The 103,726-nt window shown below is 37.6% G+C and overlaps 3 long non-coding RNA genes and 3 pseudogenes across 3 annotated transcripts; 1 reads left to right on the top strand and 5 right to left on the bottom strand.

Moving 5' to 3' along the window:
- Positions 1 to 13,515: 13,515 nt before the first annotated feature.
- Positions 13,516 to 26,462, bottom strand: LOC107984175 (uncharacterized). The gene is made up of 3 exons (XR_001747290.1): positions 26,382 to 26,462; positions 14,565 to 14,639; positions 13,516 to 13,966 (listed from the first exon to the last, which is right to left on the bottom strand). It is a non-coding gene; the product is annotated as an uncharacterized LOC107984175 (long non-coding RNA).
- On the bottom strand, positions 44,349 to 45,201 carry VN1R53P (vomeronasal 1 receptor 53 pseudogene; annotated as a pseudogene).
- On the bottom strand, positions 46,788 to 84,631 carry LINC00993 (long intergenic non-protein coding RNA 993). Its single transcript, NR_104061.1, has 5 exons — positions 84,489 to 84,631; positions 79,376 to 79,439; positions 78,016 to 78,121; positions 51,404 to 51,491; positions 46,788 to 47,040 (listed from the first exon to the last, which is right to left on the bottom strand). It is a non-coding gene; the product is annotated as a long intergenic non-protein coding RNA 993 (long non-coding RNA).
- TMEM161BP1 (transmembrane protein 161B pseudogene 1) lies at positions 54,046 to 56,403 on the bottom strand (annotated as a pseudogene).
- Positions 84,632 to 86,852: 2,221 nt separating the features above from the next.
- LOC124902412 (uncharacterized) lies at positions 86,853 to 88,407 on the top strand. Its single transcript, XR_007062115.1, has 2 exons — positions 86,853 to 86,943; positions 87,059 to 88,407. It is a non-coding gene; the product is annotated as an uncharacterized LOC124902412 (long non-coding RNA).
- Positions 96,128 to 96,419, bottom strand: RN7SL314P (RNA, 7SL, cytoplasmic 314, pseudogene; annotated as a pseudogene).

Genomic DNA, 103,726 nt, shown 5'->3' with positions numbered 1-103,726 from the left:
AAAATATCAGTCAGGCCGGGCATGGTGGCTCACATTTTTAATCCCAGCACTTTGGGAGGCCAAGGCAGGAGGATTGCTTGAGGACAGGAGTTCAAGATCAGCCTGGCAACATAGTGAGATCTCATCTCTACAATTTTTTTTAATTAGCTAGATGTGGTGGCCCAAACCTGTGGTCCCAGCTACTTGGGAGGCCGAGGTGAGGGGACTGCTTGAGCCTGGGAGGTCAAAGCTGCAGTGAGCTGTGATCACACTTCTGCATTCCAGCCTGGGTGACAGAGCAAGAACCCCCCTCCCCACTCTCTCTTGACCTATATCTATATATCTATTTATCTATCTATCTATGTACCTGTCTATCTATCTGTATAGATGTACCTGCAATCATAGCCAAAAGCACTTGGCATTTGAATTTGGATACAATAGCATTGTTAATCTGGTTTTGCACATTACGTTCTAATCATAAACAATGAGTTGGTAAATGATTGTAACTTTGTTTTATAAATATGTGAAGACATGAAGACAGTTTTATAAACATGAAGACATCTTCAAAATAATGCGAGCAATTTTATGATCATTTAAACAAATTAAAAGAGATAAACAATTAATTAAGTGTTTTCACATACAATTGCCAATGACTCCTTCCCTGCACATCTCACTAGCTTGCACGCTTTTACCAGATGCTAAAATGTGCAAGCCAACTCTCAGCTGGCTCTGATTTTCCAAGTTAGCGGGGGATCCAAATCATCCTGAGAACTGGGGTCAGCTGCTTTACGAGGGATTTAAATCACGACAGAGAACTGCCCGGTGTAAAACAATTAAGTCTCACCAGTCATGATGGCCACTTAATGTGCCTCTGTGTGGCAGAAAAGGGTTCACTCTACCTGTCTCAAATAGGTTGTGATATGCCATAAAGCTAATGTAATAAATAACTGAAATGCTGAAATATTCCAGCAGGAAGGCTTTTTTGCTGTGTAATACCCTACTGTACTGTCATAAACTGAGACAGTGGTTAGAAACCTGCCCGCTGATTGGTTTACTAAGGGATGGGAAATATGGCACCTCTTTTTATGGGAAAGAGTTAAGATGCTGTTTAAGAGTGGAGGACATTCATGCTGGTATTAACATCCGTTTATCAGGCACAACGGACAGGCCCTGTCTCCCATGTCAGGCACCTAGAAGGCATGGCCCTGAGATTGAATTAATGGTGAGAAGGAGGAGGTCCTATATTACACAAGAAATCACAGACTCTGCTATTTAGCCAGCAAAGTTGAGTGGTCTCTGTAGATGGTAAATTAACCCAGTGGATTGGAAGAATATTTCTGTGCAAGAGATTTTATTCATGAGAATAACTGGATATTGAAAACCCATCATGCATGGTATCTTGATTTGAAACTATCAACTGCTATGTGAAGCCCTCTTCCTTTCTGCCCCCTCTCCTCAGTCCTGTGTGTCTTTGCTCAGCCAATTATGGAGGTGCCAAGATGGAGCAATGCCCAGAGCCCGGGATCCACTGGGTTGTGATTTGGGGTTCCCAAACCACATAGGTTGGGGCAAAAACCCTGCAACTTGAGAAGCCTGTCCTGATCTGCATTGTCCATTGAGGTCATTAAAGTGACCCTGGGAAGAAAAGGAATAATAATTATTTGGAGTGGGGGTAAGAGATAAAAGAACAGTCTACCTTGAAGGCAGAAACATGAGCATCTGCTGTGAGGTAGCATCCTCTAGGCATTAACAGAGGACCTACCTTCTCCAGTTCCTGCATTTTGCCAGTGTTCTCCTTCCACATCCACATTACAAACATATCATTTAGAGAGGAAACACCAGACAAATGCACTGGAAATTCACAAGTTATAAGGTAATTGCATTAGCACATAGAGAAAAGGGAATCTGGGCTCTTGTAGTCAAGAGAATAACAAAGGTGCACCAAAGCCCCTACTGGGCCTGATTATTATGCAGAGGCTTCTTAGATTATGTATAATTGATATCCTTTTTCCCTCCAGCTAACCAATGGCAGCTCTCAAGAGTAATGCGAATTTTCCTGCATCTTACCATCCAAGCAAACACTGGAAATTGCTATCTTTCTCTCTGCTTAATAATTTTTAAAGACCAAAAAAGTGACATTTACACTTTTTAGAAACACAATGACTGCACGGTTGGTGTGGGTTTACTGCTTAATAACAATCATTGAGTCAAACAGTTGAGAGACAATGGAATTCAGGACTTGGTTAGCCTCTGAGAGAGAGAGAGAGAGAATGTGTATTATGTGCTTGATAGAAATACACTGAACAACAGTCATTCTTTAAGGCAAAGTGCTGACTCTAATAAGGCCCCCTCTTTTGGGGCAAGGGAGGGTGAGCAGTCGCTCAAGTTAGTGAGCCCTGTACATTCTAATCCCAGTTTACATTTAAAACACTTCAAATGGAGCCACTAGGACTCAAAGTTGCTAAATACACCCATGCCCTCTTATCGCCTTCCACTGGGGGTGGTTCTTCGGTGTTTTAAGTCTTGGAAGTTAATTTTTGAGGAAAAAAAAGTAATAGACATGTGACAAAAACAGGAAGAAGGGACACAGTTCAGCTGGGTTGTAGCTCTAATCTCACTTTATCAGCTGCTTGAAAGAGGGAAATGAAGGACAGAGCGGTAGGAAGTCTGCACACACCAACCTCATGGAGACCAGCTCAGCCCCCAATGCAGTCAAGCTACCTAACCTCCTGGAAACATAAAGATCGGCGTGTTACTTGGAGATTGGAGTGTATCAGCTTGAACACACCCACCAGAAGCTAGCATGACAACCAGTTCAGTGGAAAGGCAGCCCCAGCATGGCTCAATACCTAGGGAGTTTCCTGACAGTACAAGATCTTCACCCATCACCACATTCAGACACAGCTCCTATGGCAGTTTCCAAGATAACAAAGAAAGTTTGCCTTCAAATTGGAGATACTCCTTCATTTAATAAATTTTGTTGAGCAAAATTTATTATACGCCACAAGTTGTCCAGAAGCTAACTGCGAGTGAGCAAGATCAGGCTTACTCTCTAGTGGGGGGAAAAGAGGAGTGAGCACGCATTTGGAATCAACTGGGAAATGTGCTAAAATAGAGGAGGTGTGGGGTGTGTTCAGAGCACAGGGAGATGAAGCCTGGACCCCGGCCACCTGCATAATCAACTTGTACTCCAAGCCAGGAGACCCAGAAGACCCCTCATGTGGCAAGAACAGCTTGAGCTCAGGACCCAAACTGTGGAAATAACATAAGACCTGGGGAAGAACAAGGGTTTTCCAAACTGAGTGGGTTCAGCCTACAAGGCTGCCTCCATTGTGCTGTGGAAGAAGGTTCTGGCAAGACATGATACTTTAGTGGTAAACTACATACCCCCAAAGAGTTTCTTACCCCTTAATTGCTCTTTATAGATTTATTGTAAGTTTTACTTAATTGTGGCTGGGTGCAGTGGTTCATGCCTATCTATAATCCCAGCACTTTGAGAGGCTGAGGTGGGAGGATTGCTTGAGTCCAGGAGTTTGAGACCAACCTGGGCCACATAATGAGACTCCATCTTTACCAAAAAAAAAAAAAAAAAAAAAAAAATCCAGGTTTGGCACATGATTGTCATCCCAGCTACTTGGGAGGCTGGGGTGGGAGGTTTGCTTGAACCCAGGAGTTCTAGGCTACACTGAGTGGTGATCACACCACTGCACTCCAGCCTGGGCAACAGAGGAGGACCCTGTCTCAAAAAAAAATAGTTAATTGTATTTCAGTTGATAACATGTTGGAGAACTTTGGCTCCAAAAATGACAATGTTGTACGAAGTGCAGCTGTGCACATGAAGAGAGTGGAAGTTGGAAATGGGGGAGAGTGATTCCAGCATTATTTTTATCCCTACCACTAATGCTTGGCTCAATTCAGCTGCATGACGTGGTGGAGAAAGAGCTAAATTATGAGAAAAAAGATAGAAAGGACAATTATATTTTCTTCCCCTTCAATATTTGTACTGGGCCTTACAGTAACCTGAAATTCCTGATTCTTAGTCAACCTGAAATTTACAAGTAAGTTGGGTCATTAATCTTAACCATGATGCTCACCAATATGGATGCACCTTGAGGAAATCCTAGCATTTTGTGCTTAGAGTTGGACTCTGAAGAAAATAGCCATTCCCTCGTGCTGCGACAGTTCCATTCCTAAAGCAGACTTACAACTAGGTCTAAGGCTGGCCCTAGTGAGAGGCCTGAGTGAGAGCAGGGCTCTTTGAAATTGCAAGGAGAAGCAGGTCAAACCTGGCCAAGGTTTCCCCAGTCAAAGTACTTTCCTTTTCCAGGAATCCCTTTAGGGAAGAAAAGAAGAAGAACCCTGAAGCTTGCGAGATGCTTAGTTGCCAGTTTTTCTCCAACTCTCCAGCCTCCCCAAAGTCTCTTCATCCTCTGCAACCCCGAAGGCAGAGCTACAGAGCATATGAAATCTCAGCCATGCTACAAAGTCAAAGCCCTCGAGGAAACAGCTCAGGTGTGTATTTCAGTATCTTTCACTCTGTCTCCTTTGATACAACACCAAAAACCAAAATATGGTCCATGAAAGCAAAAACTGCTGAGTCGAACTATGTTAAAAGTAACATTTCTGAACTGCAAAGACACTGTTAAAAGAATAAAAAGAAAAGGCACAGAATGAGAGAAAATAATTGCAAAACACATAACGGATAAGAGACTGGTATCCAAAACATGCAAAAAATAAAAAATAAAAAACACTTAAAACTCAAGAATAGGAAGGGCGTGGTGTGGCTCACGCCTGCAATCCCAGCACTTTGGGAGGCCGAGGCTGGCGGATCACGAGGTCAGGAGATCCAGACCATCCTGGCTAACGTGGTGAAACCCCGTCTCTACTAAAAATCCAAAAAAAAAAAAAAAAATAGCCGGGCACGGTGGCGGGTGCCTGTAGTCCCAGCTACTCAGGAGGCTGAGGCAGGAGAATGACCTGAACCCGGGAGGCGGAGCTTGCAGTGAGCCGAAGATAACGCCACTGCACTCTCGCCTGGGAGAAAGAGCAAGACTCCTTCTCAAAAACAAAAAAAAAAACCAAAACAAACAAACAAAAAAAAAACCTCAAGAATAAAAAATAAACAATCCAACTATAAAATGGCAAAGGATTCAAACAAATACAAATGTAAAAGTTGTAAGGTCTCACTAAAGAGCATAAAAGTATGGCACATAAGCATATGGAAATATGCTCAGCATCATGTGTCATTAGGAAATAGAAATTTAAAATAACAATGACATACTGCTACACCCATATTAGAATGGCTAAAATCTAAAACACTGACTACACTAACGCTAGCGAGGATGTAGAGTAACAAGAGCTCTCATTTATTGCTGTTGGAAATGTTTATACATTCTATTTACATATTCTATAGTTTTATATATTCTATTGGATAATTTAAATGTATTTTCCTTCTCATATTCTTCCTATAATTATATTTGTATTTTTATATTTTGTCTTTATTTGGTGATATTCATTCTGCTCAATATTGCAGTTTACTAATCTTTTTATCATGTGAGTCTAACTTAATATTTAACCCAAATATTGTGTATTAAACTTATTTTTTTTTTCAATTTCTCTTTGGCTCCTTTCCCAAATATGCTTGTTTAGTTTACAATTTCTTGGTCTTTTCAAATCATTTTTTAAAATTTTCTATTTTACCCATTGCGTTTACTTAAATATTTTAAGTATATTTAAAATAACTAAAATGTATACAATTAATTTTTTTCTCATTCTTTAGAGTGGTAGCTTATTTTCTTCTGTGTTTTATATTTTATGATCTGCTTCAGTCAGTACTTTTTCTTTGTTTATTTCAAGAGGGTAAATTGGGCAATCTACACAAGTTTGAGGTCCTTGCAATCAATCAAGACCCGAAGGGAGTAGCGGTTTCTCAGTTTTATTACTCCTGTAAATCCTTCTTCTAGTTTATTTCTGGTCTTGCAGAAATATTTTTCCTACCAGCTGCATTGGACATGGTGAAGTTTTTTTGTAACTTTTGAAGATTTTCAGTTTTCTGCATTAAATAATACTTTGGAGTATATACAATTTTTTTGTTCTACATCATATATCCACACTGCACATAGATATTTTCTGGCAGAACAATATCCCATAAAAAATCTTAAGCTTCTTTAGTTAGAATACCATAACCTTCATATGCTACATGGTAACATTATTTGTAGAGTATAGATATTTTCTTAATACTTAAAAAGTATATTTATATTTTGTACAAATTTCTTGAGTAATAACCCTCCTCTTTAATTAAAAATATATGGATATATACCAAATCATGATCTTTCTGTGACCTTAAGACAGAACTGGTAGAATTAATTGAATAGCTTTTGGTTCTTTGCCTCCAGTCAAAATGCTTTCTTAGCAATTCTCTGGCTCTATAAAGATAATCTCAGTTTAAATTTTCTATTTACTCCAATAGTTGCTTAAAATAATCTTACAGGAAATTTGCACGTGATTAGATATTTCTTATTGGTTATACTTTGAAACTTTCTATTGTCATTTCATAGTACTTAGATAATATTATCTGTAGCACTTCATGTTTTGTCAAGTTATTGATACATTTTTCAAGCTTTAAACCTTGTTTAGGGCTCATAATTGCTGTTCCTTTGTGTATTTAGTCAAACTTCCTAATAAAGCTATTCAACACTCTTTATAGTTATTTGTTTTATGCCAGAACAGTTGATTTCTATAGCATTTTTAATAGTTTAACCGTCACCGAAAGGAGCTATCTCAAAAATGCAAATTAGGCTAAACATCCAAAAATTAGTCAATGTAACACAGAATAACAGTAAAACAAAATACAAAAAAAAATTTGATACACACAAGAACATTTAACAAAACCAACATCTATTTATAATAAAACCCAAAGCAGTCTAGAAATGCAAGAAAACTTTCTAGACTTGCGAAAGGGCATCTATAAAATGTGCAGCTAATGTCACATGTAATGGTTAAAACCTGGGTTTGGGAACGTTACTTTAGAAACAAGACAAAAACGTCTGTTTCTACCACTTCCATTCAACATTATACTGGAGGTCTTAGCCAGAGATATGATGCAACAAAAATAAATTAATGGCTTCCACCTGGGGTTTGGAAACTTTACAGATCACATTATCATGCAAATAAAAATGTCTGAGGAATTTTTAAAACTCACTAGAACTAGTAAGTGAGTTTAGCAAGGTGGCATTATTGAAGATCAGTACCATTTTTTTTAAGATGGCTAACTAGGAGCATTTCAAGCCAGCCTCATCCATTTAGCACCATAATAGCATATAGACAATCATACATTGAGTACATTATCCAAGAGAGAACACAAGAGTTTAACAGAAGTGACAGGAGACTGCAAAAACTAGAAAGGAAAAGAAAAACAGCCAGCCTGTGTGACCAAGACCAGCTGGAAATCAGGAGTGACTCTATAATACAGGAGAAAGTAAGCAATGGCTTTTCTGTGGTCCATTTTCTCACTGGGGAATCATACAATCTAGATCTTGGGAGAGCATTTTGACCCTCTCAATCCCTGAATCTAGCATAGGGAGCAGTCAGGGGACTGAGACAAGGAACTGCTCAAGGGAGGGAAAATGCTTTTAGTTCCACACCCTTCCTGAAGCCTAAGCAGCTATAGCAAGATGCCATTGTTAATCCTAGCTCTTAATAGAGTGTTCATGGTCCTTGTTACCAGGGTTGCCAATCCCAGGCATTAAGGAAACTCAAGCTGCTGCTCACGGAACTGGGGCATGAGCAGGGAGAGGGCTAACACAACCAAGACTGAGAAACAAGCATGGCATGGAGTGCATCCAATGGCATTGAAAGTAGGCATTACCCCCAGGACTTGAGCAGGGTGACAGTTGTCACAGTGGCTTGGTCTTGAGCTGGGGAGGGGCTACTATGACCCAGGGTTGAACTAAAGAACAGTATAAATTTCTCATGTTTGGCAGAATAGTCAAGTTGTCTGTGACAGGTGAAAGGAGGGAGCAAGCCCCAGTGGGGCTGGGCATGAGAGGGATAAAAGTTCCCCATCCACCAGTCAAAGCTGTGGATGCGGAGACCACCATCACCCTCCCTGTGGCAGGACCTCAGGGCAGTGACAGTTGCCCCTCACCCAAGCATTTCACCAGCCCTGGGAGGATTGCCTAACTCCTACCAATTACATCTGTGCAGACACTCACCACTGGGGGAAGCTGAGGGCAATTTAGCTCCACCCAGTATCATCATTTCCTTGAGATAAAATGCAAGATCCAGGGTCGTGGGGAGGTTCCCCAACCTAATCTACCAACTGGGACAACCAAGTCTGTCTTTTGGGGGTATTGAGGTTGGGTGTAAACACCCTACTGCTACCACCTTATATTGCTTTTACCTGCAAGTTCCAACAACTGGCCTAGAGACTGGCCTACACAGCCCATTGCAACCATTGCCAACACAATTGGGACTCAGAAGACTACTTGAGACTTGGAAGAGCATTTCATCACCACTGCTACCTCCATTGCCCATGCCACTATGGCTGTCTAGAAGTTTGAGAGTCCATTCACCCTCCCAGTACACTACAACTACAACTGGCATCTGAGTAAGCTACCCTGCTGGTGGCCTGCCTGGAGTCACCAACACAAGTGCCAGCATATGTCACCCTAGGGCAAAAGGATAGATAAGCTTAGTTCACCGGCGCTACCACTGAAACCCAGAAATGGGACCATACAGCATTTCAGTGTAGCCAGCACAACTTCACTGTAGTCTCTAGCAATAACCACACTGTAACACACTGAGGAAACCACAGATGCCACTAATGATATTCACAGCCAAAGAAATCACACAGACTTCACGATTGAATGCAAAGCCAACAAACCCCACCCAACGAACATTATAGTCACATCTTCAGGAAAAAAATCCTCACCCTTAAAGAAAGTAAATTCAAAAATAAAAAGTGACTTTCATATCAGATGCACAGAAATCAATGTACAGACACAAGAAACATAAGAAAGCAAGGAAATATGACATCCCTAAAGGAACATAATATGTCCTTAACAGAAGATCTTAACCAAAAATAAATCCTCAAAATATCAGAGAAAAAATCCAAAGTATTGATATAAAGTCAACAGGTTCACAAAACTTCTTACAACCACATAATGTGTCATATTTTCTCCAGCTCTAATAACATCTTCCTCATTGTTCTCCAACCTTTCACCATCGGTCTTTTCATGGCTCTTTCAGCTTCTGCCTACTACCCAGTACCAATGTCAATGCCACATATTTTTGCTGCAAAAGCACTCTCAACTTCCTTGTGCCAAATTCATTTCTTGTTATCTACTGCTGCATAATAAACTTCCTCAAAACTTTCTAATGGCTTTAAACAACAGGTTTTTAAATATATCTCACAATTCCAGAGGTCAGAAACTCAAACAGGGCTCAATTGGGGTAATAGATATATTTTTTCCACGTGATAGTAACAAAGCTTATCCTGTGGTATTTAGATGGTATCTGGGCTGGTCTGGGCTAGTCAATCACATATCTGGCACTTTGATGGAGAAGGCTGGGCTCAGCTGGGAGCTTCAACTGGAGTATCTACACATGGCCTCTCTAGCATCACAGTCTCAAGGTAGCCAGACTTCTTATGTGGCAGCTCAGGGCTTTCAGAGAGTGTTCCCAGACAGCTGTGCCAAAAACACAATGCCTGTTTTTTTTTTCTTTTTTTTGAGATGGAGTCTTGCTCTGTCACCCAGGCTGGAGTGCAGTGGTGCAATCTGGGCTAACTGCAAGCTCTGCCTCCCAGGTTCACACTATTCTCTTGCCTCAGCCTCCCAAGTAGCTGGGACTACAGGCACCCACCACCACGCCTAGCTAATTTTTTTTTGTTTTGTATTTTTAGTAGAGACGGGGTTTCACCATGTTAACCAGGATGGTCTCCATCTCCTGACCTCATGATCCGCCCGCCTCAGCCTCCCAAAGTGCTGGGATTACAGGCATAAGCCACCTCGTCTGGCCAGATGCAATGCCTAAGACTTATGTTCAGAAGTCCCAGTATGTGCTATATCCTAATGGTCAAACGATACACCAAGGCCACCCCAGACTCAGTGGGAAGAGAATTATAATGCATCTCTTACTGAGAGAAACAGAAAAGAGTTTGTGGCCCTATTTTAACATCTTGATGTATAATTGCCATACAATAAACTGCACATGTTTATAGTATAAAATTTGGTTAAGATTTGACATATGTATACCCATAAAACCAACACCACTATCATGATAATAAACATATTCATCATCCCCTAAAAAATACAAAACATTAATTTTAAAGAAGCTTAGTGAGATGCAGAAGAAATCTGAAAACCAATAAAAGAAAGTCAGAAAATCAATTCAAGGTACAAATGAGAAAGGAAATAGATATCTTAAAAAAGAAAAGAAAAGAAAAAACAGAAATTCTGAAAGAAAAAAAAATATTGGAGGAAATACAAAATGCATTTAAAACCTTCAAAAATAGGCTATACCAAGGAAAAGAAAAAATTCTACAACTTTGAAATAATCCAGACAAAATTTTGCAAAATAAATGTTTAAAAGTAAGTGAAACTCTTTGAGACATTTGGGACTACATAAGGCAAACCAATTTATGAATTATCAGTATTCTCAAGGGTTAAGAGAATTCAAAAGGCCTAAAGAACCTATTTAATAAAATAAAAGATAAAATCTTTCCACATTCAGCAAGAGATTTAGACATTCAGATATGGAAGGCTCAGTGATCCCTAACAAATGAACGCAGAAAGGATTTCACCATAGCACATTATAATCTGACTGTCTAAAATCAATATGAAAGTGAAGATTATAAAATCAGAAAGAAAAGTGCACCTAGTCACCTATGAAGGAGACCCCATCAGACTAACAGTGGGCTTCTCAGCAGAAACCTGTCTCAGCAGAAAAGAATGGGATAGTATTTTCAAAATACTGAAAGAAAAAAATGTCAGCTAAGAATTCTACATTCAGCAAGCCTAAACTTCATAAATAAAGTCGAAATAAAGTATTTTCCAGACAAGCAAATCCTGAAGAAATATGTCACCACTAGACTGGCCCTACAAGAATTGCTCAACTGAGTCCTAAACATGGAAGCAAAAGGACAACTTTTACAACCAGGAAAACACAGGAAAGTATAAAACTCATTTGGTAAACCCACAAGCTTTGTAGCATGTGGAAAATCATTATTGAGATACGTGACCAGAGATTTCATCCCCTCTCCTGGGTCAGTGTAATCAGGCAGTTTCTCATCTTAGCCACAGCTTCCCTTTCTGGGCCCTTTTCCAGAACTCCATGGTCCGTGTGAACCTTTTACTCTTTTACTTCTTTCCAAATCTTCTCTGAGAAGCGTCTCTTATGTTTATCTTATACCCACTGGGGTGACTTCAGTCAAAGGGTCCCCACTCTGGGGTCCCTGGGAGCCTACTTCTTACTGACCATGAAATTCTCAAAGAGGAACTGCCCTGAGGAGGTGCCTCCTTGGGAGTGACACAGGAAGCGCCCTGCACTCATGTTTCTTCCCAAAGGGGGACCTATTTTCAGCTCAAATCCTAATCAGAAAGTGACTCTTCTCACCAAAAGAAGTGGCAGAAAAATCTTCCCTTTGCCCCGTGCTAAGAGTGGGCAGAAAGCTCAGATTAAGAAAAACAAACAAACAAACAAAAAAAAAAAACAAGCAGAACAACACCCTCCATTGTTTAACAAATAGAGCCAGCAGCCAGTATTTGGCAGAACTTATTGGAGGGAATAAAAGCCTCCAAAAAATATCAATGGATAATGATTATTCTTAAAGTGCCCTTTGAGCAGTTGCATTAGTAGACGTGGAAAATAGTCTGTAAATAGTAACAAGGGTCCTGATGCAAGGAAGTGACTGTAACAGGGACAAAGTGTTGAACTCCTTCGCCCCTGGGCTTCTAAGGGTGGAGTATTTCTGATTGCTGTGTCAGATCTTGGGCTCTTTCTTGGGGAGAATTCAGGTAAGGGATGCAATGGAGAGAATGCTAAAGAGGTTGGAGAGGTTTTTCTCTACGTAATAAAGAGCTAAGAAAGAGGAAAGGCTGAAGTGAGGAGATGGAGAGACGGGAAAGAGAGAGAGGAGAGAGAAAAGCTGCCATGGAGGCTGAGGGAGTTTGCGGGGTGCAAGATATCTAGGAATAGATTATTTAGAAGAACAAGAAGGGATGAGGGGATTTTAAAGAGATTTTCTTTGAATTAAGAATGCACAGCCACCTTTTGCATTTCACCGAAAGACAAGTCACAAATGGAAACATGTTTAATCATTGTTTGCTTGCCAGACGTCATTTCTTTGCTGCTAAAACCACAAAGCACCTCCTGATCCACCTGGATTAGACAGCCAACCTTACATGGGATGGCATGGGGTACACCCAAGGACATACAGGGCCCAGAAGAAGAACTCAAACTAAGTTGACACAGAGACTCTCTCAGCAGCTGCACTTTTTTTTTTTTTTTTGAGACAGTCTCACTCCTCACTCTGTACCCTAGGCTGGAGTGCAGTGGTGCAGTCTCAACTGACTGCAACCTCTGCCTCCCGGGTTCAAGCAATTCTCCTGCCTCAGCCTCCTGAGTAGCTGGGACCACCACACCTGGCCAATTTTTGTATTTTTAGTAGAGACGGGGTTTCACCATGTTGGTCAGGCTGGTCTCGAACTCCTGACCTTGTGGTGATCTGCCCACCTCAGCCTCCCAAAGTGCTGGGATTACAGGCGTGAGCCACCGCACCAGGCCAGCAGCCACACTTTTAAGAGTTCTTATTCAATTCTTACTGAAGAGAAACTGCAAGGGCCTCACAGGGCCCGACTGAGCAGCGTTCAGGGTTTACAGTATAAATGCATGTCAATGTTAGTTATATAGGAACCTGCATGTATTTCCCATTCTAGGGTGTGGAGTGGGTGATTCTCAACAGATACTTCAGTTATCTCTAGAGTCCCTGGTAGGTATTGCTGAGGCTGAGCCCTGCTGCCCCTGGCTGGCCTGTGAGAGCCAGGTTTCATCAGCGGAGAGCAGGAAGCTCCATGAAGCACCCCTCAGAGAATGTGGGATTCAGGAGGCATGTTTCATGCAAGGCTTGCTATACATGACACTTACACTTGAGTCCCTACCTTAGAAAAAGAAAAACTCTGTTCCTAGTAAAGGAATGGCGGCAACATAGACCCCATGGGAGAAGGAGTCTTCTTTAGGCCACAGAGTAACTTGCTTTGATGCTGAAATCAGGCCTGGTTAAGGCTGGGCTGCCTATTTCTGCTACAGAGAAGGATGAGCCTGACCCTTTTCCTCTCTCCATGGAGACAGCCCTTCCCTAGGGTGGCTTCCTGGATCCTTCATAGAATCTCCTTTCCTCTACCACCATTTTTCAGCCCAGCTTATATACATTTCTATTCCTCTGCCCAGCACGTCGCTATGGACAGGACTCAGTGAGGAAAGCTAAACAGATTGAAAATGTAAACAAAACAAAACAAAACAGAAAAACCTACCTCACACATGCACACACCCCTGAGTAATCATGCTCTCTTTGTGTTCTCATGCATGGTGGTGCCCAAAAGGCCATAGAAATTTGACTGTTGAGGAAACTGAATCCAGGGAAGCTTAGTGACTCACTCAGAGTCACACAGCAGGCTGTGGCTGACTCAGAACTTGAGCCAGCATTCCAGACTCCTTGTCCACTGCTCTTCCTGCTCAGATCATGTATGGACACATGTAGTGGTGCAGGATATGCCTCATTTTATCATCCCAGAAGCTCCTCTTTTTGCAGCGAAATGGAACTCATTCCAAAACATAGGAAGACTGAGGATACTCCCTGAAGATGCCAAAACCTCACCTCCTTCTGGTTGCACTATGGAGCTGGACAGTGAGGGTTCCTAGTGGCAGGACAGTTTAAAGTCAGGCAGCGACGCCATTGGCACCAGTTGTGTGGTCTGTACAAAAGGGACTGGAAGGAAATGGAATAAGTCTCAGTGCTTTCATCTGCATGATGGGCATATTAACAGGCTCTATCACACAGGTCTATGGAAAGGATTGAGATATAAAAAGATCATACATTTATTTTTCTTAATTTTCCAATGTTTTATTTTTAGTTTATATGTATACATAGTAAGTGTATATATTTTTGGGGAGAAGATCATGCATTTCCTAGGACAGGACTAATACATTTAGCTGTGGCTATTATCAAAGAGCACCAAGACCTTAGGTGGGGCAACCAGACTGGCTATGGGGCTTGATGTAAGCCAGACCCATGACCCATAAACTATTTCAGGTAGGAAGTAAGCAATACTATAACTTGGACTCGAGGGGGAGCAAAAGGGCACCCCTCAATGGTGATGGCTGCCCACTTGGTCTCAACACTGTAAAACTTGGGACTTGCTGCCAAGCTCCACCAGGCAGGGGGCAGAGGACACTGAGTCTCCTCCAACTGAGTCAGGAGTGGCTCAGGAGCTGACACTGGCCTAAGCTTGCAGCAAAGGGCCCCTACGTACCAGGCTAGGCAGCTCTGGAGAAAGCAGAAGTGGATAAATAAGGTGTGGACTCACCAAAGACAGTTCCAAAGTCAATTTCACTCTGACACACTCTCTGTGATCTTCCACAGTCAGCACAATGCCTGCCCCCTGTGGGTGTTGTATAAATATTTGTTGAATGAATGAATCAATCATTCAACAGACCAAGGCCAAATCAGAACCCCAAACCCTAAGGTCTTTATACTCTCACTGTCCATCCATCGATCTTCCTGTCAGAAATCAGAATATACCTTTGCAATACCCTTTGCTAGCCTTTCAGTTATCTTTTGAATAGAGGCTCTGAGCCTTGAAAATATTGCCTGGGAAATATTAACACCCATTTGAGTATCTCCCAAACACCTCAATTAACTATATGGTGCTGTCTGGCCAGGACCTTATTTCAGTATAATGTGAACCTGAGACAGCAGCACGTCCTAGTCGCATCCTTGAAATGCCTAACACCTTCATTCATGCTTGGCCCTGGATTGCGGGGAGATCTGCAAACCTCATCAGAGCGTGGCTTCCCAAGGGCCAGGTCACAGGGCACTTTGCAGCCTGAATTCATCCAGGACTGCCTCTGGCTGAGCACACTAATTTGTTGACCAGGTTGGGTGCCCTTGGCAGCTCCAACCACCACGTAGATACTCCAGTCAGCTTTTCTACCTCAAAGAATGGAGGTTTTCAAACTCTGTTGGCCATGATCCACAGTAGGAAATACATATTGCAGTGACCCAGTGCATATATGCATACAATGTATTTTATCATTCTCACATACACATTTTCCCCCCACATTTGAACATCTCTGAAATTTGGATATGTTTTACAAATTATGACATCTTGCCATTAATTGGCAGCATTTTTTTCTTTCTGGGTGATACATAAAGTTTTGCATTTTCCAATAAATGATGACTGTGATTCAGTGAAATATGGCATATGTGTAATTAAAAACCACTTTTTATAAAAACTATCTTTGCTGCATGTTGCTCTATGACATTTTCTGTGTGTTATTTTATTTCTTTTCCTTTTAATGCTGTTCACTGCTACCCATTTAGTCAACTTGGACCACCCTCTAGAGGGGCTTCAACTGTTATTTTCAATACATTGTCACAGGGACAGAGGAGGGTGTTAGGGAACTCTGTGACTAAAGAGTTTTCCATAAATGGGTGGACCTCAGTTTACAAGCATTAAGTTATTGGGCCAGGAGGGGGAACAGATCATGATTAGGAGAGTGGAAAAGAAAGATGACAAATCACTTTAAGTCAGACAAACCTCTTTCTGTACTAGCTCCCTTACTTACTAATCATAGAACTGTGGATATATTTTTAAAAATTATTAGTGTCTTTAGTTTTCTCACTTGTAAAACACTGAACAGAGCTCCTGTCATTCAGAGCTGTTGTCAACATGACAGTTAAGAGTGTAAAGCACTGACCTGGGGCCTGCATGTAGTAGGCACTCAATAAATCGTGGCAATCATGACATTGGTGATGATGACACTCAGTAACTAGTAGGTGTTATTATTAAAAGTCACAAAAACAGCTAGTACGCAACATGACATTGGCTGGTGTAAAGATCTTACAATTATTTTTAAAGTTTCATTGTATTCATTTGATTATATAGTTTCTTGCCATCACAACAAACACTCCTATTCATGTCTAATTCGATACCTGGTGAGTCCACATAAGCATTTGGGTCCCCACTGATGAGAGCACCATGGCCAGGTCACCCACTTGATCAGGTTCTCTTGCTTTTTGTTGTGCATCTCATCTTATTGTAGGCATTCAAACTGTGGGCTCAGGCAAGCCTTTCCAGTGTGATCATATTAATTTTATATTTTATGTGTTAACATGTGCCTCCAATAACTTGCTTTCCTTGCTCACCATGGTGATGCATTTTTCCTACTTTATGTCCTCGCTCATTGATTATGATGAGCTGCTGACTATTTGAACCTGGTACTTTTACTTGATCACCTCTACGCAGTTTCACTCCCATTCATTTCCAGTTTCTCTTTTATCAGTGTTCTCTCTCAGTCCTTATAGGCCTAGATGTTCATTGTGGTTTCAGCATCTATTTGATCTCCCCTCTCGTGTTTCATTAGCATTTCTTCAATAGTTTCTCAGGGTTATTTCTCATGATTCAGCCATTGTATACTTCTTAAAACTTTTAAGCCTTTGAATAACTGGAGGAATGTCTCACAGAGTCATAACATTTTTTGGTTATATGAATTAACCCTCAAAAATGTATTCAATTATCAGAAATACTTTAATGCATTATATTGGGTTTAAAATGATTAAGGTATGTTTATTATTATGTAATGAAGAAATTCTAAGCTTAATTTCAAAAATGGTAAGTAAGTGTTTAGAGATGCATACAATTCTAGTAAATAGATAATTTCTACCTGTCTCCTGTCATTATCAACGTTTGTAAACTAACGGGCATGGTTTTCTTTTGAATACCAGATGTTTGTGTGTTCATTAGCTCGACTGAATGTGTGAAACATTCGTTGACTTCTTTAGCTCAGTATGTAGAAAGGTAGGTGGGTATATAAGAAAGGAGGAAGAACTGTAGGAAGATATATACGTTGGTATATAGACAGGTAATAAGGATAATTATCATCATTATTATTTTCCTTGGTTTTTTCAGGATTAGCCATGTGAAATACTATTATAATTTGTTGCGTGTGTTACAGGTCTCTTAGTTTGCAAAAAGCATTCACCCTCCTGATCTCCTAACTACTCAATAATAGAAGCTAAGTAAATATTCCCATTTAACAGAAGTGGACATAGAAGTCCAGAGAGGTGAGCTCCATGAGCAACACATTAGATGCAGTAATGTAATGCCATGAAGAAATGGCAAATCTGGAGCTGAATCCCTGGGATCCTAATTCAGTGCTCCTTCTACAATACTAGGTAGGCAGAGATGACAAGAAAAAATGCTGGAAGAAGCAATGGGTACTCCTCTCCCTAGTGCTTCTGTGAAGGGCTTTGGTTCCATTTAAAAAGTAGAATACTCTAAAAGTGGTCACAGTCCTTGGCTCAAGAATTTTGGCTATTTCATAAAGCAACATTAAAACAAAATGGCCCCAGGTCATAAAGATTGCATTGTACTGAGAAATGACCTTGTACAGTGGTCAACCTCAGTCCCAGACAAGCTTGCAAAGCAGAAAATCTTATTTTCCACTTTTCCTGACCAGCTTTTCTGGAGCCCTGAGCTCTGTTTCTTGTGAATGGGGACACTGAGCTAAGAACTGAGATTTCCTGATGCCTAGATATGATATTTACTCATTACCCATATATTTTTCACCTGATATCTGACCTTTGCAGGCCAAAGGGCCAGTTTCTGTTGAGTTCTGATAAAGTCAGTCCACAAATGTTATTTGCTGCTCATCTCATCTGTGACCATCTTCTGCTGGGCATTGGTGCCATCTTATTCTAATCTCTGATTGTTGAAATACAGCTCAGTCCTTGCAGGGATAGGGTCTAGTACATGCCAGAACTTCTTAACATGTAATTTTAATTTTCACAACAAACTTATGAGGTTGGTGCTATCATTTCACTTTACAGACATGAAGATTGAGGCTTAAAAAGGCTAAGCAAACTCACCAGTGGTGAACAGCTACTGCACAGTAGAGCTAGGATCCAAACCCACACCTGTCTGATGTCAAAGTATTAAATTTTACACTCTGTCATTGGCACCTGAATACTTTGTTTTCAAACCCCCAGCTCACCAGCGGTTTGGACCCCAAATTTGAAAGAAACACTATCACCCAACTCAATTCTTCTGACCATGAACAAACATCCCAAGCGGTATGAGAAATTTTAGCAGCCATGGTGCAGAGCTCTCTGAAGCCTGATATAGATTAGGAACAGAGAGAAGATTAGAGGTGTGTATATTATGGATTGTGGGCATAAGACTTGGATAAGGAAAAGATTGCATTGTATTGAGAAATGGCCTTATTTGAAGTAAGGAAGAGACACTCCGTTGATTGGCCACATCCCAAGATGCTAGCATGGCAGTGAAGGTGGGCTTGGAAGGGGAAAAGGAGGAACCTACAGCCCTATTTCTGCCCTGGGTGGTATAAGAGAGTTGAAGGAATTAGGGGAAGAGGAGTGTGCTCCTGGGGGTCACCTCTCTTGAAGGGAGAAGAGAGGCTTCGAGACGGAGTCCCCTTCTACTTGTGTATTTTGTATGGAACAGACATCTCCACACCTTAGTTTCTTTGAATTCCAGGTATTGGAAACAGAAATAGCAAAAACATGTATGCTTTACTACTTCAGATCTACTGAAAATCAGGTTTCTTGACAAGCTAGGATGGGGCTGTCAGTGAGGGGTCGTTCCTGTAATATCAACTTCTGGGTGCAGAGTAGCTACAGAGGGACACAAGGGGCAAAGAGAAAGAGTCTGTGCATTCTTGTAATCATCAACCAATAGTGGAAATGGCAGAGTGACAGAGTAAAGTAGGGAGGAAGAGGGGAGAAGTGGTCGGCAGACACAGTGCTGGGGGAGCAGACAGTGAATGGCGCAGTGGGGGAGCAGACAGTGAATGGCTGGGGGAGAGCGGTGGGGGAGTCTGAGAAGGCTCCTTGTGAACATATTTTGAGCCTTGGAAGATGAGGTAGGTGGGACGCACAGGAAGGAGAGGAACAGCATTCCCACCAGGGAACCTTGTTTGGAGAAGGTACTGAAGTTGATGCCCACAGTCCCTGTGCTGTTTCTTGGCCAGTGTAGGGGACTGTCTTGAATGGCATATGAAAATGAAGTGAAAGATGTCATGGAAAGCACGTGCCTGGGGTGGCTATAACACCTTGCTGCCCTGTTTGCCAATCTGTTAAATGGGAGAAATAATCCGTTTTACAGAAATGTCAGGAGGATTAAAAGTGGTGGTGTATGTCAAGGATCCAGCCCACTGCTTGGCATAAAATAGATGCCCTGTGAACAGCCACTTCTTACTCATTAAAAAGGGAAGATGATGGGTCCTTGGGGCTTCTTTCATATACATTTAAATGGGCGTTCAAAAGGATCTTGGAGCCCCTCTTGGAAACAATAGAATGCTTCCATTGCACTGCACCCCAGGAGGCTGGAGAGAACTCTACTGGGCACCCTATAGGGAACCAACTTCTATTCTTCCTGCTGTAGCTTGCAGTAGGGAGGTCTGGGACCTGATGATTAGGGGCAGACCAGCAGGGGCTGAGGCCCCAAGTCACCCATGCTGATGGACTCTGCCCTGCTGCGTGTGCGTATTCACGCATGAGTGTGTGTGCCTGTGCACATGTGTGTATCTGTGCTCAGGTGTATAAGCAATCATACAAAGGAGGAAGAGAAATGAATCAAAGGACTCTACTACAGAATTCCACCAAGCCACCATGACAATCAAAGAAAAGGAAAAATTTAAAGAATTTATAAAATAACTAGAAAACAATTCATAACATAACAGGAACAAAACCTTACATATCAATGTAAACCTTGATTGTAAATGGATTAAATGTTCATTTAAAATATATAGACTGGCTTAATAAATTTTAAAACATTTTCCAGCTATATGCTGTTTACAAGAAACTCATGTTGCCTGTAAAGGAGTAGAAAAAGATATTCCATGCAAATAGAAACCAAACTCAAAAAGTAGAAGCTATACTTATATCAGGTAAATCAGACTTTAAGTCAAAAACAGTTAAAAAAGGGCTAAAGGGTTACTATATAATAATAAAGGGGTCAGTTCATCAAGAAGCTATGATAATTATAAATATATATTTATAAAATGCTGCATCACCTAGAATTATAAAAGCAATATTTAGTCAGAAACAGAGAGATAAGCAGCAATACAATAATGCTAGGGAAATTCAATATGCCATTCAGAGCATTAGACAAATTATCTAGACAGAAAATAAACAAACAAATATTGGACTAAAATTTGACTTTAGACCAAATGACTTAACAAACATTTATAGAACATTCTACTCAACAACTGCAGAATATACATTCTTCTCATCAGCACATGAATTATTATCCAAATTAGACCACATTTTAGGCCACAAAATAAGTCTCAACAAATTTTAAAATACTGAAATTAGATTAGGTATCTTCTCAGACCACAGTGGAGTAAAACTAGAAATCAATACCAAGGGAAACTCTGGAAACTATACAAATAAATGATATTTAAATAACATGAATGACCATGAAGTCAACAAAGAAATTAAGATGAAAATTATTTATAAAATGAATTCTAAACTTGGAAGCCAAAAGATAACCATGAAAACACATAGAAGTAAAAAACCCATTGGTAAAGCAGATACACAAATGAGGAAGAGCAAGGACTTATGGTAACATAACAAAACACTAACAAAGAACAATGTCAAAATAAGAGAAAAAGTAAGAAACAAAGAATATATAAAATAATTAATATAACAGAAACAATACCTTAGATATCAAAGACAACCCTGAATGTAAATGAATTAAATTATTCACTTAAAATAATAGACTGTGTGAATGAATTTAGAAAACATGGTCTGACTACAGGCTGCCTACAAGAAATGCACTTCACCTATTAAGACACATATAGACAAGAAAGTAAAAGCATGAAAAAAGATATTTCATGCAATGAGAAACTAAACATAAGCAGAAGTAGCTATACTTATATCACATAAACCAGAATTTAAATTAGAAAAAGAAACTCATTAAATAATAATAAAGTGACCAATCCAGCAACAGAATATAACAATTCTAAATATATATATTAACCAAACACCAGAATACCCAGATTCATAAAGCATATATTACTACAGCTAAAGAGAGGGATAGACTATAGACTGCAATGTAACAATTGTGGGAGACTTCAATACCCCACCTCAGCATGAAAAAGATTATTGAAACAGTAAATCAAAAAACAAACACTGGATTTAAACTGGAATTTAGGCCAAATGATTTTAATAGACATTTACAAAACATTTTATCCAACAACAGCAGAATAAGCATTCTTTATATTAGCACATTCTCCATAACAGACTACAAATGTCAACATTTAAAAAAATAGGCTACAGATGGGCCGGGCGTGGTGGGTCACACCTGTAATCCCAGCACTTTGGGAGGCCGAGGTGGGTGGATCACAAGGTCAGGAGATCGAGACCATCCTGGCTAACACTGTGAAACCCAATCTCTTTAAAAATACAAAAAATTAGCCGGACATGGTAGCATGTGCCTGTAGTCCCAGCTACTCAGGAGGCTGAGGCAGGAGAATCACTTGAACCCAGGCGGCGGAGGTTGCAGTGAGCTGAGATTATGCCACTGCACTCCAGCCTAGGTGACAACACAAGACTCCATTTCAAAAAAAAAAAAAAAGGCTACAAATGACAACAACAAAAAATTAAAAAAACTGTAGCAAATATCTCAAGCCACCCTAAAATACAACTAAAAATCAACACCAAGAGACACTTTGGAAACTATATGAATACATGAAAATTAAATAACACCATCCCAAATGACCATTGGGTCAATTAACAGTTAAGATTGACATTTTTTAAAGTATTGAAAGAAATAAAAAAGAAAACACAACATATCAAAATCTATAGTATACAGCAAAAGCATTAAGAACAGATAGGCTATAGCAATAGACATCTAGATCAGAAAGCAGAAAGATTTCAAATCAACAATCTAACAATGCACCTCAAGGAAGTGAAAAAATGTGAACACACCAAACCCAAAATTTGCAGAATGGAAGAAATAATAGAGATTCGAGAAGAACTAAAGAGAGACTAAAGAAAGAAATACAAGGGATCAATGAAATGATAAGTATATTATTCAAAAATATAACCAATATTGATAAACTGCCAGCTTGACTGACCAAGAAAAGAGATAAGAACCAAATCAGCAAAATAAAAAAATAGAAATTACAATTGATATCACAGAAATACCAAAGATAATCAGAGAATATTATAAATGTTAACAAAGGGGAAAATCTAGAGGAAATGATTGAATTTCCATAAACACACAACCTATCCAGATTGAATCAGAAGTAGAAAAACTGAACTAATCAATGAGTAATGAGATTGAGTCAGTAATAAAATGTCTCCCAGCAAAAAAAGAGACAAGATCAGATCTATTAACTGCTGAATTCTTCCAAGTTTATAAAAAAAGAATGAACACCAATCCTCCTCAAACTATTTCAAAAACACATAAGAGAAAGGAACGCTTTACTCATTCTGAGAGGCCCTAAAACCAAACCAGACAAGGATCCAAAAACAACAACAAAAACTACAGGCCAGTATCTGTAATAAACATTGATGCAACAATCCTTAATAAAATGCTAACAAACCAAATACAACAGCACATCAAAAGGTAATACACCACAATCAAGTGAAATTTGTACCAAAAATGCAAGGATGGTCACCTACACATATCAATACACTAAATAAATTGCCTCAGTAGAATGAAGGACAAAACCCATATAACCAGGTCAATAGATGTAGAAGAAGCAATTGAAAACATTCAACATCTGTTCATATTAAACCCCCCCCCCCAACAAACTAGGCATAGAAAGAGCATTCTGCAAAATTATAAAGGTCATATGTGACAAACCCAAAGCTAACAATATACTGAACAGACAAAAGCTGAAAGCTTTTTCTCTAGGACCTAGAACTAAACAGGAATATTCACTTTCACAAATCTTATTGAACATGAAAGTCCTAATCAGTAATCTGGCAAGAGAAAAAAATAACAGACATCCACATTGACTTGCAAAAGGAAGTCAAATTGTCCACTTTGCAGATGACATAATTTTGTATATAGAAAAACCTGAAAAGACTCCAACAAAAGACTATAAGAACTCATAAACAAGGCCAGGCACTGTGGCTCACACCTGTATTCCCAGCACTTTGGGGTGCTGAGGCAGGTGGATCACCTGAGGCCAGGAGTTTGAGAACAGCCTGGCCAACATGGTGAGACCTTGTGTCTACTAAAAATACAAAAATTAGCCCGGCATGGTGGCACGTGCCTGTAGTCCCAGCTAGTTGGGAGGTTGAGGCAGGAGAATCGCTTGAACCCAGGAGACAGAGGTTGCAATGAGCTGAGATCATGCCATTGCACTCCAGCCTGGGCAAAAGAGCAAGACTCCATCTAAAACAACAACAACAACAACAAAAAAAAAAAAAAAAGAGAGAAAATCAATGAAAAAAATAGAAAAGAAAATAATAGAACTCATAAACAAATTCAGCAACTTTGGAGAATACAAAATCAACATACAAAAATCAGTAGTGCTTCTCTACATTGATAATAAATAGTCAAAAAATGAAGCAAGAAGGCAATCCTGTTTACGATAGCTATATAAATTACCCAGGAGTAAATTCAATCAAAGACATGAAAAATCTTTACAAAGAAAACTACGGAATACTGATGAAAGAAATTGAAGAGGACACAAACAAATGTAAAGAAATCTCATGCTCATGGATAGAAAGAATTATTATCATTAAAATGACTACATTGTCCAAAGAAATCTAGAGTCAATGCAATTGCTATCAAAATAACATCGTTTTTATAGAAATAAAAAAACAGATCTAACATTTGTATGAAAACAAAAAAAGAACCATAATAGTGAAAGTAATAAAAAACCAATGGGACAAAATAGAGAACCCAGCAATACACTTATGTTTGTATAGCCTATTGATTTTCAACAAAAGAAGCTAGAACGTGTACTGAGGAAAATATACCCTCTTCAATAAATGGTGCCGGGAAAATTGAATATCCATATGCCAAAGAATGAAACTATATCTCTCACCATACATAAAAGCTAACCCAAGGTGGATTAATGACTTAAACATAAGACCTAAAAGTATAAAACTACCAGAAGAAAACATTTTAAAAAAATGAGAACTTTGGTCTCGGCAAAGATTTTATGGCTAAGACCACAGCCACAGCCAACTAAAAGCAAAATAGACAAAATGAAACTATAATAAATGAAAACGCTTCTGCACAGCAAAAGAAACAATCAAAACAGTGAAGAGACAAACTGTTGCATAGGAGAATATATTGCAAAGTATTCAACTGACAACCAATATTTAGAATATATAAGGAACTCAAATATCTCAACAATAAAAAAAAGATCTCATTAAAAGGGGGTCAAAGGACATTAATGGATATTTCTCAAATGATGACACATTAATGGAAAACAGGTCCAATTAAAAATGCTTAACATCCTCTGGGAAATCCAAATCAAAAGCACAATGAGACATCATCTTACCCCATTAGAATGACTAAGATTAAAAAGACAAAAAATAATACATGCTGTTGAGAATATGAAGAAAAATAATACTTATACACTCTTGGTGGGAATGTAAATTATTAAAACCACTATAGAAAACAGTATAGGTACTTCTCCAAAAAGTAAAAATAGAACTTTCAGATCATTTAGGAAACCCACTACTGGCTATTTACACAAAGGAAACTAAATCAGTATATCAAAGGGATACATGCACTCACATGTGTATCACAGCATTATTCAAAAAAGCAAAGACACGAAATCAACCAGTGTGTCTTCAATGAGCCATGGATACAGAAAATGTGGTTCAGGCACACAATGGAATAATACTATTTAGCCACAACAAATAATGAAATTATGTCATTTGCAGCAACATGGGTGCAACTGGAGGTGACTATGTTGAGTGAAATAAGCCAGGCACAGAAATTCAAATATCACATATTCTCAACTCATACATAAGAGCTAAAAATTTGATCTCATAGAGACAGAGGATAGAATGATAGATACCAGAAGTGTGGAAGGGTGGGAGGGAGAAATAAAGAGAGGCTGATGAATGGGTAAAAACACACTTACATGGAAAAAAGTAAGTTTTAATGCCCAGTAGAAGGCTAGGGTAACTTGTGTTGACAATATCTTGTATATTTCGAAGTAGCTGAAAGAGAGGTCTTGAAATGTTCTCATCACATAGAAATGATATATATTCAAAATGATATCCTATATACCTTGACTTGATCATTACACATTCTATGCATGTAACAAATACTTACATGTATCCCATGCATATGGAAAACATTATGTGTCAATAAAAGAAAAACAAAAAATACAAAGTTTAAATCTAAGCAATTTTAAATTAAATAGAGTAAAATATCCCATCACAAAAATTTTTATATTGTTAATTTGCTTTAATGCCCCATTCCGTGGCAACTAATGAATAAACACAAGATTCCGACCTTCTCTATCATTGGCTTTTTCTTTCTAGACCGTGGGATACATTTATATATGATGAATGCATTCATTACTAAGAAAGAGCGAAAGAAAATTTAAGTTTCTTGAAATTCAGTCATCTCAAATGACTATCTACCAATTAACCTACTAATTTCAGAATCCGCCCCATGAATGTTTTCCTAATAAAATTACTACCATAAAGCCAGCATATGAAGATGCATTTAAGCTAGACTTCTGTTGCCTTGTGAATCAATTTAAAAAAAAAAAAAAACACCTTCTTTAAAAAAAATCCGTGTCATAGTATTGACTTGTAGTACATTGGGCAGCAAGCCTCTATTGCTTGGTAATAATTTGAGCCACAATTTGAGGCTAAACATGCATTTATTTTTATAAAATAAAGATTATAATCTGTAATTTTATATTATACTTTAAAATTATCTGCTGTTATTGTGAAAATTTTACAATTATTTGAAATGAACTCAGTGACTGCATAATATTAAATCAAAAGAATGTCATAAATTTACCATTTTTCTACTGGACATTGAGTTTTCTGCCATTTAAATTTATATTTAATTGTGTGATGATTTCATAAAAATTTCTTGGCCTCACCAGATTGTAAAATTTGTGTTGTTTTTGGTCATTGCTACATTCTTATTTCAGAGCAGTACCTGCTAGGCCTGATGGATGATCTGATAGAAAACTGGCTTCAGCAAGGAGCTTCCACAGGTGACCTTGGTTCTGCAGTGATAACAGCTCCTATTGCATAGGGTAATAAAATTATTCAGAAAAAGCAGGGATACAACATCTACATTTTCCTTGCTTGAAATGGGTTGCCAAATTAGTACTAAGATTTATCTTTTTCTTCTCCAATTAATTTATAATCTATTCCACCTTTCTCTTTCCTGCCCTACCAATCACTGCTCTGTTTGAGGACAGTTGCAGAAAATTTTCTACCAGTATGTTTGCTACAATTTTATTCTACAATTCTGTGAAAATGTGCAACCTTCCAACTCTCAATCAGCATCCCTTCCCTTTCGCAGTTCTTGTTCTGATTCTTTCAAGTTTTTTGAAAGTGTCAGAGAAGAAATAGTTGAACCAATATGTAAAATGACTTTCAATTTACCAACATAGGAAGAACACACATTTGTGACCCCAAAAATGGGTGAAGTTGGCCCTCCTCATCCATGGGTTCCACAACCCTGGATTCAAACAACTGTCAATCAAAAATGTTTTTATAAAAAGTATCTATAATAAACATGTACACATTTTTTTCTTGTCATTATTCCCTAATCAATACAATATAACAACTATTTAGATAGCATTTACATTGTATTAGGTACTATAAGTGATCTAGTGATTAAAGTATATGAGAGAATGTGTAGAGCATAGATTATATGTAAATACCATACCATTTTATATAAGGGACTTTTGCATGCATGGATTTTCATATCCGAAATGAGTCCTGGAATCAAGTTGCCAGGAATACTAAGGAACTACTCTATATAATAAAATGTGAACAAATAGCATTCAAAAAAACTCTAGCCATTTTCTACAATAATTTGTTAAAATGAATAACAGACTCAAGTCTTTCCCTGGCCCATATGGCTTGGGTGGCAGCCCCTGAGATGCAGCTTCCTTCTAGAAAGATGCACATTAAGATCACTGTGTGCAGTTGAGGGGTAGAGTCATATGATGGCTCCCAACTGAGAACAGAACACATTCTTTCTTTTTCACATTTCTACTGCCTGAGATTGTCATCTTGAGAGGCATACCATCTTGCCACAGGAAAGAGGTTCCTAGCAGGCTCTGTCAAACATCTGTTTTCATGTATTTACTATGTACCTACAGTTGCAGATCATGGAAAATTTGAGAATTTATCAAATTTTTTTTCCATTTTGAAAAGTTTCTCTTCTAGTTTGAGAAGACACAATGCTAATAGTAAAAATGAAAGAGGGGTTATCACTACTGATCTCACTAAGACTTAAAGCATGATAAAAGAATATTATGAACAACTTTATGCCCACAGATTTGACAATCTAAATAAAATAGCAAAACTCCTTAGAAGAAATAACCTATCAGAACTCAAGCAAAAAGAGATAATTTGAATAGCAATTATACTTATTAAAGAAATTTTGGCCGGGTGCAGTGGCTCACACCTGTAATCCCAGCACTTTGGGAGGCCAAGGCGGGCAGATCACGAGGTCAGGAGATCGAGACCATCCTGGCTAACACTGTGAAACTCCGTCTCTACTAAAAATACAAAAAAATTAGCCAGGCATGGTGGTGGGCGCCTGTGGTTCCAGCTACTCAGGAGGCTGAGGCAGGGGAATGGCACAAACCCAGGAGGCAGAGCTTGCAGTGAGTAGAGATCACGCCACTGCACTCCAGCCTTGGCGACAGAGCCAGACTCTGTCTCAGAAAAAGAAATCTTGAGTCAATAATCAATAACCTTACCAAATAGAAAGTACCAAGTCCAGACAAGATTACTAATAAATTCTACCAATCATTTAAGGAAGAAATTATAACAATTCTCTACAGTCTGCTCCAGAAAATAGAACCAGAGTGAATACTTCTAAACTCACACTATGAGGCCAATATCATCATGATACAAAATCTAGACCAAGACTTTACAAGAAAAACAGCCACAGAATAACTCACATAAACATAGATGTAAAAAGTTTCAATACAATATTAGAAAATGAAATTCAAAAATGTATAAAAAGAATTATACACCACAACCCAGTGAGAATTATCACATGCATTCAAGGTTGGTTCACCATTTGAAAATCAATTAATCGGCCTGGCGCAGTGGCTCACACCTGTAATCCCAACACTTTGGGAGGCCGAGGTGGGCAGATCACGAGGTCAAGAGATCAAGACCATCCTGGCTAACACAGTGAAACCCCATCTCTACTAAAAATACAAAAAAAAAAAAAAAATTAGCCAGGCATGGTGGCAGGCACCTGTAGTCCCTGCTACTTGGGAGGCTGAGGCAGGAGAATGGCATGAACCCAGGAAGCAGAGCTTGTAGTGAGCCAAGATCAGACCACTGCACTCCAGCCTGGGCAACAGAGCAAGACTCTGTCTCAAAAAACAAATTAATTAGTTCATTATATTAATAATCTAAAGAAAAATCACATAGCCACATCAATGTCAAAAAAGCATTTGACAAAATCCAAACCTGATTCATGATAAAAACTCTCCATAAACTAGGAATAAAGGGAAACTTTCTCAATTTGATAAAGAATATCAACAAAAAAACTTGCATCTAGTCTCCTACTGAATGCTGAAATACTAGATGCTTTCCTGCTAAGATCGAGAACAAGCCAAAGATGCCTCTTCTCACCATCCCCATACAAGCTTATACTATAAACTCTAGCTAATGGAATAAGAAGATTAAAAGTTCATAGACTGGGAGGGAAAAATGAAAATCTCCTTTTTCACAGACGACATGATTGCCATGACACAAAAATCCCACATGATGCAAAAATCCCAAAGCATAACAAAACAAAATAAACCTCTTAGAATAACCAATTATAATGAGCAATTATAGCAACTTTGATGGATACAAGATTATTATACAAATGTCAATTGCTTTTCTTTGTATCTATAATTAATAATTAGAACCTAAAATTAAAAACACAATGGCATTTACACTAGTAACAAACAAATAAAATAGGTACAAATCTAACAAAATAAGTATGAGATCTATATAAAAACTATAAAATTTTGATTAAAAATTAAATATCTACATTAATAGAGTGATCACTCACATTCATAAATAGATTCAACAGTGTTAGAATGTCTTTACTTCCATACTTCATGCATATTCAATACAACCCCAATCAAAATTCTATCAAGTTAGACTGTGAATACTGACAAACTAATTTTATAGTTATTATAGAAAAGCAAAAGATACAGAATAGCCAAAATATTGAAGAAGAACATGGTTGTGGTAACAATGCTACCCAGCTTTAAGAATTACTATTAAGCTACAGTAATCAAAACAGTGTGGTACTGAAGAAAGAATAGAGAAATAGATTAATGAAACAAAATAGCTCAGAAGTTGACCCAAAAAAATATATTCAACTTCTCTTTGATAAAAGAGCAAAGGTAAGTCAATTGAGAAAAGATAATTTTTTTCATTTTTTTTGAGATGGACTCTCACTCTATCACCCAGGCTGGAGTGCAGTGGCACCATCTCGGCTCACTGCAAGCTCCTCCTCCTGAGTTCACGCCATTCTCCTGCCTCAGCCTCAGCTCCTGTAGCTGGGACTACAGGAGCCCGCCACCATGCCTGACTAATTTTTTTTTTTTATTATTTTTAGTAGAGATGGGGTTTCACCGTATTAGCCAGGATAGTCTCCATCTCCTGGCCTCGTGATCTGCCCACCTCGGCCTCCCAAAGTGCTGGGATTACAGGTATGAGCCACCAGGCCCGGCCCCGAGAAAAGATAATTTTTCAACAAACGATACTGGAAGAACTGGACATTCCCATGCAAAAAGAAGAAAAAAACCTGACACAGACCTTACAACTTTCACAAAAATTAACCCAAAGTAGATCATAGACCTATGTAAAATGCAAAACTACAAAACTCCTAGAAGATAACATAGGGAAGAATCTGAATTACATTGGGATTGGCTTCTTTAATATATCAAAATAATTATCCATGAAAGAAAAAATTATACATTGAACTATATGAAAAATAAAACTGCACTGCAAAAGACACTATTCAAATAGGACAATTCAGAGTGAGAGAAAATATTTGCAAAACACATATCTGATAAAGAACACAATTATATGGAGATTTCTCAGAATATTAAAAACAGAACTACCATATGACCCTGAAATACTCCCACTGAGTATATGGCCAAATAAATTGAAGAGATGTAATAAATGGATAAATGGATAAACAAAACGTGCTATATCTACACAGCAGAATACTATTCAGCTATAAAAAGAAATAAAATCTTGTCATTTGAGGCAACATAGATGAATCTGAGGGACATAGGATTAAATAAAATAAGCCAGAGGCAGAGAGAGAAATACCTTGATCTTACTTATATCTGAAATCTACAAAATCTACGAAAGTGAATTTCACAGAAGAGTAGATATGGCAGTTACCAGTGGTTGTGGGGAAGGGAGAAGATAAGAAGAGATTGGCCAATGGGTACAAAGTTATAGTTAGATAGGAAGAATAAGTTATTGTGTCTATTTCACATCAGGGTGACTCTAGGTAATAATAACATATTGTGTATTTCAAGTTACCTGGAAAAAAGAATCTTGAAAGTTACCACCAAAAAGAAATGATAAAGGTTTGAGGTGATGGATATGCTAACTACCCTGATTTTATTATTATGCAATTTACATATATTTTGAAACATCACACTGTATCTCAAAAACATGTGCAATTTTATGATTAAAAGTCAACTAAATGAATGAATTAGTGAATAAATAAATAAATAAATAAATAAATCTACCAATGACAAAAACAATCCCAAAATTATTGAGCCTGTGCTCTGTGTTCCTTGTGGCATACATTTTTCAGTCAGCCACTGCATTTTTAACTGTATTTTATCTTTGTTTTTGCCTTCATGTTTTCCTTGTTCAGAGCTTGAGGGTCAAAAAGACCTATATTAATGTTATGCTTACATGCTCACTCTCACCACTCCTACTCAACATAGTAATGGAAGTCCTAGCCAGAGCATTTAGGCAAGGGAGAGAAATTAAAGGCATCCAAATAGGAAGAAAGGAAGTCAAATTATCTCTGTTTGCTGATGATATGATTCTATACCTAGAAAACTCTAAGGATTCTTCCAAAAGACTCTTAGACATGATAAGTGACTTCAATAATGTGTCAAGATACAAAACGAATGTGAAATACTCAGTAGGTTTTATATACCCTAATAAAATAAAAGCTGATAAGCAAATCAAGGATGCAATCAAATTTAAAATAGCCACGTATGCAAATTTAAATACCTAAAAATATATCTAACCAAGGAGGTGAAAGATCTCTACAAGATAAACTAAAAAAAAAAAAACAGATGAAAGAAACTGCAGATGAAAGAGGGAAAACATTTCATGCTCATGAATTGGAAGAAATAATATTATTAAAATTTCCATACTACCCAAAGCAATCTGCAGACACAACACAATTCTGTCAAATTACCAATGCCATTTTCAGAAATTTTTTACAAAAGCAATCTTAATATTTATCTGGAATCAAAAAAGAGCCTGAATAGCCAAAGCAGTATTAAGCAAAAAGAACAAAGCCAGAGACATCATATTACCTGACTTCAAAATATATTACAAAGCCATATTAAACAAAATAGCATGGCGCTGGTAAAAACAATGGACACATATATCACTGGAACAGAATGGACAGCCCACAAATATATCCACACATCAGCAACCAACTGGTCTTTTCAACAGTCAAAAAATATACAATAGAGAAAAGACACCCTATTCAATAAATGGTTCTGGGATAACTGGCTAGCCATATGCAGAAAAATAAAACTGGACTCATACCTCTCACCATGTACAAAAAATAACACAACATTGATGATACTTAAATATAAGACCTCAGAAAACAAAAATCCTAGAAGATAACCTAGAAAAATTTCTTCTAGACATTGGCATAGGAAATGAGCTTATGACTAAGACTTCAAAAGCAAATCCAACAAAAACAAAAACTGGCAATTGGAATTCTGCACAGCAAGAGAAACAGTCAACAGGGTAAACACATAACCTGCAGAATGGGTGAAAATATTTACAAACTATGCATCCAACAAAGGACTAATATCTAGAATCTTTAAGGAACTTAAATCAACAGAATAACAAATAACTCCAGTAAAGTGGTCAAAGGACATAAATAAACACTTCTTAAAAAGAAGACATACAAGCAGCCAACAAACATAAAAAATGCTCAACATCGCTAATCAACAGAGAAATGTGAATTAAAGCAACAATGAGATACCATCTCACACCAGTCAGAATGACTATTATTAAAAAGTAAAAAAGTCCCAACCAAGCAAAAACAAAACAAAACAAAACAAAAAAAAAGGATATTGGCAGGGATGTGGAGAAAAGAGAACTCTAGCCAAAGGAAAAAATAATAATATATATATATATTCTAGCAAAAAGTCACCTGAACTTGTATGTTTATTTCAACACTATTAGCAATAGCAAGGACATGAAATAAATCTTCTTATTACAGTAGATCAGACAAAGAAGATATACATCACAGAAGACTATGTAGCCATGTAAAAGAATGAAGTTATATTATTTGCAGCACCATGGATGCAGCTGGAGGCCATTATTCTGAGTGAATTAATGCAGAAGCAGAAAATCAAATACCAAATGTTATCACTTATAAGTAGGAGCTAAACAATAAATATACACAGACATAATGATGGAAACAATAGACACTGGGAACTCTGAAAGGTCAAATGGAAAGACAAATTTACCATTATGTTGAAAAACTAGCTCTTAGGTACTATGTTCACTATTTGGGTAGAAGCCCAAACCTCAGCATGTTACCTTGCCTCTTCCCCTTCCTTTATTATTCCTTGAAAGGGATAAGAAATGTATTTGGTTTTCACAATTCATGACAGGCTTCTGAAAGTCAGAACAACCTTAACATCTGGTGACATGCTTGTATTTTAAAGAACTTTACTGGCATATATTTTATATGACATGGTAATCACATGTTTGAAGTGTAACTTTTCTAGCTTTTTAGTATGTTTAAAATTATGCAATCAGTTACAATATAACTTTAAAATATTTCCATCTTTTTAAAGAAAAATGAATTCTATTTTCATTCTCTTTCCTTTAGCATGACAGATTTAGACACAAATTAGTAAATTTTACATCTCTATATATGAGCCTATTATAAAGATTTATAATAAATGGAATAATAAATGATGTGGTCATTTGGGTCTTTTTTTTAAGTTAGCTTAATATTTTTGTTACATTCCTGTTGAAGCATGCATCATTATGTAATTCTCCTTATCAAGTGGTAATGTTTGCATAGATAATGTATTATTTTTCTTTTACAATTTGATAGATATTAGGTTGTATCTACTTGTACATTTCATAAATCTTGCTTCTCTGAGAATTCATATAAAAATCTTTTTATGGCTGTAGAAATTTCCTTTTACATACATACATGAGAGCAAAATTTATGTTTTGTATGTTGATTATATATTCAAAATTTTGAGGAATAGCCAATTATATTTTTATTTCAAAATGACTGCAATATTTACATTCCCAGTTCTAATGTGTATGGGTTCCACATTCTCTGCATGTTTTCAACACTGATTGTCTCTCAGTTATAACCATTCTAGTGGCTGTTTACTACTATCTCATTGTAATTTGATTTGTATTTCTCTCATGGCGGATACTGAACACATTTTTACACAAAATTTGGCAATTTGTATATTTTCTTTGGAAAAAAAATTTATATAATGTATATTTGTCCATTTAAATTGATTAATTGCTTCATTATTGACTTGTAACAATTCTTTGTAAGTTCTGGATATTACATCCTAAACTGATACGTAATTTAAAATTTATTCTCTTATTGAACATCTTGTCTTTTTGTATTCTTCATGGAAATGTTTAAAGAATAAAACATTTTCAATAAGGTACAATCCATTAGTTTTTTCCTTTTGATTATGGTTTTGGTGTTCTATTTTTTAAAGTTCTTACCTAAACCAAAATCACAAAAATATCTTTTTCCTATTGAAATTTATTGGTATCTTTGACAAAATAAGTTTACCATATTAATGTATTTATTAATGGACCTTCAATTTTATTCTACTGTTCTACTTAGATTTATCTTCATAATAGCACTATACTGTTTATCTACTATAACATTGTAGTAAGAATTGATATTTTTAGTATAAGCCATTGAATTATTTTTCAAATTTGTTGTGTATATTTTATTTTCTTTGTACATTCATATTTTATAAAAAGTTTGTCAATTTCTATTTTAAAACAGAGTTGGGAATTTGCATTGAATCTAAATTTGTTGGTTATTTTAATCTAAATACTAAATATTGTTATTCTTAAACATTGGATGGCTCTCAATTTATTCAATGTTTCTTCAATTTATTTTATTATTTAAAAGATTTTTATGTTATAATTTAAAATATTTTAGTGTAAATATGTTTGTCTTGTAGTTGTGATGTTAATTGATTATTAAATTTTTAGTGAATTTGTCACATATTTTTATGTAGAAGAGTATGTATTATATAATAGAAGATTGTGTTTTTTTTCTAATCTGGAAAATTCTGCCTATTTTTCTAGTATAATTTTCTTGGATAATACCTCTAGTACAATGTTGATTAAAATGGTTTAAATTCTTGTCTTGTTTCAAAACTTATAAATAATGCTCTAATTATTTCACTATTATTTATGTTAGCAGTAGGTTTTAATAGATGACTATAAGCAGGACTCAGATGTCTCTTTCTATTAGTACCTAGCTGTGAATCTTATTACAAATGGATATTGGATTTCTTGTCTTGGCTTTTTCTATGGCTGTTAAAATAATAATTTCCCCTTCACTCAAGTAGTAGTATGCAATACTTTGGTTAATTGTTGAATATTTTGCTAACATTGCATTTGTGAAAATATCCTACTTTGTCATAATGTATAATCTTTTTTATATGTTGTTGGATTCAATTTGTTAGTATTTTTGACAACCTATGTGTCTATATTCATACAAAATATTGGCTCATGGTTTTCTTTTATGTGTGATTCTTTTGTATACCGTTTTTATCATGCTAATACTAACTAACATGAATTGGGAAATGTCACCTTTTCTTATATTGCTCTGAGTTTTGGTATATAATTTGTATTAATTCTTCATTAAAAGTTGATGTAATTTATAATTTAAGCAATTTGTCACTGAGTTTTTTATGTGAAAACATTTTAATGTTCTCTTAACATATAATTATTTATAAATTTTGTTTTTTCATATATGTCTATTTATATAATCAATTTTTTAGTTAACTTTTATAGTTTGTACCTATCAAAACATGTATTTCTATTTTGTAGTATTCCATAAAAATATATTTTCTAGGCAGTTGGCATCAAAAACTCTGGAGTGTTGAGGGGCGGTGGCTAAACCCTGTAATCCCAGCACTTTGGGAGGCTGAGACCGGTGGATCACCTGAGGTCAGGAGTTCCAGACCAGCCCGGCCAACATGATGAAACCCAGTGTTTACTAAAAACAAACACACAAAATTAGCCAGGTGTGGTGGTGAAAGCCTGTAATTCCAGCTACTCAGGAGGCTGAGACAGGATAATCACTTGAGCCCAGGACGGGCAGGTTGTAGTGAGCCGAGATCACACCACTGCACTCCAGCCTGGGAGACAAGAGTGAAACTCTGTCTCAAAACAAACAAACAAACACTCTTGAGTAATAATATAGAATAAGGCTTTAGCCCAATTAATGAATGACTTAAAATTTTCTGTGTTATAGGATGGAGAATATGACTATAACTGCTGTTTAAAACTTTTACTTACTGTTTGATAAAAATAAGTTACTGTATCTAAAGAAAATTATTGAAACTGCCATTTCACCTTGGAATTTATAAAGGCAGAATATGCCTACCTCCTATTTTTTAGCAAATTTTAGGTAAGCCAAAAAATAAATTTTAATAAAACTACAAAATAATATTGTATTTGAAGAATTGTTTGAATAAAAGACAATTTTGTGAATCAGAGTTGCCAGCACTTAGCATATACAATATGCTAGTTGTCATTCTAAGGTATTATTTATATTCTTAATACTTTAGAATTTAAACTTAACAACCCAAAGTTTCCTTGGAAAAAAAAAGTTCACACATTTTTATTTATGTTAGTTTATATTAAAATGTTCATAAAAAATCAACTGTCTTGGCATACAACAAATAAATATAGATAAATAATGTTATATAACTTTATTAGAAAGCTTGATTAAAGCATATAAATAAATGGGCAGCCTTTTGTCCAATAAAGAGAGAATGTATATTATTATCAAATATCAGACAAAGTATATTAAATGGAAAAACTTAAGGTCTACAATATGTCATTTAATTCATAATGGCAGAAATCCAGCAGGTCATAGATTTTGGCCCTGAAAATGACAATAGAAACCATTAAATAAAGTATAAGCAACAAATAATATTTAGCCACATGGACGTTTCATTAAGAGCTTACTTCTGGATTAAGTGAAAAATTAAAATGTAATTTTTATGGATTGAGGAAGTCTAATGAGGAAACATTGTGATTGCAGCCAAAAAGCTTAATACAAAATGATAATTCTGCCAATATTAGCTTAATGCTATAGAAAAAACAGTAATTTCTGGCCACCTATAGGTATTATTCTTTGTAGTAGAGTATTAATATTCCAGCAATTTGTGTAACATAAAATTAGATTTTTAATATAAAAATATAGTCCATAAATTATTTTTGTCTTATGATATATTGGGAAATGGGGGTGTGTTCTACTTGGGATTTCTCAAGAGATGCTGATGTGCCACAAAAATAAATACATGTGAAATGTTTTCATGAGTAGTAATGAATTGATGCTTGCACTTTTTGGTAAAATATATATTTTAAAAAGTCTTAAGGCAGGCAGCTACGATTTTCAGAAAAGTACAAAATAACTAAAAATATCTGACATCCCTAGGACAGGGTTTGAAAAAACGTTTCTTATGAGCAGAAACGAAAAGCATGCAGAAGTAATTATACTTACGTAACATAAGATAGACTTTAATTCAAAACCAGTAAAAGAAGACAAAGAAGGACATTATGCAATGATAAAGGAATGAATTCAGCAAGAGAATTTAACCGTTTTAAATATACGGGCACTTAACAGCGACCATTCAAATATATAAAGGAAATATTATTAGATCTAAAGAGAGAGATAGACTTCAACACATAATAATTGAAAACTTCAATACCACCCTTTCATCATTAGACATACCACTTACACAGAATATTAAGTAACATTAAATTTAAACTGCAAATTAGACCAAATGGATCTAACAGACATTTACAGAACACCTCATCCAACAATGACAGAAGCATATTTTTCTTACAAGCACATTAAACATTCTCCAAGACAGATCATATGTCAGGACACAAAACAAGTCTCAATAAATTTTTAATAGTCAAAACCATATCAAATATGTTTTCAGGCCACAATGAAATAAAATGAGACTTCAAAAACATGAGAAACTTTGCAAACTGTACAAATACATGGAGGTTAAACAACATGCTCTGGAATGACCATTGGGTCAAGATAACAATTAAGAAAGATATTTTTTAAAATTGTTGAGACAAACAAAAATCGAAACACAATGTACCAAAACTAATGGAATACTGCAAAAAGAGTGCTAAGAGAGAAGTTTATAGCAACAAACTATCTCAAAAAAAGTAGAAAGCATTCTAATAAAGAATGTAATGTTTTAAATGAACCAAACCCAAAATCAATGGAAGGAAAAAAATAATAAAGATCAGAGCAGAACTAAACAAAATACAAACTAAACACGCAATACAATCAACTCCACATAAATTGGATTTTTAAAAAGATAAGCAAAATTGACAACTTGCTAGGCTATCAAGCAAAAAAGAAAGAAAATCCAAATAAACAAAATCTGAAATAAAAAAACCATTATGACTGATATCACAGAAATACAAAAGGTTATCAGAGATTATTATGAACAACTATACACTAACAAACCAGAAAAACCTAGAGGAAATGAGTAAATTCCTGGACGAATGCAACCTACCAAGATTAAAATCAACAAAAAATAGAACACCTGAGTAGACTGATAATGAGTAATGAGATTGAGTCAGTAATAAGAAGTCTCCCAACAAAGAAAAGTCCAGGCCTGGATGGCTTCACTGCCAAATTCTACCAAACTTTCAAAGAAAGCTAACACCAGTTCTCCTCAAACCATATCAAAACATTAAAGTTAAAAGGAAGAAATTCTCTGTAACTCATATTATTAGGCCAGCATTACCTTGATATCAAAATCAGACAAGAACACAAGACTGAAAGGAACTACAGGCCAATATTCCTGATATACACAGACACAAAAATTCTCAAAAAATACTAGAAAACCAAATTCAGTAGCATATCAAAAATAATAATACAGTATGATCAAGTGGGATCTATCTCTGGGACGCAATGATGGTTCAACATAGGTAAACCAATACACATTTTACATCGCATCAACAAAATGAAGGGCAAAAATCATATAATTATTTCAAACAATACAGAAAATGCATTTGATAAAATTCAACAGGTCTTCACAATAAAAAAATCTCAGCCAACTAGGCATATCATAGAAGAAACATACCTCAACATAATAAAGGTCATATAATCAAAGTCACAGCTAATACTATGCTGAATGGTGAAAAGCTCACAGCCTTTCCTCTAAGCACGGGAACAAGACAAGGACACCCATTTTCACTACTCCTATTCATTGTAGTACTAGAAGTTCTGGCCAGAGCTATCAGGTAAGAGAAAGATATCAGGGGATCCAGCCCCCAATATTTCAATGTAGGTCCTTTTTTATTTCCCCTAAGTGTTGGCCGGTCTGAGAAATAAAGAGAAGAGTACAAAAGAGAGAAATTTTAAAGCTGGGTGTCCGGGGGACACATCACATGTTGGCAGTTTCCATGATGCCCCTTGAGCCACAAAACCATCAAGTTTTTATTAGGGGTTTCAAAAGGGGAGGGGTGTATGAATAGGGAGTGGGTCACAGAGATCACATGTTTGAAAGGCAATAAAATATCACAACAGCAGAGAGGCAGAGTGAGATCACAAGACTGGGGGAAACTAGAATTACTGATGAAGGTCGATGACCTTCTGGGCACACATTTTCATGGATAAATATCTTAACAGGAAACAGGGCTCAAGAGCAGAGAACCGGTCTGACTAGAATTTCACCAGGCTGGAATTTCCCAATCCTAACAAGCCTGGGGGTGCTGCAGGAGACCAGGGAGTATTTCATCCCTTATCTGCAACTGCATAAGACAGACAATCCTAGAGTGGCCATTTTAGAGACCTCCTCCTGGGAATGCATTCCTTCCTTTTTCCAGGGTTATTCCTTGCTGAGAAAAGAATTCAGCGATATTTCTCCTGTTCGCTTTCTGAAAGAAGAGAAATATGACTCAGTTCTGTCTGGCCCCACAGGCAGTCAGACTGTATGGTTATCTCCCTGGTTCCCTGAAAATCACTGTTATCCTGTTCTTTTTAAGGTGCTCAGATTTCATATTGTTCAAACACACATGCTTTATAAACAATTTTTGCAGATAACACAATCATCACAGGGTCCTGAGGTGACAAAATCCTCAGCTTATGAAGATGACAGGATTAAGAGATTAAAGTAAAAACAGGCATAGGAAATTGTAAGAGTATTGATTGGGGAAGTGATAAATGTCCATGAAATCTTCACAATTTATGTTCAGAGACTGCAGTAAAGACAGGAGTAAGAAATTATAAAAGTATTAATTTGGGGAACTAATAAATGTCCATGAAATCTTCACAATTTATGTTGTTCTGCCGTGGCTTCAGCTGGTTCCTCTGTTCGGAGTCCCTGACTTCCCACAACGGAAAGAAATAAAATTCATTCATAAAAACAAAGTCAAATTGTCTTTTTTTTTTTTTTGGTAGATGTCATGATCTTATATCTAGAAAAACTTAAAAACTCCACAAAAAACTCTAAGTTTAATACAGTTTTTGATTAAAAACCAACAAATAAAAATCCATAACATTTCCATACACTAATAATGAATTAAGTGAAAAAGAAATCGAGAAGGCAATTTCATCTACAATAGCTACAAAAATAAAATATTTAGGGAATACACTTGATCTATAAGGTGAAATACATCTACTTCAAAAATACAACAAAACTTTGATGAAAGAAAATGTAGAGGACACAAACAAATGGAAAGACATCTCATCTTCATGGAATGAAAAAATTAATACCATCAAAATAACCATACTTACCCAAAGCAATCTACAGATTCAATGCAATCTCTATGAAAATACTAACGCCATTTTCACAAACATAGACAAAACAATCTTAAAATTTGTATGGAACATCAACAAAAAAACTCTTCAAATTATATCCCCACTTGCGTGTTTATTGCAGCACTATTCACAATAGCAACGATATAACATTAACCAGTTTCCGTCAATGAATAATTGGACAAATGCAATGTGGTATATATGTGTGTATATATATTTATGAACACTATTGGGTAATATAAATAACATGGATGGAAGCGGAGGTCATTTTGTTAAGTGAAATAAGCCAGACATGGAAAGAAAAACTTTGCATGCATTCTCTCATATGTGGAAGCTAAAATGATAATCCTTACAGAGACAGACAGTAGAATAGTATATGCCTGAGGCCCGGCACAGTGTGTGGGTGAGAAAGGGAATGAAAAGAGGGTGGTAAATGAATACAAACCCACAGTTGGAAAGGAATAAAATCTAGTGTTTAGTTGCACTGTAGATAGGCCATAGTTAACTATAATGTATTTTATATTTCCTTGCTAGAACAGATAACTTGAAATGTTCCTGACATATAGAATCGATAAATGCTCAAAGTGGTGGATACCACAGATACCCTGACTTGATCGTTGCACATTCTATACATGTAACAACATATTGCATGTGCTTTATAAATATGTAAAATATTATGTAAATCAATTTTAAATCTACTTTTAGCAATTTCAAAATATACAGTGCATTATTATTTATTATACTCATCATTTTTTGCACTAGATCAATCTCATGCCTCCTGTGTAACTGAAACTTGGGTACTTTTTGATCAACACCTTCCCTTTCTCCATCCACATTCTTCCCCAGCCTCTGACACATTTTCACTCATATTAGGTGACATTTAAATTATAGAAACTAATGGTTTTAGTATACAACAAGCAAATAAACATCATTAACGTTAAATACATTTATTAGAAAGTTTGACTAATTAGGGATAGAAATAAATGGGCAGCATTTTTGGCCAGAAAACAAAAGATAATGATTATTTTCAATTACCAGACCCAAGGATTTGAAATGGAAAGGTTTAGGCCTAAAATACGTTATTGAATTTATGACAGCAGAAATTCAGATCATATTTTCTGATCATTGTAAGTAATATAAATTATTGACTAATATGTAACCAACAAATAATATCTAGCTACATTCAAATTTTATTAAGGTTTTAAAAATTAACTTCTGGGTTAAATGGAAGATTCAAACTGAGATTGCATTTATGGATTGAGGGAAATGTTAATGAGGAAGTATATGATGAAAGCCAAAACCTAAATTCAAATAAGTAATTTTGCCAATATTAAGTTACTTCTATAGAAAAACAGTGAAGTATTATCACTTCAGAAATTTGTGCACAATGTAAGATGAGTTTTCTAATATTAAAAAAATTACACACTACAAATTTTTGTTACCTCATAGTATATTGGAGGAGAGCTGTCTTTTAAATGAAGTAACTAGGATTTTGTTATGAGATGCTGTCATCTGCAACAGAATATATATATAGTTTTCCTCATGTGTACACTATTGATATTTGTGCTTTTTGAGAAAATGCAATACTCATTAAAAACATTTAATACAGAAAGCTAAAATTCTCAGAAAGTCCTAAGAATTCCTAAAATGCTGAATAGAGTTGAAGGGAAAATATAAGAATCTACCAGGAATATAAGTAAAATAAAGAAACAATCCAGAAACAACTCATCATGCTAAGAAGCAAGTGCTGCTCTTAGATATGGGTGACTACATTGATGCCAAATCCATGCAGGTTGTCCGACTTGCCATAAAGCAAATAAAAAAAAAAAATAAAGCCTCAAACTTATGGCAGATCTCAAATCTGAGAAACAAATTATAACTTACGTTGCACACCGAGAAAAAAGTTACTAGAATGAGTGTCAGAAGAAATTCAATACATTAAAAAAAAGAAAAAAATAACATGGAAAGAACAAGAAGTTATAAGCTTAAGAAGTTATATTCAGCCAAGCGGAAGATAGATAATTACAAATAAAACTGATCAATTTAATACTCAATATATAAGTTAAAAATTAAAGTATTATCTAAGCTGATAATATTAGTGAACAGAAATTAGTGAGCACAATTATTATAGTCCAATACAGTAAAAGGAGAAAAGGTAATAGAAAACACAAATATAATTATACATACATGAAGAGTAGAAGTAAAAGAATGAGAAAGAAAACAAATCTAATTGTTTCTTTAAAATATATTTAAAAATAAACAGCAATAGTTGGCTGGTCGCGGTGGCTCACGCCTGTAATCCCAGCACTTTGAGAGACTGAGGCAGGTGGATCACGAGGTCAGAAGATAGAGACCACCCTGGCTAACATGGTGAAACCCTGTCTCTACTAAAAATACAAAAAATTAGCCGGGTGTGGTGGCAGGGGCCTGTAGTCCCAGCTACTCGGGAGGCTGAGGCAGGAGAATGGCATGAACCCAGGAGGCGGAGCTTGCAGTGAGCAGAGATCGCACCACTGCACTCCAGCCTGGGCGACAGAGACAGACTCCATCTCAAAAATAATAATAATAATAAAAAGAGAATACACTTTGGGAGGCCAAGGCTGGCAGATCACGAGGTCAGGAGATTGAGACCATGGTGAAACCCCGTCTCTACTAAAAAATATACAAAAAATTAGCTGGGCGTGGTGGCAGGCACCTGTAGTCCCAGCTACTTGGGAGGCTGAGGCAGGAGAATGGCGTGAACCCGGCAGGTGGAGCTTGCAGTGAGCCGGGATTGCACTACTGCACTCCAGTCTGGGCAACAGAGCAAGACTGTGTCTCAAAAAAAAAAGAAGAAGAGAGAACAGCGATAGTCAAAGAATTCGTAATATAAATATAAGTTTCTACAATTGAAAACATGAATCCTTGAATTCAGAAATTGTGTGTCCAAAAAAGAAAAAAATAAATAATACATAAAAGAAATCATAATCTGTATAACACCAAAAATGAGGAAAACACTAAAAATCAGCAAGAGAAAAATACATAACTTGCAAAGATGAGAGAAAAATTCCACAGCTCTTGTGGAGCCAAAAACAGAGAAATGAATACTAATAGAGGTGAGTAAAATATCATTAAAGCAACAATTAGATACTTAGCTAAAATGCCTTAGTCAAAAAAAGACTAAAATACTTTCAAAAGAAAAAACACTATGTTTTTTGGTTACAAATAGGAGCTTCTTAAGAGTACACTTCAAGAAGAAAGAAATGCTTTTTGTGAATACAGTTAAAAATTAAAGAGTAAGAGACTTGATTTGGGAAGATCAAAATCTGGTGGACTTTGAACTAAAGAAACCAAATAATTCTTGGTAGCATGAAATTCAAAAATATTTAGATATGAAATTACAATTTTACACATTGTACTTAAGTCAGATGAAAATCCTGTGCTACCTTCAGTAATTTAACTGTTGAAGGAAAAATCTGTTTTTTCAGAGGATTATTTTTCTGTTATGATCTTATTAAAAATGATGCCTCTTTGAATTTATTTTTTGCAGAACATTGATTATTCCTTTATCAATTGATTTGTACCAAAGGACACACTGATCTGTACCAAAGAACAAACGGAAGCCTAAAGATGGACCACAAACCTTTGGATATCCAGGATAACTGAGTTAAAAACCTACCACACGGTTAATAAAATAATGATGTCCACTGAGTCCATGACCACAAAGCAAATCACCAGCAGCAGGATGGCATGGGCGGCCCTTTTCGCTGGGGAGGGACTGGAGCAGAGGCTGGGGCTGTGAAGGTGATGGGATCACCTCTGATGGTTAAACAAGAGTACTACCATGCACACAATTGAGAGCAACATAATTTCTACAAAGAAAACATTTGGGGAAAATTCCAGAATAAAAATCAGTCCCCTTGATTATAGAGATTACCTAGGAAAATGAACAATATTTACTTGTCGGTATTTGTCAGTTGCCTGGTCTGTGTCACTTGAAATAAGCTACGGTGTACATGATCATGTTACTTCTGGAAAATAAATTGAGGAACCAAAAAGAGAAGAAAACATGGATAATGTAATTTGTGGATTTATGTTTAACTCTTGCCAACCAGGAGGTGCTAGGATTGATGGTGATGGCCTGGAGAGTACTCAGGAGGCAGGAGGTGCAGATGGAGAGGCCCCTTGTCACTCTGCTCAGGTAGAATTACACTTTACATCTGAAGTCATTCCAAAAATGCAGTGACTCAAATACATCTGGAGACAACAAATCCATTACTATGAGAAGCATCACTAGGTGAATAAAGGCCAAGGTGATGGCCAAGGTGATCACCTGACAGGTGATCAGGTCATGGGGACTTAGGCTTGTTATTCAGAAAGAATGTGAAGATGTGGAGAAAAAAAAAAAAAAAACAAGAAAGTGCTGGCGGACCCCAGTGCCAGCTTGGAAATAAAAGGGATCTTTTAATGATAACATAAGTGGAAAGTGGGTTCTTCCAAATGGCAAAGAGAAAACCTATTTTGTATATCTGGAAAAGAAAGACTTCATATCATCAGTGTTTATTACTTAGTAGTTAATATCCTCACAAATCATCTTCATTTTTATACTATCCTCTTACCCTTGATAAACCCAGACTATCTCATATGACTTCTTGATAATTCAGTCTCTACATTATTTTCTATACCAAATTGTGTACGTAATAATTTAATAAATATTATTAGTAAAACATACATGTATTAATATTTGTCTCACCAAGCCATCCACAATTATGACCTTATAAAATGTACACTATCTATACTCTAATTGTACCTGGGCCTCCCCTTTTAGACATTATACTTTTGTTCTATATTCTCTCACTTTATATTGATGCTGTTAACATAAAATTATCCAATTTTATGTATACAGTTTATGGGAACTTGGTGGAATTTTAAGCTAATATGGAGAAAATTACCAAAGCAAACAGTTGAAAAAAACATTATCTGGTTGTCTTTCTAAGATGCCATCATTTTGACATTTTACATTCTCTATATCTCTTTCACATTTCTGGACCCTAGTTACTACACTGAATTCACCATTATAATTCATTATAATATCCCTATTTTTCATCAGAAGATTAGCAATCTTGATCCTATGTATAACTTTGTATGCCCATTGCCATGAAACATAATATATTCCCAATATCTGAGAAGTAGAACATAAACATCTTTGGAGGGCATTATTGTGCTTACCAAAACCCTCAGCTGTACCACATAAAAATGGTGCTGGGTTTTTCCCAGTTTAGTTTCCATCTAAGAGATTCTTTATCTAAATTCATTTCAACACATCAGCATATTTCTGATATCCATCACTGACTTTTAAAGAGAGTAAACACTACTTGCAATAAGTTTATAAAAACCATAAAGTTGCATCAAAATGATCACATCATGATTTTTTTTTGAGATCCCACTTAATACAGGAATCCCCTCTTACGCCTTGAACAATACTTTGGTCTCCAATTTAAAATATAATTTTCCTCAAGTTGTCTCAGGAAATCCACAACATCAGAACACCTTGCATGATTTCACTGAACAATTTTGCAGCTACTAATGTTATTTGCCAGGATGTAGGCATCGTTGTGCTATAAAATCTATTTAATCCAGTGACTCGAACAATTTACCCTTACATCACAAAAAAATGAAAAACTACCACAATTAATCAGTTTCTTTTGAGATAAAAGTGGGTCCAATGATATGTCAAGATCAATTATGACTATACTGTAGAACATTGCTCTACAACCTCCTGATATCTATGAGTTTATAAGAAACACATTTTATAGTTAAAATTGTTATCTTTGTCCAAGAGCGTAAGTTAGTAAAGAAACATTTATCTTACTGCCAGAACCAATAACTGATAGTTCTTTAGCATCTCTCTGCACCCTCAGCACAATTTTCCTCAGCTATCATGATGGAACCAGGAAAAGCATCAGGATACTATTGACTTAAGAGCTTAATGGTCTCTATATTTTCAGGATTATACTTCCAGTAATATAATACTTGGATATGCACTAATAACATTGGCAACTATTTGTAAACTACATGTTTATATACTTTTATTAATACAATACACACATTATAAGTCACACACAAAAAGAGATAAAATAATTAGATAAAATAACATAAGAATTTGAATATTTTCTTCTTTTGCCTAAGATATATTCAGCTTGCCCCATGTATTTTATGGCCCTCTTTCTGCTAATAACAATAACACACTAAAAAATACTTGCTCTGAGTCATCAGATGGAGTCTTCCTTCAACAAGGCTCTTCAGGTCATTGGTGCTGAGGCAGGACAAGAAAACAGCATGATATCACGGATTAGAATTGATAACTAACCCAAATGTCCATCAATAATAGACAGGATAAAGAAAATGTGGCACATATACACCATGGAATACTATGCAGCCATAAAAAGGATGATTTCATGTCTTTTGCAGGGACATGAATGAAGCTGGAAAGCATCATTCTCAGCAAAATATCACAAGGAGAGAAAATCAAACACCACATGTTCTCACTCATAAGTGGGAGCTGAACAATGAGAACACATGGACACAGGGGAGGGAAACATCACATGCTGTGGCCTGTTGGGGGGTGGGGGCTGGGGGAGGGATAGCATTAGGAGAAATACCTAAGTGAGTGACGAGATGGATGCAGCAAACCAATGTGGCACATGTATACCTATGTAACAAACCTGCACTTTGTGCACATGTACCCTAGAAAATAAAGTATAATAATACTTTGGGAAAGTATTATTATAGTTTGGGAAAGTTACTTTAGAAACAAGACAAGAATATCTGTTTCTACCACTTCTATTCAACATTATACTGAAGGTCTTAGTGAAAGATATCATGCAACAAAAATAATCAATGGCCTCCACCTGGGGATTGGAAACTTTACAGTATCATGCAAATAAAAATTTCTAAGGAATTTTGAAAAACCCACTAGAACGAATAAATGAGTTCAGCAAGTTTGCATGATTCAACATCTGTACAAATTTTTTTGAAGATGGCTGACTAGGAGCATTTCAAGCCAGCTGCATCCATTTAGTACCATAATAGTATATAGACAATCATACATTCAGTACATTATCCAAGAGAGAATGCAAGAGTTCAACAGAAAAGTGACAGGAAATGGCAAAAACTAGAAAGGAAAAGAAAAACAGGCAGCCTGTGTGGCCAAGACTGGCTGGAAATCAGGAGTGACTCTATAATATAGGAGAAAGTAAGCAACAGCTTTTCTCTGGTCCATTTTCTCACCGGGGAATCATAAAATCTAGATCATGGGAGAGCACTTTGACCCTCCCATTCCCTGAATCTAGCAAAGGGTGACCCTGAATCAGGTGACTGAGAGAAGAAACCACTCAAGGGAGGGAACATGCCCTTGGTTCCACACACTTCCTATAGCCTAAGAAGCTATAGCAAGATGCCATTTTTAATCTTAGCTCTTAACAGACTGTTCATGGTCCTAGTTATCAGGGTTGTTGACATTCCTAGTCATTAAGGAAACTCAAGCTGCTGCTCATGGAACTGGGGCATGAGCAGGGAGTGGGCTAACACAACCAAGACTGAGAAGCAAGCATGACATGGACTGCAGCCAACAGCACTGAAAGTGGTCATTATCCCAAGGACTTGAGCAGGGTGACAGCTGTCACAGTGGCTTGGTCTTGAGCTGTGGAGGAGTTCCTATGAACCAGGGTTGAACTAAAGAACAGCATAAATTTCTCAGGTCTGACAGAATAGCCAGGTTGTCTGTGACAGGTGGGAGGAGGGAGCAAGCCCCAGTGGGGCTGGGCATGAGAGGGATAAATTTACCCAACCACCAGTCACCAGTCAAAGTTGTGGATGCTGAGACCACCACCCCCGTCCCTGTGGCAGGACCCCAGAGCAGTGACAGTTGCCCCTCACCCAAGCATTTCACCAGCCCCCTGAGGATTGCCTAACTCCTATCAAATACATCTGTGCAGGCACTCACCACTGGGGGAACCTGAGTGTAATTCAGCTCCATCCAGTATCACCCCTTCCTTAGGACAAAGTGCAGGATCCAGGGTCCTGGGGAGGTTCCCCAATCTAATCCACCACCTGGGACAACAAATTGTGTCTTTTGGGGGCACCGAAGTTGGGCATAAACCACACACTGCTTCCATCACAGCTGGCTTTTACCTGCAAGTGCCAACAACTGGCCTAGACACTGGCATACACAGCCCATTGCAACCATTGCCAACACAATTGGGACTCAGAAGAGCACTTGAGACTTGGAAGAGCATTTCGCCACTTCTTCTACCTACATTGCCCATGCCACCATGGCTGTCCAGAAGTTTGAGAGTCCATTTGCCCTCCCGGTATGCTACAATTACAACTGGCATCTGAGTAAGCTACCCTGCTGGTGGCCTGCCTGGAGTCACCAACACAGGTGCCAGCATATGTCACTATAGGTCAAAAGGATAGATAAGCTTAGTTCACCAACACTACCACTGAAACCTAGAGATGGGCCCATACAGCACTTCAGTGTAGCCATCACAACTTCACTGTAGCCCCTAGCAATAACCACACTGTAATGCACTGAGGAAACCACAGATACCACTAATGATATTTACAGCCAAAGAAATCACACAGAGACTTCATGATTGAATGCAAAGCCAACAAACCCTACCCAACCAACATTATAGTCACATCTTCAGGAAAAAAATCCTCACCCTCAAAGAAAGTAAATTCAAAAATAAAAAGTGACTTTTACATCAGATGCACAGAAATCAATGTACAGACATAAGAAACATAAGAAAGCAAGGACATATGACATCCCTAAAGGAATATAATATTTCCTTAACAAAAGTTTTTTTTTTTTTTTGAGACGGAGTCTCTCTCTGTCTCCCAGGCCAGAGTGCAGTGGTGCGATCTCGGCTCACTGCAAGCTCCACCTCCCAGGTTCACGCCATTCTCCTGCCTCAGCCTCCCGAGTAGCTGGGACTACAGGCGCCCGCCACCACAGCCAGCTAATTTTCTTTGTATTTTTTTAGTAGAGGCGGGCTTTCATCATGTTAGCCAGGATGGTCTTGATCTCCTGACCTCATGATCCACCTGCCTCAGGCTCCCAAAGTGCTGGGATTACAGGCGTGAGCCACTGTGTCCGGCAAGGAAAGATCTTAACCAAAAATAAGTCCTCAAAATATCAGAGAAAAATTCAAAAATATTATTTAAAGTCAGCAGGTTCACAAGACTTCTTACACCACATAATGTGTCATATCTTCTCCAGCTCTAATAACATTTTCCTCATTGTCCTTCAGCCCTTCACTGTCAGTCTCTTCATGGCTCTTCCAGCTTCTGCCCCTTACCCGGTACCAATTCAATGCCACGTAGTTTTGTTAAAAAAGCACTTCCGACTTCCATGTGCCAAATTCATTTCTTGTTATCTACTGCTGCATAATAAACTTCCCCAAAACTTTCTAATGGCTTTAAACAATAGGCATTTCATTATAATATATCTCACAATTCCAGATGTCAGAAACTCAAACAGGGCTCAATTGGGGTAATATTTTTTTTTTCCACATGATAGTAACAAAGGTTACCCTGTGGTATTCAGATGTTATCTGGGCTGGGCTGGGTTGGTCACTCACATGTCCGGCACTTTGATGGAGAAGGTTGGGCTCAGCTGGGAGCTTCAACTGGAGTATCTACACATGGCCTCTCTAGCATCACAGTCTCAAGGTAGCCAGACTTCTTATGTGGCAGCTCAGGGCTTTCAGAGTGTTCCCAGACAGCTGTACCAAAGATGCAAGGCCTCTTATGCCCTACATTCAGAAGTCCCAGTATCTGCTATATTCTAATGGTCAAATGATACACTAAGGCCAGCCCACACTCAGGGGAAGAGAATTATAATCCATCTCGTATTGAGAGAAATCGAAAGGATTTTGTGGCTCTATTTTAACATTTTGATTGATGTATAATTGCCATACAATAAATTGCACCTGTTTATGGTGTAAAATTTGGTTAAGTTTTGACACATGTATGCCCATGAAACCATCACCACTATCATGATAATAAATATATTCATCACCCCCTAAAAATTACAAAACATTAAGTTTAAAGAAGTTCAGTGAGATGCATGGGAAATCTGAAAACCAATAAAAGAAAGTGAGAAAATCAATTCAAGGTACAAATGAGAAAGGAAATAGGTATCTCAAAAAAGAAAAGAAAAGAAAACCCAGAAATTCTGAAGGAAAAAAAATATATTGGAGGAAATACAAAACACATTTAAAACATTAAAAAATAGGCTATACCAAGGAAAAGAAAAAAATTCCATGACTTGAAGTAGGTCCTTTAAAATAATTAAGACAAAATTTTGCAAAATAAATTTTTAAAATAAGTGAAACTCTTTGAGACATTTGGGACTCCATAGGACAAACCAAATTATGAATTGTATTCTTAAGGGTTATGAGAATTCAAAAGACCTAGAGAACCTATTTAATGAAATAACAGATAAAATCTTTCCACATTTAGCAAGAGATTTAGACATTCAGATATGGAAGGCTCAGTGTTCCCTAACAAATGCAGTGAAAAAGGACTTCACCACAGCACATTAAAATCTGACTGTCTCAAATCAATGTAAATGCATAGATTCTAAAACCAGAAAGAGAAGTACATCTACTCACCTATGAAGGAGACCCCATCAGACTAACAGTGGATTTCTCAGCAGAAATCATAAAGGCCAGAAAACAGTGGAATGGCATTTTCAAAATGCTGAAAGAAAAAATAATGTCAGCTAAGAATTCCACATTCAGCAAGGCTAAACTTCATAAATAAAGTATATATGAATCTTTTCCAGGCAAGCAAATCCTAAAGAAATTTGTCACCACTAGACTGGCCCTACAAGAAATGCTCAACTCATTCCTAAACATGGAAGTAAAAAGACAACATTTACAACCAGGAAAACACATGAAAGTATAAAACTCACTGGTAAAGCAATCACATGAAGGAGGAAGAGAAACGAATCACAGGACTTTACTACAGAAACTCCACTACAGAAACTCCACCAAACAACGACAGTCAAAGAAAAGGAAAAATTCAAAGAATTTATAAATTAACTAGAAAACAATAACATGACAGGAACAAAACCTTACATATCAATTACATTCCTTGATTGTAAATGGATTAAATATTCATTTAAAAATATATAGACTGGCTGAATACATTTTGAGCTATATGCTGCTTACGAGAAACTCATGTTACCTGTAAAGGAGTGGACAAAGATACTCCATGCAAATGAAAACTAAAAGCAAAAAGGAGAAGCTACACTTATACCAGATAAATCAGACCTTAAGTCAAAAACAGTTAAGGAAATGCAAAAGGGTTATTATATAATAATAAAGGGGTCAATTCATTAAGAACTTACACCAATTACAAATATATATTTACAAAATGCTGGATCACCCACATTTATAAAACCTATATTTAGTTATAAACAGAGAGATAGGGAGAAATACAATAATACTTGGGAAATTCAACACACCATTCAGAGCATTAGACAAATTATCTAGATAGAAAATAAATAAATAAACGTTGGACTAAAATGGGACTTTAGACCAAATGACTTAACAGACATTTACAGAACATTCTACTCAACAACTGCAGAATATATATTCTTCTCATCAGCACATGGATTATTGTCCAAGACAGACCATATTTTAGGCCACAAAATAAGTCTCAACAAATTTTAAAATACTGAAATCAGATTAAGTATCTTCGCAGACCACAGTGGAGTAAAACTAGAAATCAATACCAAGAGAAACTCTGGAAATTATACAAATAAGTGAAATTTAAATAACATGAATGACCGTGAAGTCAACAAAGAAATTAAGATGAAAATTATTTATAAAATGAATTCTAAAATTGGAAGCAAAAGGAAAACCTTCATGAAAACAAATAAAATTAAAAAACCCATTGGTAAAGCAAATACACAAATAAGGAAGAGCAAGGATTCATGGTACCACTACAAAAAAACTAACAACAATGACAAAGTCAGAGAAATAGTAAGGAACAAAGAATATATAAAACAGTTAAGAATATAACAGAAACACTACCTTAGATATCAAAGACAACCTTGAATGTAAATGCATTATATTATTCACTTAAAATAATAGACTGTGTGAATGAATTTAGAAAACATGGTCTGACTACATGCTGCCTACAAGAAATGCACCTCACCTATTAAGACAAATATAGATGAGAAAGCAAAAGCATGAAAAAAGATATTTCATGCAACAAGAAACCAAAAGTAAGCAGAAGTAGCTATACTTATATCACACAAACCAGAATTTAAGTTAGAAAAAGAAAAGAAACTCATTAAATAATAATAAAGTGATCAATCCAGCAACAGAGTATAACAATTCTGAATATATACATTCAGCAAACACTGGAATACCCAGATTCATAAAGCAAATATTACTACATCTAAAAAGAGGAATAGACTGCAATACAATAACTGTGGGAGACTTCAATACCCCCACCTCAGCATGAAAAAGATTATTAAAACAGTAAATCAAAAAACAAACACTGGATTTAAACTGGAATTTAGGCCAAATGATTTTAATAGTTATTTACAAAACATTTTATCCAACAAGGGCGGAATAAACGTTCTTTTTATTAGCACATTCTCCATACAGCCTACAAATGTCAACATTTAAAAAACAATAGGCTGCCCCAGCGGTGTGGCTCACGCCTGTAACCCGAGCACTTTGGGAGGCCGAGACGGGCAGATCACGAGGTCAGTAAATCGAGACCATCCTGGCCAACACAGTGAAACCCCATCTCTACTAAAGGTACAAAAAATTAGCGGGGCGTGGTGGTGGGCGCCTGTAGTCCCAGCTACTCAGGAGGCTGAGGCAGGAGAACAGGGTGAACCCAGGAGGCGGAGCTTGCAGTGAGCCGAGATTGCGCCACTGCACTCCAGCCTGGGCAACAGTGCAAGGCTCCGTCTCAAAAAATAAATAAATACATAAATAAATAAATAAATAAAATAAAACAAAACACAATAGGCTATAAACGACAACAAAGTAAAAAATATATATATATTGCAAATAACTCGAACCACCATAAAATACAAGTAAAAACCTACACCAAGAGGATCTTTGGAAACTATATGAATACATGAAAATTAAATAACATAATCCCAAATGACCATTAATAGTTAAGATGGACTTTTTTTTTGAACTTTCAAAATGTATTTTAATCGCATTCCAAAAAGAAATAAAATTTCTAGATACAAATACATCTCATTCAAATCACTTTTTAACATACATTCTGCAACTTAAAATGTTATAAGGAATCACTATTTCCATCTTTTATAATCTCAATATATTATATATTTAATATATAATAGATGTACAATACATACAGGTAGTCAGCAAGTTTACAAAGTAATTTCTTTAAAGTCTGATCAGTATTGATAAATATTTTTAGACTATTAAAAGGAACTATTTAGGATCATAGAATAAAAAAAATATGGCAGGTCTAAGCCTAATGGCAAGATTACAAGTGTTCATATGGCCAATCATTTTAAAAGAACTCTCAAGGTGGGTAGAATATGTTTTAAAACAATACTCTTGCCATTCTCAAGCAGCAGTAGTTGTAGATAATAACCATATTCATCTCCACTAAATTTAAAATAACTATGCAGCTTTCTTTACTATAATATACAGTAGCTATCTCTTCCTTTCTGTTGGATTTTATCGTTTCAAGAGTAACTAATATATTACCAACAGAAGAGACTTTAGCCCCTTTCTCTCCCCTAAAGCATGGCTCAGTTTGAAGATTGTTCTATAGGCAGCCACTATGACGACCAGCAGTACCATAATACCATTAAAAGCAATCAATAACTGGAGTCATGTGAGATGTTTCAAAGACTGCTGGAGGTTTCTGTAAGCCAAGGTAATCAGAAATATTACCCTTGTAGATAGCCCTCATACCAGTAAATACCAACAGTTAAAATTCCAATGCCACAGTGTAACAGTTAACAATCTATTTTGTAATTTTAACATTAATTCACCCTGAGAATACAGAGGAAACATTTAATACAAGATATTCTGATTTTTTTCCATTGTATTTGCTTTCTTCTGGTTTTCGTCAGCCCTTTAAGGGCACAAATATTTGAATTTAAACTGTGATTTTGATATGCTTTTTTGTTAACTGAGATTCATGCCACAGTCAGATACTGGTGATAAAAAAGCCCAAAAAGGCTTGTAGAAAAGAGGCAAGCAGCAATCTACCAGGTCAGAAAAGACAGAAGTCCTCAAAAAACAAGAAGTGTAAAAATGTTTTTAAGCTGCTCAGTGCCACTGTTATTTGTGTAACAGTAACCTTCATCTTCTCTTCAGCTGATGGTAATTCAGAGTAAACAGAATTGTAGAGTAGACTATTATCCACTGGTAAGGTAGAGACAGATTCTGGATAAATACCCCAGGAATGATTACCTAGTGTTTTCAAAAGCAGAGTTGTGTGAAACAGTGTTACCAGAGGCACCACATACTGCAGTGCAATGACAAAAAGATAATAAAAGACTCAAGCCACCATTTTCTGTAGCTCAACTGTACTTATTCACCCTGCTTCTTTCTTCATCTGATCCACACATTTTTGGGCTAAATTTAAATAAGCTTGCAGGTGACTATGCATCATGGCCAACCGCAAAGCACACAGCAGGATTATTAACCAGATTTGCAGAGTACCAAATGTGGCTTCTGTCATTAAAGTGATGCTTTCTTCACCCAAGGTTGGGTTCATAATGTAGTCTTTGGTGACTGGTTTTACCCAGAGCAGAACCATAAATAAATGTGCCAAGAAGCTGATATGAAATAATGTTTGTGTAATTTTTTCTGTTGCCAAATTCAGGGTATCCAGATGCATTTGAGCCAGCCGTAATCCAGGAAATGTGAAAAAAGCCCCAGTGAGTGAACAGAAAATAGCCAGGAAAAAATTTGGAAGTAAGTTTTAAAACAGGACTCTGAGATTCTAAACCTTGCTTTTCAAGAAACTGCATCGCACTGCCTGAAAAATTTGTAAACCCTGTTTCAAGTCCAAATTCCAGATAATTTTCTGTTACAATCAACACTGCCATTGCTTTGACAAAGAAAAAAAATCCAAAGGTGACACAAACAGATCTTTCACCAGCATCTTCTACTTTAAAATAGTGTGTAATTAATGAAAATAGAACTTCGATTGCAAAAGACGAAACAAGCAGGCACCAGACTAAGCTGATATTTATTTCCTGTGTAGGCTTCATAAACTTGTAGTCGACTTCAGTTACTAGATACACGACTGTAGCAGCCACTGTGAAATCCACCAGTCACTGGTATTCTGGGAAGTAATGCAATGCTAATGTATCCACTTCTGTAACTGACTTTGTTTCTAGACGAAGGTCAATATCCTTTGGAATGGTTAATGGCTTACTTTCAGTGTGACCATTATATTTCCTATCTTTTTTGCTTTTCTCTTTTTGCTGATTCCCTGCAAGAATTCTTGATTCTTCTACTGTAGAATGTTGATACCACCTCAAACTGCCATTACAGAGTAGCCATTGAGCAAGAGAATAGCGAGGTATAATCTTCTGCATGACACTGGCCATCACCATGGTAACAACAGCTGTATACCTATCACACCCTATGAGCGAGAACATGCGGTGTTTGGTTTTCAAGATGGACATTTTTTTAAACTATCGAAAGAAATAAAAATGAAAACACGACATGTCAAAATCTATACTATACAGCAAAAGCATTAAGAACAGGTAGGCTATAGCAATAAACATCTACACCAGAAAGCAGAAAGATTTCTTATAAACAATCTAACAATGCACCTCAAGGAAGTGAAAAAGCAAGAACACAGCAAACCCAAAATTTGCAGGATGAAAGAAATAATAAAGATTGGAGAAAAACTAAAGATAGACTAAGGAAAGAAATGCAAAGGTCAATGAAGTGATAAGTATGTTATTCAAAAATATAACCAATATTGATAAACTGCTAGCTTGACTAACCAAGAAAAGAGATAAGAAACAAATCAGCAAAATAAAAGAACAGACACTACAATTGATATCACAGAAATATCAAAGATAATCAGAGAATATTATAAATGCTAACAAACAGGAAAATATAGAGGAAATGATTGAATTTCTATAAACACACAACCTATCCAATTGAATCAGAAGTAGAAAAACTGAACTGATGAATGAATAATGAAATTGAGTCAGTAATAAAATGTCTCCCAACAAAAAAAAGAGACATGATCAGGTCGATTAACTGCTGAATTCTTCCAAATGTATTAAAAAAGAATGAACATCAATCCTCCTCAAACTATTTCAAAAACACATAAGAGAAAGGAATGCTTCCAAACTTATTTTGTGAGGCCACAATACCAAACCAGACAAGGATCTGCCACCAACAACACAAAACTACAGGCCAATATCTGTAAGAAAACGTAGATGCAATGATCTTTAATAAAATACTAGCAAACCAAATGCAACAGCACATCAAAAGGTAATGCACCATGATCAAGTGAAATTTATACCGAAATGCAAGGATGGTCACATACACATATCAATACACTGAATACATTGCCTCAGTAGAATGAAGAACAAAACCCATATAACTAGGTTAATAGATGTAGAAAAAGTAATTGATAAAATTTAACATCTGTTCATATTAAAAACTCTCAACAAACTAGACATAGAAAGATCATTCTGCAAAATTATAAAGGTCATATGTGACAAACCCAAAGCTAACAATATACTGAACAGACAAAAGCTGAAAGCTTTTTCTCTAAGACACAGAACAAAAAAAGAATGTTCACTTTCACAAATCTTATTGAACATGAAAGTCCTAATCAGTAATCTGGGAAGAGAAAAAAATAAGAAACATCCAAATTGACTTGCAAAAAGAAGTCAAATTGTCCACTTTGCAGATGACATAATTTTGTATATAGAAAGACCTAAAAAAGACTCCAACAAAAGACTGTAAGAACTCATAAACAAGGCCAGGCACTGTGGCTCATGCCTGTATTCCCAGCGCTTTGGGAGGCCAAGACAGGTGGATCTCCTGAGGCCAGGAGTTCAAGAATAGCCTGGCCAACACGATGAGACCCTGTGTCTACTAAAAGTGAAAAAATTAGCCTGTGGTGGCACGCACTTGTAGTCCCAGCTAGTCTGGAGGCTGAGGCAGGAGAATCACTTGAACCCAGAAGGCAGAGATTGCAGTGAGCTGAGATCATGCCATTGCACTCCAGCCTAGGCAAAAGAGCAAGACTCCATCTACAAAAAAAAAAAAAAAAAAAAAAAAAAAAAGAAAGAAAAGAAAAAAAGAAAAGAACTCATAAATAAATTTAGTAAATTTGGACAATATGAAATCAACATACAAAAATCAATCAGTAGTGTTTCAATACATTGATAATAAAATAGTCAAAAAATGAAGCAAGAAGGCAATCCTGTTTACAATAGCTATATAGATTACCCAGGAGTAAATTTAACCAAGACATGAAAAATGTTTACAAAGATAACTACAGAACACTGATGAAAGAAATTGAAGAGGACACAAACAAATTTAAAGAAATCTCATGCTCATGGATAGAATTATTATCATTAAAATGACTACATTGTCCAAAGAAATCTAGAGTCAATGCAATTGCTATCAAAATAACACCACTTTTATAGAAATAAAAAAACAGAAATCTATCATTTGTATGAAACCTAAAAAGAACTACAATAGCCAAATTAATCCTGAGCAAAACCAATGGAACAAAACAGAGAACCCAGCAATACACTTATGTTTGTATAGCCTATTGATTTTCAACAAAGGCAGCTAGAATGTACACTGGGAAAAGAATACCCTCTTCAGTAAATGGTGCTGGGAAAATTGAATATCCATATGCAAAAGACTGAAACTATATCTCTTACCATACACAAAAGCCAACCCAAGATGGATTAATGACTTAAACATAAGATCTAAAATTATAAAACTACAAGAAGAAAACATTTAAAAAATCAGAACATTGGTCTAGGCAAATATTTTTTGGTTAAGACCTCAAAAACAGAGCCAACTAAACACAAAGACAAAATGAAACTATAATAAATGAAAAAGCTTCTGCACAGCAAAAGAAATAATCAAAATGCCGAAGAGACAAACTGTTGCATAGAATATATTGAAAAGTACTCAGCTGACAACAAATATTTAGAATATATAAGAAACTCAAGCAAGTCAAGAATAAAAAAAACTCATTAAAAAGTGGTCAAAGGACATGCATGGATATTTCTCAAATGATGACACAGTAATGAAAAACAGGTCCATGAAAAAATGCTTAACATCCTCTGGGAAATGCAAATCAAAAGCACAATGAGGCATCATTTTACCTCAGTTAGAATGGCTATGATATGCACACGTATGTTTATTGCGGCATTATTCACAATAGCAAAGACTTGGAACCAACCCAAATGTCCAACAATGATAGACTGGATTAAGAAAATGTGGCACATATACACCATGGAATACTATGCAGTCATAAAAAATGATGAGTTCATGTCCTTTGTAGGGACATGGATGAAATTGGAAATCATCATTCTCAGTAAACTATCGCAAGAACAAAAAAACCAAACACTGCATATTCTCACTCATAGGTGGGAATTGAACAATGAGAACACATGGACCCAGGAAGGGGAACATCACACTCTGGGGACTGTTGTGGGGTGGGGGGAGTGGGGAGGGATAGCACTGGGAGATATACCTAATGCTAGATGACGAGTTAGTGGGTGCAGTGCACCAGCATGGCACATGTATACATATGTAACTAACCTGCACATTGTGCACATGTACCCTAAAACTTAAAGTATAATAATAATTTTTAAAAAAGACAAAAAATAATAGACACAGTTAAGAATGTGATAAAAATTAATGTTTATATGCTGTTGGTGGGAATGTAAATTAGTACAACCAGTATAGAAAACAGTATAGATATTTCTCCAAAAAGTAAAAATAGAACTTCCAGATGATTCAGGACCCCACTATTGGGTATTTACTCAAAGGAAATTAAATCAGTATATCAAAAGGATAACACACTCACATGTGTATCACAGCATTATTCACAATAGCAAAGACACAAAATCAACCAGTGTTTCTTCAATGAGCCAATGGATACAGAAAATGTAGTACACACTCACACACACAATGGAATACTATTCAGCTATAACAAAGAATAAAATTAAGTCATTTGCAACTGGAGGTGACTACATTGAGTGAAATAAGCCAGGCACAGGAATTCAAATACCACATGTCCTCAACTCATACATGAGAGCTAAAAACTTGATCTCACGGAAATAGGCAATAGACTGATAGATACCAGAGGCTTGGAAGTGTGGAAGGGTGGGAGAGGAAAATAAAGAGAGGCTGGCAAATGGGAAAAACACACACATAGAAAAAGTAAGTTTTAATGTCCAGTGGAAGGCTAGTGTGACTTGTGTTAACAATATATTTTATATTACAAAGCAGCTAAAAGAGAGGTATTGAAATGTTCTCATCACATAGAAATGATTTATATTCAAAATGATATCCTATATACCTTGACTTGATCATTACACATTCTATGCATGCAACAAAAACTCACATGTATCCCATACTTATGTAAAACATTATGTGTCAGTAAAAGAAAAACAAAAAATACAAAGTTTAAATCTAAGCAACTTTAAAATAAATAGACTAAAATATCCCATAGCAAACATTTTCATATTGTTAATTTGTTTTAATGCCCCATTCCCTGTGGCAACTAGTGAATAAACACAAGATTCCAACCTTCTTTGTCATTCGCTTTTTCTTTCTAGGCCATGGAATACATTTCCATATGATGAATGCAATCATTACTAAGAAAGAGCAAAATAAAACAAGTTTCTTGAGACTCAGTCATCTCAATAGAATACAGGTGTTTCTAAATCTCCTTTGGCTAGCATTAACTATTTTTTATGTAACTCTATATCCACATGAAGATGAAAATTTTTACTCATTATGTATTGTTTCTTTGGATATGATCTATAAAATAACAAATACTCATTATTAAACATTTGAAATACATGGAAAATCATCCATAAATATTGTTGATATATTGGTATATTTTCATTCCTTTTATATTTATTTATTTAAATATTTTTATTTTTATTTCAATGATTTTTGAGGTACAGGTGGTTTTTGGTCCACGGATAAGTTTTTTAGCGGTGATTTATTAGATTTTTGTGCACCCACATCTGAGCAGTATACACTGTACCCAATATGTTTTTTATCACCCCCACCAACCTTCACTCTTGAGTTAAAATTAGTGATGTTTAGCATTTTTCATATGTTTTTGACTGTGTATCTTCTTTTGATAATTGTCTATTCATGAACTTTGCATACTTTCTCACAGAATTATTCACTTTTTCTTGCTGATTTGAGTTCCTTGTAGATTCTAGATACTAGGATAATATAAGTCCCTTATGTTATTTTTATGCATTTGTATTCTCATAGCTTAGCTTCCCCTTATAAGTGAAAATACACAATTTTTTTTTAATTCCTGAGTTTCTTAACTTAGAATAATTTCCTCTAACTCCATTTAAGTTGCTGCAAAGGACATTATTTTGCTCCTTTTTTATGGGGGAGTCGTATTTCATGGTGCATATATATCACATTTTCTTCATCCGTTCCTTGGATGATGGGCACTTAGGTTAATTCTATACCTTTGTAATAGTTAATTGTGCTGCTATAAACATACATGTTCATATGCCTTTTCCATATAATGACTTATTTTTTGTGGGGGTGGGGTGGTAGATACCCAGAGGCAAGATTGCTAAATTGAATGGTAGTTCTACTTTTAGTTCTTTAAGGAATACACATACTGCTTTCCATCGTGGTTGTACTAACTTACATTCTCACCAGCAGTGTAAAAGTATTCCATTTTTATCACATCCATGCCAATATCTTTTTTTTTTTTTTTACTTTTTAATTATAGCCATTCATGCAGGAGTAAGGCGGTATCTCACTGTGGGTCTAATTTGCATTTCCCTGATAATTAGTGATGTTCAGCATTTTTTCATGTTTGTTGGCAGTTAGTATACTTCTTTAAAAAATTGTCTATTCATGTCCTTTGCATACATTTGATGGGATTATTTTTTTTTTCTGGCCAATTTGCCTGAGTTGCTTGTAGTTATTGGATATTAATCCTTTCTGATATGCATAGTTTGCATGCAAATATTTTGTCTCTGTGGGTTGTCTGTTTACTCTGCTATCATTATTATTATTTGCTGTGCGTAAGCTTTTTAGTTTGATTAGGTCCCATTTATTGATTTATTTTTGTTTTATTTGCTTACGAGATCTAAGCCATAAATTCTTTTTCTAAGCCAATGCCTGGAAGAGGTTTTCTGATGTTATCTTCTAGAATTTATATGGTTTCTGGTCTCAGATTTCAGACTTTGATCCATCAGAAGTTGATTTTTGTATAAGGTGAGAGCTGAAGATTTAGTTTCATTGACAGTTATCCAAGCACCATTTGATGAAGAGGGTGTCCTTTTATGTTCTTGTATGCTTTGTCAAAGATCAGTTGGCTGTATTTGGCTTTATTTCAGGGGTTGTCTATTCTGCTCTGTTGGTCTGCATGTCTATTTTTATACCAGTACCACGTTGCTTTGGTAACTACAGCCTTGCACTATAATTTGAAGTCAGGTAATGTGATGACTCCAGATTTGTTGTTTTTGCTTAGTATGGTTTTGGCTCTGAAGGCTCTTTATGGGTTCCAAATGAAATTTAGAAGTTTTTTTTTCCAGTTCTGTGAAGAATAATGATGGTATTTTGATAAAAATTACATTGAATCTATAGATTGAGCAGTATGGTCATTTTCACAACAATTTTTTTTATATCTGTATTAGCGTATTTTCATACTGCTGTAAAGAAGTGCCCAAGACTGGAAATATATGTGTAAATATATATATTTATATAATATATAACATGTTATATTATATAAATATATATAATATATATTATATATATAATATATATTATATAAATATATATTATATATATAATATATATTTATATAATATATATTATATAAATATATATAATATAAATATATATAATATTTATGTATTATAAATATATATAATATATATTATATATTACCTATTATATATATATTATATATATATATAATAAAATATAATGGAAAGAGGTTTAATTGACTCACAGTTCCACAGGGCTTGGGGGGACTCAGGAAACTTACAATTATGGTGGAAGGTAAAGGGGAAGCAAGCAAGACACCTTCTTCACTTGGCAGCAGGAGGGAGAATGAACACAGGAGGAACTATCAAACTCTTATAAAACCATCAGATTCATGAGAATTTACTATTACAAAAACAGCATGGGAGAAATCACCCCCATGATCCAATTACCTCCATCTGGTCTCTTTCTTGACAAATGGGGATTATGGGAATTATAATTAAAAATGAGGTTAGTGTAAGGACACAAACTTAACCAGGTCACAATCTATGAGCATGAAATATGTTTCCATTTGTTTGTGTCATCCATGATTTCTTTCAGCAGTGTTTTATAATTTTTCCTTGTAGAGCTCTTTCACTTTTTTTTTTTGTTAAATATATTTCTAAGTATTTATTTATTTTTGCAGCTATTGTAAAACAGATTGAGTTCTTAATTTGATTCTCAGCTTCGTTGTTTTTGGTGTATGGTAGTGCTACTAATTTGTGTACATTGATTTTGTATCCTAAGACTTTACTAAATTTGTTTGTAAAATCTGGAAGCTTTTTAGATGAGCCTTTCGAGTTTTTTAGGTATGCAATCATACCACCAGTGAACAGAAAGAGTTTGACTTCCTCTTTTCAAGACTGGATGCACTTTATGTATTTCTTTTGTTTGGTTGCTCTGGCCAGGACTTCCACTACTATGCTGAATATAAGTGATAAAAGTGGGCATCCTTGTCTTGTTTCAGTTCTCAGGGGGAATGCTTTCAAATTATCTGATTTAGTATGATGTTGGCAGTGGGTTTGTCATAAATGGCTTTTATTTGTTTGAGGTAAGTGCCTTCTATGCCTATTTTGTTGAGGAAATTTATCATAAAATAATTCTCGATTTTATCAAATGCTTTTTCTGCATTTTTGAGATAATCATACTTTTTTAAAAATTCTGTTCATAAGACGTATCACATTTATTGACTTGCATATGTTAAACCATCCCTGCATCCCTAGGATAAAACCTACGTTGTCATGATGTCTTATCTTTTTGATGTGCTGTTGAATTCAGTTAGCTGTATATTGTTGAGAATTTTTGCAATTATGTTCATCAGGGACATTGGTCTGTAGATGTCTGTTTTTGTTGTAGCCTTTGCTGGTTTTGCTATTAGGATGATAATGGCTGTATAGAATAGTTTAGGGAAGATTTCCTCTTTCTCTATTTTTTGGAATAGTTTTAGAAGAAATAGTACCAATTCTTCTTTGAATGTCTAATTGAATTCAGCTGTGAATCCTTCTGGTTTTAGCCCTTTTTTGTTGTTGGCAACTTTCTTTTTATAACCAATTCCATTTAGCTGCTTGTTATTGGGCTGTTCATGGTTTCTATTTCTTACTGATGTAAGACGGTTGTATATTTTGAAGGATCTATCAATTTTCTCTAGATTTCCTAGTCTGTATGTGTAAAGGTGTTCACAGTAGCCTTAAATAATTTTTTATAATTTTTGTGGTATTGGTTGTAATATGTCCAGTTTTATTTCTAACTGAGCTTATTTAGATTTTCTCTTTTCTTTTCTTGACTTATCTTACTAAGATCAATTTTGTTTATCTTTTCAAAAAAATAGCTTTTTGTTTATCTTTTCTATTTTTTGTTTCAATGTCATTCAGTTCTGCTCTGATCTTCGTTATTTCTTGCTTTCTGCTTTGTTTGGGTTTAGTTGTTCCTGTTTCTCTAGTTTCTTGAAGTGTGACCTTAGTTGTCTATTTGTGCTCTTTCAGACTTTTTGATGTAGGCATTTAATGCTATAAACTTTCCTCTTAGCACCATTTTTGCTGTATCCCAGATGTTTGGATAAGTTGTGCCACTATTACTGTTCATTTTAAAGAATTGTTAAATTTCCATCTTGATTTAATTTTTAACTCAAACATTAATCAAGAGAAGATTGCTTAATTTCCATTTATTTTTATAGTTTTGAGGGTTCCTTTTGAAGTTAATTTCCAGTTTTATTTCACTGTGAGCTGAGAAAATTCTTGATATGATTTTGATTTTCCTAAATTTATTGACACTTGTTTTTTTTGTGCCCTATTGTATGGCATATCTTAAAGAATTTTCCATGTGCTGAAGAGAAGAATGCATATTCTGCAGTTTGGGGGAAGAATGTTCTGTGAATGTCTGTTAGGTGTATTTGTTCTAGAGTGTAATTTAACTTCATTGCTTCTTCTTTACTTTATGTCTTGATGATTTGTGTAGTGCTGTCAGTAAAGTATTGAAGTTCCCCATTATTACTGTGTTGCTGTTTTTCTCAGTTCTTAGGTGTAGTAAGAATTGTTTTATAAATCTGGGAGCTCCAGTGTTAGATGCCTATAAATTTGGGATTGTAATATCTTCTTGTTGGATGAATCCTTTTATCATTATACAGTATTCTTCTTTGTTTTTTTTAAAGACAAAAAAGGATACTGATCTTCCTGTTGGATTAATCCTTTTATCATTATATAGTATCCTTCTTTGTCTTTTTTTAATATAGAAAAGGATACAGACCTTAAAGCAACAAAGCTTTGTAGCTTTAAGGTTTGTTTTGTTTGATATAAGAATAGCTACTCCTGCTTGCTTTTGGTTTTCATTTTTGTGGAATATCATTTTCCACCTTTTTACCTTAAGTTTCATGAGTCCTTATGTGTTAGGTGACTCTCTTGAAGACAGCAGATATGTGGTTGGTGGATTTTTATCCATTCTGTCATTCTATATTTTTTTACTTGGAGCATTTAGGCCATTTACATTCAATGTTAATGTTAAGATGTGAGATACTGTTCAATTAATTCTTTCAGTTGTTACTTAGACACTTTGTTTTTCTCATTGTGTTATTGTTTTAAAGGCCCTGTTAGTTTTATGCTTTAAGGAGGTTCTATTTTGGTGTATAGCAAGCTTTTGTTTTAAAATTTAGAACTCCCTTTAGCATTTCTTGTAGTGCTGGTTTGGAAGTGGCAAATTCCCTCAGCACTTGTCTGAAAAAAGTCAATGTGAAGGAGAGAATTTTAAGAGCTGTGAGACAGAGTATCAGGTAACCTATTAAAAAACCTGTCAGACTAACAGCAGACTTCTCAGCAAAAACCTTACAAACCAGAGGGATTGGGGTCCTCCTGCTTTTAGCCTGAAACCATATAAATTCCAGCCAAGAATTACATGTCTATCAAAATTAAGCTTCATAAATGAAAAATTGATAAAGTATTTTTCAAGCTTTTTACTGCATAGTTTGTGCTTTTGTTTTCTTCTATATAATTGTCTGTATACCAAATACAGAATTTTCAATTCTTTTTATTTTTAACATGCACATTTTTCTATTCCATTATAAAATTATTTTAAATATTTTAATGTCATTTAATTGACTGCATCAGTGAAATTTTTCAAAATTTACTTTATTTTACAGTATTCTATAAATCATATGTGCCTTTTATGTCCAGATAAAATAACAGATGCAATAATACTACAAAAAAAACTAAATAGGTGTCATTCTTGCATTTATGAAACTTAAAGTGAAGGAAATAGAGATTATAAAATCATACACATATTAATGTTATCATGAAAAGTTGCCAAGACCAGCTTGGTCAGGGAGACTAACCCAGCGGCGCTAGAAGAATTAAAGACACACGCACATAAATATAGAGGTGTGGAGTGGGAAATCAAGGGTCTCACAGCCTTCAGAGCTGAGAGCCTCAATCAGAGATTTACCCATGTATTTATTAACAGCAAGCCAGTGATAAGCATTGTTTCTATAGATTATAGATTAACTAAAAATATTCCTTATAGGAAACAAAGGGATGGGCCAAAATAAAGGGATGGGTTTGGCTAGCTATCTGCAGCAGTAGCATGTCCTTAAAGCAGAGATTGCTCATGCTATTGTTTGTAGTTTAAGAATGCCTTAAAGTGGTTTTCCGCCCTGGGTGGGCCAGGTATTCCTTGCCCTCATTCTGGTAAACCCACAACCTTCCAGTGTGGGCATCATGGCCATCATAAACATGTCACAGTGCTGCAGAGATTTTGTTTATGGCCAGTTTGGGGGCCCGTTTATGGCCAGATTTTGGGGGGCCTGTTCCCAACAAAAAGTAAAATGTGCTTTGACAGAATTTTAAAAGGTAACCACTGAGATTAACAGTTTAGGGCAGGCATCTCTGCAAAAGGGACACATCAACTAATAAGAAATCCTTAGAAACAATTCCTGTTGTTTTTGCTTACTCAGAATTCCTTTCATTTCTTTCCCAAATAGCATTATCTTTTCTATCAGTGAATTGTACCTCCCACATTTCATACCCTCTTGGCCCATGGGTGAACATGTGACCCATGCCAAGACAATAATAGTTTCTCTTGGGTGTTTAAACCTTAAACATGTACTCAAATGAGTAGAAAATGGTCAGACCTATGATAGTCCAATGGTAGTAAAATAAAGCCTATTGGTTAATTCTTGTTCATCTAACTCTTAAAACCAAGCTTATTTCTGTCCTTCCAGAATTATGAGACAGGCTTTGCCCTTAATTCTCTGCAATAAGCATAAATCGGTAACAGATTCCCCTTTTTGCTTAAATTGTACAGAATTTCCTTCTGTGGCTTATGTAACAATCAACCCTAGCTGACACAGTCATTATGGTATAGTAAGAAAAGAAATAAGATGCTCACAGATGAAGCTAGGAGTCAACTGGTGTAGGCTTTCAGGGCATAAAGGACTTTTAAATTTCATTCTAATGGAAAGCCATTTAAAAAATTTAAGCAGGAGACTGCATAATCAGAAGTATGTTTTCATAATAAAACAGCTTCCATGTCAGGATTAACACTCAAGGTTCATTGTCTCACAGCTATGGAAAACAAGGACATGGACACACAAAAAGTGAGGTTGAGAGCAGAAGTTTAATAGGCAAAAGAAAGAGAATAGCTCTCTGCTGCAGACAGGAGTCTGGAGACATTGGTGGTCTGTGGTGAAATGCAGGGGGTTTTATAGATAAGATGCTGAGGGGGTGGTGTCTGACTTATATAGGGTGTAAAAAACTGGTTAGACCAGGTGTGCCATTTGCACAGGACACAAATCTTTGGTAGCTCCCACCCTAATCTTTTATTATGCAGGTGGGTTTCTCTAAGGTATGTTAATTCTTGTTGAAAGTGAGCTAGGGGTTTATATGCTAAGCCAACTAAGCGGTCTCTTGCCTTAAAATAAAATCATCTGTAAGAAAAGACCATCCATACAGCATTTCAAAAGGGTTCAGACCTAACTTTGAAGGGTAAAGCCACAGTAAAGCCCTGGAAAGAAGAGTAGCCCAAAGAAGGTGTTTTCCTTGGGACAGTTGTGTTGCAGGGCTGTTACAGGGTTTGAGGAGGCCCTGCATTTTCAGGTTATTAATAATGGCTTCTAGCCCATTCCTAGAATCTGGCTTTAGGGAATATTGTCCTAACTATCATCTAAACCCTCCAAAAAACTGGGATCCACAAGATGGATCTGGACTGGCCTAGTGCTTATAACTTGACCTATTCTTCCATGAATTGCCCACACTTCTGAATTAATATTAGCTTCTACCAGGGGGAAACAAAGAGTTTGTCCTGGGGCTATAAGAATGCTGACCCCGGAGATCGAGACCATCCTGGCTAACAAGGTGAAACCCCGTCTCTACTAAAAATACAAAAAATTAGCCGGGCGCGGTGGCGGGCGCCTGTAGTCCCAGCTACTCGGGAGGCTGAGGCAGGAGAATGGCGTGAACCCAGGAAGCGGAGCTTGCAGTGAGCCGAGATTGCGCCACTGCAGTCCGCAGTCCAGCCTGGGCGACAGAGCGAGACTCCGTCTCAAAAAAAAAAAAAAAAGAATGCTGACCCCATGTGAGCTACAATATCTCTACCTAATAAAGGAGTGGGATTTTAGGCATGATTAAGAAGATATGTGTAAATAATACATCCCCCAAACTACAACTAAGGGGTTGAGAAAAATATCAGGTTAGAATCTTTCCTGAGATGCCTATCACGGTCATGCTACAGAAAGAGGGGAGGCCTGGATTAGAGAGAAGTAAAAGACTGGCTTCAGTTTCCAGAAAGAAGTCCACCCTCCTTCCTTCTATTTCCAGAATCACCAGGGTTCCTGAGCAATAATGGAAGTTTGAGCCACTGGAGCTGGGGGTCTGATCCCAGGGACCCATCAGTCCTATTCGACCACTGGTGAAACCAGTTTTGGACATGGTGACCTCCATCTCTGGGGGCAGTTTGATTTCCAGTGGTCACTGCCATGTGCTGTACAGGGTCAAGGTGGCTTCTTCTTGCTCACTGGGCAATCCTTCTTAAAGTGCCCTGACTTGCCACATTGGTAGCAACTAGCAGATGCACCTCAGGGATCCTGGATCTTGCAAGTGTGTAAAGCAGCCACTATAGCCCCTGTCCTTCTCTGTGATTCCTCTCTTTCTCCTGGGCCTCTTCCTGGTTTCTATTACAAAATACCAAGGTGGCCACCCTCAAGAGCTTTTCCAAGGTGGTATCTGGTCCTATAGCCTGCGTCTGCAGTTTCCTTCTAATATCAGGCGCTTCCTGTGTAATAAACATGTCTTTTAAAATTGGTGACCCTCAACTGATTCAGATGATATGGTGGTGTGTTTTATTAGTGCTTCTCTCAGCCTTGCCATAAAGGTTGTGGGATTCTCATCTGGGTTTTTGTCTGTCATGGACATTTTAGAGTAACTAAGAGGTTTGGCACTAATTCTTCATAGGCCTTCCAATAAGCACATTAAAGTGTTTTCTTTTCTATTCATCTGTGGAGTCACTCGGGTTCTAATCAGGGTTGTCAAGATGTATTTCCTCTCTTTCTATTGGGAATGGTGTTTTCCCTTTTTTTGTTCTTGCCTACTTTCTCTTTTGCTTTTTGGCCTTCTAGAAGAGACATATTGCTCATCTTTGAATTCCTCTGATGCCGGCAGAGCTGCCTGTTTTTCAGCAGTAGTTAGAGCTTGGCTTAGGAGCAACATAACATCCCTCCATGAGAGGTCAAACACCTGAGATAAATTTTGGAAGGCTTCTATATAGCTATCAGGGTCATTAGAAAATTGCCCTAAGTCTCCCTTTATTTGCCTAAGGTCCTGAAATGAGAAAGGAACTTGAACCCTAGTGGCATCACCTTCATTGGGCATTTCCTATATGAGTAAGAGCAAAGCTGGAGGAGTGGGAAACTTTGGAGATGGTGGAAGTGGAAGAGCCTATGGTGTGGTTAGAGGGGGGCCTGAATAAGGGGGACAGGAAGGGCTATGATACTAGATTGCTCCCTCAGATGGTTCTCCTAGAAGTTGCCTTTCTAGTTTTGGAGAATTATTTGCTTTGTGCCTGCCTGATATGACTGCTAAAAGAGCTGGGCCAATTGTGCAATGCTTGCAAAAGTCTAGGTTGTCTCACAGGGCAAAGAAAACCTGTACATAGAAAACCTTTAATCATTTGCTCTCTCATCTACAGAAAAGATCTAATTTTTGGATAGTATTAAAATCAAAGCTTCCCTCCAAAGCCAGGTTAGTTCAAGATAATAAGAAGGCCACACTCTTGTGCAAAAGAAATTTAGCCACTTTTTCTTCAAAGTCCTAGGGTCATAGGAGTCCCAGTGCTTCAGAATGCACTCCAGAGGAGTACAGGCCAAAGATGGTCTGTTACCCATCTAAAAAGAGAAGTGAGAAAAAAATATCCCTTTAGTCTCCTTCCTTCCTTTCTTTTTTTTTTTTTTTTTTTCTGACGGAGTCTCACTCTGTCACCCAGGCTGGAGTGCAGTGGCACATCTCAACTCACTACAAGCTCTGCCTCCAAGGTTCATGCCATTCTCCTGCCTCAGCCTCCCAGGTAGCTGGGACTACAGGACCCTGCCACCACGCCCAGCTAACGTTTTGTATCTTTAGTAGAGAAAGGGTTTCACCGTGTTAGCCAGGATGGTCTATATCTCCTGACCTCATGATCCGCCTGCCTTGGCCTCCCAAAGTGCTGGGATTACAGGTGTGAGCCACCGCACCCAGCCTAGTGTCCTTCCTTTCTTTTGGAATGACCCAGGGTGAAGAAGGTGACAATTGGGGTATCCTTTCAACTGTTTCCTTCCTTGGTTCCCTAAGCCCCGGCATCCATTAAAGGTGGATGCAGACATCACCCTCAGGCATGGATCCGGGGGAGCTAAGCAATGGGATTAGTCATACATACCAATGCAACTGTAGTCCTCTGCTGGTGATTTCCCTTTGACTTTCTAGACTTCTGTGATCTGTGTGACTTCCCAATAGATGGCTCTCAGGACAGACTATGTAACAGTTGTATGTCGGCAAGGCCCCTTAATGGAGCAAAAGGACGGGGTTGCGCTGTATATTCTGTTATTATACCCCAGATTAAAGTGTATATTCTTAGGCAGTAGTTCTGGTTAACATCCTTACTACATAAAATCCACTTACTATTTAAGTATTATTCTAACAGGAGGTAGAATAGCTGCCTTAAAAAATGTAGTGATCGAATGGCAGTTTTTCTGCTGAATGGAAATTACTGACACAAAATTTGGTTTTGGGAGACATTTTCCTCCTTGTTGTTGAGTTTTCCCATTCACGGATAGGGCATAAAGCTTGGTTTATAGTTGAGGGGTGCAAAAGGGGAATAGGATTGGGAAAATACAGTGTTCCAGCAAAGGTCTGACAAGGTACATCTTGGAGAGGATTCCTATTCTGCTAGGTGGCACTGTAGGTCTTGAAATACTGTGTACTTTCCAGACAAAGGATAGAGAAAAAGACCTTCACTGGGTGGGGGAGAGGAGAACCCTTGTTCCTAGAAAAATCACAAAAAAGGCAATCCTTTAAGCTATATTCCCAGTTTTACTGTGGCATTTGCTGATGTTGACTGACAGGATTATTTCCTTTAACTGTAAAAATTCCTGCAGCTTTGTATATAAAGGGGGAACAGGAGACATGGTGGTCATGGAGAGGAAAGAAAAAAAATTTGATGGACAGAACTTGGAGATTGTGTTGCTGATGCCTAATGAGCAGTAAGAGGCTGGAAGAGTATGTCCAGAAGCCTTCAGGTAACACTGGGGTGTAGCCTTGGCCAGGAACTGCCTCTGGATCTCTTCCAGTCCCACATGACGGCTAGGCTCTTTGTGAAAGTCAACCAGTTTAAAACAGAGCCAACATTCCCAGAATCCTGAAGGCACTGGGGGATTCGCTCAGCATTCCCCAGCAAGCCTGTCACCTCACCTGCGTCTTGAGAATGGTGGTGAGCATAAATGACCATCTCTTAACTGGCAATCAGATACCCAGTCTTTTAACTGGCCATCAGATACCCAGTTTTAAGTTTGATTTTACAATTTAAAATTGAGGAGAGAAGGCCTCAAAATAAAAGTAGAGATTTGGGTTCCACTCCTATACTTACCCTTCTGATGAATCTACCTTGGATCCTGGATGAGCTCCCACAATGAAACAGCCTCATCTAGAGTAACACTCATGGTTCCTTATCTTATGGCCATGGAAAACTAGGATGCAGACACTCAAAGAGTGAGGTTGAGAGTGGAAGGCAAAAGAAAGAGAATAGCTCTCTGCTGCAAAGAGTTGTCCTGGAAAAATGGGTTGCCTGTCCATGGCAAAATACAGAGGGTATTTTACCTCCTCAGCTGGTGAGGAGGCAGTGTCTGATTGGAATAGGACATGAAAAACTGGTTAGACCAGGTGTGCCATTTGCATAGAAGGTGAATCTCTGGTAGCCCCATTTTAATCTCTTATTATGCAGGCAGGTTATCTGCCTGAGCTGTGACATGTTGCCCATTTCTATGTTCCGGTAAACATGGTAACAAAAGGGAGGATGGAGCCTCCATGTTGAATATGCGTGGCCCCCAGGTAGCATTTTTCTCTTGGCATAGCTGCCAGCATTCCCCCATGCAAGCTTCCAGCTTGCTTATCTATGTCTGAAGCTCGATTTTTCAGGCTGCTCTTTCTAAGAGAAAAGAAATACTTTTCTGGGCTGCTTTTTGTTAGAAGGGAAGCTCTGTCGAGGACTCTTTATCCCTCATTATCTGCCTAAATAATTTCTTTCTACATAGCTCCTGTATCAATAAGATCACTTTGGGCTGGGCATGGGGGCTCATGCCTATAATCCCAGCACTTTGGGAGGCTGTGGCAGGTGGATCACCTGAGGTCAGGAATTCAAGACCACACTGGCCAACATGGTGAAACCCCATCTCTTCTGAAAATGCAAAAATTATCTGGGCATGGTGGTGGGCACCTGTAATCCCAGCTACTCGGGAGGCTGAGGCAGGAAAATCACTTAAACACAGGAGCCAGAGGTTGCAATGAGCTGAGATTGTGCCATCGCACTCCAGCCTGGGCTACACGAGTGAAACTCCACCTTGCTGGGTGTAGTGGATCACACCTGTAATCCCAGCACTTTGGGAGGCCGAGGCAGGTAGATCACCTCAGATCACCTGAGGTTGGGAGTTTGAGACCAGCCTGACCAACATGGAGAAACTCCATCTCTACTAAAAATACAAAATTAGCTGGGCATGATGGTGCATGGCTGTGATCACAGCCACTCAGGAGGCTGAGGCAGGAGAATCACTTGAACCAAGGAGGTGGAGGTTGCAGTGAGCCAAGATCACACCATTGCACTCCAGCCTGGGCAACAAGAGCAAAACTCCATCTCGAAAAAAAAAAAAAAAGAGTGAAACTTTACCTCAAAAAGAAAATCACTTTGCAGTGTGGACAATGCCTTCAAAGACAACAGAGGAGTAAAGTCAGGGAGACCACTTCAGTAGCTATTGTCAAATTGGAGAAAAAATATTTTAAGTACTAAAATCTGGTAAAAATTGTGAAGTGAGAAACGCAAATGCCCAAAGAATTTTTATACAATTTAGGATACAACAAAGCTATGGGAAAACTAAAAATTGTCAGAAAAGTAAGACCATGGAATACTATGTAGCCATAAAAAGAATGAAATTATGTCCTTTGCAGAAACAGGGATGGAGCTGGAGACTGTTACACTTAACAAACCAATACAGAAACTGAAAGCCAAATACCACATATTCTCACATAGGAGCTAAACATTAATACATAGACCTATAGAGGGGAACAACAAACACTTGAACCTATCAGAAGGTGGAGGGTGGGGTGGGATGAGAGAGAGGATCAGAAAAAAAATGAATGGGTAATAGGCTTAATACCAGGGGGATAAAATAATCTGTATAACAAACTACCATGACACTAATTTACCTATATAACAGACCTGCACATGCAATCCTGAAAAATTAAAGTGAAGTAAAAGAAGAAAGAATAGGAAAGCCAAGCTAAGCACACTGTAACAAAAGCAAAAATATTAAAATATTAAAGTAAAAAGTGTTTCTAACAGGAATGTCTCAATGAAAACATTTTTGATGAAATGTTGCCTAAGATGAAGACAAAATATTTATTGATTTGGCAACGTGAAAGTCATTCCTGACCTGAGTGGAGGTCACTAAAAATTGGTTTGAAAAAATAAATCACTGAAAGAATTTCTGTTTCTGGTAATAAGAAAAACTAGACAACCTAAAAACTATCCTAGTTAAAATTACCTAAAATGAATACCTGAGTACCTAAGAAACTAAGAAAAATCTTTAGGGGTCAGAAATAAAATGGATACCTTAAAACTTAAAGCTCAAAGAGGCTGCCTTAGAGAAGTTATCCTGTCTCAATTCTGTATGAACTTTGGTTTGAATATTCCAAACACAAATACTTCAGGCTTCTAATGAATGGAAGGTTGAAACTGATGAGACCCTGTTCATATGGCTGAGACTTTCAAAGGGGTACACTTTCAGCAGAAGGGTAGAACATTTAATGACAAAAACAAACAAAAAAACCACACATGCACAGAAATCACAAAACCCAAAACCATGGCATTGGGAGACAATAATAAAGCTTGTCCAATTTGCTCTATGCTCTGGAGAGGAGGTAAAGAGTGTGCTATAATAATGTAAACAGGCTTGCATTCAAATAGATTTTGGGTTTGAATTTACACTATGTGCCTGGTTTGATTAATCCCAAACATTAAATTAACATAAGGAGTCAGATGGTGGAGTAAACACAAAACCTCAAACCAGGCTGAAACATAAATTTATAATCCAACATAAGGAAATATGAAAGGAACCAATCCCTATGATCACAAATTAACAGATACAAACATTTAGACTGCCCTCCAAGGGTCTCACAAAATAAAAATGCAAATAAAGATTATAAGATAAGTATTTTCAATGATTAAGGACCTAAGAGGAGGAATTTAAAAATATGAGAAAGAAACAACACTCTATATAAAAGAGAGGAACTCAGAATATCTTCTAGGGGTAGGCAGAATTCTCAAGAAACCCCCAGTTCCCTAACCCCAGGTACTTTAATGAAACACTAATGCAGGTTCTGCTGTAAAGGGACTTTGCAGATTGAATTAAGGTTAATGGTCAGCTGACTTTAAAATAAGGATTTTATCCTGCATTACCTGGGCAGACCCAATGTAATCACACGAGCCTTCAAAAGCAGAAAGGGAAGGTAGAAAGCCAGTGGGAGATGTGGCAGAACAGAAAGTAAGAGACATGCAGCAGAAGGGGAAGTCAGAGAAGTTCTGAGTATGAGAAGGATTCAACTCATCTTTGCTGGCTTGAAGATGTAGGGACACATGCAAAGTCCTTATAAAAGTCTCTAGGAACTAAAGGTGTCCCCTGTCCTATAGCTGACAGTCAGTAAGGAACGGTTACCTCAGTTCTATAAATGCAAGAAAGGCAATGGATTCTGCTAACAGCATAAATGTGCTTGGAAGAAGTTTCTTTCCAGAGTCTTCTGAAAAGAGCCCAGCAGGCCAACACCTGATTTCAGCCTGATGTAATGTTTTCTTGTAACATGCTTTCAAGGAGTTTTAGAACTTGGGGGGCTCTGAAATTCTCATTTTACTTAGAAATTACTTATGCTTGCTCAGCAATCATTGTGTATACTTGAGAACTCTTGAGATATAAGAAAGCCTGTAAGTTGTTTCTAAATATGATAAACTCATTGTGCTTCCTAAGCTTAACAGTTATTACAACTGATGTTCATTTTAAAATGTTGTAAGTGTTTCTTAGTTTTATTATGCAGAGGTTTCCTGCTCCCCAATTTTTGGAGCCTATAAATATTTTTTTTCAGGTCCCAAAGAATGTTGTAGGTCCTTAAAACTCTAGTAGGTTCTGAGCCCTGTGCTTGAGCCAAGTGAAAGACAGAACAGTCCTGTGCATGCTTCAGACACATGTAGTGGTTGTATATACACTTGCAGTAAGATCAGCCTGCTATCCCCACATATTCACAATTTTAATTTTATTGAATACTGTGCTTTTGGTGTTGTTGACTGATGACTTTTTAGTGACTAGCATAGGTGATATATAATGAATGCTTAATAAATGTACTTAACATAATCAAAAATCCACAACTTCAACTATATGTCATAATCTCCTTCCTAATATATTTATTTGAAATTATATTTCTAAAGCCTCTCAAAATTTTTGGATTCTCTTTAATAAAAAAAGCTTTATCTTTATTGTGTTAAAAGGTGGTAGAAATAAAATATAAAACCCTACACAAAGTGGAAATCTCTATAAATATTTGACTTCTAGATATGTGTTTCATTAGAAGTTAGTTACAGATTTCCTTCTAAGCATTTATAGAATGATATTCAGAATATTCTAGACATTCCACATCCTTAATACGGCAATGGCTTTCTAGTACTCTGAAAATTTTTCTCATGACCAGGAAAATTTTTCTTGGTGGTATAGACATATTAACAGAGTGTACCCTAAGACAATCTTAACGTACATGATGAAACAAAAACTACGCACAGGCCTAGCTGTTATGTGCAGGGAAGGGCAGGCAGGCTGATGTTCATAAGCAATTAGAAATGCAAGAAGCAATATTTGTTCCAAAAGTTCACATGATCCTTTTCAACTCCAGCAGAAATATTAATTAATTAAAAACAACTCCCTCATCTAGGTATGCTGAAGTGGGATTAACAAAATTTAAATGAATAATAACATGAATTATTTCACATGCAAACCTTCATGTGTGATACTCATCCTTGGATAAAATAATTGAGTCTGAAATCCAAAGGCTTGGCTTTAACTCCTCTGTGGAATACTTGTGGGAAAGAGAGTTTCTTGGGTGCCAGATGAGTTGGTCTCCCCTGTGTGAGACACCCATGGGGAGCCATGGGCGGCCTCTGAGGAGAAAAGTCTCCTTATTGCCTTCATGTCTTTATGCCCCGAAAGCATAAACACTCAGCGGCATTCCACAGGTTGCCCAGGGAGATAACACTCCCTTGAAGCAGTGGAGTATAATCAAACATCTTGGCTCCTCCTGAAACCTGCTTCCTCCTGTTTCAGTCCCAATAAGTTAAAGATCTTAAGTAGTTTACACACACAACTTTGCTCAAGGAAATTCACAGAAACTGCCACTGCTATATATCTTATTGAATGACTCAAGAGTTCTCCACTGATTAATCCTTTTCCTCATCCCTTCCTACCCCTCCCATCTGCCCTAAGAACAAAGATCTTGTAAACCAATAAATTGGGTGAAGCCAGAGAGCTCTGGGCCATGAGCAAGCCTCCGATGCTCTGGTCCCCTGGATCCACCTTTTAAATGCTTATTCTGTCTCTATAATTCCTTTGTCTCCGCTGGACTTGGGGTACCCGCCGGGTGGTGTGGGGCTGGTTTCCCCAACAATATTACTAAACCTACATCTTTCCACCTTAAGATAGTAATGCCATGACATCGATTTTTTGGGACATGGGTAGTTTTGCTCACCTCTAAACCCAATAAAACCCCCATTCTTACCTAGAGACAGACCCAGTGACCCAGAAAGTCAGATTTCATGTGGCCACTGAAAGAGTGCAACTTAAATTTGAGAATAACCAAAATCCTTAAAATTGAGCATGTTGTGCTTCTATAGAAAACCAATATGGGAAAAAAAATGTATGAATAGAAAAACAGAGAAAGGGACCAGGAGAATTTGTGTTCTGTAGGTATTGGGATGAAGCTCCTTACCTCTTTCCATTGCTTTTCCATACCACTGCTTTTCCCAGGACTGGAGACTTGGTTTCCAGCTCTTTGCACCTCCTCCAGCAATGTCTTTTTTGCAGATGTGCTTGGCCTTGTATTATGAGGAAAAAACAAAAGAACATGGTGTAAGAATTTGACACAGCTGAAAAGAGAGGTTACTCCCATCTCGGGCCATACCCAAATGCCCTTTGATAGAGGTCAAGTCTGGAGAAGTGGTGTAGCATGTACAGTCAACATGCATGATGTGTAACTCCATCTCCATAGGCTAGAGGCATCCTAAGTGCTGCAGACCAGACCTGGACAATAAATGTCAAGAGTCACCACCACCCCGAAAAGAACTAGAAGTCTGTAGATCTGCTGAGGAGCCCAGTCATTAAAATACAGGATGGGGTTCACAGAGACTCAAGGTCTGCCTCTGAAGCTTTTCTTGGTAGGATCTGAAAACCCAGAAGATGCTTTAAATCCTCACCCTAGTGAACAGATGCAGGTTCCCTGGTCCTTGGCCTGACTGCAGTCAGAGAGCCCAGGAGTTAGCTGGTTTTCTCCCTCCATTTTTGGTGTGAAAAGAGCCACTGCCACAGCAGCCATGGACTTAGGATGCTAGAGTGCATGGTCTGGATGCAAAACTTTTGCCCTGAAATGTGGCATCAACACAAATACAGAGTCCAGATTTTTCATCTTCCTCTGGTGATGACTCACCATTAGTGTCCATACATGTAGGTGCTTATGAAATAACCCTCAGCCAGGACAGCTCACTCTTCTGGAACTGTAGGAAGTGTTCTTATACCTTTTTTTTCAGATTAAACTGATTAATACCTTACAGTGTTCAAATATTTGGCTAATCTCAGCGTTTTTCTAATTTGGAGCCTGAACAAAGCTAAAATTGAGCTACTATTGGAAACAATCTAGAAGAAGAAAAGACATTTAATAAGATATAGGTTATATTGGAGGGAAAAACTGTCAAGAGAATAGGTTCATGAATTAGCAACACCTCAGGGTAAAAACTTTTGCATTGGTTTAATTTCAAAATAAGCACATGTGAGAATTCTGCTGGGTACCAGAACTCAAAGATAGAATGAGAACAAAAACTGAGCACATTTGCCCCAAAATAAAAAGTGTCAGGAGAACATTCTGAAGACGTGGGCCATTTCTGTAGAATCACATTCTACCACCACCCGCCCTCCACCTTCAATAAAAGAAAGCATGTTAAGATAATATGAGTCATCTCCCGATGCTTTGAGTTAATCCATCATAGAGTATTAGCACTGAGACACTATACATGTTCCTGGCATCCTTTCCCCCAAAGTAAACAAGAGAAAGCCACACAGACTTTAACACATTATACCTTAATTCCATCAACAGTGTCCTGAGACTGAGGATAGATAAAATACTTCAGGTCAAAGCAGAGCCTGTGGAATTTTAATTTAAACAATAGATGAGAAAATGTCTTTTGTTGGAAAAGAGACATTCAAAAAAGATGTTAAAATATACCCTGTTTATTATGAATTATTTGGGAACGTAAACATTACCTTTTATCTTACAGACCAGACTGACAAGGCCACCGAGTGTGTGCCCCACCTGCTGTGAGCCATCAGCTTGCACAGGTACCAGGAGAAATAGGAAGGCTGGGCACTTATAATCTACAGCTTAGGCCAAGAACAAAGAGAATCCAACCCAGCGTGGAAGCTGCTTGTTTCCTCTCATTCAAAACCAGGCCTCAGAGGGCAATGGTCTGAGCATCTCTATGCTCCCAGGCATTGTGCATGGTCTCAGTGGATGAAATTGCATCCATATATGAGAGTTACTCAGCAATTTGTTAATATTTCCACTAGGCTAGCCCCTGTGAGCTAGCCTGGAAACTTTGCTGCTATTGGAGAACAATGCATTGCAATGCTGGGGATGATTCATCTTCTCTTTCTGCATGTAGCACTTGAATAGAAGGGGTGCTGGTAATTTAAAACAGTGTTCTCAAGCACTTTTTATGTCATAAGGCCTGAATTAGGAAAAAAGATTCTAAAATATTCCCTGTCTAAAATCTACAAGTGAGTGGCCTAATACTGTTATTTATAGGTTACAAAGTGAGTTGTTAAGCATTGGCCACTGGCACGTCACTTAAGTCTCACCAGGAGCCAGGATTTTGTGTGTTCTGCATCACGACTTTGACAAAGTAAGCCCCATTATCTGTAAATGGCTTATTCCCCAGTAGTCCAGGCTTCATCTAACCCCACATCAAGAGGACAGATGACCACAGAAGGGACAAAGTGGGGTTGCGGCAACTGACACATGAGTATGAGACTTGTGACTCTTCAGTCTACCTAAGGGTGTCTCCAGGTTCTTAGAGACTTTTAAAATAAATAGGTTGATTTAGGATCTTACTTCCCATCTTTTTGTTTTGGAAATTTTTTTTCCTGGACCCTTTTTGCATGCAAGTATAGCCAGTCAAAGTGTTTAGTTCTAAACGTGGATGAAAATGTAAATATAATGTGCTCCAAAATAAATTAGTTTAGTTAGAAAGTTAAAAAAAAATCAAGGTCTATTTGTACTTAGAAATAGCTCATTATCTCTTATTTCCATTTAACTGCCTATCTGGGGTTATAATAAGATAATAAAGGCCAGGTGCAGTGGCTCACGCCTGTAATCCCAGCACTTTGGGAGGTTGAGATGGGGGGATCACTTTAGGTCAGGATTTTGAGACCAGCCTGACCAAGATGGTGAAACCCGATCTCTACTAAAAAATACAAAAATTAACCAGGTGTGATGGTGCATGCCTGTAATCCCAGCTACTTGGGAGGCTGAGGCAGGAGAATCACTGGAATCTGGCAGGCAGAGGTTGCAGTGAGCCAAGGTCGCACCACTGTACTGCAGCCTGGGTGAAAGAGAGAGACTGTGTCTCACAAAACAAAACAAAAGAAACAAACAAAAAAAGAAAATAAAGTCATTCTAGAATTGGGGACTGTATTGTTTGAACAAAGGCAAAGTACAAGACATACAGTTAGATAAATGAAAATGAGTTTCTCAGTATTCAGTGGCCTTGAGCTTATATTATTTTTATAAAGCAATATTAACAAATTTCTCCTAAATGAGAGCTGGTACATGGCAGCTTACTCAAGAATGCTGTCATAGGCAAACATTTTCTGTGAATATAAGCTAAGGGATTCTAAAACAGTTCTGGGTAATTTAAACTTCATACTTCTAAGACAAATATTCATTAGCTAGGTATCACATATACTCAATCAATTATTTTAATAAAAGATAGGTTTGGTTCCTCATGAAAATTTTGGTTAAAAGGACAATAGAGTAGGCATTTTATGGAGTTCCAAATCTGACTTAAATAGTGTAATAATAATGGATCTGCATCCAGAAAGTTGACAGACTCCAAGAAAAAAGTGACTGAATTATCTCATTCTGGTTCTCTTTACTTACTCTTAACAGCCCAGGTCCAGAAATTCAAGTTAGAAACTGGGCAAAAAAAAAAAAAAAAAAAAAAAAAAGGAGAAGGTGCAGAAATATGGAGCAACTCAGTTTCTTAAGTGCTCACAGAAATATATTTGAAAAGGTAGGCCTGCCTTGCACTGGAATTTAAAAGCTCTTTCCAAAGAGAATGATGGCCACGAAAATTTAAAACAAAACAAAACATCCTTAAGATTGACCGAAGGCAGCAGGTCACAGTGGCTCACTCCTGTAATCCCAGTAGTTTGGGGGGCCAAGGAGGGCAGATCACCAGGTCAGGAGTTTGAGACCAGTCTGGCCAACATAGTGAAACCCTGTCTCTACTAAAAATACAAAAAATTAGCCAAGTTTAGTGTTGAACACCTGTAATCCCAGCTACTTGGGAGGCTGAAGCAGGAGAACTGCATGAACCCGGAATGCAGAGGTTGCAGTCAGCTGAGATCAGGCCATTGCACTCCAGCCCAAGCAACAGCGTGAAACTTCATCTCAAAACAAAACAAAATAAAACAAAACAAAACAAAACAAAAACAAAACTGACCAAAGGCAATATGAAAGAACAGCAGCATCACCTTGGAAGCTCCCTAACATTACCGTGTGTTGCCATCACAAAATAAGACCTTCAGCTGCTCCTCATTTTCCTCTCACTACTGTAAACCTATTCTGGGAACTTCAAGGTGCGTCGTAGCATATTGTGCCTCAGTAAATATTTGAAAACATATATCCAATGATGGGTGGTTGGGGACAAACAGGATTAATATTTTTGTTTAGTGCATGGGAAGAAAAAAACAACATGTTTTCTAAAGCTGCAAATTCAGAAAGATAAATCACAGTGAAGCACTGTAGCCTTCTCAGAGGAAAGCAACTCACAATATGCCTTTTCTCCTTGGAAGAAGCCTCTGAATTTACTTGCCTCAACAAATACTTTTGGTTTGGAGTATAATATGAGACATAATATGGGCCTCATGATCAAAGAGAAAATGCCCAAATAAACTCACCAAATTCTTGTTTTTGAGGAGACGGATGAGTATAGTTTAGATATTAAATAGATATTACAAATTGAGCATATATATACTTTGGGCAAATACTCCAGGTGACAGCCAATATATACTATCTTTCCCGGTCCCCTCAACAAAACAAGACAAAAATACCTTTCAGAAAAGTGCCTCTGGACTTCAGTAGGGGTCTTTCTGGCTCAGCCCAGAGATGAGATGCTGTGGTCCCATGGAAATAGCTGAGTTCTGGGGCTGTGATGCCAGGTGGTGGGCAGCAGCTTGTTCCTGTGGGCAGCACTATTCTGTATTTATCTAAAACTAACTTATCTTTGCAAAACTGAACAAATTCAGTAAGGGAATATGCTGTGTCACAACTGGACATATCAGTTGAAAGAGCAAATAACAGAACTAATATTTTCATACAGTATATCCGTTAGATTAAGAAAACAGCTTTTCTGGCTATAATCTTTTTATTTCCAAAGGGTTATGACTCTGCTATTTTCAGAACATGGTTTTACCAAAGAAAATGGAAGTAGTGATAAATCAAAACATTTAAGAAATTAAAATGATTTTTTATGAACAGTTAAAAAACTTAATGAATGGGGGAAAAAACAAAATATGGCTGTAATATTCTTTCTCCCTTCTCTCTTTGCATTAGCCATCATTGGTTGTCAAGATAATGCCAAAATGAACACTGTCCCAAAAGACATCCTTGACTGTCAGGCAAGAAAAATTCTCAATGAGTGTGGGAGAAATGGTGAGATAAAAATGAAATCTGATGTCTTTTCCTAGAAGGTTTGAATTAAAATCTCAATTGTCAACATCAGGAACCCAAAGTAATTGTGTTTGCCCAAGGTAAAGCTGAGCTCAGAGTCTCAATTTCCTTTTTTTTTAGATGGAGTCTGGCTCAGCCGCCCAGGCTGGAATGCAGTTGCACGATCTCAGCTCACTGCAACCACCGTCTCCTGGGTTCAAGCGACTCTCCCATCTCAGCCTCCCAAGTAGCTGGGATTACAGGTGCCCATTATCATGCCCGGCTACTTTTTGTATTTTAGTAGAGATGGGGTTTCACCATGTTGGCCAGGCGGTTCTTGAACTCCTGACCTCAGGTAATCCACCCACTTCAGCATCCCAAAGTGCTAGGATTACAGGCGTGAGCCACCACACCCAGCCCAGAGTCTCAATTTTCAAGGAAGTTGCCACCTATTTGCAGGAGAAATTGGAACCACCCGAAACAACAATCAGTATTATGTTTTACAAGCAGCCCCTCCTTTTGCTTATGGATAAAATTAAAATTTACAAAATCTTGGAAATCAGTCACTGCATTTACATTGTACACAAGATATCTTGGAAGTAATATATTTTAGAACATAAAAGAAAAATTTAAGTAGTATTTTCTATTTTACCTACATAGTAATGCCATCTTTGTGACTGATTTTCTCATAGACATGTGAGCTACCTCTCTAGAAGAATTTATTGTAAATATATTTATTTTGGGATATTTGGAAAAATGAAGAATACTTCACTCTTCTAATTTGAAATGCCTTACCTATACATGGTTTTTCTCTAAGCATGGGATGTGAAGCTGGGCCATATTTGTGATCTTTGTGATCACATAGCACTCAGTTTAAGGTATAAACCGAGATAAACTTTGAGTCATACTTTCTCAACTTGATGGAATGGGTGCGTACTTAGAAACTCTGCCTACAAGGCAGCATCCCTATTGACTTCACGGGTTCTCTCAAAGCTCCTTTTTGTCTATATATTTTCTTACCATAACATATCCTTTCTTTTCTTTTTCTATTTTTTAAGATACAGGGTCTTGCTCTCTTGCCCAGCCTGGACTGCAGTGACAGGTCACTGTAGCCTCAAACTCCCGGGTTCAAGTGATCCTCTTACTTCAGTTTCCCAAGTAGCTGATATTACAGGTATGCACCACCATGCCCAGTTAATTTTTAAATTTTTCTATTGCTGTCTGTATTTTCATATCAAGATAAAGCACAAGTTTAGATTTACCTTTTTTTTTTAAAAAATAATCTTTTACTGGGAGGTGGCAAGAGACCCATTTCTTCAGAATTCCTGTATGGCTCATATTCTGTGTCAGGGATTGTGGGAAAGACAATTCCAGGGATAGATGAGCCCCGCACTCATCTCTTCAACTTACACTCTCCATGCCACATCTTCAAACAGGAAGTAGAAACCAGAAATAATCCCAACCAGAAGTGTGCACAGCTCAGGATCACAGTTGCTTGCAAGAAACAGAAGTGACACGTTTGAGTATTCTCTCTTTCAAAAATGGTGCAATGCAATTTCATCAAGGCATTCATTTCACTACACCAAAGCAACAAGTACTATTAAATTTAATGAGAGGTAACCCATGCACCGGCAGGAAGTTCAAGGGGACAGAAGGGGCTTGCTCCACTCTGGAGCCCTATCTCCTCTCACCTCCTTCCTTCTAGTTTGACATGCGATCTTGTCTCTCTCTTTTATAAAGTGCTTCCAGGCCCTTTTGATTAGGATGCTGTCCTAAATCCTTCCTAAAGAGAGGTTTTGGAGCCACCAACACTGCTTCACTGTGGAATAAACTTTCCTTATTAAGATTCTTCATTCACTCATAATCATCTCCTTTTTCCTCACTGCTCATTCATTTATGGAGATAGCACCCATATCATAGCTACTTGGTCAAATCATGGTGATACTCCCCACTTAGGAGAGGAAGATGACTAGGTTATAGCTCTTGCCTTTAGGAAATTAAAAACCCTGTGGTGTAATCTACATTACACAGTGGAATATGGCATATATCATGAAAAAATCCTATGCAGTTTCTGAGAGGACTTCTTAAAGATGAAAAAGTGAGGAATGTACCTGGAAAGATGAACAGGATTGCAGCAGATAGAGACAGGTAGAAGGAGAGAGATTCCAAGTGGAAGGATAAAGGAGAGGGAAGAGAAGCAAAGAGTGCAACTTCCAAGAAGATTTTCTGGTTTCTGGCACTGGTCATAGATAGCTTGGGAGGAAACAGGCAGAGAGGGTTTTGGAGAAACAGAGCTGCAAAGCCAAGTTAGATGTTAGGTGAGTTGAAAAAATAACTTAGGGCAAAAGCAGAGGGAGGGAGGTATTTACTCTGAACAGAGATGACAGGGTGGGGAGGACAGATTGTTTTGAGTAGGCAAAGGCCAGGAGCATGAAGCAAGCTAGGAATTGGGAGGCTGGCCTAGAAGCATGGGCCACCTGGGAAAGGGACAAAAGTTAAAGTATGACAAACCCTTTGTGTTCACCAAATTTCTTTTCTGGAGTCCTTAACCATTTGATCTTACTGGAATAGAAGTTATACTAGAACTCACTGCAAAGTGGAGTAAGGCTTACAGAGGGAAAACAGCAGAGGGCCTAATGCAAGATTAACCTTCTCAGGGACCCCTGCAGGGACTGGGAGTGCTAAGAATCAGGGAGGCTTGGAGCAGCTCACTTTACAGTATAATGAGAACAGGACTCACCTGGCTCAGGCCTGGCATCCAATCATCAGCCCACTCTGGTTTCCATCCTCTGCGCTAGCTGAAAGGCCACATGTACTGCAGCCATTGTTGCTCCCTTTGCCCTTCAGGGTGTCTTTCCCCAGCATCTGTCCCTGCAGCACCCCCACCCCCTCACTCTAATTCTGAGCACTCAAATTGCCCATCAGTCCAAGCCTTCTCCTAATCACAGCCCTCCTACCTCTGAGCCCCTTCATGGAGCCCTGTTCATGGTGCTTGGCATTTTATGACAACTAAACCAAAAAGCAGTGAGGTTTGAAAAAAAAGAGCCAAAAGTCAATCCTGGCAGGGGAGGATTTGCTCTTTGTCTTAAAAAACCAAGAGTACCAGCTTTTGATGGAAAAATTTCAAACCTCAAACAGTGAGTACATTTTGCCCCATCAATTACATCTCTCAGAATTCATCCTAAGGAAAAAAGAAAATGTGTAAAGATCAAGTACAAGAACATTCATGAAAGTGCTATACTATCACATAAACTAGAAATAGATGTCCCACAAGAAGATCTATAATATACTGTGGCACTTACATACAATGAACTTCTGTGCAGCAATTAAAGTAATATAGAATTATCATAGAGAGATGTCATATTCTATGGCTATTGCATAACATGGAATCTATGACAATATCTCATAGAGGACCTATGAAAGGGAAGGGAAGCACGATTGACCCAAGCCTCAAAATTAAACTTGAGGTGTTATCCCCAGATGAGGTAGGTGTACACACAAGTTATATATATAATCTTACACATCTTTATTATGTCACATCTGTGTTCTGTGACACATCAATATATACCATAATTTTCATAGTCCTGATTTGGTATTTCCTCAACTTAGCAAAAACATTCTGGAACTTCAAAAACAGTGGACAGCCAAGCCCTGATGGACTTGAGAGTACCTACCTTTATGTACATACTTATATATTCAAAACAAATGCATGGAATGGTAGGTGGAAATGAGTATCTGGGTGGCAGGACTGTATTGTCATATCTCTTTGTCTGTCTCTATTTCCTGTTTCTTTTCCATAATAGTAAAACTCAACTTTTCCTCCCCAAACAAGGAAACTACAAGAAAGGACTTGGATTTGCCTGCTCCTTCTGCCTCCTATTGTCATGCTTCTGAGGTAAATAGCATCTCTGGAGTCCAGCCAGGACCTTGGATTTTGCTCATGCTAGAAATGCCCAGGGTGGTGCTTGGTCCACAGAAGGTGGATTTGTTCAAGCTGTACTTCTGAAGACACATGTGGGATAATTAACAAGGTATATTTCTTTTAAAAAGCACTGTTGATTTTACAACACTAAGATATTATTTAAAATAGATTATGACTCATATGTATCCCATAAACATGTAAAATATCATGTATCAATAAAAATAGATTTCACTTAGAACTGTAGTTGCTGAAAAAAAAATGAACTTTGAACTCTCCTGTTGAAAATACAAAGCCCCTCCCAAATGAACAGAGGTTATATGGAGATCTGGAAGTATTGCTGTGTTGCTGGTCTTCAAAACTAAGATCTGTAAATATAACACACATTATAACTAATTTTAAAGGTGTGTCTCAGAAAGTTTCCTACTGCCCTGATTTTTACAGATGAATTGAGATCTGGAATCCTAAAATCATTCTAAGGCAATCTACTGACCTCTTAGGTGTTATATGCCTAGGAACCCACTGCAGTAAATTACAGGAAAGTGAGGCTCAGGTGGGTGAAATTCTTGATACGTTAGGACACAAGCTGGTGAGAGCTGAAGACAGAATTAGAGGCTTATCTTATCGTAAGGCCATTGAGCTGTGCAGCACTGCTCTGGGGTTAAATTACAAAGAATATTAATGAAAGACACTCATGAACCTGGGGATCAGGATTAGAGAATGCATTAGCTTCAGCCATGTTACTAATCATACACACCACAGAGCCCGAGGACCAGCCATTCATAAATGTGGTGACAGACTACAAAAATGTTCCTTCCTTCCTTCCTTCTTTCTTTTCTTCCTTCCTTCTTTTTCTTTTCTTCCTTCCTTCTGTCTTTTCTTCCTTCCTTCTTTTTCTTTTCTTCCTTCCTTCTTTTTCTTTTCTTCCTTCCTTCTTTTTCTTTTTTTTTTTTCTGGAGTAACCAGTGTGACATAAGATCTGTTTGTGTTCCCCCATTTTACAAAAGAAAATTTAAGTCTGCAACTTCCCCTAGGCATCTGCAGCAGAGAGTGGATTTGTCAACATGCAAAGCTGCTGATCTGCCCCTGCATGCTGCTCCCTGCCCTAAGTGTGAGGAGGATGAACTGCCCTCTTTTCACCTGCACCTCCCTGGATGGAACAGAGCATCTCCATAATACTTTATGCAGAAGTATCACTTCTATTTAACACCAGAAACCCCAGGCACCAACTTTAAATTTTAAATAAAGGAAAATGTGGACCACTTGCAATGTTACAAAGCAAAAAGAAACACAAGAGGCAAATATTCCAATCTATTCTCCACTCTCAGCATTAACACAACAAAATAAAACAAAACCTGCAACGACAATCAGATTTGTAAAAATACTAGTAGTCAGAATCCCCACCTTATCTTCTCAACAATTTGGCTTTCCAAAATCATTGGTTTTCATGAGTGTGCATGTCAAAAGTTAAATCCCGTTCTCTTGTTACTGTGAGCTGTTTTAGAAAGGGTGGGAATGTAAGTTCTGAACATACCTGCTAAAGGTGGCTGTGCAACGCTGACAGTTAGTAACTGTGCACCCTTCAAAGAGGCTGGCTGAGTTGCAGGTGTGCTGAGCTCAACCATGATCTGCTGGGAATGCACATTCTCAGTGCAGGACAAATGAAATTGGTTCTAACTCTGCAATGCAGCAGAAAAAAGAAATGGCTAGGCATGATGAATTATGCCTGAAATTCCAGCAATTTGGGAGGCTGAGGCAGAAGGATGGTTTGAGACCATTCTAGCAAATAGAATGGTCTATTTCAGACCAGTCTAGGAAAAAAAGTGAGACTTCTGTCTCTACAAAAAATAAAACTAGCTGGTTATGGTGGTGCACCTGTAAGTTCCAGCAACTGGGAGGCTGAGGAGGGAGGCTGAGGAGCGCTTGTGCCCAAGAGAATGAGGCTGCACTAAGCTATGATTGTGCCACTGTACTCCAGCCTGGATGACAAAGTGACACCCTGTCTGGTAAAATAAATTACCACGGGCAGATAAAGTGCTCAGTGAGCCCACACTAATTTGCCACAGAAGGGTGGAAGCAAATTCAAGGCTGAAATCTAGCTCTTCATTTCCTGAAATCATTCATGCCCACTCTCTCCTGGCATGAAATGCTGATAACCTGGTTTCAATTTTAAGCTTAAATTTACAGCAAACAGTGCAGGTATCTCAGTTCAATGCCTTGGAACCTCCTCTAAAGATGATTCTACTAACACTCATTTCAGAAGTGAGTGCAAAATAATTTTTACATAAACAACCAAGTAATCCCACAGCGCCTGCATACCTATTATAACTCAAAAACTACCCTGCACACCTGAGCATGATGTTTAAATACCAAGCCACTGGTATGTCTGGAACACATGCACAAAGGAGACGTAAACCCACAGCTTCTAGCACAAACATCTGCCAACTTAGCTTTCTTGTCACCTGCAACTAATGGTGGGTGAGATTGAGTAATCCCATGAAAATATCATTCCTACAAATTTAGTCACTAAAAACAAAAGATATAACAAACACACTCTTGTTGACAGTAGGCCTTATCAATGTTATTTGTCACTAAGGCACAAAGGAGTTTCATCAATGGACCTTGCTTTTTTGAAACCAGAAAAGTTAGTGGCGGTTTACTGACAGAATGACAGAGCAAGGGTTTCTCAAAATCATCCCCTTATGCTCCTAACGAGCATATTTACCCTCCAGAAAAAATGAGGCAATGCTTTCTGGGGGTTATAATTTAAATACACTAAAATGCATAAATCTTACACATTTAGTTTTTAGCGTTTTAGCAACTGTCTACACCTGTGTAACTACGATGCAAAACAAGATATAGGACATTTTTATTATTTCAGAAAGTTCTCCTGTGCCCTTTTCAGTCAATCTCCACACTCGATAGATAATTACTGCCCTGACTGCTGTCACCATAGCTAAGTTTTGACTATTCCCAAAGTTCACATAAATGGAATGACAAAGAATGAGTTATGTCAAATCTGGCTTCAACATAATGTCTTTGAGATGAATTCATGTTGTTACACGTACCTGTAACACATTCATTTTATTTTTGGAATGTTATTCCATTGTATGAATATATAACAATTTCTTTATCCAATCTCTTGTTTGTGGATGTTTGGATTATTTCCAGTTTAGACCTATTATTAAGAATAAGGCTGCTATGGACAAGCTTCTACAAGTCTTTTTCGTGGACATGTTTCCATTTTTTTCACATAAACAAGTGGAAGTGGGATTGCCATGTTATTTGGGAAGATTATGTTTAGCTTTATAAGAAACAGCCAAAGAGTTCTCCAAAGTGGCTGTCAGGACAAGGTAAATGCACATGCATTCTAGTTGCTCCAGGTCCTTGCCAGCATTTGGTATGGCATCTTTCTGATACGAGCCACTCTAGCGGCTCATGGGGAAATGGGGCTGTGCATGAGATGGGACTACCCTGATCAACTTTCCCAGTGCCAGTGAGCTACCTCAGACTGAACCTACATGAGAGGGGTTGCTCTCCACTGACTCATAGGACAGCCCAAGGTTATGTGGAGGCAGTGAGTTATCTCAACTGATTGCTCAGTCAATTACAGATTCAACTCCTCCTTCTATTCTTTCCCTACTTCTCAATACTGTACTTTACTAGTCCTTAAACACATTTTTTTTTTTTTACTTAAAAAAAAGAAGCTCCAGAAAGGAAACTTTGAAGCAAAATAAGGACTCCCTCTCCCTCCAGAACATAAAGAATGAGGTGTGTTTTGTTTGAGTTGGTGGCAACATTTAAACTCTTGTTTATCCCCTAGGAGGTAAGGAGAAGATATTTTCCAATTTTCCCAAACAGGGTGTTATGAGGTAAAGTTCTGTGAGAGAAAGGTGAGGCCCTTAAATCTGTCAAATTATTAACTGATTTTTCTTCTACAGGTGGTGATTTTTTGAATTTCCTATCTTTGTCTTTAGCACCCAATTTTAGAGACCAAATGGTTGGTCTAATCAAATAGTTATTTTGTGTTATCCAGAATGACCCCTGCATTCCACTCTCCAGTAACTTCCTGAAGCTTTTATCTTGATGTAAAAACAGGGCAGTTTCCACACCATTCTCCAGAGGGTGATGTGAGAAACCGAGGAAGGGAAACAGCATATTGCTGCTGAAACATGTGACTCCATTCCAAGGTTAGAATAGAACAGGTTTAAAACTGGTACTGTGTGGTTTAAAGATAAGCAGCCTGTGCTGTCTTTTATTTTCAGAAATAACATAAATAAACAACAATTACTGAACGCAATGTGCAATCTCTATCTTCTGTGTTTCGGGGTCAATTGTCTAACAGGAGCCACAGGAAGAGCTTCAGAGGCACCCAGATGCCAAGCCTCAATTCCCACTGTGACTCTACTCTGGCAGAGGTGAGACTTCACCTTCCAGAAACTATGCTGGGGGCCTCTGTGTCTGTGGCATATTGTTTATATTGTGTGTTTATAGGCAATTTTAACAATCACTGTTTCTAGATTGCAACCCTCCTGAGGCACTGCGCTGACACAGCAAAGTTATTCCCCTTACTGAAGAGAAAAATTAGAGGCCTAAACACCACAGAAGCCCTGATAATATGGAATATTAGCATCAATGTCAGAGCACAGTATTTAGGACAGATACTGATAAAGACAGCATAGATGACCACCTCACCTTGTCACCACCTGAGCGAGGAGCCCTTAAAAGATGGGTTTCCTCCCCGTGATTACGGCCTGCTGGCTTCTCCAGGACTGGGTTAAGGCACAGCTAAAGCTGTTCTCTTGGCCCTGCAGAGCCAAACCCTGGACCTTTCCAGGAAATGGATAAATACCATTTCACTTCATTCATTCACTGCTGCCTGTGGTGCCTGAATACATGCCCTGTGGCATCATCTGTGAGTTACCCACACTTCCCACAGCAGATGCATAGGGAGGAGGTACTTTACTCACCCTTCCTCTGACAGAAAAGGATGAAGTCAAGGGCCTGGTAGAGGCACCACTAAGAAAGGCATCTGAAAGGACCAAAGAGAGTGACCAGCAAGCATTTTTTGCAAGGCTGAGGAGCTGACAGCTTCCATGAAAGGCTGGACCACCCAGTGGTGAAAAGCATCATCTGGGTTACCTTGTGCTGCCATAAAACACACCACAGACTTGGTGACTTAAACCACAGATATTTATCTTCTCACAATCCTGGAGGCTGGAAGTCTGCAATCACGGTGCCAGCATGGTCAGGTTCTGGTGAGGGCCTCTTTCCTTCTCACTGTGTGCTCTTTCTTGTGCATGGAGAGAGAGAGCATGAACAAGCCCTCTACTGTCCCTCTTAGAAGGGCACTAATCCCATAATAAGGCATCCACCCTCCTGACCTCGGCTAACCCTAGTTAAGTACTCAAGGCCCTAATCTCAATACCATCACATTGGTGGTTAGGGCTGTAACATTGGGATATGGGGCAAGACACAAACATTCAATCCAAAGCAAGCATGTCCACACTGTTGGGACTCCAATCCCACTTTTGTCATTGAGTCATTATTTAACCACTGTACCTCAGTTTTGTCCTCTTTAAAATAAGGAAAATATACCTTGTAGGGTTACTGTGAGACTTAAATGAATTACTAAATGTAAAAAACTTTATAAGATTCTTGGCACATGGTAACTGCCATACCTATTACCCATAACTAACTGATTTTTTACACAATTTACTATAATATAACCACAATTCTTATTCAAACATCCTGGACCTAGCTAACAGTGACACGTGATGATTTCTGAATGAGTTTTGAGAAGAAACTGAGTCCCAAAGAGTGCAACTTTCTCCCACTGTCAGAAGGCCTACACACCACTCTTCTCAGAGAGGTGGAAGAATTGAGCTGTGCTTTGGAACTCTCGATTACATCAGGAACAGATTGCTGATTGGTGACAGATAGCAAGTGTTAATAGTGATGTTGGTGCTGAGACAAAGCTGACATCTCTTCATCATGCTCCAATACAAGCATCATTCCCTTGTGCCCAATGCCGATTGGCTGCCTTCTATTTTAATTAATTGATGCTGGTAAACTTTCTCTTACAATGCGGTGGCAAGTCCTGCTTCTTATCTTTACAGAACTTCACTCAGGACACACTCAGATGTTGCTCTTTGATCATGAAGGATGTTCACCAGCAACTTAGTGCCCAAATAGACAAGAGAAAGGGGGGGTGATGATTGCTCATGAGAAGTGTTGTTCACATAGCTGCACATCAAACTGCTGAACTGGGTGCCTGCCTCAGTCAGGGCCCCAGGAAGAAGGGGGTGATTCTCAGCCTAAGTTGTGCTCCAGAGCCTCAGCTGCTTCTGCAGGGCTGGGGAGGGAATAAGGCCACCTCCATTACACAGAGTGGAACTGCCCAGGCCATTTGCTTATTTGATCCTTATCACTGAGAAAAGGAATTTCAGAGCTGGAAGTCCTGGAAGTCCTGGAAACCATCTTGGCACTCAGTCTTTTCTGTAGCCTCCAAGATGGCAGGAATCATAAGCTGGAGACATCTAGTTATTGTTGCTGCTGTTGATGAAGACTCCTCTCGCCCCAACAGTGGGCCTCACAGGTGCTAAAGACAAGTGGTCACCCACAGGGCTTAATGGCAGTGACCCTGGGAGGGACAGCGTCCCTAGCCTCTACTTTTCTACATGGAATTAATGAAAATGTAGAGAATAGAAGACACAGAATGTATATACACATGAACATATCCTGAATAAGAGCTATTTTATCTCACTGAAAAGTTCGTATCAATCACTTATTGGGGCATTCAGAGCATCCTTTGAAAGGCCAGTGTGACCTGAAGATTCATGGATCCTAAATTAGAGTACTGCCTGTGCGTAGCTGCATTAAACCAAATGATCAAGAATATCAAGATACATCTTCCTGGATCTTCAATCCCACTTAAAGATTTGGAGAACATATCATTTTATATTAAAACCAATAACATTTTCAGAATACATTTGAATAATTTCTTTTTACCTAAAAACAGAGTCTTTAAATAAGTATCATTTTTGAGATGCATTGCCATAGGATACATACTGAGGTGTCTTCTCTTTCTCTTACCTATTAGAGGCATTTCTGGGCAAGTTTGAGGAGCATGGAATTAACAGTCATCAATGCATTGCTGGATTTGAAAATGATTTATATCAATCAGCAGAGGACCTCCACTGGTGATGTCAGCAGGATCTGAGGATGTTCAGGTAGACATGCTATGCTTTGAATCTCCAAACTTGAACGACATTATGACTGTGCTCATAGCCAGGCTTCCCTTGCTTGTGGTCATTGCTGTGGATCAAGGTTGTTTTGCCTTCCATGCAGTGGATTTGCTGAGGTGCTTCTCAATCTGTATCTCAGAATTGAGATGTATGAGAAAGATTCTCAGGAGGGGAGAGATATCCTCTTGGGGACACGACCATTGGCTTCCTTGGCCTCATTGAGTAGCAGTGAATATGGACCAGGGGAGGAGAGCGGCAGGACTCACAGGGATGGTCTCAGCAGTGGAGGATGGTGGCAAAGAGTGAGGACTTAAGATTCAGATGAACCTTGCCTGGAACTGTGCCTCTGTGCCTTAGACTGCAACACTTCAGAGGTTAATTAACTTCTCTGTGCCTCACTTCCCCCTCTGTAAAACCAAGACAGCAGTAGAACTCACAGGGCTGCCCTGCCTAGCACAGTTAGCTGTACTCCTACTTCCACACATTCCATTTCACCAAAAGCCCAAGAAGCTATGAAATGAAAACTTCAAAACTAAGCTATGTTTCTTCGTTCCTCAAATTCTACTTCTCCACCCACAAATATGTGTACACTGATCTTAAAACAGCTCTGGCTGTAAAATCACTTTGCTGGAGTCAATGAGGTAAGAGGCTAGAACACAATACTAGGGATCTGACCCCTGCAGGCTGGCCATGATCCATCCCTCAGGCAGCCTTCCCAGAGCAGAAAAATCCAGGGAGCCACTTAATGAGACGTTTTCTTTAATGTTTTCTTTAACTCTGACAATTGCAACTGAAATTTAGCAGGAGCTTGTAGCCCTCCAAAATTCTTTCTCTTTCTTTCTCTCTCCCTCTCTCCCTCTTGCTGCTACTCTTTTTACTGCTTTTATGCACCAAACTTCATGGTTTTTTTTTTAATGGAATGATGTTCTTGGGGAAGAAAAGATTTAATAAAGATATCATGGTAACACCAATGAAAATTGTAAAAAAGTCCAAATTTAAAAGTTAAAATCTTGGTATCTACTTTTAACATTGATTTATTTCCTTTATAAAATGAATAATGTTACAACCACTACAACCATGCCTTTCTTCCGCCAGCGGTTTTTGAACGCTTATTGCACGTCAACCTCTTGTTTACTTCTCAGAGACACAAATATGAAGAAAGCACAGTCCCCAAAGCTTACTGATAGGCACAGGCTCTACACATCTGACAGAATGGGATGTGTATCTGAGACTAGTGATTCATTTATACACACACCCTTATGGGTGCACAGGAGGATTCACCAGCACACCCTGCAATCACTCCAAACTTCCAACAGAAGTTTTCCAAATCATAAACACTTTCAAATTTAGTCTAAAATCAACCCTCACTTTCTCCCCCTTTTCCCTAATACTTCCTATTTTCATCAATGACACACTGCCCTCAGGCATAAGTGAAAGGTGGGTCTTGGTTTCAGTTTCTACTCTCTTCTATCCATACCCCTTCCTGGGTATTCCCACATATATTATTTCAAAACCCTTGCAATAGAGATACTAATTATTCCCATTTCACAGATGAAGCAAATAAGGCTCAGGGGTTCAATCCAATGTCATATAGTAAAGGGCCGAGGCAAGATTTGAATCCAGGTCTCTCCAATGCTAGAGTCTGTGACTGTTTCATGGTATCTCACACACACACACACACACACACACACACACACACACACATATATATATATTTTTTAATAAATTTTTTATGAGAGACAGAGTCTGGCTATATTGCCCAGCTGGAGGGAAGTGGCTATTCACAGATGTGAGCCCACTACTGACCAGCGCAGGAGTTCCGATCTGATCTGTTTCTGACCTGAGCTTGTTCGCCCCTCCTTAGGCACCCTGGTGGTCCCCTGCTCCCAGGAGGTCACCATATTGATGTCGAGCTTAGCACCAGTAACCTTTCAGTGTCACATTCTACAGCCCAGAACTCCTGGGCTCAAGCAAGCCATCCTCCTGCAGACCTATATGCTTAGTAGACAATGGCTTTAATTTCTAGTTCATAATTTATTAATATTTTCTATATTATGATTTACTACCATTTTAATAACTTTTATTTTCATCAATTGCAAGCCTTACAATTTGTATAAAATAGCTTCAATTTTTAGCCCAGCAATCCTAGTCTGACTTTATCTCATACACATTTTACTATATTCCTGACTATTGTCTATTTTGCTTACAATGTAAGAGTTTAAAATGATAAATGAAATAATTGGACTGTTTTCAAGGAGTGTTGCTGTTCCTCCAGCACACTGCAGTTGTGCTATGTGAGCAACCAGTCATGCATCATTCATAAAGCAAAAGCTGCTGTATCTTGCTGCTCAGTTAATAAGCAACACAAAGCTCATTCATAAATAGAAGATTGGGAATCTAAAAAGTCCATCACATTATACTGGATTTCATGGTTCCTCACTATTCCTTAGTAGGACAAGTCTTATTAAGTTTGATACCAATAAAGTAAAAGTAAGATTAGTCTTCAAATCATACCAGAGGGGATCAGCAGCTTACAAAATACAGAGTCATACACTTAACAATGGAGATGCATTTTGAGAAACGCATCCTTAGGGGATTTTATTATTATGGGAACATCCTGGAGTGTACTTACACAAACCTAACCAGTTGCTTTGCCTCTTCCACCTGTTTACCTTCTGCTCCTCCTTCCTCACTACAGCAATGAAGCCACCCCACAGTCCCCCTTTAAGCACTAATTATACCACCCCCTGGCTTCTCTTGTACCAAACGCATAGTATTTTATCCCATCATGATCCAAACATTATGAAAACACTCATGGGCGCTCTGCTGTTTCTTGGTATCACCTACATTAGCAACTGATATGGCTAGAATGGAGGTGTGGTTTCCCCACAAGCCCCCTCCTAAGTGATTTCCATCTTGGCCAACAGCTCTACTACCTCCCTGGCTTCTTGCTTAGCAAAACTCTAGCAGATGCCTTTGATTCTTCTCTTTCCTTAACATTTGAGAGATACAAATAAAATCTTAAGCCCCTTAATCAACTGGAAATACCCCTCTCTTGGCCAAGAGGATTCCAGAGAAACCTTAAAAACTGAGTTATTGGCCATGACAGATGGGAGGTCAAGTGTGCCTCAGTATGCCCCTTCCTTATCAACCTTTAGCCAAAACTCCTTCGTAAGGAGTAAGCAGAGACCAGCTCTGGAAAACAATAAATAGATGACTTGTTTCTTCATCATTTTTAGCAAACCATCTGAGGCTGCTACAAGATTCCCCTTCCTCTTCACTGCTTCCAGGTGACAGTTCACTCATCACACAATGCATTTCTTTCTAAACAGTGACTGCCATCTCTGGATGTGTTTTGGCTGACTCTCAAAGGATGCAGTGAGGGTTTTGGCATCCTTCACTTTACCTTTTGATGTCAGAGGGCTAAAAAGTCCACCTCAGATCACACTAATGCCATTTTTTAAAATATGCAATCCATGAAAAGCCATTAAGAATTGTTCCTGAACAGGTTTCTCCTCTCATAAATATTTGTAACTCCTCCTATAGCTCATTAAATATGTATATTTTGCCACCCACTCGGCATGCATTTCTGTCTTGCCTTCCATTCCGTCCAAGTGCTTCCTCTCAGCTATGCCTCCCAGCCAGCAGGATGGCCAGCCCTCAGTCAGTAACCCTTCATGAGAAATAAAGTTCTTTCCAAATTTTGAATCCTGTGATTCTTCAGTTGACATCTTCTACTCCAGTCCCTCCACAGGTGCTATCATCCTAAACACAGCCATGTTCCTCGTGTCCACCTGACTCTCAAATGCAAGTCTTCACCAGCCACTTGGCCTCCCTGCCTCCACTCCTTCCCCTGTGCCATCTATTTCTCACAGAGTGTCAGAGTCAGCTTTTAAAGTGAATATCAGAGGATATCATTTTCTGGCTGAAGCTCTCCATAGGCTCTCCATCCCATCTCCAGGAAAAGTCAAGTTTCTTGCTCTGTCTTTTACAAAGGTTCCCATTGTCCAGGTGCTGTGCACCCCTCTTCTCTCCTTTCTGCCACTCTCCCTACCACCTGCTCTTTCCTGCCTGGCTGGTTGGCTGTGGCCCTGTCCTCAGAACATACCATATTCTGTGTCCTTGGCTCAGCTTGGCCTCCCCTGGCATGGGCAGCACCAGCTCCGTTCCTCACTCAGGTCACTACCGAGATGGTGCCTCCCCTGGGAGGCTTCCATGATCTCCATGATCTGCAGGAAGTACACAGTCCCTCGCTATTGTAATTCTCGACATAACCGTAGTATATTTTCAGGGGAGTATACCAGACACATTTATGTGTTACCTGGCAAAACTCTAAATAAATTAAGCCCTATATCCTCAATTTGTCAGACATACCCAGGCTCAGGAGATTACATGTACTGTGGCATGTCACACTACAAGGAGCAGAAAGAACAGCTCCTCTAATATAGAATTGCCAGGGCACACTGGCAGGTCATCATAAGCTGCCCTGGCTCTATAGAGCTCCAGCATTCAGACTAGGAACCAATGCACGCGTGCAGCCATGCTTGTCAGTAATAAACTTCCCTGGACTTATACTAAAACCGTATTTTATTGATATGTCCAGTATGTTTTAAGAAAACAGTCTCAAACTCGGGTCTATCTAATATTACCAGCCACTTAACACTATGTGATAACTTTTTATGCTTTCAGCCCTGGATATTCTTTGAAGAATATTTTCTATAAGGAGTTCTAAAATCCTTCGATCCTCATATTGATACAAAAAAATTAAACACATGAACAAAATCTCTGTGCTTCACACAAAGGTGAGATCCAACCTGTGGCCCCATACAGTCACCAGTGTCATCAAATAGGCCACTACAGTGTAGGGGGATGCAGGGGCAGCTTCAAGCCATGAATGAGACAGCATTACACTCTGTATACACAGTGCCCTAGAATATCTGTGTGAAACAGGTGGAGGAAAAAAAGATGACTAATTTGTGTGTGTGTGTGTGTGTGTGTGTGTGAGAGAGAGAGAGAGAGAGAGAGAAAGACAGAGAGAGGTGAAAGTTTCCATTTGTTGTTGGCATTGTCTTTTAACTTCTTTTTCATAGGCATCAAGAAAATTCCACCCCTAAAGCCAAATTAAATGTCTCATAACCAAAGAGATTAGTAAGTGGTATGCAAGACAGGCTCTGCACGGAAGGTACTCAAGCTGACAACACCTACTAATAGAAATGAGAAAAAGGTTTTGAAGGTCACACACCTCCATCTTCTTAAAAGACTATGGAGTCTCAAAATCAAGCAAACCACACACATACACAAAAACAATTCAGTACAACAAATCTGTTAAATATATTATGTTGGAATTTTAAAAATGTATCAGACAAAAGAAAATCTTCTTTGGCCTGTTTTTTCTTCTTTTCCCAGAGTGGGACACTTTGGCCATCCCTGTGAAACACTTATACACTTAAATGCAGAGGCAAGAACTGTAGCAGATTCCCTCCAACATTGGTCTGAACCACCTCACAGAGTCCACTAATGATATTTATATACTGTAAGTTAACAGGGATGAAGACAGGGATCGAATGGCTCAGATCTAAGAAGCAACATAATTTCTACCCCATTTGGAATATAATGCACTTTCAATCAGATCATTTTTGTGTGGCAGAACTTTGCACTAAAGAAACATCAAATACATGTTGAGGAAAACCACAGATCAGTCTAAAACTGAGTAAAGCAATGAACAACATGTATTAAAACATGCTTCTATTAAACAAAGTAAATCTCAGGGACCATCTTTGGTTTCACTAAGTCCACTCAGGAAGAGACACAGCATGTTCCTAAGGCAATGTAAGGTTCATTTCCTCATGCATAGCTTGACAGAGCACTTATGGCCCATCGCAGAATGTGAGCACCCTTTTATCATCACAGACTCTCAATTCAGAGCTTTGCTAATTTGAAAAAATGTGTTTTAGGTTGTGATTTGGCAGACATAACTTAACCTGGGAGTAATGCTTTAAAACAAATTTCATAACATCTACCATGTCATTTTTAACCAATATCTTTAATATCTTCTGTTTCCACAGAACTTAAATGTAGCTCTGTTTTTACATGCTAAAGACATAGGTCGTTCTTTACCTCTATGGAATATTCACTTTTAGCAATAAAAGGCTCCAACAGGCCAGGTGCGATAGCTCATGCCTGTAATCTCAGCACTTTGGGAGGCCAAGGTGGGTGGATCACGAGGTCAGGAGTTCGAGACCAGCCTGGTCAAGATAGTGAAACCCCGTCTCTACTAAAAATACCAAAATTAGCCAGGCGTGGTGGCAAGCAACTGTAATCTCAGCTACTAGGGACGCTGAGGCAGGAGAATCACTTGAAGCTGGGAGGTGGAGGTTGCAGTGAACTGAGATCGCACCACTGCACTCCAGCCTGGGTGACAGAGCAAGACTCTGTCTCAAAAAAAAAAAAAAACTCCAACTACGAAAAAAAATAGATTTTCCAAATATTTTCTTATTTCTACTCCACAGACTTATGCTCAAAATCAGTATGTCCCACAAGAATAAAGAAAACAATTATTGTGTAAAATGTCATCTAAGTCCCTAACAGGCACTTCTGTCTCTTAGAGGCTTGAGTTAAAAATGGATCAATTTTGAGGATGGTCTGTTGGTCATTAGGACATAAGTACAAATACACATCTGGGGAAAAAATATCTACAGCATTCGTTTTGTCCAGTGAATCACTGGAAAATATTTCATTAAAATACAATCCTGAAATTGATATAGAAATTATTTTAAAATTTAATTGATGTATAATTTTCTTCTATCTAATATTTGTGTGCCAAGTATTCTATTAGGTATTTAAAGATATACAAAAGATAAAAAAGCTCTGTCTCCAATTACAAAGTAAATTGAGCTGTAGGCAACTATATATAAAGTGTTGTGCTACTGATATATATTTGGAAGTTGTTTTTGAAGCCTTGGTATATGACATAAACTAGAGGGAAAGTAAAAAAAATTAAAAATACAAAAAACTTGAAGAGAAAATTCTCCAGCCCAATTTAAGAGATGAGTGATGGAGGAGAATAAACTAATCAAACAGCAGTAAGGAAAGCTAGAAAAGAATTATGCTTCAGAAGCAAAAGAGAAAAAATTTTTAGAAGGAATGAATGGGCAGAAGTAAGTGCTGCCAGGAGAGTGACCATCATGAAGCTTAAGGAGAAGTCACACATTTAAGAAGGAAGATGCAGAAGTGACAGTGACAAAATGCCACAGGAAAAGAGCTAAGGTGCACAAAAACATATACCAAGCCTCAGATAATTGTTCTTTTTTAGAAGAACACTAAACCACCAATGGGCCTCAAGCAAGGGTGAACAGGGTTATGATGAAAGCACATCTCAAAATTTTTTCTAAGAATAGTGAAGTTACTGCTTAAAGAGTTCTATAGCCACAAAATAGAGAAAAGTGTGTGATTTAGAAAAAACACTAGAGGATTTTTCATGCAAGCTTTCATGAAATCTTTCATCTAGGGGATTTTTTCATCCTTTCAATATAAAGATGTAACTTTTTATTAATTTTAATTAATCATTTGTTATACATATGACAAAGGATGAGCAAACAAATTTAACAGCAACTAAAAGACATTAATCTGTATTAGGATGTGGAGAAAAAGCTCGGGGCTGAAACAACAAAAACAAAAATAGTAAAACAAATTACTGTCTGAAGGTGATATACAAATGAAATTTAAATATTTGTGGAGGATGCAAAAAGGATGTTTTTCTTATGTGCTAGAAATTACACTGCTTCTTGGCATAGTCACCGATAGGTCATAGAAAAAAATGCCATATTTAGCTAAAGAAGAGAAGGAAACTTCAGAAATAGTCTTTCCAGATTAATAAAAGAAAAAAGTTTCTTATTTCAATAAAATATTCATCTTTACTAAACTTGCAGGTTTCTATGTACCACAAGGTTGAATAACCGAGCTGCAAAATGTTTGAGAACATTGCATATTCCCAGCCACATCGACTCTCTTGATTAGTGACTGCAGGCAATGTCTATACTTTGTTGCTTCCTCTTCCATTTTAGCTTTTTATGAACTTGATAGAGAAAAAAGGCAAGTCTTTTTATCAGCCAATTTCTGATATTTTATACAAAATATTTATAGGCATCTTTTAGATAAAGTTCTCTAATCAGATAAAATCTGGTGTTACTAAATTCTCGTCAATGTATTGTTTTGGCCCTACCATGAAATTGCAGACAGAATTTTACAACACGTGAAAGCAATTTCACTTTTGTAAAGTTAAAACAAAATTGAAATAGTCGAGCATTCTTACAGAGCAATCATGGCACTCTGTCTTGCTGACCTGTGCTTCCTTTGTTAGGAAGAAGGCTGTTTATCCATTCTGCAAATGCTGGTGGTCCCTAGGGTCTGGGCTCTGTTTCTTTCTGTCTCCTTCCTCCATCTCCATTGGCAGTACCGGTACCATTCTTCTACGACATCAAGTATCACCCAAATGGCAGTAATAGCCAAGTCAGTGTGTTGAAATAAATTTCTAGATTATTTATTACATAAGCAGACCACTGAAACATTTATTCAAAAGTATTCCATTGAGAGTCAAAAACATATTGATATGATTATTATTGGTCTGTTAAAGAAAACAAAATAAAAAGAACAAACTGGGAATTATCAATAAACAAATCAAAACTTAGATGTAATTATAACCTAAAGGGCTCACAGGGCAAATGTGAAGCAAGCTTCTGTCTCAGAGCCTGCATATGGAAGACATGTAGTACTTAGCTTTGTCGTCTTTCTTTCCTCCTCTTGTTTGAGTTTAGTATTAATAAAAGTTGGACTGAGAAAACCTTTTTTTACAATCTTATGGGTTATTTTTAGTGTAAACGTTTTAGAAGTAGAATATACATATAAAAACTGCACAGATCAAATGTGTGCATCTCAAATGGTGTTCCATTTTCAAAATATGAATACATATGGGCAGCATTTATATTTTTAAAAAGTCAGAAGGTGCCTCCTCATGCCCTTTCCACTTCTCACTCATTGTCCCTCAACCCAGGCATAACTACTCTCCTGACCTCCAACATCATAAACTAGTTTCGCAAGCTTTGAAACTTTATCCAAATGAGTCATACAGGATAGATGTTCACAGAGCCTACTTAGATATTATGGATCCTTGCCAGGTATATAAAAAGTGTTGCAGATAAGCCCAACAAACATCTGGGCTGGTGGTGCAGGGGCAAAATAATTTACGAAGACGGTTGTAGATAAAGAAAGGTAGACTTATGAGAGAAAATATAAAAATATGTTGCAAGAAAGCAATGAGCACACCAGCACGAGAGAA

This window comes from Homo sapiens, chromosome 10 (genome assembly GCF_000001405.40).
Source record: "Homo sapiens chromosome 10, GRCh38.p14 Primary Assembly".
Taxonomy (NCBI): Eukaryota; Metazoa; Chordata; class Mammalia; order Primates; family Hominidae; genus Homo; species Homo sapiens.
This window is presented reverse-complemented; position numbering and strand designations above follow the sequence as displayed.